The sequence below is a fragment of the Hakea prostrata genome, chromosome 2 (assembly GCF_041222555.1).
Source record: "Hakea prostrata isolate BN-2017 chromosome 2, UWA_Hpros_2, whole genome shotgun sequence".
NCBI lineage: Eukaryota > Viridiplantae > Streptophyta > Magnoliopsida > Proteales > Proteaceae > Hakea > Hakea prostrata.
In genome coordinates, this window is record NC_142601.1 from 72,992,048 (window position 1) to 73,129,717 (window position 137,670).

General features: G+C 37.5%; 17 protein-coding genes, 2 non-coding genes and 2 pseudogenes across 25 annotated transcripts in view; 13 read left to right on the plus strand and 8 right to left on the minus strand.

Annotated features, from left to right (window-relative positions):
* Positions 1-4,898: 4,898 nt before the first annotated feature.
* On the plus strand, positions 4,899-14,172 carry LOC149026328 (copper-transporting ATPase RAN1-like). Of its 2 annotated transcripts, none has more exons than XM_089146619.1 (9): positions 4,899-5,396; positions 7,121-7,735; positions 7,858-8,287; positions 8,438-8,763; positions 10,057-10,115; positions 10,204-10,546; positions 10,682-10,882; positions 10,999-11,256; positions 11,516-14,170. In XM_089146619.1, exons 1-9 carry the CDS (start codon positions 5,076-5,078, stop codon positions 11,990-11,992), a joined length of 3,030 nt encoding a protein of 1,009 aa, XP_089002745.1. In that variant the 5' UTR covers positions 4,899-5,075; the 3' UTR covers positions 11,993-14,170. The 2 variants fall into 2 exon arrangements, with proteins under 2 accessions (XP_089002745.1, XP_089002746.1); XM_089146620.1 differs by lacking the exon at positions 4,899-5,396 and adding an exon at positions 5,403-6,094 and having other exon boundaries at positions 11,516-14,172.
* A 1,144-nt stretch (positions 14,173-15,316) lies between these two features.
* On the plus strand, positions 15,317-20,893 carry LOC149026329 (ras-related protein RABB1b). Its single transcript, XM_089146625.1, has 6 exons — positions 15,317-15,582; positions 15,695-15,834; positions 19,366-19,448; positions 19,547-19,751; positions 19,886-19,954; positions 20,573-20,893. The coding sequence occupies exons 1-6, from the start codon at positions 15,537-15,539 to the stop codon at positions 20,663-20,665; spliced, it is 636 nt and encodes a 211-aa protein (XP_089002751.1). The 5' UTR covers positions 15,317-15,536; the 3' UTR covers positions 20,666-20,893.
* A 438-nt stretch (positions 20,894-21,331) lies between these two features.
* On the plus strand, positions 21,332-25,280 carry LOC149026330 (metal tolerance protein 10-like). 3 transcript variants are annotated; one of them, XM_089146623.1, is made up of 7 exons: positions 21,332-21,516; positions 23,092-23,304; positions 23,391-23,509; positions 23,592-23,837; positions 23,986-24,066; positions 24,162-24,392; positions 24,482-25,279. In XM_089146623.1, the coding sequence occupies exons 2-7, from the start codon at positions 23,121-23,123 to the stop codon at positions 24,824-24,826; spliced, it is 1,206 nt and encodes a 401-aa protein (XP_089002749.1). In that variant the 5' UTR covers positions 21,332-21,516; positions 23,092-23,120; the 3' UTR covers positions 24,827-25,279. The 3 variants fall into 3 exon arrangements, with proteins under 3 accessions (XP_089002749.1, XP_089002750.1, XP_089002747.1); XM_089146621.1 differs by lacking the exon at positions 21,332-21,516 and having other exon boundaries at positions 22,857-23,304; XM_089146624.1 differs by lacking the exons at positions 21,332-21,516; positions 23,986-24,066 and having other exon boundaries at positions 22,848-23,304; positions 24,482-25,280.
* A 978-nt stretch (positions 25,281-26,258) lies between these two features.
* On the minus strand, positions 26,259-32,243 carry LOC149026331 (ubiquitin-NEDD8-like protein RUB2). The gene is made up of 3 exons (XM_089146626.1): positions 32,074-32,243; positions 27,535-27,794; positions 26,259-26,612 (listed from the first exon to the last, which is right to left on the minus strand). The coding sequence occupies exons 1-3, from the start codon at positions 32,164-32,166 to the stop codon at positions 26,501-26,503; spliced, it is 465 nt and encodes a 154-aa protein (XP_089002752.1). The 5' UTR covers positions 32,167-32,243; the 3' UTR covers positions 26,259-26,500.
* An 8,183-nt stretch (positions 32,244-40,426) lies between these two features.
* On the plus strand, positions 40,427-41,347 carry LOC149026332 (uncharacterized). Its single transcript, XM_089143294.1, has one exon. The coding sequence runs from the start codon at positions 40,492-40,494 to the stop codon at positions 41,095-41,097; it is 606 nt and encodes a 201-aa protein (XP_088999420.1). The 5' UTR covers positions 40,427-40,491; the 3' UTR covers positions 41,098-41,347.
* A 4,796-nt stretch (positions 41,348-46,143) lies between these two features.
* LOC149026333 (RNA-binding (RRM/RBD/RNP motifs) family protein) lies at positions 46,144-54,574 on the plus strand. Of its 2 annotated transcripts, XM_089146627.1 has the most exons (4): positions 46,144-46,398; positions 52,236-52,304; positions 53,256-53,362; positions 53,437-54,574. In XM_089146627.1, exons 1-4 carry the CDS (start codon positions 46,245-46,247, stop codon positions 53,566-53,568), a joined length of 462 nt encoding a protein of 153 aa, XP_089002753.1. In that variant the 5' UTR covers positions 46,144-46,244; the 3' UTR covers positions 53,569-54,574. The 2 variants fall into 2 exon arrangements, with proteins under 2 accessions (XP_089002753.1, XP_089002754.1); XM_089146628.1 differs by lacking the exon at positions 52,236-52,304.
* Positions 54,575-55,102: 528 nt separating this feature from the next.
* LOC149026334 (choline-phosphate cytidylyltransferase 1-like) lies at positions 55,103-62,626 on the plus strand. Its single transcript, XM_089146631.1, has 9 exons — positions 55,103-55,194; positions 58,399-58,692; positions 60,226-60,339; positions 60,577-60,672; positions 61,049-61,091; positions 61,173-61,328; positions 61,476-61,556; positions 61,979-62,089; positions 62,184-62,626. Exons 2-9 carry the CDS (start codon positions 58,565-58,567, stop codon positions 62,370-62,372), a joined length of 918 nt encoding a protein of 305 aa, XP_089002757.1. The 5' UTR covers positions 55,103-55,194; positions 58,399-58,564; the 3' UTR covers positions 62,373-62,626.
* On the plus strand, positions 55,108-58,392 carry LOC149026335 (PHD finger-like domain-containing protein 5A). The gene is made up of 2 exons (XM_089146632.1): positions 55,108-55,194; positions 57,359-58,392. The coding sequence occupies exon 2, from the start codon at positions 57,399-57,401 to the stop codon at positions 57,729-57,731; it is 333 nt and encodes a 110-aa protein (XP_089002758.1). The 5' UTR covers positions 55,108-55,194; positions 57,359-57,398; the 3' UTR covers positions 57,732-58,392.
* A 395-nt stretch (positions 62,627-63,021) lies between the features above and the next one.
* LOC149026336 (protein HESO1-like) lies at positions 63,022-74,629 on the minus strand. Of its 2 annotated transcripts, XM_089146629.1 has the most exons (10): positions 74,391-74,629; positions 73,645-73,673; positions 73,010-73,198; positions 70,378-70,554; positions 68,410-68,594; positions 68,082-68,177; positions 66,828-66,873; positions 64,716-64,822; positions 64,435-64,536; positions 63,022-64,342 (listed from the first exon to the last, which is right to left on the minus strand). In XM_089146629.1, exons 2-10 carry the CDS (start codon positions 73,661-73,663, stop codon positions 63,698-63,700), a joined length of 1,566 nt encoding a protein of 521 aa, XP_089002755.1. In that variant the 5' UTR covers positions 73,664-73,673; positions 74,391-74,629; the 3' UTR covers positions 63,022-63,697. The 2 variants fall into 2 exon arrangements, with proteins under 2 accessions (XP_089002755.1, XP_089002756.1); XM_089146630.1 differs by lacking the exons at positions 73,645-73,673; positions 74,391-74,629 and having other exon boundaries at positions 73,047-73,132.
* Positions 74,630-77,075: 2,446 nt separating this feature from the next.
* On the minus strand, positions 77,076-78,020 carry LOC149026337 (RING-H2 finger protein ATL80 pseudogene; annotated as a pseudogene).
* Positions 78,021-79,090: 1,070 nt separating this feature from the next.
* LOC149026338 (metal tolerance protein 10-like) lies at positions 79,091-81,687 on the minus strand. Its single transcript, XM_089146633.1, has 6 exons — positions 81,399-81,687; positions 81,189-81,301; positions 80,784-81,029; positions 80,618-80,698; positions 80,280-80,510; positions 79,091-79,952 (listed from the first exon to the last, which is right to left on the minus strand). Exons 1-6 carry the CDS (start codon positions 81,580-81,582, stop codon positions 79,608-79,610), a joined length of 1,200 nt encoding a protein of 399 aa, XP_089002759.1. The 5' UTR covers positions 81,583-81,687; the 3' UTR covers positions 79,091-79,607.
* A 1,721-nt stretch (positions 81,688-83,408) lies between these two features.
* TRNAY-GUA (transfer RNA tyrosine (anticodon GUA)) lies at positions 83,409-83,495 on the minus strand. Its single transcript is given in 2 exon segments — positions 83,409-83,444; positions 83,459-83,495. It is a non-coding gene; the product is annotated as a tRNA-Tyr (tRNA).
* A 528-nt stretch (positions 83,496-84,023) lies between these two features.
* Positions 84,024-84,095, minus strand: TRNAW-CCA (transfer RNA tryptophan (anticodon CCA)). The gene has a single exon. It is a non-coding gene; the product is annotated as a tRNA-Trp (tRNA).
* Positions 84,096-84,637: 542 nt separating this feature from the next.
* On the minus strand, positions 84,638-94,939 carry LOC149026341 (Prolyl oligopeptidase family protein). Its single transcript, XM_089146635.1, has 11 exons — positions 94,455-94,939; positions 94,173-94,351; positions 93,863-94,085; positions 93,597-93,738; positions 93,297-93,494; positions 93,006-93,137; positions 92,239-92,367; positions 89,621-90,039; positions 89,228-89,444; positions 87,716-87,906; positions 84,638-85,353 (listed from the first exon to the last, which is right to left on the minus strand). The coding sequence occupies exons 1-11, from the start codon at positions 94,844-94,846 to the stop codon at positions 85,176-85,178; spliced, it is 2,400 nt and encodes a 799-aa protein (XP_089002761.1). The 5' UTR covers positions 94,847-94,939; the 3' UTR covers positions 84,638-85,175.
* A 595-nt stretch (positions 94,940-95,534) lies between these two features.
* LOC149026342 (polygalacturonase QRT3-like) lies at positions 95,535-98,268 on the minus strand. The gene is made up of 3 exons (XM_089143295.1): positions 97,866-98,268; positions 97,071-97,307; positions 95,535-96,890 (listed from the first exon to the last, which is right to left on the minus strand). Exons 1-3 carry the CDS (start codon positions 98,082-98,084, stop codon positions 95,832-95,834), a joined length of 1,515 nt encoding a protein of 504 aa, XP_088999421.1. The 5' UTR covers positions 98,085-98,268; the 3' UTR covers positions 95,535-95,831.
* A 3,309-nt stretch (positions 98,269-101,577) lies between these two features.
* Positions 101,578-107,871, plus strand: AAH (allantoate amidohydrolase). The gene is made up of 12 exons (XM_089146636.1): positions 101,578-101,752; positions 102,243-102,337; positions 103,082-103,185; positions 103,261-103,345; positions 103,473-103,589; positions 104,158-104,267; positions 104,354-104,459; positions 104,561-104,647; positions 106,342-106,584; positions 106,762-106,887; positions 107,016-107,177; positions 107,254-107,871. Exons 1-12 carry the CDS (start codon positions 101,611-101,613, stop codon positions 107,377-107,379), a joined length of 1,503 nt encoding a protein of 500 aa, XP_089002762.1. The 5' UTR covers positions 101,578-101,610; the 3' UTR covers positions 107,380-107,871.
* A 1,901-nt stretch (positions 107,872-109,772) lies between these two features.
* LOC149026344 (zinc transporter 4-like) lies at positions 109,773-112,258 on the plus strand. The gene is made up of 3 exons (XM_089146637.1): positions 109,773-110,462; positions 110,850-110,999; positions 111,722-112,258. The coding sequence occupies exons 1-3, from the start codon at positions 109,854-109,856 to the stop codon at positions 112,025-112,027; spliced, it is 1,065 nt and encodes a 354-aa protein (XP_089002763.1). The 5' UTR covers positions 109,773-109,853; the 3' UTR covers positions 112,028-112,258.
* A 2,561-nt stretch (positions 112,259-114,819) lies between these two features.
* On the plus strand, positions 114,820-117,418 carry LOC149026345 (zinc transporter 3-like). The gene is made up of 3 exons (XM_089143296.1): positions 114,820-115,431; positions 115,527-115,676; positions 115,827-117,418. Exons 1-3 carry the CDS (start codon positions 114,820-114,822, stop codon positions 116,130-116,132), a joined length of 1,068 nt encoding a protein of 355 aa, XP_088999422.1. The 3' UTR covers positions 116,133-117,418.
* A 3,642-nt stretch (positions 117,419-121,060) lies between these two features.
* On the plus strand, positions 121,061-122,817 carry LOC149026346 (zinc transporter 1-like). The gene is made up of 3 exons (XM_089146638.1): positions 121,061-121,752; positions 121,842-121,991; positions 122,203-122,817. Exons 1-3 carry the CDS (start codon positions 121,141-121,143, stop codon positions 122,506-122,508), a joined length of 1,068 nt encoding a protein of 355 aa, XP_089002764.1. The 5' UTR covers positions 121,061-121,140; the 3' UTR covers positions 122,509-122,817.
* Positions 122,818-132,344: 9,527 nt separating this feature from the next.
* On the plus strand, positions 132,345-133,592 carry LOC149026347 (zinc transporter 4-like; annotated as a pseudogene). The gene is made up of 3 exons (XR_016171466.1): positions 132,345-132,834; positions 132,924-133,073; positions 133,287-133,592. The product of XR_016171466.1 is annotated as a zinc transporter 4-like (transcript).
* A 2,958-nt stretch (positions 133,593-136,550) lies between these two features.
* Positions 136,551-137,670, plus strand: part of SUF4 (zinc finger (C2H2 type) family protein) — an 8,446-nt gene continuing 7,326 nt past the window's right edge. The window contains exon 1 of the mRNA XM_089146639.1: positions 136,551-137,005. Within this exon, the coding sequence (XP_089002765.1) occupies positions 136,815-137,005 (191 nt within the window). The 5' untranslated portion in view covers positions 136,551-136,814. The remainder of the gene's footprint in view (positions 137,006-137,670) is intronic.

The following is a 137,670-nucleotide window of genomic DNA, read 5'->3' on the forward strand; positions in this document are numbered from 1 at the left end:
TTTTATATTTATTAGTTATATTTTACTTCGTCTAAGATTGATATGCAATTTAATGGTCCATTCATGGAAAAGATTTAGCTAGCAATTCTTAATTAACTAATTAAGTAGAATAACCTTACAACCACATGTTGACAAGTGGCAAAACCCTAAATTTCCTTTTTCTAAGTTGAAAAATTAGGGAGAAAGAACTGAGGAAGTACCAAAAGGCAATTTGTTAGGTATCATTTGGTATATACAATTATTACCTAAAAAAATTTTTGGTATATACAATTACTACACATTAGAAGCCTGGCTTCTAACATGTATAGTATGATTTCCGATTGATCATGTCATCTGATTACGAGTCAGGACCTCCAGATGATAGAGACCAGGTGAGTCAGGTTACTTCACGTGGGATGCCACCATGTGTAATATATATGACCCACCATTAACCCAACTTTCTTCTTCAACTGAGATTTTGGGACATAAACGTCAGGTCAAACTTTGCATTATTGGAGAATTCCAGTGCAAAAGCAGATAGAGAGAGAGAACTAAAGATACCAAAATGGGCTCCATATATCATCCATGGAAGCTCCGTACTTGCAGGTTTTGCAGTAGCATGTAATGGGGCATTCAAGGTTCTCTCAAGGCAGCAGGTATTTGAGAGATCAGAGTTAATGTTAAGGACTTAAGGTAATAGCCATCAACCTTGCCCTTCAAGAGGGTAAGTTTATGAGGGTTGTTGATGGGTTAGTGATTTTTAGGTTTGTTTTTTTGGTTGTGTATGTGTTATTATTGTCTTCTCCTGTAAAAGGTGTCGCCCAGTTCTGCCATCTTTGTAACTTGTAAAAGCGATCGATCAATCGTGTTTTCCTTTCTGAATTCTGATTGCTTCTTTTTCTCATGCATCATTCATATCTGTAGGCTTAGTTAAAGCTAAGTATCTTTGTTACGTACAACTAAGTCTATATCTTTATCTGATCATGAGTCCATGAAAGATAGCAATTAAAACCAGAGAATCTTATTAGTTGGCTTGTTCCAGATTTTCTGCCCAGCTGCAGAAGTCATTTTATTACTGATCGATCATTTCAGCTTCTAGCTTAACTTTCTCCAGAACTCCTTATTTGACCTCCTTTGGGTCTATCCTATTCTAGTAGTAGTGTGTTGCATTGGACAATTTGGACTCAGAGAGAAAGTGAGAAGGCATCTTTCTTCACTTCACTTCACTTCACTTGGCAATCTGTATAGATAAAGCTTTGACGTTGCCAATGATTGATTTGGTCTACACAACCAGGAAGAAAATCCAGACTATATAAATCAATCAGATGACACCAGCACAATCTGAGTAAATGCATGGGTCCTTAGTTCACTCCTTACAGAGCGAGGAGATGAGAGTTTGGCATGGCAAGCTGGGTTTGGTCTCGTCTATTCTCACACCATCCGTCCTAATCCTTCTCTTCCCATGTCAGGCTTTGCAAGTGGTAGCATGTATATGAACAATGATAGCAGAAGAAAACTGAAACCCTCTTTTCAGCACTCAGTTTCAGACCATTGGATCTCCATGAAATCCCTTGCAAATTAAGAGATGTTGGCTTTGTGCCATGGATTTTGCATTGTGTCTGTACAGTCCATCCTTTCTCCTTGTTTCTGGATTTATAAACTACAAGGACATGTTGAAAAGGACAAAAGATTGGGGTGGAGATCTCTTGGACCCACTTGGGTTTCCTCATATATCCAAGTAAATAGACTGGTTTGTCACTCTCTGTGTCCTTTTCTTGTGTGAGAGAGGGACTTAACATCAGGTATTCCAGTCGTTATCATTTTCCATTAGCTTGACCAATTGATACTTTGTCTTTATCCCATTCTTTGACTCCTGATTCTCAGGTCTACTCTGCAACCCTACTGAAATCTGTGTTTTGGGAATCTAAATTATCATGCATTATCTTCATTTTAATGGTTACTCATAAAGATCCAAATTCAAGTGGTGTTAATTTTTTATTTTTTTATGCGCCCTTAGAAATTTCAGAATTTATATAATAAACTAACCTACCATAGAATGTTCGTTTGGCATGCATATCTTGGGTTTTGCTTGGGTCCTGCGCATTTATGTATATCTTAAGTTTTGTTTGGTCCTGCATAGTAAATGCGCAGGATTGTCAAGCCACACACTATGAGTAGTCTGATCGAAATTTCCGTCGAGATTCAATTTTTACTGAGATTTCAGATTTAACAATTTGAAATCTCGGCATTAATGGTTAATGCGCATGACCCAAGCAATTTCGGTATATCTTTGTTCTTTGTTAGAATGTGGAATTGGCACTTTTCAAGATGAGTTACCATTTGCTATGGATCATTTCTTCTTTTGTTTGTGCTTTTCAGATAACGTTACATTCACAAATTATGTGGGATTTACAAATAATAAAATATTAAAATATTAAATAAATAAAATATATTACCCTAACCCTGTGGGTCCCCTTGTAATTTGTGGTCAACAGGTGTGCTCTCTCGACGTGGGAGACTCTTACTAGCAGCCCATCTCACAGTCACAGTCATTTGGGCCTCTGAATTCACAAATGGAGATGGACTTAATGGGAAGGCCCATATCCGGACTTCTAATTTAGTGGGTGAAAGTCTTCTATTCCCTGGTTGATTCTATCATTATTGAACACTAGTATTTCCTTTTTCCTTTTTCCTTTTTATTTTTTTAATACAATTGATATTTGTACAAAAAAAAAAAATGAGAGCAAAATACATTTAGACTTCATGTGTTAATAAACAATTATATTTATGCCCCCTATAATTTATTTTATTATGTTTATACTCTTTATAGTTTATTTATTATATAAAAGCTATATTTTTATTATTATAATAATAGAATTAAGTGATGAGTCAACCTCTATTATGTTTTCAAAATTTTCAATATTATCCTTCTTTATTTCAAACACTTGAAGAAAAGGAAACTAATGGTTATTATTTGACTAAATTTTAAAATTTGATGTCGAAGTAGTTTTGTAAAAAAAATTCCTAAAAAGATATTTCATTTACCCTATTAATTGACTAACTTACATTTTTTTAAATTTTTAAACCTATATTGAGACTTCGGATAATATGTCTTTTTACATTCAAAATTAACGATGTTAAGCACATGAGGTCTTTTGCAATAAAATAAATTTCAGAGAGTGTGAATGTAAATATAGAGAGTGTAAATTTAATTATGAAAGATGGAAGTCAATAAAATAATGCAGAGTCAACAAAACCTGAAAAGAAAAAGCTTTGAAATATTTATTCTATTTGAAGACTTTTCTTGGTAAATTTTTATTTTAATTAAAGTGAGGTAAGTGGGTTCTTGGTTTGGTGTTCTTTTCTTCAGGAAATTTTTAATATTAGACTTTAAGAAGCATTTTTGGGGTAGATTAGCGACCTTGAACTAATTCTGACCTTCCACCAAACATCACCAATAATGCTGTGTGACACTGACAACACCCTCAAAAGAAAGCTTTGAATTCTAGTTTGTGAGGTTGTTCACTTGTTCCTTCAAATTGTTGTCCTATTTTAGTTTTGGAATAAATTTTACCTAAAGTCTTGTTTAGAACATGTATGATATATGTTTTTTAAGATGAAGATTTATGGCGTACTTAATAACGAGTCAAAGAACACTTTTTGGCGTTCTTTTGTTCTCAGAACGCCAAAAAGTGCTTGACAAAATGGATCGTTTTTTCGTTTTCAAGAAACAAACCGATCAAATTTTCGTGCTTGAGAATTTTTTTTGCGAAACAAGTTTTACTTGTTTAATCGTTTCAAAAATAAAAAAACATGTTTCAAAATTACGTCAAATACAGGCACTCGCTCAACCCAAATTTCATTTACATGCAACTTCTAATTAATTATTTCCTGTTTTTATAACAAATATTTAAATATATAGTGTCCATTGTCTCAAGTGATGTTATCCCAAATTTACCCAACGGTCAAAAAGTGTGCTTAGACCACCGTTATTTGATTAAAGTCCTTAGAGCGGAGCTCTGAGCACTTCATTCAATGACTCCACGATTGCCATCTGAACAATCAGAATAAGGTAAGGCTTGAAGATAAGTTTTGTACTCTATTAATTTCTCAATCCTTCTAGTCAGGTGGGCGCATTCTCTTGAGACTGATCGGATCTTAGTAGACACCCGAGAGACCTCCACAAGGCAAGCTTAAAGAGTAAGATGACAACAAGCAAAGAGTTGCGATACCCGCACTAGCACAACCCGTAGAGGCTGTTAGAAAAAAATTCTTACAAAAAACATCATTTTCAAAAAAGATCGTCACCAACTGTGCACAGAGTCAGGATCTTCACTCGATCGGGAGAGCACAGACTGCTTCTCGATGACTTCCCAACCACACAAACACATGGGGCCCACAGGTGAAAATTTGAAGTTTTTTTTTTCTCTTTTCTTTTTCTTCAAAAAGTGTTTTTCACCTGTGGGCCCCAAGTATTTGTGTGGTCGGGAAGACGTCGGGGAGCATTCTATGCTCCCCTGACCGGGTGAGGATCCAGATTCCTGTGCACATGTGATGAAAGAAGAAACTGTTTTTTTTTTTTTTTTTCTTCTTTTCTTTGATCCATCAAAATCAAATGTCGCTAACAGCCGAAAAGGTAACTTAAGAAGTAAGAGATGGGTTACGAGAAAAGGAAGCAAGAGATCCATTTATTGGGCTTTAGACCAAAAGAAACTTATTGGGCCATGGCCCATGGACCGGGGACGTCTTTATCGAAATTAAAGTGGACGGTTGAGATCATTCGTCTGAGCAAGAAGGAGACAGTCACCTAACCGTTTAAATTGTTTATTCCAGTGACAGCGTGGGTCCTCCGGACATTAGCAGTACAAACTACCTAATGGAGCAGTACAAGGGACATGGTGGTCACTCAAATCACATTTCGAAGGGTATTTCGGTCAGATAATGGACTCTAAAGTCTACTAATAACTTCCGCTTCTCCTTCTCCGTCAACGACTGCAGCGAACGCTGCCGGAGCTGCTACTACTACTTGGAATCTTGTAAACGGGAATCTCTCTCTTCTCTATTGAACTTTGGGTCTCTTCTTCTCGGATCCAGTAATGGCTCCGAGTATCAGAGACCTTCAGCTCACGCCGGTTTCCTGTGTCGGCAACTCACCGGGGTCTATCGTTCCTGTGGATGATAGCGGCGAACTTGAAGATGTTGGGCTTTTGGATTCTTTTGAGAGAGAGGAGAGGGAGAAGAAAGGTAGTCTGGAAGAGGGTATGAGGAGAATTCAGGTTAGTATATCGGGAATGACCTGTGCTGCTTGTTCCAATTCTGTGGAGACAGCCCTGGTTGGAATCCGTGGGGTTCTGAGGGCCTCTGTTGCTTTACTTCAGAACAAGGCGGACGTGGTGTTTGATCCCAGATTGGTTAAGGTTTGCCTTCCCAACACATGATTCTTATTTTCTTTAAATTAGTTGGCGGTCGTTTTGGATTTTGGGAATTTGGTTTGCATCAAGGAAGATTGGGCTGTTCTGTTCCCATGTGATTATCGTCTGTTTGAACAATGAGTGTATAGCTGTAGTCTCTTGGCTAAACTGACCATCAGGGGTAGTTTTTATTTTTTGTGAATTCTCCTTCTCTGTCTTGCAGTTCTTTACTCCATTGCGTCAAAAGTGTTTCTTGAAGCAGAACTTTTCATAAATTTCAATTAATGTTGCAAAAGTAACAAAAAATAGAACAGTTTTGGCCAATTTTTTTGTTTCTTGAAGCAAGAAACACCAGAAACTTTTTTTTTCAGTGGGTTATCAAACGGGTCCTAGGGTCTAACATAATGTCCATATCGTCAAAAGGTGTAGCACTATCCATGCTGGTGTTTAAGCCAGCACCTCAGACTTGAATTGCTTTCAAGAATGGGTCCAGAGAAAGCATTAGAAATCCTACCTTCTTCCTCTCTAGAGATGCCTTCAACACTGGCGGGTGTGGATTCTGATAAGGGCAGAATTTAATCTTCTGGAAAAAAAAAGGCAACAACTAACTGCTTGTGGGGAGCTCAATATTTTTGCAACTTCATGTTACGCAAGTTCAGGAGAAAACAGGAAGGAGAAAAGATGACAATCAAATATCCATAGAGGTAGAACAGTTTCTTTAATGAACTTTATTTAAATTAGTCTTCAAGCATGAACTTCTCTCGTTTTTTTCTGCAATGGATTTATTGGGTAGTCAGGTGGATTCCTGAAATATTTTTCCCTGTCTATTTTCTTATTTTTTAAAATCAAAAGTCAGTTTAGCAGTATTTCAGTTTATTATCTGTCATGATTTCTGATTCAATTTCCAATTACTATGGTGGTTAATTTTCTGTTCAGATTTCAAAATCAGATTGTGTTTGCTTAGCATCTTCATTGATTTCTAGAATCCTGAAACTTTTTCATCAGTTTGAACTTTATGGTTCTGATTTCTGGTTGATAATTAAAACTTCTTTTCCCTCTTTATATTGTACCATTCCTTTTCCATTCTGGAATTGCAAAATCTACCATTTGATTCTGTGGATTTTGGTTTCCAAAACTAGAATCTCATTGCTAACAGGAATCTCTATAAGGTTAAATCTAAACATCAGATCTTACTAAAAGTTGTTGAATTGTTTCCCCATCCCTATTAGATCACTTGACTTGCTTTCCTAACATGCAGACCTGTACTCTTGATCAATTACTAATGCTGGATTAATTTTTAATCTTTCAATTTTAGAAAAATATAAAGGATTCCTAACCCCAACCACTTCTGTGTCTTAAAATCCCATTGAAATGTGGTCAAGCTTAATTCTCAAGATTCTTGGTTCCGTCCTCTGCTTTATGCACACATATGGTTTCTTCCTTGCTATTCTTGAGTATTTAACTGAAGGTATCCAAATTCTGTTAGAGCTTTTGGTCTGGAGTTGGGACAATGCACCACACAGTTTTGCACTTATAGATGTATGCTACTCTTCTATTTTCTTTTTGTCTTTAAGTTTACTTGTTTAAATTAGATTCAATCATGTTTGTGTGATGGACAACTCTCTCTCTGCTTGACTGTTGTTTTTGATAACTATTACAAATAAATGGGTCAGGAAATTTCTTGAAATTCAATGTGCATTTCTCATGTACAATTTATGTGTTGGGTGCAGGATGAAGACATCAAGATTGCAATTGAAGATGCAGGTTTTGATGCTGAAATTCTACCAGATCACAATACATTTGGAACAAAAATACAGAAAATTTTGAAGGGGCAGTTCAGGATTGGAGGTATGACATGTGCAGCTTGCGTAAATTCTGTTGAAGATATTTTGAGATCGCTACCTGGCGTCAATGGAGCGACTGTTGCCTTGGCCACTTCACTAGGGGAAGTTGAGTTTGATCCTTCTGTCATTAGTAAGGATGATATAGTTAATACAATAGAAGATGCTGGTTTTGAAGCTGCACTAGTACAGAGTGGTGAACAGGATAAGGTGTTGTTAGTGGTTGCTGGATTGTCCAGTGAAGCGGATGTGCAACTTTTACATGGCATACTTGGGGACATGAAAGGGGTGAAACAATTTAATTTTAACCAGAATCAGGCTGGACTAGAAGTTCTATTTGATCCTGAAGTCGTAAGTTCCAGGTCTATAGTTGATATGGTTGAAGATGGAAGCAACGGAAAATTTAAGGTCAAAGTCCAAAGTCCTTATTCAAGGATGACTTCAAGCCATACAGAAGAATCTTCAAATATGTTCAAACTCTTCATTTCTAGTCTGTTTCTCAGTGTGAGTATGATTCTTTGAAATTTGAATGTACCACCCATTATGCTTGCTAATTTGATTCTGTTCTTATCTTTTTCACTTTGCCTTACTCAATTTACTGTTGATACTTGATGACATGGCTACAGATTCCTGTCTTCCTCATACGCGTAGTTTGTCCCAACATACCTTTCTTGTATTCTCTAATGCTTTGGCGATGTGGGCCCTTCTTAATGAGTGACTGGTTACTATTTGCGTTGGTAAGTATTGTTCAATTTGTTATTGGCAAGCGCTTCTACATAGCAGCTGCCAGAGCACTGAGGAACGGATCGACAAACATGGATGTTTTGGTTGCACTGGGAACTTCAGCCTCGTATTTCTACTCTGTCTTTGCCCTTCTTTATGGTGCTTTCACTGGGCTTTGGTCTCCAACATATTTTGAGACAAGCGCAATGCTAATAACGTTTGTGCTGTTGGGGAAGTATTTGGAAATTCTTGCCAAAGGAAAGACATCAGATGCTATCAAGAAGTTGGTAGAACTCGCACCAGCGACGGCTATTTTACTTGTCAAAGATGCAGGTGTGCTTCCTCCTTTTTAGGAGCAGAGGTTTTTTTCTTTAAATAATCTTAATTTCTCAGTCTTGCTTCACTTTATAGTAGCGCACAGCCGCCCTTAACCTTTTCCATCGCCATAAAAATTTGGTGGTTTGCTTTATTAATGTTTTGCAGAGGGGAAGTGTATTCAAGAAAGGGAGATGGATGCTTTGCTAATTCATGTTGGTGACACGTTAAAAGTTCTTCCTGGTTCCAAGGTTCCTGCAGATGGTGTGGTTGTGTGGGGCTCAAGTTATGTTGATGAGAGTATGGTAACTGGAGAATCTAATCCTGTATTGAAGGAGGTGAATTCTTTGGTTATCGGTGGCACAATGAATTTTCATGGTGCTCTACATGTACAAGCCACTAAAGTGGGGTCTAGCACAGTTTTGAGCCAGATAATTTCTTTGGTTGAGACAGCACAGATGTCGAAAGCTCCCATTCAGAAGTTTGCTGATTTTGTAAGTACTGAAGTACATAAGAGTCCAGTTTGAGCTTATAAATATGTTGGTTAGTTTCTACTGCATCTATTATTGGTTTATCCTTTTTTTTTTTGGGGGGGGGGGGGGTGGGGGTTGCTCCTTAAATGATTAAATAACATACAATGCTACTAGTACTTTTAGCAGGATTAATTTTACATGGCTGTGTCACACTGTTCCATCTACCCCACCAGTTACCAATCTGTGTCTTTTGTACAAACTTTGACACACATTTCTTCCTCTAAATGGGTCTATCTGTGTTCTAGAATTTAGTGGATAGGGAATGTAAACAGTTGTCTTTTGATAAAAAATGTCTTAATATAGAAGCATCGAAACCAAAATCTTATGTGTGTAAAGAAATTGCTTTCCAGTTAGGGAGCATGTCTTGTTTTGACATAATCATGAGTGTCCCTTTATGATTCTCCTTCCAAAATGGTGCTTCAAATAGTGGAGTCACTACTTCCCCCCACGCCCCCCACCCCCCAAAACACAGAAAGAAAGAAAAAAGAAAAAAAAGAAAAGAAAAAAAAAGACACTTTCTGCTGGACATCTTGTCTTGGTTCCTTATAAACTTTTTAAGTTTTTCTAGCACACTAACTTCCACCATGGTTTACCCCCTTTCTAATCATTAGGATGAGTCAGTTTTCAGCTGGCTCTGAATTTCATAAGCATTGAAGACTGCAAGCGATCAAGTATGAGTAATTCTTAGGCTAAGGAAAATAGATTAAGTGATAAACACAATAATGGGGTCTTCATTATTTGTCTGACAAAAAAAGAGGGGAAAGAGAACTGGAGAGCTTAATAATGGTAAAAATGAAAATACTCAGCAACTTTCGGGAATTGAAAATGCCAATTTGTAATTGTGCAATCTGATAAAATCAAGAAAGATTATAAAATCGATTTTATGCAAACCAAAATTGAAGGAATGGGCATTTGTTGCAAAATCCAATTCCACAATATGCTCATTGATCCCTAGTACAGAACAACTGACCCCTGATGGTGGTTCTACAGTGAGAATAGGATGAATACAATCTCGCATTGTCAATTCCCCATCCCCTCCCTGTTTTTAAAAAACAAAAACATAAGCAGAAAAAAGAAAAAGAAAAACATTGCACATGGTTTGGCCTTCCCCATGCCAGAAAAGTAAATCAGTTACATAATTGTAAAACCTTGGTTATCATGTTTGTGTTCTGCTATTTAATTCATGGTTCAGCTATACACTTTTGTGGTTTCTTAGTTGTCTGTTTTGTTCTAAATTCAGTTGTCTTGTTTCAGGTCGCAGGCATTTTCGTTCCTATGGTGGTTACCATGGCATTGCTGACACTCTTGGGATGGTACGTTTACTGTGGCATGTTGTGAGGTACTCGCTACATACCATTCTCTTCTGACTTTGAAAAGGTGTTCCATATCATACTCCTGCAGGTATATTTGTGGGATATTTGGAGTGTACCCAGAAGAGTGGCTACCTGAAAACAGCAGCTATTTTGTTTTTTCCCTCATGTTTGCGATATCAGTTGTGGTGATCGCATGTCCTTGTGCACTTGGCTTGGCAACACCAACAGCTATCATGGTTGCAACAGGCGTTGGTGCTAATAATGGTGTCCTTATGAAAGGAGGAGATGCTCTGGAAAGGGCTCAGAAGGTTAAGTATGTGGTATTTGACAAAACAGGTACCCTTACACAGGGAAGACCCACAGTCACAGTAGCAAGAACTTATACGGAAATGGATCGTGGAGAGTTCCTTACTTTGGTTGCTTCTGCTGAGGTTAGTCCACATCTCATAAGTGGTTTCAATATTGTTAATTGTTGTCTCATTGGGTATGGTATGGACATGACATAAACTATCGACTTAGACTTACTACTGGCAATTTTTCCTTTTGTTATTCTTCTGACAATGTAGGCTAGCAGCGAACATCCATTGGCAAGGGCATTAGTGAATTATGCTTACCATTTCCATTTCTTCGATGAGTCATCTGCTGCTAAGGATTTCCATAATGAACATAAAGAATCTAATTTCTCTGGATGGCTTCTTGATGTCTCGGATTTTTGTGCTTTGCCAGGCAGAGGTGTGCAGTGCTTCATAAATGGGAAATTGGTTTTGGTGAGCTTTTGACCTTATAATCTATTCAAATACATTCACAGACTCTTATTGAAATTATGGAAATATTGTTGTGCCTCATGCATATTAATTTTTGTGGGTCACTGTATAATGAACAGGTTGGTAACCGGAAACTATTGCTTGAAAATGGGGTTGTCGTACCAGATGAAGCTGAAAGGTTTGTGACAGAACTAGAGGAAAGTGGAAAAACTGGGATACTTGTGGCTTATAATGACACTCTGATTGGCGTTTTGGGATTAGCAGATCCTCTTAAGAGAGAAGCCGCTGTTGTTGTGGAAGGCCTCAAGAATATGGGTATCCGACCAGTAATGGTAACGGGTGACAACTGGAGGACAGCACAGGCTATAGCTAAAGAGGTTTGCTTTGTCTCTGTTCTAAACTTAACATGGCCAAACCTCATGTATTAAATTGTGTGAGTTGATGAGTGCATGTCCTATTGGGAGTATCTTCTCTTTAAGCATAGATTCCACTACTCTCTCTCTCTCTCTCTCTTGCTCTCGCTCTCCACTCATTAAACTGTTACAAGGGAATGCAACTGTTCCGTGAATTTGTTTTTGCTACTCTGATTATTTTCCTGCCATAGATGAAGTCAACTTAAATATTCATGTCTCGCAGGTTGGCATTCATGATGTGAGAGCAGAGGTGATGCCATCTGGAAAAGTTGATGCTATACATTCATTTCAGAAAGATGGAAGCACTGTTGCAATGGTGGGTGATGGTATCAATGATTCACCTGCTCTTGCGGCCGCAGATGTTGGGATAGCGATTGGAGCAGGGACAGATATTGCTATAGAAGCTGCTGATTATGTGTTGATGAGGAACAACTTAGAAGATGTCATTGTAGCAATTGATCTCTCAAGAAAGACCTTCTCACGTATTCGATGGAATTATGTGTTTGCAATGGCATACAATGTTGTCGCCATCCCGGTTGCAGCTGGAGCGTTCTTCCCTTTACTAGAGTTCAGATTGCCACCATGGGTAGCTGGGGCCTGCATGGCCCTTTCGTCTGTAAGTGTTGTATGTTCTTCCTTGCTTTTGAGAAGATACAAAAGACCCAGACTTACTACTCTACTTGGGATAACTGTAGATTGAAATTAATAGTGTTCATTGATTTTTTTGGTGGTTTTGTAAGAGGGGGGGGGGGTTGGAAGAAAAAAAATAGAAAGATCGGGAATGGAATGAATATAGAATGGCATTCCATAACCCAGTTTTAGGCTTCATTTATTTACATTGCTAAGATACCATGGGGGTGAATTGGCCTTCCATTTGTATATCTCACATGTACTTGTATCTGTTTTCAGTTTCCACTGATTGAATGAAAGAATCATCAATATTGTTGCTAATTGTCTCTGTTGTTCCTCATTTACTTCTATTAAGGTTTGGTGCTAAAGCCATTTATGAGGTATACAGTCTTCAAATTTCCTTGGAGTGATGTGAGATCATGGTTTAGAAGGTCCAATGGCTTAATCTTTTAGCACTGATCATTAAGTTTCCAATGGCAGGTATATAATGGTGAGTTCAGTTTCAATTGGGATGGGTTGGACATTAGGATTATAGATGTCCTTCATCCAATCAGCAAAGTTGTTATTGAGATGTGGTCTGTGTCAAGTAACACTGATCCTGCTCAACAACCTCACATCTTCAGTGGAAATGAGTCCACTTGACTTCTTGTTGAAGAACCTAAAACAGAGAATGATTGAACTGGAATTGAAGTTTTCATTGCCTGTTAGTACGGAGGAGTCATTGGTTTACGCATAAAGCTGTAGACACGATATACCTTATTGATCTGCTTTATTGCCAGTTGGAGTTGGCATGTTCCAGTTTAAAATTGGGACCTCAGTAAACCCTAATAGTTAGACCAGAGCTATTAAAAAGTGAACTGGGATTATACTGACTGAGTTTTCTTAACGTATCCATAAACCATGAGTATCTCAGTTCCGTTTGATTTTGGCTGATGGTTAGTGCTTTATGGTAGAATATCCTATAAGGGCATAAGATAGAATCTGGGCAGAATTTCTGAGAACTTGTGTTCTTACACAATCAAGGAAACCAGAAAACTTGCACCCTAGGTTCATCTCAGTAAATATTTCTGTCAACTACGTGGGAAATTTCTAATTCAAGTTTGCAGTAGCTACCTGATTTGCATAGAGGTTGGAAAGATGTTGCCAGGAGAAGCTGTTTGATTTTATATCTTCTGGTACCTCTTAACACTGATCAATTTATTATCTGCAAAATATACCCACCTTCCCTCTCTCTAACCAACAGGAGCACAGCAGAGGAGCATATGGAAGACCTGAAGGTGTTGATGCACTTACTGAACTACATTATGGAGCTCAGGGCACCTGACTTGGCCAAAAAAATATGCCAAGCCCATCATGCATCCTCTTCGAATTCTCTGCCACCCAGTAGACATGGATCACTTGGGATGGATGATGCAGTACTGGATCTTTATGGGACCTTTCAGTTACACTCGATGGGAATGTATCTACAAATAGACGATGGGTTTCCATGGCTTCTTTTGTTCTCACGACCGCTACCAACCAGCACGTTCTAGGCCATGGCATTGTCTGTGTAAGCTATATTCTGAGCCTTTCAGAGACGAGGCAGTTCTTTCAGGAATTCAAGATGATAAGCTTCTGGAGGTTGATGGTGCTGCTTTGAGCCTGTGGGTCATCTCTGTTTGCAGGTAAGCACAAAATATGGTTAGTTATATTGCATTGAGGTGATACACATCAGAAACCAAAGCTGCTTTCAGGAATCAAATGAAGGTAAGACATTGGAGAAAATCAAACTCGCTCTATTACTAGTTGCAAGCAGTTTGGTTCTCTCCAATTCTCACATTCAACATCCATGATGAAATGGTTGCTTCGGTTTTCCATTACCACTTGTGCTATCTTCTCACAACGAATTGAAGGTGAGATATTGGAGGAAACTAAACTGGTTTAGGTTCAAGGTTCATAGAAACTCTTACAGTTTAGTGCCCTACCAATTCTCACTTTCAATTTCCATGCCCATCCTACTATGATGCTGGAACGGTTCTTTCTCTCTCTCTCTCTCTCATGAAGAACCATGTTCCTTGTTGAAGGTATGAAACACCAGTTCTATTTATAGAGACTTGCAGGCATTCGCACGCAGTTTTACAATATTTCCCTCAAGAGTCAGGTGAAATGTATGGAATGCAACTGAATTGTACCCACGTAAAAATGCAACTGAATTATGAAAAATAAAAGAAGAGAAAAAGATCAATGAAGTCCTTATAGCTGTCAGATTGGAATCTTTCCGGTTTCTCAACTTTAGCCGTGCTTCATGCACTTTACATGAAGTTCTTGCTATCAAGCGAATTCTTGTTTTTCTTCCTTCTTTCTTCCTTCTTTCTTCCTCTCTCTTTTTTTGGTTGGAAAAAATAATAAAAGCTTCTAATTGATATAATTTACCAAAAAAACAAAATGCAATTAACATATCAATTTATGGTACTCTTGGATGCATTCATATATTTGTCATATTGCTTTAAAAGTTTAAAATAAAAAAATTAAAAATTAAAAGAAGATAAATTAAGATGAAAATAAATTCATGAACTTACCTAACGAATACCATTGCTTGCGAAACTTTTGGTGCCTTGTTTTTATTATTAATGTAAAGGATAAGTCTCGAATTCAAATTTAAATTCAAATTCAAATATTTGAGTTTGAACTATAATTTATTGGTACTTTAACTATAACTCAAAACTTTTCTTGATCGGTTGGAGATAAGATCAATTAAGATAGAGCTAGTTACGGTGTATTTGAATTAAGAGACTTATCATTTACAATTAAAAAAATAATTTTAAGATAAATCGTAAGAAAATATATGAACGGCTGTGATATCCAACATGTATTTGAATAGATCTACTAAAAGGTAAGAATTTATATAGTCAAGTTTATTTAATTGGGATAAAATATATTATTATTATTATCGTAGTTGTGCTATTTGCAATGGTCAAGAAGATTCTTTTCTTAACCTCCATGTAAAAAATTGAACCCTAACCTAAGTCATGGAAAGTCTAAAGAAGTACATATGGAATCTCTTTACGTGCTCAATTATAAGAATGCGTCCATTTTTTTTTAATGAGAATGGGGAAGTGATTCCTTATCTTTTCTTATTATTTTATTATCCTTTGCCACACATACGTACTTCAAGTATAGTCCAAGCAAAGGCAGCTATAGAACCAGTTTTTAAATATTTAAACTAATTATTTAAAATTATTCATATTCATATTCATATTTTAAGAAAAGAATATCTCATCCAAATTCTACAAGATCATATTATTATCCAAAAATAAAAAGAAAAAAGAAAAAAAGAAAAAAATTAAAGGAAAAATCACGTGTAGATTTAAAATGACAAAGACACCCTTCTCAATTTCAGCACAGTCGTCATTTTTCTGCTGGAAGATAAGCAGAAAGCGTACACTTCCTCTGAGCTCTTAGTCCTCAAAAAGTTACCCTTTTTGTCCGCGTTGCTTCCGGTTTTTCCAATACAGAAGAGAGCTTTGAAAGTTCTTCTCTAATCGTCTACAAATTCTTAGTACCCAAGCTTCATCTCTTTCATTTCTCTTCTGCGCGTTTGAAATCGCTCCATTAGGTTTCACAGATTGTTAGGGATGTCTTACGATTACCTCTTCAAATACATAATCATCGGAGACACAGGTATTTTCTTTTCTACATACATATATATGTATATGTTTTTTAATCTCCGTTTGAGGTGTTGGAAGGAAACCCTATTCCTGATATTCACTACTTGCTAAATTCGGAGTTGCAGGTGTTGGAAAATCTTGTCTTCTGTTGCAATTCACGGACAAGAGATTTCAACCTGTTCATGATCTTACTATTGGTGTCGAGTTTGGAGCTCGGATGATCACAATCGATGGCAGGCCTATTAAGCTCCAGATTTGGGATACGGTCGGTATCTCTTCTGTATCTTTGTTTTGTTAGTTTCAGTCCTTGTCTCCTTTGATTGCTTTGTGACCGACATGAATTATAAGCAACGGATACTACAATAAGCGTAGCACGACGCATGTATGGTGTTTGATTTTTGATTTGTGGAAGACCAATCCTACCTGCGTACTTTGTTTTTAGTAATCAGATGAACACTTTTGGTAGGTTACTATTTTTTTATGAATATCCAAGGACGTTACTTTCTGGAGTTGTTAGTTTTGGATAATACTTTATTACTGGGACAGAGTAAACGATCTCTAATTTTTCAAGGTTTCCTTATTTGACATAGATTTATACCAAGAAAATGCCAAACTTTAGTCAGGAGATGTAGATGAAGTGTTTAAAGGGAAGATAATAGAATGATGTAGGTAGTCTCGTTATCTTCCGATGCTAGGAAAGGAAAGGATTAGCTGGTTTTTCATAGTTGGAGTTTAGGGGTTAATAGTAGTGCTTTTTTGCTTTAGAAGGGTGTGAGAAGGGAGTCATAGCATTTCGCTTTTCGGTTTGTTGTGTGCAGGGTATATTGACCGTCAGGTTCCCCTTTTATGAATATTGGTTGTAAAGTTGGCTCTTTTGGGGTTGTATTCCTTTTATAATCTTATTAGATGCTCCCCTTCTTCGATTGTACATTTCAAATTTCCTTGTCCCATAGTCCAGAGTTTTCTCTAAGTAAAACCCTAATTTTTAGTCCTGTTTGTCCTAATCAGCTAATACTTTTCCTTATGCTTCTTACGTTTTAGTATCATAGTCTTTTAATTCCATGATTTTCCATACTTGTTTATGTTTTTGGCTCACTAGTCATCCACCTTGTGTGAAACACTTAATCCAATTAGTAGGAATTCCCTTGAATGTCATGATTTATCTTCCAGTCGAAGACTGATGAGAAAATTTTCAGTTGCTTTCTCATAATTCTCTTAATATTTTTCCTTACAAGTTTTAGGTTACACTTAGTATTGATAACATTAGATGTGCTGGTTTAGCTAAAGAAGGATTTAACAATGCCTAGCTTCCGAACAATGCAATGGTCCCTTTTTTTTTTGGGGGAGCTATGCACCATTAGGTGTGTGATGGATTATCATTTCCAACACATGGTAAACCAAATAGGAAGAAAATAATTTCTCTGAGTGAGACTGATCACCGGAGCATATCCTTGAAGAAGATCATCTTTCAGGCTTTCAGCTACTGTTCTTGGTTCTGACTGTTGAATATTGCACTCTTCCTTACTCAGGATCTTAGGCCGTCACATGATTGTAAACCTTGATTGTGTGTTCCATTGCTATTGGTATGTCAAGTTGCCCCTGGAGGACAAAGCTGACAAGTTTCCATTTGTGACAAGGAGTCAAGGAATCTAGACAGAAAAATTGGCTGCTTGCTCTCGCCATGTATAATGTCAATTAATCTCTCATTCTAGCCTTATATGCCATGTCTCATTTGATTTAGGTTGCAATGCAGGAGCATTTCCTATGCCACATAATTAATGTTTCTTGAAAGAAAGTCTATGGTTATCTCAGAGAAAGCTGTCTATCTAAGGGGTTGCATGTACAACTCTCTTTTTGAGTAAATTATCGTTTGGGTCATGTCCATCATCTTCCTTTTAGTTGAATTTTCCCCATCTTTTTCTTTTTCTCTTTTTTTTTTTTTGGGGGAGCATCGATTTTAAGTACTATGATTTTTGTGCAAATTTGGGAGCTTATTGAGTTACACTTTACTAAAGGCAAATATGTTACGATCATAGGTTTATTAGGTAAGTTATGACTAAATGTAGTGATGAGGTGTTTGGCTGGGGTGTCACTTGGCCCCCTTATTTTGCAAGAATGATGTAATTATTCTGAATTTGCAGTTTTATTTCACCAATTTATTCAGTTGTTTAGATTTCAGTTCTAAATTCTAATAGTGTGCGATGGATTTCTTTGATTTCATTGTAATCTTCTATATTTCTCTCAATCTCTATCCACTAATCCTGAGAAAGGGGTGGAAATTTCAGATACATGATTAGGTTTTCTAGGATGTAATAAAGCACTAGAAAACCCATGAAAACCAGAAACTCAGTGAACCTACATCTTAAAAATATGGCAGAATCTTGAAGTGAATAGAACTTGCAAATGACAAATCCAATTAGGCTGGATATAGTATGTCACAGAGGTTCTAACTTCTAATGTGTATGGGTGGAAGTATCAGAAGGAACTAAAGGTTAGATTAGAAGAAATTAACATGGACAAAAAATATGAAAAGTAAGAAGCAAACATGGACAAAACTCATTCCCGCCTGCAGGCCCTGCACCCATAGTCCATAACCACTACCACAACCTCCACCCACGCCCAAAAAATAAAAATAGAAAAAAAGGAAAATCAGAGGAAGGGAGGGCAGGAAGAAAAAGAAAATAGAAGTTTTGTCAAGATTTTGGGGGATACCAGTAACCGTGTTGTGTAAAGTCTAAGATGTGTACATCGAAGGACTCCCAGGTATCAGAGGCCTTGACGATCAAAATTCTTTTTTAGTCAATTTGGCTGTCCCATTTATTAATTTTTACCATCAGTTGTGTATTGACTATTGACTAATCTGTATTTTGAGCAGTGGAATTGAGATGGGTTGCTTCATTGAGATGGTAGAGACATCTGTGGGTTTCAGTGAGATTTATTTTATTTTATTGTATATATATTTTGTTGGTTTTGTGGGGTTTTGGTTGGGGTTATCCAGTTCGGGGAGAGTGATGTTGGAAATGATCCTAGCATTTGAAATTTTTCGCTAAAAGTGGGCGTTCTCAAGACTCGAATGCAGACATTTGCCCTGGAAGCCCTGACCTTGTCCTCATATTTGACTAGGCGTTCAGGCTCTTTCTTCTGTTCAAGGCAACAATATGCCTTGTTGACACTAAAATTTTAATTTGCTTCTTTTTCTATGGATTGCTTATATTATGTCGTCTGCCCTTTTATCATATGTTGGTTTTTTCATATTAGGCCACATAATTATATCATAATGAATTGATATGGATTAGATGTTGCATATAACATGATAATTATATAAAAATGTTGGTATGTTGTGAGCCTTCCCAGACTTGCAGTGGTGTCAGCCTCATGTGCTGGGTTTTTTTAATATAATTTTAACATTCTGTATTACATATATTCATTAGTGCATTCCAGGCAAATTCATACTGGCCTAAGCACCCCCTCCCATGCTTAGTTGTCTAGTCATTTTAAAAACCTACATAGTTGTCTTGCTAATTGTCTAGTCATTTTAAAAACCTATATAGTTGTCTTGCTGATAGTGCTGAATTGAAAGTTGTTCTGCTGTGACAATTATCTTTTAAGAAAAAGATTTCAAATTTAGCATGCTAAAGTTTTTGGAGGTGGATATGCTGAACCTTTTAATTTTGCATTTCCTTGTGAAATATGTTTCTTCTGCAAATATTGGATATTGGATGGCATATCAAGTTTGGGATGGAAACTTGAACAGTATTATGAAAATCTAAATCAAGGATCTGGGACCTTTTCTCAGGCTGGTCAGGAATCTTTCAGATCCATTACAAGGTCCTATTACCGAGGAGCAGCTGGAGCTTTACTGGTTTATGATATAACCAGGTATGCATAAATGATATGTGCAGTGGAAGTGTCAGATTTGTGGGCTTTCTGTTAATGTCTCCAACTGAAGATGGGTATATTCAATCTTTTTCATCCAGGAGGGAAACATTTAATCATCTAGCAAGCTGGCTTGAGGATGCCCGGCAGCATGCCAATCCTAACATGACAATCATGCTCATTGGGAACAAGTGTGATCTTGCTCATCGGAGGGCTGTTAGCAAAGAGGAAGGAGAACAATTTGCAAAGGAAAATGGACTGATATTCATGGAGGCATCAGCAAGAACAGCCCAAAATGTTGAGGAGGTAATGCTCCTAAATCCTAGTTGATCCTTTCCATAATATTTATCTTTAGTCTTGCTTGACAAGTTATAACCTTAATTACCTTTTTTGGCCCCTATATTGTGATACTAACTGAGGGGAACAAAATGAAAATTCAGGCCTTCATAAACACTGCCGCAAAGATACTCCAGAAGATACAAGATGGCGTGTTTGATGTATCAAATGAGGTAAAATAATCTTCTTTAATGGAGCTCCCATTGGTCCCAAGATGTACTCCATTTTGTAAAGTTTCTAAACTGCTGATTCTAACTCCAGAACCATTCATCAAGTGCAAAATTGACACACATGCATTTGCACATGCAGAAGCATGTGCCTGCTTGCACACACAAAACACACACGACATTTGAATGAGTCCCTGCTTTCACAGTCACGTACATGTAGATTCTATGCCTGCATCTAGTAGAAAATAAAGGGGCTTACCCAGTGTGAGGTTTCCGTCATAATGTATGGCCTTGCTCTGCTTCATGAGAAACTGTTTCCTGGGTCAAACCTGCAACCACAAAGCTGCAGTGTTGCAACCTTTAACTGTTGCATATAAACTTGCCTTCTACTTAAGCAACCTGCTAGGAATGACTGACCCAATCATAGGGTAACCTGGCAAACAAAAATTTCCTATGCATCTGTCCGGCTGAATTAATGTCCAAATTCTCCCTCTGAATGAATGTTGAGAGTCCCAGGCAGGGATGCCAGATTATTCCTTCCTGGACCAAGGAATTTCCATTGCATATAAGATATTAAATAGAACTAGGCCTTGTATCTGATCTTGATCTTTCTTATGGTGATAGTCATCTGGCATCAAAGTTGGGTATGGCCGTCCACAGGGGCCAGCAGGAGGTCGAGATGGAACTGTTGCTCAGGGTGGAGGATGTTGCAACTAATATCAATTTGTTTCAATCATTGTGTATTTGATCTGTGGACCAATATCCTGTAAAGGAATTTAGTCGTTCTCTTTCAAAGTAATGTAATTTCCAGTAACATCAAATGTATAGCCTTTAGTTAAGAGACAAATGTTGATAGCAAGTAACACCTTTTATTCAAATTGTTTCTGAAATGATCCTCTGGGTTGAATAGTTACTACTGAATACAAAGCTTTGAGTTGTTTTTCATCCTGTGTCACAAGACTTCCTTTTGAGGGTCTTGTATACAAAAGTGAAGGTTCTGTGCCTTAGAACATGAAAAAACAGAAGTGGTGGTGTTTCTTCCTTCTTCCCCTTCATCTATGAGAATGTTCCAATTTTGGTACGAGCGCCGTGGAAAACACTGTTTGAACAATTACGTAAAACAAACTCAAAAGCAGTTTCTTTTTGTGAGTTGAAATAACGGGTAAATAGTCAATGGAGAATTGAAGACTTTTCAGTGGAAAAGGTTGTGGGTATAATTTTTGTTGGTGACATATGGATAATATTTTCAGTTCCAATTTTTCCATATATATATATATATATATATACAGTAATTTCGTGTAAATGCTTGACAAGTGTTCAATTTCCATATTGGAAACTGAATCCGATTTTTGAAACGTGGGAAGTTACTGAAACTGAATAAGAATAGGACAACTCCTTTTCTGCTTCTTCGGATCATTGTTTTCTTCTGATAAGTTAGTTTCTTTTTAAGATTTGAGTCCTCGAACGTTGAATCACACCCAAATACTATAAACAAAAGGCGTAGAAGAAGATACGGAAGTTCAAGTTTCATTACTGATTTCCAGAGCAATCAACGTTGATCTTTAAGGGTATGCAAGCATAAACCTTCATTGTATACTGCTTTATCTTTTATGGGTTATGTCCTTATGGGGTAGGACTGGAATCTGTCTGCATCAGTGCATACTCTGCTTGTTTGAAGTGGGTTGGCATGTGAATCATCTACTAGTTTGATAATATACTGTAGATATATTATCACTTCCTGTATATGCTGTAGTCCCTTGTGGTCTCCATGGATTCTTATTCCCTTGTGGTCTCCATGGATTCTCATTCGATTTTGATGTGAATCAGTTCTATCAGAACCAAGATTTGTACCGATGAGGTTAAACCAAACAATCTGGAAGTGGGTTCCATCGCCACCACGGATTTGGAACAAAGGATCTCTTCTGGAAAGAAAGGTTGGAACGAACACTTTCGCCTATACCATTCAATTAGGTTTCCAGTTCAAGCTCTTCTGACTCTGGATGTTTACGTAATCTTACCATTACACCCAACGCTAGTTGGGTTGGTAAGGATTGCAGCTTTGGTCGATGTGACCTCGTTCCCTGGATTCTAATCCTCTCTCTAGAGACCCATGAAGCATACATTGTCTTCCCTTGCTTGCGAATTGAATCTGATTCAGATTCCTTAATTCGTCTGTAACTTAGGAACTAGCAGTTGCCATGAATTGGAATTGTGTCCTTTCAAAATAAACTTCCTTGAAGCTGTATGCATGGGTGGGTTTTGATACTTGTTGGATCGACTTCCTCATCCATTCTGACAAACTGACCTTGTCAGGTTGAAAAAGAAAAATACTTGTGCAACAGTGATATTGCCTATTGCGATCTAGTGGTCATGCATGGCATGGATTTGAGTAACACCACACCTCATCAAGTGGTCGAGATGGGAAAAACAGAAAAGTATATGAGGTGACCTATACTCCTCCACTATAATGGATATGATGCGATAAAACATCAATGTTGTGGTCCCAATATCAATCCTAACTTATAGCATATTGCACTGAGTAATTAATTAGTAGGCTCAGATCAATTATAAGCCTAGGAGTTCCATTAATGTCACCATTAAGAGGTGTCTCTGTCCTTGGGTCCTGTCTTATTTAGTCACACTTCACTTATATACTACTAAATATTATTAATAACAACAAAACAAGATAAGAATAACAATAGTGTGTGATTTAGTGATTGTATTACGTAACCCATTTGCTGTTAGATACTATATATTCTTGTTTCTTCTCGATGAGTTGGTTCATTTGTTGTTGCAGATGTTGAGTGTAAAATTCATCTCATTTTGTAACTTTATATCTTATTTCTTAATAGAAAAAGAAAATTTTAACTCTTGATCTCATTTAGTGTTCATCTTTAATTGAACCAACCATTTGCGTTAACATCAAGTCTTAATTAAGTAACAAAACCAGTGTGCAGAATCCACTGTGGCTACGCGGTCCAAGAAATCTTTATCACTAGTTTGTTTCTTTCCTTTTTGTGGGTAATAAAAATATGGAATCAGAGAATGTCTCAAATTAAAATGGAACTGTTTGCTTCCATATAGAAAGACCCACTGTACACAGTACACATTGACATCATTTAATTCTGCTACTGCTTTTGCAGTTCCAAATCTATTGGGTTTTGGGAGAAAAATGGCCGGAGAAGTTGGAAATGATTCCTCCGAATATGGAACAGAGCTTCTATCTCCAACTAGGGAAGGAGAAACAGTGACTGAGCCGAGTCACCACCACTCATGGAAACTTAACATAGATGAATTTCGCTTATTGGAAATACCCAAAGACTCTAATTCTGGTTCCGGTGGCTTCTTGAAAATGAGTAAGCTCTGTCTGCTTCTCCTACTTCATATGGATTTCTTGACAAAACCCTCGTACATCAGATTTTTTTCTCTCTTGCATTTTCAGGAAAGAATGGAAGAAAAAAGATTGCAAAATATTACAAAGTGCAGGAGGACCTTTTGAAAGATTTCAGTGAGATGGAAACGATTAATGAATCGGGCTTGGTACCTGGAAGTCTCACTGAGGTAACTAACACAGTAACACATCTCGCGCTCTCTTTCACCTCTCTGTTTTAACTGACGAGATTAAGAATCTGGGTCTGTGCAGAGTGAGCTGAAGCAATTAGCAAAGAACGAGAAGATGGCTATCAATATATCTAACTTGGCGAACCTGGTGCTTTTCATTGCGAAAGTGTATGCTTCAGTCGCGAGTAGATCGTTGGCAGTGATTGCATCGACATTGGATTCTCTCTTAGATCTCTTATCTGGGTTCATTCTATGGTTCACTGACCATGCCATGAGAAAGCCCAATCAATTTCACTATCCCATCGGCAAAAATCGGATGCAACCAGTGGTGAGTTTTCAGTTTCTTCTGTTTATTCCGTTAATGTTGCTTTCAGAACTCAGAAAATCAATCTGAAAATAATGTTTCCTCGTTTTCAACAAACGCCCAGTTAATATTATTGATTGATGATGTTTGAGTTTCTCCATCCTACATACAGGGAATCATTGTTTTTGCCTCAGTAATGGCAACTCTAGGATTCCAAATACTGTTAGAATCTGGTCGAGAGCTTATCACTAGGGTATTAAACTCTGAGCTTGGATCTCTGGGCACCTGTTATTTACCAGTTAACTTGATTATTTCTGTATAAGTAACCACCATTAATGGCCGTTGCAGTCTCGTCCCAGCTTAGACCGTGACAAGGAGATATGGATGATAGGCATCATGGTTTCTGTTACAGTAGTAAAATTTGGGCTCATGATACTCTGCCGAAGATTCAAGAATGAAATTGTTAGAGCCTATGCTAAGGACCATCTCTTTGATGTGATTACCAACTCCATTGGTCTTGTAACAGCAATCCTTGCAATTAGATACTATTGGTGGATCGATCCAACTGGAGCTATACTGGTGATTAATTGGGTTCCAAGTTTTCTTTTTTTTTCGAAAAAATCTAGGCAAATCTCTGACTGAAACAATGTTGTTACATATGGTTGCAGATAGCATTGTACACAATGAGTACATGGGCAAGAACAGTAAAGGAGAATGTGTGGTCATTGATTGGTCGAACAGCACCTCCAAATTACTTGTCAAAGCTAACATATCTGATATGGAACCACCATGAAGAGATTAATCACATTGATACAGTGAGGGCCTATACATTTGGTGCATATTACTTTGTAGAGGTGGACATAGTTCTTCCAGAGGACATGCCCTTAAACAAAGCGCATAATATTGGTGAGACACTTCAAGAGAAACTAGAGCAACTCCCAGAGGTGGAAAGAGCTTTTGTGCATATAGATTTTGAGTGTTCTCATAAACCAGAACACCAGGCCAAGGTCTGAGATCATTGATGTCACTGATACTAGTAATGTTGTTTGTCATTACTGATTAAAATGTCCTACGTGTGTCAAAAATCTCCCTTTCTTCCCTTGCAAATTTGTTCTGGAAAACTTTGCCATCAATCAATTGCAAATTTCTTCATCAGTAAAAATTGAGAGGGTACCTACAGAGCATTCCATGTCACCCCAACCTGGGGAGAATTTTAAAGCATTAAACAGAACAAAGCATGGCTTGGCTTACTCAGATTTCTTGCAAAAGATAATAGTTGATGCATTGAAGGCAAACTCAAATGACCAGAGCAAGATATGTGGCTCCACTTCCTTGGATTTAGGTCTTGTAGGTTATAATATCCGAAAGTAACACCATTTTTTGCAGACATACATCAAGAAAACTATGAATAAATATCCCATTTATTGAAATTTCAAAGGAATTTCAAGTTTGACAACTACCCAAATAATTATTTATTCTCTAAAACCTAATACACGCAAAGTGGTGCATCACCTTCAATTGAGAGGAAAAAGGTAAAAACAGTTAAATGGGGGATTAATGCAATGTTGCTTTCTACCATCCCTTCAAAATCACTTTCACAATAATTCTACCATGCGTTTTCGCTTCCTATTTGATGGAAATGACGTTTGGTGCGGTTCCAGGTTACCAGAATAACCTTATGCATATCTTCTCCAAGTCATACCTTGCTGATAGGGGTTACTTACTAGTAGGGGCATAATCGAACCAGATTCAGATCGAATAGTGATAATACCATATTCACATTCTATTATATTCAGACAGATTCAGATAATAATATCCTATTAATTTTCAAACGGAATTCAGTCAAATTCAGATGATAATCAAAGAATTATTTTTTAAATAGATTCTTTTAAGGGGCATGAATACAGATTTAATATAAATTTTCAGACTACTTATTTTCATATTTACCTTTTTATTTTTAAGGGCTAAATTTGAAATTTAAGAATTTAATAACTTTAATAGCTACTTTTAGTAAAAAAAAAATAAAAAAAATAGTCACATCACACGTAAAAATTGATAAAAATAAGAAAAATAAATTTAAATAATTAACATAATCGGATAATTTCATTGGACAGATAATAATCAATAAAAAAAGAATATACCATACCCGCATCATATTAGTAATCGGACAAATTCAGATATCTCAAAACGGATGTGGATGTGAAGGAAGCAAATTTTAGTCATCCATTTACACCCCTACTTACTCTCCTACTTACATGTAGACACGTAGAGAGAGTGCCATGCATTGCAAAAAGAAAAGGAAAAATTCATGGACCTAAACATAGCATTGCTTAAAGACTAAAAACCACAAGCATACTTCCAGAAGAAGCCAATGACAAAGTAAGCCCAATGCACTCCTGGGGTTAAAAATTGCCCCCCGAGGAGAGGAGGGGGGGGTGTTTTAAAAGAAATGAGATGCCACCTGAAAACACAAACTCTTGATGAAAGTGATCTAGACAAAACTTGTCATAATTTGTTTTCCTTCAAAATCCCAAATGTTTTTACACCAAAATATAATCTAAGATCACTAAACTTGTCATAATTTGTTTTCCTTCAAAACCCCAAATGTTTTTACACCAAAATACAATCTACCTATCCAAAACAAGTTCACAGGGAAGGTAGAAAAATTTAGAGAATGGAGAAGATCATCAAAAACCACCACCCCTGAGAGCAAGCACAAGATGAAGGACAGAGCCACCTTCGATATTGTAGTCTTTGGCCGTTTTATCATCCGCAAGCTGCTTACCAGCATAAATGAGCCTGCGATTAAGGAAGTGAACAACAAATCCATGTAAGACTGTCAATGACCAACACATATAGAGAGACAGACGCAGATAATTATCCATTCCAATGGGATGTGTGCAATGGTCGCTGGAACAACCCCATGGCGACGAATCTGGAGCACCCAATTTGCAGCACAGGTAGGCTAGCCCCTTTAGGCAACCTTATCCAACTGCAGGCAGGCTAGTCATGATAGAGCTCTCAAAAGAACCCAATTTGTCATTTTCAAGTTTCATTTGCTGCAGAGGCTGCAGTGAATGGTCACGATGATGCCACATGGACCGAAAGCAATCTAACGGTGTTAACTAAACTGACAGGGATACATGTGTAAATATAACTTTCTTTTTTTACATTCAAATGTTTAATATTTTACAAATTTACAATACGAAACCTTGACTCTACCTGCCAGTTTGTTTAACACCGTTAGATCACTTTTTGTCCATGTGGCATCATCATGACCTTTTGTTGCAGGCAGCAAGCGCTGCAGCAAATAAAAATCCATTTTCTACCAGTTTGGTGTCAAAACTAATAATGAAACTTCTCCTCCTCTGTATTTAATTGTTACAGAGTGATTTAGATGGGCCATATCAGGATTCTACTAGTGGCATCTCTTAATTTCTGATCCATCGGACCAGAGGTTTTCAGGATATCAGCAATTGATTTACCATCTGTACTAAGCTCATTAGAGTTTAGTGGTCATCTGACCATCAGGTTTGTTTCTATTGATTATTCTCCTGACCTGGATTTAATTCTCTAAGAAAAGTCCGGTTTTGGTACTGTTTTTATCATTCAAATACAGTTCAAAATAACCATCCACATGCACGAATATGTAAAGATATATATATGTGTGTGTGTCTGCGTGTTTGAGAGAGAGAGAGAGAGAGAGAGAGAGAGAGAGTACCTTTGTTGCACTGGGGGAATCCCTTCTTTCTCCTCGACTCTCTCCTTGATCCGATCAATAGTATCAGTAGGTTCAATGTCAATCTCAATTTCCTTTCCAGTAAGGGTCTTCACCTTGATCATGGTTCCTCCCCGAAGCCTCAGAACCAAGTGAAGTGTAGATTCCTTCTGGATGTTGTAATCTGCAAGAGTACGACCATCTTCCAATTGTTTCCCAGCAAATATCAGTCTCTGCTGATCAGGAGGGATACCTTCCTTATCCTGAAAAAGTATTTACAACTTTTATTTAGTTTAAGACACTGAAAGGGAAAGGAGGGGGGGGGGGGCTTAAGGCATATTCTCAATGGCAACAGATGCTGGCTTAGATCATACCAACGAAGATCTGCTGCAACTAATAAAAAAGGGGTGGGGCAGGGGGGGTATTTGGTAAAATTGAGCATCATACAACACACAAGATCTTTCATTTACTTGTCATTTATGGCCACAACTAATTAAAAGAGGGGGGGGGGTGTCAGGCACAATTGACCATTATACAACACAAGATCTTTCATTGACTTGATATTTATGCGTATGGAAAAGATTATGATGGACTTTTAGCCATACGATTAACTTCTTACCAGATAAGGAAAGCTCCCCCAAAAAAAAAAATTTGAAAAAAAACCATCATGAAATTTCACAAGAAAATCTTGAGGAATTTACTAGATGATAATAGTTTACCACATTTGAATACACCAGATGATAATAGGTTACCTCATGAAGAGTCATGCAAATCTGGGGTTTGAAAACCTGCTTGGAACAGTTACAGGCCCACCCAAGTATTATATAACTCAATTCATGAGCACAAGGGGCAAACAGTAATTTGAAGTTTTACGCGAGATATAACAAAAAGACTGATAAATAAATAATAACCGGAGTGGCAGTACCATAATTAATCCAAAATTGTACAGGAGATACAATAGATTTGCAATCAATAAAAGCACAAAACACTAGAACAAGTAAAGGAAAGGTAACATATGAATAAAAGGGGCAGTTACAGGATGGAACAAAATATGGATAGTAGTCAGAAGAAAAAGGGTAAGGTAAAACAGGAAAGTGATTGTCTTCAACCTTCCATCAAGGGTCAACAGTATCTCATCATATGGCCAGAAAACCACTCTCCCAACATTCCTAGGTTCCAGAATCAGACTTACATGTCTACCACAATACCATCACCAAAAACCACCAGGAACAAGCAGCAGCAACAATAGAAACCCTAGTATTCCAATCGCAAACAGAAAGCTCAAACCGAAGACACAAAAATCAAACCACATAGGTTTCTGCCAAAGGAATTCTCACAACCTCAATGTTAATAACTCCATGGATAGGACAGAAACAATTAAATAAGATGATAGGAAACAAAAGGATAAATAAGAAGAATCAGCGATACCAAAAGTGAGTATAGGCACAAATTAAATCTGAGTATCATCTGATTATGATGGTATCCAAAGAAAAAAATTAGAGTCTCCTACCCTAAAACTGACACAAAGGCATCTTAATTAGGACAGCAATAAAGCTTTACTCTATTGTGAACTCAAATCTTCTTCTTTCCACAGCTGAAACAAAGAAAAGAAACAATTAAAATAATTCCTAATCTATCCAACACCTATTTTGCATTAGTGGGCTATAGAATCCATGACTACAACTTGAGGAAAATCCAAATATTAGCCTTTGAGGTGTATCCATGTCAGGAAAATCACCGGAAGAAAAACTTCATGATGGGGGTGTATAAGTTTCTATCAATTAACAATGACTTCTTGTTCTTCCAACTTCTCGAACTAGGTTCATAATGTGGTGAACAGAATCAAAACAACGCAATATGCACCATCACATATAAGCAAACAGAAAATCAACACATAATTCTCGAAGTGAATAATTATCTGACCGGTGTCTAAGAGCATTTCAACAACAAATCAGGCGAAAAGTTGTAACTTTGCCTTCCATTAATAAACACAGCAGCAAATTTTCTGGTGCAAGTGCACTCTTAAAACTTTAATAAAACAAGAAAAGAAGTCCACAGTCACGTTCGTGATTAAAATGAATCTAAGGTGGCTGAATAATGATAAGATGGATACTAGAAACAAAAGATTAAGGATCTGTTTGGAACAAAAATCATGACTTGTAGAAACAATGGAATGATGCAAAGGGAAAAAAAAAGAGAAAGAGCTTAAAAACTCAACTTTAACTTTATTTTCTTCTAAAGAGTTTTTTACATGTCACCCACTTTTAGGGGGTGAAACTCAAGGTTTCCCACTATTATGGCTAAAATTACATGTCACTCACTTCAATATTACAAGTTACCCACAATTAGGTTTTTCTTATCAAGATTTTGTTAAGTGAGAAATAAAATGACCCTAATGCCCTTTGGGCAGTACCCCCATTTAATACCCTCCCATACCCAACCCTACCCACACTCGCAAGAAAACTCTCTACCCATCGTTCCCTACCAGAAATCTCTCTCCCACCCCTCCTCATTCGTCATTCAAGGGTTTCTTGAAAAATCGATTGGACTCCTCTTACAGCCAAGGTCATGAACGATTACTTCAAATCTCATGTACTGAAATTCTAGTCAGAATTCGAGTAAGTAAGTTGGAAAACTTTGTTTAATTCCAATTGAGGCATGTTTCTCCTGATGAGGTAGTTACAACTAAACATTTATGAAAATTTTGGATCAATTCATTTTGTAACCTAATTTGTCAGGGAGCACCGCGTTAGCCGCAAGGGAGTTCAAAAGTGGAGAAGAATGGCGAGACGGAGAGAGAGATTTTTGGCAGGGGTGTGATGGTTTCCAACACAGATTCCGGCGAGGTGTAGGTAGATGGATGAAGGCAGAATCCCTTCACCCACCTAAGGGTTGGGTATGGGAGGGTATTATATGAGGGTAATTTAATTGCCCAAGGGCATTAGGATCATTTTACTTATCACTTAACAGAATCTTGATTGAAAACCTAATTGTGGGTAGCTTATAATATTGCAACTGGATGACATGTAACTTTTAGCCATAATAGTGGGGATTCCCGAGTCCCATAATAGTGGATGACATGTAAAAAACTCTTTTTTCAAAACAAAAATCCTTGATTCATTGACCATTACCAACATAAATATAAATAGGAAAAATACCTTACGTAATCTAAAAAAAAAATGGAAATATAACCAACTAGAAACTACCAAGTTACCATCCTCCAAGACTAAATAAACATAAAATTCAGACGCAATAAACAAACATCCTAGAAACCTACTAGACTCTCAAGACTCGCATCAAATTAGTTTGGGTAAGTCCTATGTTGTATACCTGCATCATTATGTTTGTAACTAGATTAGGTGCTTATATTTCTAATACATTGCTTGGGATGGCCAACATTTACTTCTTATCTCATCACAAAGATCCTATAGATGCCAACTACTAAAGTATGTATACGACTATATGAGTAAGTATGGCAACTGCCCACACTGTACTACATGCATACAGAATTCTCGACACAAGTTGTCTTTGTGTACTTGTCTCCGCTAGTCTACTAAATGAATGCAAATTATGTAATTTGTTTGTATGTATGTTAATAAGGTAGGCAATGGCAATGGTAAATTTTAGTAGGTGTATATGTACTCCAATGGTGTCAGAATCCAAAGCAGAACATGTCAAACACACAAAAAAAAACATTGAAGATCATAGCTTCTATAGAATATGAGTAACCATTCTGAAGAAAGAATTGCAATTAAAAATGGGTGAATATTTATTAAAGCTTCCGGAACAATCTCGTCTTTGTGTTTTTACCCAAACAAAAATTAAGAGAACCCCATGATCCACTGCCATAAAATATGCCGGAAACGGATTAATTTTGAATCATAAGTGAAGTGACAAAAGAATGTTCGGATATTAACCAACAGATAAAATAAAAGGAGCCAGAAACAATCCATGCAATCAAACAGAGAGGCCCGGAATTAAATACACAAGAATGTCATAAAATTTCTCAAGTCTTGGCCCAAGGGACGCATGAATCAAAGTTGACGAAATAATAGTGAAATATTCAAAAATAGAACTAAGAACTGACCAGCGCAGTTGATTAATCAAGAGTGCAATAGGACCAGAAAAGAAAATATAAAGCCTGTACGGATGCCTAAGAAAATTATATGTGAGTTGAACAAACCCAAAATATGTAATGAACAACACAATAACAGGAAACGGAAGCCCAGAACTTATCTCGAGCACCGTTCGAGCCGAGGGGAAAAAATTATTCTCCAAAAGCAGGAAAAGCATTACAGAGCTAAAACTACCTTTCAGCTCTATAGCTAAAAACACCACTGACAGAAGGAATTCAGAGAAGCCCTATAGCAACATCGTGTAAAGGCAAACCAAGAAAAAAAGATATTCTACAAATCACGCAAAACTAAATTCTTTTGACAATCTCCAACAAAATGATCAGGAGAACAAAAAATAAAACCCAACAAACAGTGAAAAAATTGAGAAGAAAATACGAAAACAAAGAGGAGAGAAAAAGAAATAGACCTGAATTTTGGCCTTGACATTATCGACCGTATCGCTACTCTCGACTTCGAGAGTGATAGTTTTCCCGGTTAGGGTTTTTACAAAAATCTGCATGTTGGTGATCGCTCAAGCTTCAGCGAAAGAGCGGGAGCTAAAGAAGAAGAAGAAGAAGAAGAAAAAGGGCAAGAACGCGATTTATGCGTTTGGGCTAATGGGCCGTCGGCATCACATATTTATAGCCACTAAAGTCCAACTCAGATTCTTCTACTCCTCTTTTCAGTCTTGGAGTGAGTGTTTAGAGAATATCAAAGTTCGTGGTGGGCCCCACCTCCGTTTTCGATTCGCGCTTGTTAAAGAACGAATGGGCCTTTGGGCCTTGAGCCCCTACCTCTTGAAAAAGGACTAGACCCCACAACTATTCCAATTTGTGTTGTTTTTTTTCTGGGTTAAACAACGAGTGGGCCTTGGGCCCCAGCTCTTGAGAACCCTTTACAAAAGAAGATGGATTTTGTTCGAAACCGAATGGTTGACATTAATCGGGCCGGTCTAAAGAAGGAAAGATACCTGTTCCGATTCCAATGCCACTTTATCGCCCCGAATCCGAACCAAATCCGATAATAAATTTCCATCTGACACATGCGGGTCACACGTGAGACATCATTCCATTTTAGGGTTTTCTTTTTGTATGAATTGGATTCCTCTCTCTCTCTCTTTTTTTTTTTTGGTAGAAGAATGAATTGGATTCCTATTTCATTAACTATATTGGTTTTTGCTAATGTTTAGTAATTGTTACGATTTGTAATATTTTTTTTCCTAATCTGTGAGAATAAAATAAATTTATAGCAATTTATGAGAGCCATTGTGGTTTTTGTGATGAATGTATGTTATATATTAGAAACTCCAATCTCTTCTGATTTTCTTGTCCTTCTTTCGATCTATGCTTTTCACCTTGTTACATCAATGATTAAAACTGGTTATCTCCACCTTTGCGAATCATCTCTCATGAAAACTTGTCCACTTTGATGGTGATTGTGATCTTCTTCTTCATTTTAGTAGTCTTATCCTCAACAAACATGTTCGAGATTATATGTCCAAGAAGTAAAGAAAACAGGTGAACCAATACAACATGGTTTGGAAGATAAATGACTAACACACATAGATCCTCTATGTGCAAGCAGGGCATGTGTCTACCAGGACAATGCCATGCCTATGGTATTTGGGTGGGTGTGTCTACACCACAGGCAAGCGCATAGATGCATGCCCTGCCTGAATGTAGAGGATTTGGATCCCTAGAAAATAGTATTGGAGAGAGCAGAAAAGTGAAATTGTGCATGTAACGTCAGTGAGTTGTGAGGAGGAAGAACAAGAAGAAAAGATTTGAGAGGAGGGGACAATGATATAGATTATCCATGGAAGCTATTAAAATAGTGAAACCACATCACATGGAAGATATAGTTTATTGGTCAATTGTTTCACATTTTTGCAACACATGAATCTTGTCTTGAATCTATCTATTTATTTACACTAAAATTGTTAGGTAGAGAAGTCATTTGCATATAGTGATCTTGAGTGAAAAAATAATATTTGCTAATTCTTGTGAGGAATTCATAAAGTATGTCAAAGAATGCCTCCTAATCATTAACACCTTCAACATCCAATTAATGATAGTGTCCTCATCTTCAAAGACAAGTCATTTGCATATTTCAAGAATACAAGGACATATCATTTTGAGCCTTTGAGTTTGTCTAACCATTTTGATTTTGGTATTCATCCCAAGTATTTAATTTCTATTAATCTTTCAAGTGAAAGCCATCATGTGGTAAAATATTAACTTTGGATGTGCATTTTTTCATTCATTTTTTTTTTTTTTTTTTTGTCAATTCATACTTCTCAGTGGAGAGGTCATGGGTTTGACCCTTGCGGATGACAAAGCTTCCTCTAAGAATGTAATCGAGGTGCAAAAAAACAGGCCGGGATGAAACTTAGACACCAAAAATAAAAAATAACATACATATAACTTAATTGTTTGTAACATCCAACACTACGAATATATACTCAAAAATAAAAAAAATGTGAGCACACCAACCAAGTTAAGTACACAAGATTATTATTATTATTATTTTATAAATATATATTTATTCATAAGAAACCTGTGGAATACATATGATGAAGCGAAACATAATAGAATACAAACATTTCTACATTTTCTTGTTTTTCTTTTGAAGCGGATGGATGGTGAATAAGGAAGGGTTAATTGTTTTCGGAGGTGGAATGATGGAACTAAGGTTGATCCATTTTAGTAGCTAGCTAGGTAGTAGGTACCGATAAAATCCAAATGATAAAAGAAGAGAAATATTGTTGTTGGGGATGATGATGCATCATGCATGCATGATTCTTTCATTCATTCTTTATTTGAGAAACCTTGCACAACGTGTGGCCCTGGTGCATTTTCTCTTGTAAGGATTAGCTCTTCCACTCTTCCTACAATTATAGTAAGATTTACCTTTATTCTTGCAAGGAACCCTATTTTTTAACAATGCATCATAGCTAATGTAATTTCCTTTAGCCACCATTAAGGCTCTTCGATCAGAAACTCGGATTGAATCAGCACCGCCAAAGAGCGAAGACGATTCGGCCATCAGTGCCACCATCAGAGCCAAGGCGGAAAAGAGAAGGATCAAACGCGAGAGGCGAGTGGCACCCATGCTTAAGATGTTGAGAATGGGAATGCCGCCACCACCACGTTTGATAGATGCTAATGGGCTTTGCTTTCTTCTTATATGTCGAATTTTTGCCTCTCGAGGGGGAAAAAACCCTCAAGTGAGAAGAGAGAGAGAGAGAGAGAGAGAGAGGGACTAGCGGTGGAGAAAACACATCATCGTGCAGCATTCATGGAGCATTCATGGGAAGAGAGAGAAAGACACTTGTGATGGAGGGTTCACATCTTCTACAATTTTCACTCTCTTTAATTTCAATCTGTTTAGGATTGCGATAGGTGGCAGGCAATTATTCAAAGATTAAAATTAATAACAAATTAAAAACTGAATTTAATAAATTCCTAAAACTAAGCCTCAAGAAAATAAAAGTGATGAAATTGGTAGATATTTAAGAATTTATTAGATTCGGTTCCTAGTTGTAAGAACTACTAGGAATTGCAGGGAGTGAAAATTGTAGAAAATGTGAACTCTTTGATGATGGTGCATGGTAGTAGTGGTGTACCCCGTATGCATCAAAGTCCAACACGTGTTTTTAGAGAAAGGAACGAGTCAAAATTTGTTCTAGTGGTAAAAACAACACCTCTTAATGAAGAGGTCATAGATACGACTCTCACTGAGGCATATGTGATCCCCTATATCCATTTTTTTAAAACATAGCAGTTTTGTTCAGCCCAAGGAGATCAGCTTCAAAGATGTGGGATTCAAGGATCTCTTTCCAATCAATTCTTCCATTCACAAACATAGCTGAGGACTTGAAGGTTTAGACACTCAGGGTTGAGCCTGTGGACAAATGTTGTCATTGACAGAAGTTGTCGGAGAAAGGGAGTTGCAGAGATGATGTGATGTGGTGATGAAGATGATTGATGAATAGAAAAGATTCGTAGGTGAAGATGGCAAGTGAGTAAGAGAGAAGGGGCATTTAGTTCATTCTAGAGTCATGCTGTAAAAATCATCTTTTCATGTACAAATTAACACAAAATTGGTTCAAATTCAATTGGGTAATGGTAATTTATCAAGTTGTGAATCGTGGTTATCGAACCCATAACCTCTCCACTAAGAAGTGTTGGTTACTAGCCAAGAAACACTACAATTCTCTTTAGGAACACGTCATGCCGTAACTCCAGCGTCATCAGAAATTTGTGCAGACGCAAGACAAAAAATCCATGGCGGTGATGTTATGATATTTACTTTCCTTTTCTCCTTTTGATTGTTCTACTCTCTCCATTTTGGGGGGGCTCCAACTAATATCAAAACTCCAAGCTGCCCTCATTGTCATCCCCTCCAATTGCTCTCCTATGATATATCCTTCCTCATAGTCCTAAAGTATCCTCTGCAACCTCATTGCGTTTATAAAAACCCATCTTAATTTATTCTCATCAAACATTTCCTTTCGAACTCAATCTCTCCACTTACTTCATAATCGATGTTTGCTATTTAGAAGAGATTCCTCCTATCAAATTAAAAGGAAACAATTTCTAGCTGCAATATCAGAGAAGAGAGATGACAAACGACAGAGACTGAAAATATAACATATGGGTCATCTTAGTGAGGCGTAAACTCTTGAAATATTTAATGAAATAGAAAAATGTAAGCACACCACGAATAAGGTATCGATATTCTTACTTTTTTTTTTTTAACTGGCTTTTAGTGTTGGATAGTGCCTATGCTTACGAGACATATGAAATTTCTTGAAAGGGCCAATTTGCAGATCAGGTGGAATGATGGAACTAAGGGTGGTCCATTTTATTAGATACTGATAAAATTCAAATGATAAAGAAAAGAAAGATTCATCTGGGAAATTCTGGTGGGGGATGACGATCGATGAAGATGAGATCCAGGTATCTTTGTTGGTTGGTTGGTTGGTTTTGTTATTAACGGAGATCTCTAGCACAGTGTGTGGCCATGGTGCAAGCTCTTCTGTAATTAAACATGTTTCCTCCAAGCTTTCTTGCAAGAATAGTAAGATAACAGAAACCCAGATTGAATCAGCACCGTCAAAGAGTGAAGACGATTCGGCCATCAGTGCCACCATATTTAAGAGCCAAGGTGGAGAAGAGAAGGATCAAAACCGAAATGCCACCACCATGCACGTTTGATTCTAATAGAGGCTTTGCATTGTTTTTCTTCCTCTTACATCGATTTTGTCTCTCAAAGTCTCTCCCAGCAAAACACGGCCAGGGAAGAGATAGAGGAGAGAGATCAGTTGTGGCGGAAAAAAACCACCTCAAGAGAAGAAAAAGAAAAAAGGACCAGTGGACGTCGACATTGCTGCATGGAATGAGAGAGACAGTAGAGACTAGTGGTGGTGGTGGACCGTGGATGGCGTTGAACTGAAGTTTTTAGTGAAAAGATGGCCACTCGTTAATTAGAACCAGAAATGCTAGCTTAAACCAGGACATTTTCTGTTTTAATTTGGTTTTTCTCTTATGTGTGAAGTTTTTAAACCTGGTAGTTCGTTGGGCACTTCTGGGCAAAGGTACTTAAGGAAGAAAACCTATACAAGGAGAAATTTTTAAATCCACAGTACGAGACAAAGATTTCAATCAATAATATAATCAAATGCAATATATACCAATTAACGTTGCAATATCCAACAACTAATATGTTGCTATCAAATGGAAATCAACGATAAAAATAAAAGGGAATAATTTATTAAATCCATTTCTCGTTGCTAAAGAAACCAACAATTATACTTGGGAAATTCTGCTTCCAATCTCATTCATTCTTTATTTGAGAAACCTTGCACAACGTGTGGCCCTGGTGCACTTTCTCTTGTAAGGATTAGCTCGTCCACTCTTCCTGCAATTATAGTAAGATTTACCTTTATTCTTGCAAGGAACCCTATTTTTTAACAATGCAGCATAGCTAATGTAATTTCCTTTAGCCACCATTAAGGCTCTTCGTGTACTCGAGTCTGACTCTGCCATCATTTCATCTACATTGACACTGCATTCTTCAACTAGGCTATTACATTCTTTCGGAGCATTAACCATGCCAACCCAGTAGGCATCACCACGCGATAAGGATGATGATTCAGCCAACAATGCTACTAATACCAATAAAATGAATACCAGAGAGAAGCGAATTGAAGTCATTCTGAATATAGCAACGCGATATGGATTTATTTCTGTAAGTGCAACCTTAATTATTTAAGGAAAAGAAGCAGGGAAGAGGTGAAGCTTTCTATAGGTGTAGGATTTTCTTCTATATATATTTTTTTAGGTGGTTTACGTTCGGTTTTAGATGCGACCGCTTCTTTCTCCTATTTTGTCTCTTCTTGGTTTGTCTGTTTCTTTATTGTTGTTTGTTTTTCTTGCTTTGTATGGACACATCCGTTTCTTTAACTCTTTCAGACATTTTATAATTGATATAATTTAAATAAATAAATAAAAAAAAAAAAAAAAAAAAAAAAAAAAAAAACTGTGATAGCTCAAAGGTGAAAACATTATACAAATTGATGAGAAGTGAGAACCATAAAATCTCAAAGAACAGGTGGAGCATGACCCACCATCATAGAATATCATGATGAAATTGGAATTTGGAAGTTATTTGAATTCGAGCAGTCAAAGTCAATGCATGCATTCCGCAAATTAAGCAAGCTCTTGGCTGCCCGTATGATTCGGTCAAAGAAATCTGGTGGTCCGTGGTCGTATCTTTGAAAGTTTGAATGGGTACGTAATTCTATTTTAACACTGGAAATAATTGAAATGTTTAAAAGTTCAAAAAAAATCGATAAATATTGTCAATGCATGGGTAACTTGAATTGACTTTTTAATCTTAAAATGTGATTCCTAACTAATCTAGTAATTTTTCTTAGGTGGGATGATAGAGAATTCTATACAAATTGAAAAAACGTGTATGACTAAAGAAAACTCTTGGTAAATATTTGTGCAATTTATTACTATATGGTTAAGATTGAGTAGTGTTCCTTTAGAATCTATTTGTGTAAAAGTCTTTGGTATTGGATTCGCCCTTTAAGCGATGCGTTTCAATAACTGGGTAGCATTCGATGCATCATACAGTACTCCAGGTGCTGCCATCCGTGATCAGAAGCAAACAAGATTTATTTCAATAATGAACGTTCCAATAGAAATTAAGACGTATGGAATCAAGAATTCTTCTTTTTTTAGTATTTGAAGACAGCACGTATTGTCTTCCATTATATGGTACTTTAGAAAATATTATCAGATCGATATGCAATAATAATAGTAGGGAACAATATAGTAATCCAAGTATAAATATATGCTTCTATATTGGCCTACACCAAAATATTCGCCCTAATCTAGTACACGTAGGCAAATTAGGGCGATCATATTCACGTGCTTTAAGTATCAGACTTTCCAACACCAAAAGTAATTAAAATGGGCTGGCGATGGAGTTAATTAGTACCTGATGGAATTGCAATCCCTAATTAAAAAGTTGTTGATGGAAAGACACGTGGCAAATTGGCTTGTCTCGTACAGGGAGATTTTATATATGAAAGATAGAATATTATACGTATTATTAGCAAAGAGGTCATGAAGTCACCGCATATATAACATTTTTACCCCGGATATATATAAAATCGTTTGTTACTGTTGCACGTCTAGACCTTCTTCACGTCAGCCGGATAGTTGGACGACCTCTTGAAGGCTTCTCTAACTGAATATGAGTAGGTAGGATGCTTGCACTCACAAAGGAAATTAGAGCGGCCCGACCTTGTGTTGGTCGAGGGACCGCCTTTGACGCCCAAGTTAGTCTAGGCAACAATAGAAGGCCTTAAGAGGAACTTCAAAGTGTAGAGACTAATAGTAAGTTGAATTTCATACATTTCTCATCTTAGGATAGATGTTATAGAGGCGGCGTCTCCATTAATTTCACCCATTTAGTTGAAGAGTGGGCGAGTTGTCTTAGGAAGCACGTTCACTTCTTTAGTGGGTTTAATAGGCCATTATTCCATTATCCACCTCCCCACGTTTCGGAATGGTTCAACTCCTCCCGAGGGGCTCTTCGAGTCTTCCCGAGACGCTTTATATATACGAAGAATAGGGATGTGGATATTATATATGTATGATTGAACCCACAATCTTTCCACAGAAACATGTGGTTCTCAACAACTCCGCTAGCCAATTTTTTGGCTCATTCCCCACGCCCTTTACACATGAGGCGGATTAAAGATTGACCTATGTCCACTTGCTCGTTAAAGGAGTCTGTTCCTTATCCAGTCCATGTGCCTCTTTCTTCATAGTAAATCGTTCTACCAAAAAAAAACAACTACGCTAGCCCTCCATTGGAATAATAATAATAATCATAATCATTTATGAAAAGAAAAAATTTGAATCCAATTGTGGAAACTTCATGAGTTACTCTCCTTGCGATATGACCAAAGACCAGTCGGCGGCTGACGTCACGTAGTGCGATACGATAAAGACTAGTGTAGTCAGCTGGCGTTGTTTCCAGGAAAAAGCGAAAGAGCCTTCGAGCCTTCGAGCCCTCTTCCCTTCTTCCAGAAGAACGAGAACCACACAGAAGTCAAAGATTCCCATTTGTCCACGTGCGTCTTACTCACCATCTCAAGATCGACGGCTCAGATTTAATGTCAGTCAACTTTTGACCATAGAGTCGTACTAAACTTTGCCCTTATATATACGTCTCTCTGGTGAGAAGCTGCTTCCCCTCTTCAAATTTTCTCACCAGAAAAATCGTCACAGAATACAGATGAGTGTGCTCAGTTTACTCATCAATGGCCGTATGTGACCAAATCATAATGGCTGGCCCTAGTGATTGGTTACAGTTCTACCGGCAAAACCTCACCGGAGAAGAACAATCGCCCTCTCCGCCGTCATCATCATCATCACCAATGTTTAGTGGAGTCTCTGATCCTCTTCTTGTCACTCCAGTTACCACTCCAGGGACTGGGAACTCTACTGGTAGTACCAGCAGCCTTCAATTGAACCCAGAAAGCCGGCGAGTGGCGAGACCAAATCGGAGACGATCTCGGGCTTCTCGTAGAGCTCCTACTACTCTTCTCAACACGGACACCACCAATTTTAGAGCCATGGTTCAGCAATTTACTGGAGTTCCTAGTGCACCCTTCACAACTGGACCTCAACCTGGTGCAACCAACTTCAATTTTGCAGCACCAGCTCCGGTAACAGCACCTGGGTACCATCTTCAACAACAGCAGCAACATCCCCAACAGCAATTCCAACAACAGCAGCAGCAGCAGCAGCAGCAGCAACAGCAACGTCAACAGCAATTCCAACAGCAACAGCTACAGTATATGCTCTCCATGAACAAAAGTGCAAGTGATGTCTTTCGTCCTAGGTTCGGCGATGGCAACCAATGATGATCAACCATGGTGCTTTCTGGGCTATTTCTTTACAGACCCAAAAGGAGAGCAAATTGTTACATACGGTGAAAGAGACTACTGAAGGACGAAGGAAAGAGGAAAGATAGGAATCGACAACAAGAGGCCTGGTTTTCTTGGCTTTGACTCATGTAAATATTATCTCCTCTCCCTTGGAAACTTCTTCTCTACAACGGCAATAGTTGATATGGTATCGTGCCCAGTAGTAATATATACATATGTTCTAATTTTTCTTCTTTTAGTAGGGTTATTTCTTTTTATTTGGGTATTTCAATGTTATCAAGATTGAGTTTACAGATCTCTTTGCATTTGAGTGTGTTTATTTCTTTTTAAGGAAAACCTGGTCTAACTTTTTTTCAGATCATTTTTTTCCGGTTTGATTAAACCAAGTATTGTTTACTGTTTACACAAATCCGTGGTCAACAAGTAAGTATGACTTTTTCCCCTTAAAGCTTCATATATACCTCAATTTTACCATTTTTCATTAGAATTTCATGAAGGTCAGTATATTTTTTGACCAATGACCACCATTGCATTTGGTTATATTCTAGAATCATGAATCCATTCATGGGAAGTGGGAACAGAACTCAGCTAGCTTGGGTAACAAGAGAAAGAAAGAAAGAAAAAAAGAGAGAATCTCTTTCTACATTTTTTTTTCTTCTTTCTGGTAATGATTCGATCAGGGCAACACTTCTAGATGAAGTTTTGGATCGGAAAGAGGGGATGAATGCTGAATATGAAGTGATGGAGGGACCCTGGGTAACATCAATAGATAGAATACTGACTTTTTGTCATCTTCTTTACCAATAAGTCATGGGGGTTGGCACACATATTGGCTTTAGTTGAAAATTGACAGATTTAGATCTGGTGCCATTACTAGGGATATGATGAGGTCAACTTTTAGTGTTTACATTTAGATTAGTTTCGTTTTAAGTTTGGTAAGGTCTGTTAATTTGTGTGTGGAGACGAGAATCTTTGATAGTTCTTCCTCTCACAAACCAACAAGTTTAAAAGGATGTGATAGCATAGCATCTGTTGGCCAAGGAATCTGCTGAGCTGCATTAAGGGGCGGCAGCAGCCAGACATTTATTGCTGCTAATTGCTGTTGGGGGCATTTTGAGTCCAGATCAGCGACCCAGTTGTGCTCCCCGACGGCTTACCACCAAAAAAATATAGGGGGGCCAGGGATGGTGATGGGAGTGTTTTTTTTTTTTTTTTTTTTTTTTAATATTTTTTAGATGTAGGGCCCACCATTTTTGTGGTGGAAAAACCATTGGAAAGCACAGAGATGATCTGGATTCGGGCATTTTTATGTCACCCGCCAACCTCCCCCTAGCCAAAAAAAAAAAAAAAAAAAAAAAAAAACCAAAAGAGGCCAAATAAAAGGACATCACTTTTTATCTGAGATTTACCCTGGTCAGTTTGTGTAACCCTGATTTTTTTTTATGGATATCATAAAGGCTTCTCCCAGAAGATCTCACACTATGAACTCTGAAGTATTGATTTTTTCCCCCCAAATCAATCCCTTAAGGTTAAAAGCATAAAATATCTATTAGGCCTTCTAAGTATGAATCAACTGACTGATCTTAATTCTATTAAAAAAAATTTTAAATTTTTTTTTTTCTTCAATCTTCTATTTTACAAAAAAAAGGTTTACTTAGATAAGATTATTTAAAAAAAATTTTCATTTAATGGGTTTTAATTTTAAAAATATTTGGGTTTTTTTTTCCTCCTTTGCTAAGAAGCATTTCATTAAAAACAAGCTAAAACTTGTGTGTAGGCAACATGAGGTCTTGCAATCATAGAATGGAGATAGGCAAAAAAGTTGGACACGCAACCAACAACCCTTCCTACAAGGAATGCACAACAAAATTGGTTTTCCTTGGAACAAAAGTAAATGAACAAGTTACGAATTGATTTTGAATAAATAGAATGTCGTTCAAAATGTTGAGTAGATGGGAAGGTACACGCTCTCGCTCCTCAATGAACGTTGCCTACTATTTATTCTACTACTGCTTGTCCCGCCCTAATGATAAATTTTTTGACTATAATAATCCAAACTAGCCATTTAAAATTTGTTCAAAACTCATGAAGATAAAACAATTTATCAAATAATTTTTTTAAAAATACAATAGATGAAAAAAAAATCCCCAAAAAAGGAAAAGAAAAAAGAAAACGAAAGACGGTAATAGATTTCTTTTGGAATAATTACGGATTATGCTTAGTAGCAATGCTGGTCCTAGCAGCTAGTCACCCAAATGAACTTTTGTGTTTAGATCAAATCTGAATGTTAAGGGAATACTTAAATTAAAGTGGTTCAGATTTGATCTTGACCCAAAAATTCATCTGGGTGGTCAGCTGCTGGGAGTAGCATTGCTCCTTAGCAATTTTCAAAAATTAAATGATTAATCACTTTCGTCTTATACTTTACAAAGTTAGTCGCTCAATGTTTCAATTAATAAAATTACTAAAGTCAACTTTGAATTTTCAAAAATAACCAAAAACACTGATTCTAGACATTTTTATATTTTCTTCTTCTTCGTGTTTGGTTCTTCCCTAAGTGCGGTTGGAAATCAAACTCCATCTAGTTTACCTTTTGGCTTTAGCATTCTTATGTAAGTTACTTATTATCTGTTTTCTTAAGTCTTCATTTCTTTCAGCTCAGCCTTGCATTTAAAATTCTCTTATTCTCTTCCACGAATCTTTATTGGTCAAGTTGTCTCTTCATGTCTTGTTTGTTTGATCTTAACTTTTACATATTATATATAATAAACAGATAAAAACAGAAGATAGAAGAACCTGTTTAATTGAGACATGAATGTTATTTACTGATTTTTCTTCCCTCGAGCTTCGTGTGTGAGTGAGTCTTTGTCAAGGACATAGTTAAAAACGTGATTCACAACCCTACAGGTGGTTCACCTATTTTGAACAATGCGTCAAAAGCTCTAAAGCTGATGGAACATGTAAAATCAAACCTTTCAACTTATTTTATAATAGACAAATTTAATTTTGTATTTGTACATCAAATTAAGCCCCATTAGACACATAGTAGTTGAAAACCATCATAAGTGGACAAACTGCCCAGATCCAAAAGCAAACCCTAAGTATGTTCAACAGCTGCTCACTTTGGCCTCTTGGAAGCTTTCAGTGATTGCCACAAGTATGTGGAGACCGATTGTAAGCACCTTGTGCAAATGTTAACTGATGAGGCCCCACCCCTTTATCTAGTACGCCCATTGTGCAAGATATTCAAATATGGCATCAAGGTTCTTGGGCTTTTCAGACCATCTATGTTTCTACGAGATCTAACACTGTAGCGGATCTCTTAGCCAAGAAGACAGCCAATGTGGAGAGTGCCATTGAATGACCATGTTCCAATGGGTTGTTATTAGAGCTATGCTTGACCATGCCTTTAGCACCCAATGAATAAAATCGTTTCTTACCCAATTTTAAAAAAAAAGAGATTGTAAGATTCCCACATTAAAAAAGGAAAAAAGAAGTATGAGATTCCCACTGATTAGTGACAAGTGGCGAAGTAATCCTTTGGAACTTATACGTAGTTACATGGTGGTGAGAGGCCAACTTGACGGATTTTTATTTGTTGTAGCATGCAATGAACCGTTATGATCTAACCACGTGTATAAAAATAGATCTAACGGTTGTGAGAGAAAAAATGAGGTTATTTATGTAAATATAAATTTCTTTTTTGTTTAAGTTCTAAGGTTTACTAATTTATTATTTTACAAAATGAAACCCCTACACCAATACACCCCACGAAGTGACCTCTCTCCACACAAAATCTCTCCATTTCGTCTCCTTCCTTCCTTTGACATACATCTTCTTTCATATCCGCAATCATCCAATCCTAGTTGCTGAGGAAATGCTCAAGATACATGGAATTGATATGAACTGGAATTGGATCGGAATGAATCCACATGAATCTCGGCAGTTTGGAGATGTGTCAGAGAGGCATTTTGGTCATTCAATAAGTAACACTAGTGCATGAGGAAGAGAATCGAGACTTTCGGAAAGATTTCATGGCGAGTTTTTTAGAATCTTAGCTCTTGAGGAAATTAAAAGGAAAGCTTGGAGGGGTCTTCTTGTGATTTGAAATCAAGAGTTTCGATAGATTCTAGAGTAATTCTCAAAACATTTCGAAGGCTTTGTCGTAGATTGCCAACTGATTTGAGAGAGGAAAATTGACAAGTCTAAGTAGAAAATGAAGGGAGAGAGAGAGAGAGAGGGTCACATCATCTAACGTAACCTTATTTAAAATTGTTCCATTTCAAACTTTAAATCTGTTGTTTTGCTCTATAATAACAAGTTTTTAGGGTTTTATATTGCTTCAAATCTCCCATTTTTAAGGAAAAATTGAGGTCCTTTTAATCTAAACAGTAGTGATTCCTTTTCATGTTGGCCATCTTGTAGAAGAATTTAAATCTAAAAATTGTTTCTTGGATATTTTAACTTTGTTTACTATCTTGTTCCTCCAATAGAAGGGGTTTGGTTCATTTGATTGAGTGGATAGATCCAAACAATCAGTCTCGAAAGTTAAAATGTAGTTATGGAATATGACAGCGAGATTCAAAAAATCCGAAAACTAGAGAAATCCAACTAGAGAAACCCCACCTTTTCGCCCCGAGTGATAAATTATATTTTAATATTTGCAACGGATTTGATCAAAATCTATTTAGGAGATGAAATAGAGAGATTTTGCATTGAAAAATTAGGATTCAGTGTTACCAGGAGGGAAAAGAGAGGTTTCTTCATGCGTGGAAAACTATGTAATTCAGTAATTGTGTTTGGGATTTCAGTTGTAAATTCATAAAATCGTAAACCTTTCAATTTAAAAAAAAAATTTTGTATTTACAACAAAAATAACTTCACATTTTCTCTCGTAACCGTTAGATAAATTTGTTTATTTATACACGTGGCTCGATCAGAACCGTTCGTTGCGTGCTGGTGAAGGTTCAACCTTTTTTTAGGGTAAACGTGTGAAGGTTCACCAAGTCGAGGAGGAGGGCATGTAGGTTATTTTGGTAACGGTCTCCAGGCAACTCGGACATCTTAGGTTCTGTGACTGGGAAATATTTTTCGAACTTATTTCGCTCGCAGGGAACTCGATAATGTTGGGAGCAATTTCCTTCACGTCCTTCCCAAAACCTCGGACCTTATCGGGATCTGATTTGGGTTATTCCATGAAGCCAACATACATGAAAGCTTTAAAGATCAAGGCGTCTTTCCTTGATTTCCCTCTCGCAAGCAGAATCCTCGTTAAGAGTAAGTCACTGGTTTTTTTCCTTTTCAGATCACCCTCTGTTTTCTTCAGTTTTCTTTCCGTCAAATTTGTTTTTCATGTTTTTAATGCATTTTCCATCTGGGTTTCTGTTTATCATTTTACTCGATTGAGGACGCGACCTTCTTTTGCCTTTTCTTTCTCTTTTCGACCGATTATGAAGTGGCTTTGGTTGATTCCAAGTTGTAACTGTACTTTTCGACTTTCTTTTGCTTTGTTTCTGGAATGGATTGATTTGGTTGTGTTAGATGATGAAATTAGAATGACTTGTGTTCCCCTCAAAGAGAGTACAACACATATATATATCATAGGTATAAAGTACAATATACGATATAGTATATGTGGAAAATACACAACAAATACATAGTATAATACTAGTCTCTAACACCCTCCCGAAGTGGGGTGCTTGCTTTGGATCGTGTTGGGGGCTTTGGTGTATCCGACTGTCTTGTAGGTGCCCTGGTCTCCTTGGCCTTTCTCTCAATAATCCCCTCTTGCTTGTCCGTGCGTTTGCGTGGTGCCCTTTATCCCCTCCGTGGGTCTCCTCGTGTTGTTCGTAGTTCTGTGCCCCGGCCGATCTCACTTTCGGTCTGTCTGTCTTTTTGCGTGTGCCCGGTTTTCCAATACCCTCCTTGACTTCGTCTCCCTCGTTCCGTTCGCTTTCCATCTTGCCTTTGGATACCGTTCGCTTGCCACCTGTCCTCGGTGGGAGCCCGCTTATTGCGTGGCTCTCTCGGCAGTCTTCATCTTGGCCCAGCCCTCGGTCAGTTGGGTGGCATTTCCCTCCGTCTTGATGTGGTGGGGGCATGGGGTTTGGGTTTTGATCGGATCCGCCCGTTGGGCCCACTTCTTTTGAGATCCCCCTGGAGAGGGTAGCTCTCCTCTGACCAAGTCCTTTGGCTTCCTTACTAGGGTGGTAAGGTCATCTTGGCCGCGCCGTTCTTCATCAACATAAATCGCATATGGCCCTGCATGCGGTTGGAATCGGTCTTGCCCGCCGGGTTAGTATGTAGCTTCCATGCCCTGGGCTTGGCCATACCTTTGAGCTTACACATGTGTGGCGTCACATGCCGGGGTTGTGCATTATGTCTTGGACAATGACCATGAGCATTATTGCATCAGTGGCGAATAGGCCGTGGGCACCGAGATCATGCGGTTGTAGTAGGTTTGACCCTGGACTAAAGTCTCGGTTATCTGGCCATACTCCTGTGTGTGCCTTGCGCTCGGCCTTATACGCTCTTGACCCATCGGGCGCTTTGCGTGCCATTTGCCCGATTTTCGATCCCGGTGGGTCGTCCGTGTGATTATAGCATTTTGTTATCCATTCTTGTGGCCGTGTGCTTGATGCTTGGGTAACTGTGGGTTCTTCGGTGATGCGCACTCATGAGGGTGCTGTCGTTGGCTTGTTGGGCCGTGGTGTCGGTCCATCTTGGGATCGTGCCATGGGTGGACCGGTGCTGGGTGCAACTTCATTGGGGTGTGGCCCACTACTAGTATTATTACCGGGGTTGCTGGAAGGGCCCTGCCACGTCTTTATGCCCATGTTATACATCACATCTTATTGCCCATGCCAGCAGCACATTTTGGCCCTGACCACAGCATTTTTGGCCTTGCCCCATTATTGGCCCATGTGCGGTGGCGTCACGCATGGAGGTGGTCCACTGCATCCGGCGATCTGTGAGGCATTGTGCGCTATTTCCATCGGTGCGTCCAATGTCCTTTTGGTACAGCCGACTCCTGTCTGTTTTGTGCTTATTCTCAGCACTATAGGTCTGTTTGTAGAACATTAGTGGGCGTGCGCTCCTTGCCATCCTGGCATGTACTGCCCCCTGTTGTGGGTCTAGTGTACCGTGCGCTGTGTAAAAGACCTGTCCTTATATGGAACAATAGCTCATCGATAATCACATGTCTAATATTACCTTTCAGTGGGATGGCACTTGTAACCATGATGTAGGGCTGTCCACTATGCGCTCTGTGCCATCTTATGGCATATAAGGTCATGGTACCGCACCCATACCTTAAATGTATAGTCTGGCGCCGTTTATGATTGGGGTCAAGCTGTCGCGAAGAGAGTCTTTCATTGTCGCGTATGCTTCACACGGCGAGCCGGACTCCGGGTCCATTTCTACAATTTGCCATGTCTCCGTTCAACCACTCCATTTTGCTCGGGTTCGGGCGTCTATGAGTATCCCCGGGTCGTTTGGAACTTGAATTCCCACCCCAATCGTTGAACATTTAATGTAGAATTATGATTCTCCACAGGTTTTTCCTAACCTTGATAGCATCGATTTATGGGCTAAAGTATATAACCATGTGTATCTGGAGAAAGCATCAACAAAAGAGATGTAGTAACGATGACCTTCCTTAGAGATTGCATCAGACGGACCCCACAAATCAGAATATATAAGCTGGAGAGGAGCAGTAGCAGTAGAAATGCAGGATACAAATGGCAATCTATGAGACTTGGCAAGTTGACATGCAGAACAAACACCAACAAATTTAGAGCTACTGCAAGGTAAATGAACGAGAAACCACTCTAGAAACCACAGCAGGTGCAGCATGTCCAAGTCTAAGATGCCAAACATTAGAAGATTGTCTAACAGCAGATAAAGCGATACCTGGAGGAGAAGAACACCCCACAGAATCAAGTCGATACACACCTCCTTCAAGAGGGCCTTGGAGAAGAATACGGCCCGAGCACAGATCCTTTACATAGAAGCAATCGGTAGAATTCAAAAATACCTTTATCATCACAAAATTTGCTTACGACATCAAATTAGAAGATCGGTTGGCACATGTAAGACATCGGGCATGTTGAAGACCGAATGATTAACAGAAAAATCAGAACGACCTATATGTTGAATTTTCAAACCTGAACCATCCCCTATCAGCACCGAATCAGTTCCAGAATACTCAGTAGGAGTAGTTATGTGTCGCAGGTTAGGGGTGAGATGATGAGATGCTCCGGGGTCGGGAAGCCATTGAACATTATGAGAAGGAGCGGGTGGCAATATGAGCCGGGAGAGTCATGAGGTTGAGACCTGTGATACGAATCGAGGAATATGTCCATAGCGATCACAAATATTACAATAAAGGTGCGACCCCCTCTGCCAAAACCTCGACCATAAAACCGTCCACCAAAACCTCGACCACGAGCAGTGTAAGATCTGTTTGAGAAATTCTGTCTAAAATTCCTGGGAGTGCGAAGATGCAGACCTTTGATGCTCGAAGTACGAGGTGTGTGCTAAATTAGCGTACGTGTTGGTAATATCTTGAAAAGCTGTGCAGATCTGATTTCTTCACAAAGAAGAAGACCCTGAAGATCAGCAAGCTTGATGGGAGTCTCACGTGTGTAACAGCAGTCACAAAAGCTTGAAACTCAGGTCCAAGGCCTCCCAAAATAAAAAGAACAAGTTCAGGTTCTGAAACAGGTTGAGAGGCAAGTGCCAAAGAATCTGTAAGTTGTTTGACCCGTAGAAGATAAGCTGAAATTGAGTCAGAGCCTTTGCGCAAGCTGTGAAGCTGCATCCTGGCTGCATAATGCGAGCTTGTGAAGAGGATGCGTAAGTTGAAGCAAAGAAGACCAAACACCATGAGAAGTGGAGATATTAACAACCTGGGAGTGTCGACTCTGTTAAAGAAGCCAAGATCCAAGATAACAACATTTGATCATGCTTATGCCATGTAAAATAGGCAGGATTAGAGGTCGGTGATGTAGTCTCAGAATCAAGAAAAGGTGAGGGACAAGGATTAGTGCCATCAACGAATCCCATCAAACCAGTAGTGCGAAGAACAGGAATGAATTGCGATCTCCAAACCAAGTAATTGGTGGAATGCAGTTTAACAGGGAGATAGTGATGCGCATGAGACACCGAAAAAGAAGAGGTAGCATCAGCCAAGAAAGGATCAACAGAGGTGGAGGAAGAAGAAGCCATCTCAGAAACCAGAAGACGAAAATCAATCAAGAAGAATCTCTTGAAGAATTGGAGAAATAATAGCTGCAGAGCAGAAACCGTTTGCAAAGTGAACTAAAGCAACGATGAAAGAAACACAACAGAACAAGAATCGCAAGAACAGATCTGCACCAGTTCAAAAAACAGATTTGAAAATACAGCAGATCTGAAAAACACAGCTCCAAAAAGAGAGTAGAAACTTCAACAGATCTGAAAAACAGCAGAAGAGCTGCAACACCAAAAACACCAGAGAAGAGCGCTCGAAAAACAGAGCAAGAGCTCTTCAAAAACCAGACGACACAGAAAAGAGATCAGTGATAAGAAGAATCACACAAACTGAAACGATTCAAAGGAAGAACAGCAGGAGATTTTCCAGATCTTCTCTGCAATCAGAATCAGCACAACGCAGAATACAAAGCCTGAGCAGAACCTCCACAAACAAAGAGCATGAACACTTGAGAGCCCCCCCACAAAGGCATGCCTTGGAGACTCGTTGGAGAAGAGACCAAGAATCGCCAGAGAGAGAAACCTAAAATCCAAGATCGTAACACTTGCTCTGGTCCTGTTGATGATGAAATTAGATGCTTGTGTTCCCCTCAAGGGTACAACACTATATATTCATGGTTGTCAATATCGTTGTATTGTGGAAATACACACAATCTGTATATACTGTCCTCTAACAGGGGGGGGGAGGTTTTCCTTTGGGGAAGGGGTGGTGGGTCCTCCTCCTCTTGTGTCTGTAACGCTACTAAATGCTTTTGTTATCCATTTAGCAATCATCTATCGTAAGCTGCAGTTAAATACTTAGTCTCACCACTATGAAATTAGGGTGTTTTTTTAACCTGCAAAATTTAGTACTTGCGGATGGAATTCCGTGATCAACATATTTTTTGACCTTAATAAATTCCTCTTGGTAATGTTATCCTTTTTTAGGTAAACCTTGGTAATGTTATCATTCAGTATATATATTAAGATTCTAACCTTAACGAGAGACCAGTTCTTCAATTTCTGTCGCTTTCCCCTTGCTCTATGTTTGATAGGTCAAGATTCATCGAGTTAGCATGATTCTGATATTGCTATTTTATGGTCACATTTCCTATGAGACCAAGTTCTCGGAAGTTCAATGATCTTTTCTATTTTTTTCTGGAAAGCTTTCTACTTGTTGCGTCCCGAATTCGGAGTGCTCCAAATGCACCTGCAACCACCGATTGGTTGGCTGGGGGGCTGGCTTAGTATGTGAATCATATGCATCAACCATCTTCCCAGACTCTTTTTGTTCCTCCATATATGTGATTTGAATGGTATGTACTTCTGTCAATAAGAAGATAACAAATCAACCTGAATCTTGGCGACAAGGCCTTTCTGGCATGACAACTCTATCACTTGGTGCTGCATGCATCATTGGATTTTAAGCAGGCTTTCGTTGTCCATGATCCAATACAATCAGTGAGACAGAAATTTGTTTCCTAATTAGATATTGGAAGCCTAGATCATAAGCTGTTTTAAATGGTTGAGCCTTGGCTGCATAAAATCTGTGATTTCTAATGGGAATGGGGACAATGAAGGTTGCTAGTCCCTCAGACGTTAAAAATCTCTTTTTGCAATGTTGAACTTCTATACTGTACTGGAGTCACAATTTGCTCAGAAAGGAGGATAATTATTGCCCTTCCAAATTAGACATCATAAAGGTTGGCCGTGGCTGCTCACAGCTAAAATCAGCAGTGACCGACAAGAAATTACCTTTGGTTAACATGAAAGCCAGGTCACTTTCATAGTTTTCGTGGTTACAGATGCTTCACTTTATCCTTCTATTATGATGCTTCACTTTCATAGTTGTAAATTTTTAATATGTTTGTATTTTGCTGCAGATTTGCCATACTCTATTAGTGAAACGGGTTTGAAACAGAAATTTTCGAATTTTGGTCGGGTAGTTGAATGTAAGTGTTGTTCTGCTCCTTATCACTAAAACCATATAATTTACTTGGTGCACGTTGAAGTTCAGATGAGACAAATAGTAACTCAACTCAATTAGAACTAAAATATCCTCCTCCCAACAGCTTGGGGTTTGTTACATGGAATTCTCTCCTACAGTTCCACTTTGTTTTGGGCTCTGTTCTTGTTGATCATAAGCATTGGTTAAGTACCAGAGTTTCTGCTACAGATATATGGAAAGCCATCTGATGATACTATCATCACTAAAGGCAAAAATTTCTTTCTTCTTCATTTTTTTTCTTTCTTTTTTTCTTTTTTCCAGGCTGTTTTCTCACTTTGTGTGTGTGTGTACTGTTAGATAGTGGGCCTGAAAATTGTTTCCAAAGCATACAGGGTATGTAATCCTTGCAGGAGTAGAGTTGGTTCCCCCCCCCCCCCCCCTTTTCTGTATCTTGGAAATTTCTGGCGGGTCATTAGTTACAGAGCTTGGGTGACCTGAATCTGTTGTGGAGAACCTTTCCTGTGTCGAAAATAAACCGTCAGACTTTTCATGGAGAGTATTAACTGAATGGTCTGGTGCATGTGGCAATTAGAAGTGAGTTCTAACTCCCTTTGACATTTTAGAAATTTTTAGGGGTGATATTTGTATTGTGCTACGTTGATAGGGGAAATCAAGTGCTTGGTTATATGCTCACATGGATAGGCACATGTTAAGTTGGTTAATCCAAGATTGGCCATGCTTCACCCCTACCAAGTAGGAGGAGGTGGTGTTGGGGACAACCCTTATCCCGAAAAGGGAGAAAAAAAGGGTGTTTCCAACTTAAAATTTGTATAATCTGAAACAAGACCTTATCCATTATTCCATTTTCTATCTTGTTGATCTGGTCATAGTGGGGAATTTCAGGATGTTGGTACTGTGCAAGATATCTAAACTTCTTAGTACAATTTTATGGCAGTTAACCTCGTCAAAGATGAGGCCACTCAAAGGTCAAAAGGATATGCATTTGTACAATATAGTTCTCAAAATGAGGCCATGCTTGCTCTAGAAAGCATGGATCACAAGGTCATAATCTGCCCTTTTCTACTCTTTACTCTTTTCCAGTATCAAAATTTGGACTAATCGTCTGTTTCTCTCAGTCTATTGATGGCAGGGTAATCTATGTGGAACTTGTGAAACCTGTGAAGGATGCATTTCGCTCGTACCCAATAACATCAGGTCCGCCGCCTGAGCAGAATTCATCAGAGAAAACTAGGAAAGGAAAAGCATGACCTGTAATTCAACTTAGTGGTGCCTATGCTATAACTGGAAGACTCCCACCCAACAGAGTGAAGAAGATGTGATTGGTTGACTGTTCAATGTAGAAAGTAACGGTGAAGAAGCTGGTTTACAAGATCTGGTGGTCGCAGGTAAGCAGTATTCTGGTAGTTTAGTGTGTAGGTCATCAGTTTAGGTCTGGTATATAGGTACATAAGAATAATTTTCAAGAGATTGTAATTAGAATGTAAATGTTGGTGTCGGAAATAAAATCAGGACATTGGGGTTTTGTACCTTATCTTTCCTGGTGTCCATATTTCATTTCAGTGTCCTAACTATTTGACTTGCAATAATCATTTTGAAACATCAATGTCACTATGATTGGGCCACTGATGAATTGGAGATCAAAGCAGCAGGGTTAAGACACCTTTTAAGAATCCATGCCCAAATACCAAAATTAAAAACCAAAAAACTGAATCAAGGAAAAGGTATTACTAAGATCAATGCTGATTGCCTACACTTTATCACATGCTAATGATTTCACTTATTTGTTTGGATCTCATGTATAATAAAAATATGACTCGGAACGAATCAGCTTATGGGTATTCATTTTTAATTCCACGGGATTAATCAAACCAAACAACCAAGACCAAGCAGAACCCAGAACAGGGTAACAACTATACCGTAGAGGTTGTAAATTAGCAGAAGAAAGAGAATCAGAAATAATTAAATTCGTCGTTCGAGGCAGGAAATACTTAACATCTTTTTTGAAACAGAGCCACAAGACCACTGACCTCACAATCAATATCAGAAAATGACTTTCAATCTGACAAAGCAGTTCAAGCTCAAGGTAAAGATCCATTGAGCAAAATAATGTTTCATATCATCGCTTAAATTGAAAGACCACTCAAATCAATGAAACCCGTGAGAATACTGACGAACCCTTGATGCTTGAGGTCATGAGTTGATTGGCATTTTGATACTCCTGCAACTACAAGCATTCAAGAATACCACAACACCCAAAACTCGAACACCAATTCAAAAGAAACATAAGAAAAATTCTCAGACGGATGGGTACCACTGCAATTCAATATACTAGGGTGTCAATTTGGGTAAGGATAACCAAAATTTGGTCCGATCATTCTAATTCTCAGAAACAGCACATACCCATATTGTAAAACAACCATTTATGTCATCAAAGATTTGTGATCGAGAAAGCAAAAGAGAGAGGAATGCAACCTGCTATGTGATATATCATAGATTTGACCCTTGGGAATGCAACCTGCTATGTGATATATCATAGATTTGACCCCTGGGAAGCCATCTTCGGGAGCTGATCCCGACTTTATTAATATCCGCATCTTCCGGCTTAATAAGGGTCATTTATAATAAAATAATAATAATAATAATAATAATTTACAGAATATGATCCAAAACTTATTTATTCGTTTCTTTGATGGGACCAAATTTTTTTTTTTTTTTTTTGGGTAAATGATGGGACCAAATTGAAACTTAACGTGTTATTCCTTCTCCGTTGCACCTCGCTCTGACCTATCGTTTGTTTCCGCTCCCGGATAAAAGCATTGTTTCCAGACCGTCAAACCCAGTTGATTGCAGCGGCAACCGAAGAATTTTCCTTGGTTAGTTCATTACTATTTTCCTGAGTTTGTACTTTACTATTGCGTGAACAGTGAACTTCTTCCCCTACGGAAAGATAATCGCTCTTCTGTTCTATAAACAGTTTAGTTCACTTCGGATTAAGCAATTTTTCTAAGATCATACGATTATCGTATTGGGCCTTATTCCCATTTGTGATGTTCCATGCTATTGTTCTTTTTCGGTGGTGAGATTTGAAGAAAGGGGCTACAGAGAAGCTTTCTGTTAATGTATGATACCGACTGGTTGAACCTATTAGTTCGCAACTCCACATGTCCATGCATTTCTTCGACTACATCCAGCCTGATTCCCAGGCAGCAAATGTATAGTGGTTTGAATAACATTCACTGTTGAATTCCTGAAAACCTGAGTCAGACCCAATTTTTTTAAATGGTATTCTGGCCTCAGTGGTTGGAGACCTTGGTAATGGCGTGAAAGCATGAGATTCATCACTAGAAGCTTCAGGAAAAGTGGGTTTTTTAACCTTGTATTCGTTGAACTTAACCTAAAAATCTGCAATTTAAATTCTAAATATTAGGCCTCTTTTATGAACTTGGCTGAAGACCTGTTGAATTTATATGTCTTAGCTTTGTAACGCTGAAAATCTATCGCCTTTAAATACTGAAATTAATACTTGGTAATGAAAGTTGTTCTTTTGGAAGATGTACACAGTGGTTGTTTACTGTGGATTATTTGTTCCATGTGAAAGTAGGACCGGTTTGGATTGTTATTTTGTTGGAGATTTCTACCAAAACCTTACCTTAATTGCCCTGATTCACTATTTTGACCCGTCCAAACTACTTGTTTGCATCAGATCCTGGTTGAGCTATTTGGACTCCTGCCAATTTATCATTATTGTTTTAAGAAATTCACTCTTTCCTATGCTTGTTTTTGGGGCAGGATTGTTAGTTCCTTTCTATTTTCTGTGTTGAAGTGAACACTAGGTGCAACTCTAAACTTTCTTGGCTTGATTATCCAGCCACATTGATATACTGAAAAGGAATAATCTTTTTGAGGTGGTCAAGTTACTGTGGTGAGTATCGATTCCTCTTTGAAGTATTAATGCTAATGTGCTCTCCCTTGGATGGTTATTTGAGATGCACCAGTCCTTTGCCTTTCAATGCAGCAGATATGATATATGATGACAGTTGATGAGCCCAGCACATATTCTTATGTTCAGACTTGCTAGTATGAATATTCAGTCACTAGAGCACTAAAAGGCATAGTACCTTGATAATAATGAACTTTTATGCTTATACAAATGGTGTTTTCTGTACCATGTAATGTGCAATATAAAACTTGAGAAAGAGTATTTACAGGGAATAATCTTTTTAGCTAAAGTTAGTGTTGGTTATCTTATAACCTAAATGTTGGGGACTGGAGCCTAAGAGAGAGTCTAGAACCACAGTGTGGAAGAATAGACAAGACTGGACATTGGAGAAAATCAGATATCAGAAACAAGACAAATCTGATCTGACCAAATCGTGGTTGAATCATAAGTGGTTTAGCAAGGATGAGATCAAAGGGAGAAAGAAGTGTGCTGTAACAGACACTGTGGATGTGTGTTGGTGGCACTGCAATGTGTCTTCCCCTGGCAAGGGCATCAAGGATTGAATGGGGGAGATTTAAGTGACTCAGTCTCCTTTCTTCCCAATCCGGTATTGGTCAGCTTTGAGGAGGGTCTTTGGCTTACAAGCAAGAAGGTTTCCTCCATCTAATAGATGCATCTTTTGGCATAGTTCTATTGGGCCTTGAAATAAAGCTTTAAATGTTACACAGCTGAGGGCCACGGAATGGCATTCAGTTGTTTCCATTCTCCAAAAATTTATCTGAATTGGTGGTGTTAAGTTTGATTATATTCTTTAGAATGTGGGAAAAATACTCGGAATTTGACAAATTTACATGACTTGTGCATATGATTGAAAAACAATGGTGACTTAGGATTACCCTCATTCCTGGATGCGAACTATCAAATGTTGCTAATTCCTCCGCCCGCCCTTTACCTCCACCACCACCATCTTACTCCCCAAACCTCTCTCTTTGTTTCCTTTTCTTGGTGACCTGTTGGGCTGTCACTCTGATGTTTCTGTATTTTTTTCAGTCGGTATCACTGTAACCGATGTGCAACATTTTATGGAGTATCTGCAGGTAAACAAGACAGGTGAAGCAATAAGAAGTCTAAAGAATCATGGCTAAGCATCACCCAGATCTGATTATGTGTAGGAAGCAGCCAGGAATTGCTATTGGACGGCTTTGTGAGAAATGTGATGGCAAGTGTGTGATTTGTGACTCATATGTGCGTCCCTGTACGCTCGTTCGTGTATGTGATGAATGCAACTATGGATCATTCCAAGGCAGATGTGTGATTTGTGGAGGGGTTGGTATATCGGATGCCTACTACTGCAAAGAGTGCACACAGCAGGAGAAAGACAGGGATGGGTGTCCTAAAATCGTCAATTTGGGCAGTGCCAAAACTGATCTCTTTTATGAGCGAAAGAAATATGGCTTTAAGAAAAGATAATGGGGTTTTTTTTTGGTGAATTCATTTCCTCTTCTTCCATTATCTTCTACATGACCATTGACCCATGTTTTGTTTTCAGACTTTATCTTGATTATTTTCAGTTGCAAATAGTATTAAGAAGTTTAAGTCCTGTCTGAAAGGCATTTTGTTCTTCAGCCTGTTTTTCAGAGCAGAGGATGGGACAATAGTCTAGTTCTTGACAATTTGTTCTGAGATTGAATATCAAAGACATGAGATGTTTTTACAATGGGTTTCCCATGGACTCAGAACAGAGAAACAGCTAAGAATTATTGGTATGATTGAGATATTTATTTATATACTCTTGGCTGTTGTTGTGCATGTTTTTGAGGATTGAGACTGCAAATGTTGAACATTTTTTTCCCCTGTAGGGAGTGGTTTCCACAGTGGTTCCGGTAGGGAGAAGGGTTATATGGGTTTTTCGTTTTTGGGTAAAAGAACTAAAGAAGGGGTATGTATATGGTTGATAACAGTAGGGCATGGAAGTATTTTAGTTGATACAATATGTATTAAACAACTTAAAAGGGTATTTTGGTCTTTTTGAATTCTGAATTAGATTACCGACGCAATGGGAGTCATGGGACCCAGCAAAACTTTATTTATTATATTATATTGTGTATTTCAATTTTCCTTTGGCATTTGAATGTAGCGTTCCGAAAATCCGATATGCTTATGAATGAGTAATGCTGACAACCGACGAGAGAAAGCGAAGCATCGAGAAACGCAGAGGAAGAGGAGAGAGAGAGAGAGGAGCGGTGGATTTACCTGGTCCGAGAGAGAGAGAGAGAGAGAGGGGAGAGCGGTGGATTATCTGAATGGAAAATCAAAACCAGACGAATGGCGATGTTGCAGAGGCCAACAGGCCGGTGCGTGTTTACGCGGATGGAATCTACGATCTCTTCCACTTCGGTCATGCGCGCTCCCTTGAGCAGGCCAAGAAATCGTAAGAATCTTACCTGTCTTGAATTCTCATATCCGAGATTTCTCTTTGTCTGTCCCTTTTATTGAATTCTATGATTTGATTCATTTAAAGGAACATCTTTTATTATAATTTACATGTTCTCATCGGTTCCGCTTTTTTATCCTTCCGTTTGAGGGATTTCCCACAGGGGTGTGGGGTTGGGGATGGATGTCGTCGGGTACATATTCGACCTAAAATTTCGTCGATACCACTTTGGGTTGGAAGATTTCTTTCGGGAGCTTCTGATCCTGAAATTGAAGGTCTTTCTCGTCAAACTTGATGTCCTCCATCAAATTCTTGGATATTTCATTATAATGGGGCAATGTCTTATTAGGCGACAAGGTTGTAGCTTTGTTGAAAAGAGAGGGAAGTTGTGTCAGAGTTGGCAGTTCTAGGGCACCAAACTACTATAATTAAGAGTTGGGATCTTGTCTCCATTTTGGTTGTTGTGCAACAAACGTTGTATCCCTTCATATAGGCTCCGAGTATAATTATGAGCTTCTTAAGCGGATCTTATGGTTTCCAGCTGATCTAGCTCTTCTTGTGGCTAAGCAGGGATTCTGTGATTAGATGGTATCATGAAACTTTTCGTCTCCTTCTGTTATTTATTTTTAATTATTTTCTGATTTCCCGGGTTTCCTGATCTGAAAGGAGACTTGTAGATATAATCTTTTAGTTTATTTGATCAAATTAGGATTTCTTTCAGTAGTATATGTATTTAGATATTGCTTAGATTATTTAATTTCCAATTCTTTTTTGTGTAGTCAACATCTCAAAGAGAAACTATCAATATAAATCCTATGTTATATACACGCCCAAACTTGATGAAATGAATTAACTACCTCCTTCCTTTATACCAGAAAATGAGGCTGGACTTGAAGTTTCCTGGCTCAGTAGTAAGAGGGTCATTCCGGTTCACACAGGACATATCATCGAGATGGCTAAATTTGTCAATGCATGAATTTCTCCCTTCTCCCAGTCCCACCTTTTGTGGGTGGATTCTGGCCCTCCTTTACATCTTTGTTCTTCCAACTTATGAAAATCTTCGTTTATCTCCCCATAAAAGGATAATTGTTGTCATTAAGGTCTAGATGAGTTGGATAAAAGCTAAAATTGTAAACAACAAGGAGCTTAGATCAAGTCATCTGCATTAAGCTTATTAATCATGCTTCTGACCTTCCTTATGGCAATTCCTATACATGTACTCCCACCAAACTCAGGAATTATAAAACGGACGATTCAAACCCACCATTGGCCTGGACTACTATTTACTCCAAACCTTTAATTACATGTTAGGACAATTTGATGTTTTGCATGAAAACTTCTATGGTAGCAGTAGTTATCTTAAGTTCACTTTGTAGTATTTCCATTGACCCTTTTATTTGATTGATTCATTACCCGCTCTGCAGTGGCATACTTCATTCATGTGCATTAAGCTGGAGCACTTTTTCTCATGCATTATGTTATACTGAAGTTTATCAACATTTACCCTTGTTTTGAACTGGTAAAATACAGGTTCCCGAACACCTACCTACTTGTTGGATGCTGCAATGATGAGACCACACATAAGTATAAAGGCAAAACTGTCATGACTGAAGCTGAGCGCTATGAATCTCTTCGCCATTGCAGGTTTGTATGTCTGTGTTTTTGTCTTCTTCCTGTTCTATAAAATTTCAGGAGTGAATAGTTCCTTTAGCAAGATGGTGTCGATTCTTCAGTTCTAATTAATATTCGAGAAGCTTTTTTTTTCAGATAAATGTATTTAGCAAGGTATGTAAATTTCTTTTAATTGGCCCCAACTTCCTTTTCTTGCAGCAATCTGAATTTTTTTTTTTGCATGTGCGTATTTTCGTCTTTATGATGCAGATGGGTTGATGAAGTTATTCCTGATGCCCCCTGGGTGATAAATCAAGAGTTCCTTGACAAGCATAAAATTGATTATGTGGCCCACGATTCTCTTCCGTAAGGTTAATCGTCCCATTTACACAACGTCATACATAATGATTCTGTGGTTTGTTTTTAAGAAACAAAGAGTGTCAAGTTGTTATCCCTGCTTTCCCCTTTTCCAATACATAAAAACCCATAAGAACTCTTTTTGTGCTCTCCTATTAAGTAAACTATAAATGAAGTGCCTTCACTTATGTTTTATACATACATCAGTTCTTCGTTCTTTTTCTTTTTCCTTTTCTTCTTCTTCTTCTTTTTTTTTTTTTTTTTTTTTTTTTTTTTTTTTTTTTGGTCTTTTCTCCAATTTTCAACTACCATTATATTGAACACCTCTGCTTTTCTGTTGACATACGTAGCTGATTACATCTTGCTTGGTGTGAAACTTATGCAGTTATGCTGATGCAAGTGGAGCTGGCAAGGATGTCTACGAATTTGTAAGCTTTCAGTGACCAACTTGGATCTGTGTCTTCTCTCATATATATCACATGCTGTTGCTGGAAATATTATGTTGCCAGGTTAAAGCTGTTGGCAGGTTTAAGGAAACCAAGCGGACTGAGGGGATCTCAACATCAGACATTATAATGAGGATCCTCAAAGATTACAACCAGTATGTGATGCGAAACTTGGCCCGTGGATATTCAAGGAAGGAACTGGGAGTTAGTTATGTGAAGGTATGACTTGTGTCTCTATTTTTATAATTTATGGCTTAAATCCATAGTATTTGACTTGGTGATGTATGCCGTTCTAGAAAATATTCCCAGCTATTTGTCCTTGTTGAGTGAGGGAACTGATATTTTCTCGTTATTGCTAATCATCAGGAGAAACGCCTGAGAGTGAACATGGGTTTAAGGAAACTACAGGAGACTGTGAAGCAACAACAAGAAAAGGTTGGTGAAAAGGTTAGTTTAATTGTCTATGGTTCTAATGTATGTAAACACGTCAAAATACTTTTTGACACGGTTGGGTGCTGAGATGCTGCGCAAGTAGGGTTGCAAAATAGGATGAAGTAATCCTACTAAGTACTTTATTTTGTAAAGATATTTCCATACAACGGATCGTTTCAATGAAAACATCTTTCATTAATGCTGGTATCATACATCCTTTGTTCTTACCTTGCTGGCGGCTGGTTTTATAGGGAAAATCAGATACCCAAACTATGCTGGTTCTAGAGCCTATTTGGATGAGTTCTAAAACCTTCATTGTATAGAAACAAGTCGGTCAAGTCTTTAATGTTCCATCTGTAAGGTGGCCTATTTATTGGTTTCATGATTGATAAAGCTGTGGACAATGTAATGAATGCCTGCTTTCCCTAATTTTGCAGATACAAACTGTGGCAAAAACTGCTGGGATGCGTCGTAATATGTGGGTGGAAAATGCAGATCGCATGGTTGCTGGTTTCCTCGAGATGTTTGAGGAAGGTTGCCACAAAATGGTTAGTTCCTTGTGTGTAGCATTTCGAGTTCCAGATTTTTTGCCAATTCCTTACTGTGATGTTTATTCGTCCTATTTTGTTCCTTTTAAATTAGGGAACTGCAATCAGAGACAGTATTCAAGAGCGATTGAAAGGACAACAGGCGAGGGGACTGATGTATCTGCCATCCGATGGTGAAGACGATGAGGATGAGTATGAGTATGAAGAGTTCTATGATGATTATGATATTGGGGATGAAGAAGAAGAATTCCATGATCAGGATGAGAAAGAAAACAAAAAGTAGAGAACTTCCCCCCCTCCCCCTCTTGAAGTACTATACAATAGGTTATAACAAACTGCTACATTCTGTCGGTATCTTTTGTAAATGAAACGTTATTATGGGGAGAATGGATCGGCATAGAGCTACGCGATTCAAAGGCTGTTTGCAGAGACCATGCATTTATATCTTGGAGTTACAGACTGATACATTCTGTCGGTATCTTTTGTAAATGAAACGTTATTATGGAAACGTTATTATGGGGAGAATGGATCAGCATAGAGCTACGCGATCAAAGTCTGTTTGCAGAGACCATGAATTACAAAATGTCTTTTAACGAATTGGAAATCAACTCAGCTGTAGTAATAGTTTTAGCGCTTAGATACAAGAATTCTTCGTGTAGAAAAGACCAGTCTGCAAAAAGTTTGGCAGCCATAGAAGAGACGAGGAAAGCTCGGTACCCTAGCTTCAACGTCCAGGTATATTTCATGAAAAGAATCAAGCAAACACTGGGATGGGATTGGTGGAATGGCTGTTTATGTTACTGAGTTTAACATACACTGGAATCTATTTGTTCACAAAATTTGGCTGCTCAGGAAAGCTTACTCTCTCGTTACAATCCTTGATCACCTTCGTCAAAAATACCCCGAATTATTTCTGCATTCAATTAACCCAAAATACCTCCTCTGGTGGATTATCTAGGTAGCACCGACAGTGCTAAGTAAAGCCTCTGTTGGAAAGTACTGGCTCAAAGAAAGCCAAATAAAAACTGAACACAGTACATTGATAGGGCCAGAAGATACTAAGATTATTCTGATTATTAGAACAAAGACACAGACCAATCAAGATAATCCATGTAACATAGCCCAATTTACGAATCACAGATGGTGCACCATACAACTTGGAATACATGAGAAAATGGAAATAGAAAAAAACAACATAATTATGAAAATGAAGCTTACTATAACCAATTTGCTTCATGATCATCTATAATAACACAAAAAAGTATGCACCAGTGTGCAGCTAGATAAACAAAACAGGTATAATTGGAAAATTTGCACATCTGACAGCAGTTAGACCACAATTTATCCAGTCAGTCATTTCAGTGATCAACATATCTTTGTAAAGGGTTAGCCTAGAGGTTTCTATCATTGACTGTACCTATCCTTAGATAACATGTTTATGTTCTTCCAAGCAAACAACGGTGCATTTCTGTCACTTCAGGCGATCTTTGTGAAGATGATACCCATAAGCAAAAGTTACACCTAACCGGTGGGGAAGAAATCAATGACCATTTGGCATCAGAATTAGAACTCAAGGAAGGTAGCCAAGCACATAAAGAGAATGGCAGCTTATCTTCGGTAGTTGTATTGCCAGGGACGTTCATGTGTTACATGTGGCAGTTCACCATGAAACATGGGATTCATATTTTGAAATCCCTCAGACCAGGGTCTTTGCTGGAATCCTCCATCATGTAGTGGCGGAACAGAAGAGATGTGCAAAGCGCCACCTGACCACACAGGACTGGAAGGGGCTTGCTCTGATCTGTAATGAGATTCTAGAGGTACAATTGGAGGATGTTGATCATGAATATCCCATGGAATCCAACCATGTGTTTCAAATTCTCCTGCTGAAACACCTTCAAACCGCATCCTTTTGGAGGGCGGTGGCAGCATTTCAGGATCAGAGAAGAGAAACTTTCTCTTAAAATACACAGCAGCATCCATTTCCTCTGGGATGGGGTTGAAGTGTGGTGGCACCATTACAGGATCAGCGAGGGGAAAGCTTCTCTCAAGGTTCACCACAGCATCATTTTTTTTAGTAGAATGAGGTTCAGACCTGAAAAAAAGTCCTTCCAACTTGGGAGCTTCAATCCTACCTTCCACAAAGGCTGTCAGGTAATGAAGAGATGCATGGATGCACTTGTAGATTTTCTGGAACCCTTCCACTGCAACTGACCTTGCAACATTCTGGGACCTATCAGTGAAATCCTCAATCTGGAAGAAATAACAAGCAAATAGGATAAATTGTCAGATATTCCAATTGACTTGGGTTGGTAGAAGTTTGTGCAGTAGTCCAGTAAAGTTACATTTATATAGCCAGCTTTAGAATCCCAGGTTTTAGATATCCAACATCCTTCATATGTACTTGCACAAAGACCTTCAGGCCATAATGTCTCAACCAATACCAGCTGCAGTAAAAAGCTACCATGAGAAGTTCAGAAGTGTTTTTAGCTCCTCCAGTGGAAGGAAAACTTAAGTATGTACCATCTGATGATGGTTCCATTTTGTAAGTAAATGTTGCTTTAGCATTTCTGTTTTAAGTTTTTTTTTGTCCTGGTATCATCTGATGAGAAGTAAGAAACATTACCTTAGTCAACAGAGTATGAAAGAGTTCAGCTAATGATTCTTTATTTCTTTTACCATATCCCAGAAAACCATGGACCAATTTCATCACACATGTAGGATCAGTGCCATCTGAAAATGCCAATACCAACTAGGTCTTAAGATCATAATAATTCATATAGTTGATTTTTTTCTGTCAACATCAAAGCCAGAAAAGGACAAAAAGTGGAAAAGTTAGAGATAAGGTTCCTCTGTTAGCAGCAATATTTACTCATTAATAATTTCCTTCGTATTCATCCAAAAAACAATTTCCTCCTTAAAATGTGTAACTTTTATGGACATGGTTTTCCTACATGGGTGTCAATAGAAGAATTTCCTCCATAGCCACCTAGATCTGCCACATGGCAGGTCAGATGGGGCTGAAATTTTATTGACAATTTGACCCCATGGTCCCCTGTTCACATGCCAAATATCAGTCCAAAAAGAGTTAAATAAAAAATCAGGAGGTATCAACTACTTCGCCGAGTACCAGTGAGCATGCTGGACATGCATGGGGATGTATGTCAAGACATAGGGCACAAAAGCAGTCGAGAAAGGAATCGTCCTGGCACAAACTAGGGAAATAAATTGCAGCAAATTGGCACCATGAGATTCCAGGGAAAACCAGCATCCAGTGTTAACCAATAACTCCTTCATAGCGGTAACAGTAGCCAGAGGTAACCAGTATTTCCTTGATACAGCCAGTCACCTTCAACAGAGGAGAAAGGAAATAGAAGAAAATTTGATATCTGTCTTGGATTTTGGCAGCAAGCAAGTCAATCCAAATTAACTCACAAGCAATAAATTAGCAGGGGCACCGATTCAGTTATTGATAGACCAATAACAATATCAGCAATAATCAATAGCAAAGAAGGGCTCCAGTCTCATTCGATAGGAATAGAAAAGATCATAAACTAAGCTGCTTAAGAGACATATCCCCACAGTAGCTTCACTTTAACAAGGGTATTTGATTGAATATTTGAACTTTTACACATGTCCAATCCAACAGTCGGATTTACTGATCACTCCATGTGACAAGCTAAGGATGCCCCCAACACGGTTCTTTTCCTCATGGTCATAATGTCGAAAACAAATATTTGATACTCAATTTATGAGGAAATTAAATATAAATATATGCTGTTTGGGGAAAAAGAAACCTTTAATCCTCATTTTGTATGGGACCATCAGTTGGTACTCTCTACTTAAACTATGTACTTTTCTTTTGTCTCATCCAAAAAAAGAAAAAAGAAAAAGAAAAAAAGAAACCTATAATCCTATAAAGATGCGTACTTTTATCAAATAGAAACACCAAGGCTGTTAGGGAGTTAACGAACGCTATATGTGGGGCTCCAAAAGCTAGAGGCCACAGGAAGTTATCAAGCTTGTGAATGAGGCTTTGGGAGTGGGCTTAATAGAAGAGTTCAAAGCCTTAAAAACATCACCTTCAAGCCAACCACTCAAGCTTTAGCAAGTGTATAGCTTAGCAAGCCAATATTTTGACAGGTAAAATGCCAAGGTTATTTTTGCGGGTCCTATTTCCTTACTTCTTTAGAAATCACTTTGTGCTCCCACATAAAGAACAAAAGGGATCATAGCATAAGAAAAACAAAGAAAACCAAGCAGAACAGGCAAACAAAACTTGAAGGATCAGGGGGATGGATTGTCATTTCCCGTTTTATGGCACCAAGGCTAGCTGTCCTAAGTGCTTTACATTTGGGTGATGCCTAGCTGAGGCCCAGAAGCCCAAGGAGAGGGCCATATCTAATATGCCAGACCATATTTCTCAGGAATTTGTGATCTTATAGGCATAAATATACAAAAGATGTATGCTTCTAAAAGCCCAAATGCAGAAGATAAGAAGGTTAAAGTTTGGGTATGGAATCATAGGCTACGGATTAGTAATGATAATGATTTATATCATGTGGAGATAAAGATCATCAGGTTTCGGCTTGGTAATGTTGGCACAAGGAATTTAGTCACCTTTGTTAACATTGCCTAGACATTTCAATCTAGAATTGTTACAGGAATTAGCATGCACATAGATAAATATGGAAACAATTTCTCCATTTATTCTATACATTTTTTTAAGGTTACTAACCTTTAAATAGGTCACAAAATGCCGGTAAAATAGGAGGGTTGCGAGTCTGCATGAACAAAAATGGAACATTAGGCAGAAGATGAGTTTATCTCCTACTACAAAATAATACTACTGAAGTAAAAGCTACAGGTAACCCAGAAATAAAGGTTTGTTAAATCAATTTGCATTCACAATCATAGAAATCAAAGACCTGGTCAATTATATACTCTATCATTATAAATCATAATTAACGATTACTAATACTCTATGGACAAATCCTCACATTCATGGATGTTGGGACTTACTAGCACCTGGCTACCGGTGGGACACTTTTTCCTACTTCTTTAGGTAACAGCGGAAATCCAAAACAGAATCCTAACCAAAGTCTAACCCACTCTTACGTAAGAATCATAGAACAAATAAAAGACCAAAATAAAATACTGAATTTAAGTCCAACTCTTGTGGGGCCAAACCCCATTGGATCAGTCCTTTCAAAGTTGAACCAAAACCAATGAAACCAGTCTGAAACTGCATTAGAGAGAGAAAGTCCATACTACTCGTCCAACATCCAAGATCATCAGCTTTGATAGGCCAACAACCCCAGCTCATCTCACATCAACCATCATATTTCTGATGCTCACTAGATAACCACATCCTTCCAATTGGAAACTGATCATGGTGATCCACTAATATAATTGGAGCATATATCAACTCCCCAGATGGCTTGGAAGCGACTCAAAATAGGACTGTGCCCAAAATAATCTTAATCCCATCTGAAAGAGAGCCTCACTTTTCATCTGGACCTGCTGTAGGAGAGTGGAACCCTTTGACCAGGATTGACTCTGCTGTCTAGGAGTGTTTCAAGCGACTCTATATATGATCCAACCAGTAAACAAGTGTTCAGGGCAATCATTTCATATATTTGGGAGGAACAGAATCTCCAAAGATGGATATTAATACATATAGTCAATATCATCTCACATATTTAGGTAAGTTCGCTTATAGCAAACTCAATTGCAAATGGATGGCTGCAGAAGGAGTGGGTAAAAAGTCTTTGCACATGAGTTTATCCTTTGATGTAGTTTCCTTCTGTTTTGTAGCCTTAGGCCTCTATTCTTGTTGCTGTTTTTGTACACTACATTGTTCCCTTTGTTATCACATTGCAGTCTGGCTTTTCCTCTTAAAAAAAATTCTCAACTCATCTATAAAGCAAAAGTAAATAAATAAAAAGAATAGAAAATTGACATTAAGGGAACTGATATTAAATAAACGAACCTGCAAATGAAATGCAACCAATGATATTATAGATATGGAGTTCATAGTGTGATCTTTAGAGCTGTTAATGTCATGTGCTTTAGCCCATGTTTTCATCTATAAAAAGAGTAAAATGATGTTAAGTCATGTCCATAATGCAAAGAATCTAATGGAATAAACATAACCACAAACAAGTTTAAAAGAAGAACATTTAATGATTACTCAGATGTCTCCCAGTACCTGCTGAGGAAAAAATTTCAATTGCTACTGAAACGAGGACATTTTTAGAAATTCCATATTATTATGAAGAAAGGAACTGGATAAGAAGTTCTATGAAGAAAACAATTACCAGACGACATAGTTTCTGAAATCTTTCATCAATTGCAGCAATAATGTGAATAATCTGTGACTTGGAAATGCCATCTTTGTTTTCAACTGAGATATCACACTCAATTCCAGTTCCACAATCCACAACTTTCAGAATAGGCACTCTAGCTCTGAAGATGCGCTGGACAGCAGTAACATGACCTTTTGCTGAAACATGGGAGCAAATAATTGATGATATCAAAGGCTATACTGCCAAAAGAAATGCACTCTATTGGAATAAGGTCCATTGAAAACAAATCCCTTGAGAACTGCAATGTTCAGAGTCAGGGAATTTAGGTTTCAAAGTTGAAGCTCTAAAATCTCAAACAAGTGAAACCATATCCTTAAAGAACCTGTACCAGCACTTTGCAGAACTTGTATAGGTGACACAGAAGAAAACTTTGAAGATGTCCAGGAAAAGTTGGAAGAGTGAACATATTAAAGCATTAATGTTACATCTATCCTAGAATGGTAGTACAGTGGTTTGGCTTCTGGCTGTTGTCCCTGATTCTAAATAATGCAACATTAACTGTTCTGAAGAACCCCATCATAATGATGATGTAAATATAATCTTGGAAAATTAACTTAAAATTACTGAATCTCCCTGAAGCAAAAGCTTAGGGAAGATGATTTTGTGTGGTAAGATAATGATTTGTTTATAATTCTGGGGTACATATATTCTAATTATCATCCTAATAAATTAATACAGCTCCAGTTTTTATGTTTCTTGCAATCTACCTTGGTTGATTAGAAATAACGATAATAATAATAATGATGATGATGATGATGATGATGATATACCTTGGTTCTTTTAGGAAGAATTAACATGATTGGATTCTCCTGCAAGGAGGGTTAGGAAAAGGTAATTGGAATCCAGATCAATAAAGGATGAAAACTATGAGATTTTGTCTCACCTGGTTGAATGAAAACCTGTGAACGGAGAAGGGGCTGTTCGATCAATATGTTTTGATTTTGTTATTTGTTGCTAGATATAGCATGAATGCATGCATTTTCGGATCTGCAATAGTTTGTGCAGTTAGAGATGCTGGAGTGTCAGCTTTGTTGTTGTCTTTGTAACTTTACTAGTGTCTTTACATTTTTTTTTCCTTGAAAACAGTATCTTTACATTGATATATTCAGTAAATTGTTATTTCCCAAAGGAAGGGGAGAAAATGAATAAACTTGAGAAAACAGAAGAATATTAACAGTGGATGAATGGATGAGGGAAGGCAAATTGAGATAACTTCGACATGTATAACTACGATCAGAGGGTGTATAAATAGGAAGCAGTGATGTGAGCCAAATTGGAGGTGAAAGGGCAGGTAAGGGTGGGAGATTACCAGGATTTATGGGGTTGAAACTGAGTGCTTGCGAGTCAACTGTTGAAAAGACATTAATAGATTTGCCTGCCCAAACAGATTAGTGTAACAAGGATATATTGAGTAGATTCTTAACTAGTTGGAGAACTTGTCAACTTTCCCTAATTTTAACTAGGCTGAGAAGAAATCCCCGGGGGGGGGGGGATCCAAAAGTAGGTGCAAATCCCAGAATAGGCATTGATTAGGTCAAAATTGCACTCGTTTCAGTATGCCTAAATTGTAGGGAAGGAAATGCAGTGTTTCCCTGAAACTTCACTCATTTTTAGTCATTTGAGTTGTTTTGACATCAATATCCCTCCCCCTCCCCCCTCCCCCCTTGTTGAAATGGTCAACTTAAATGCAGAAAAGTGCATTGTTTTGGTCAAATTTTGGCCAATATTGTCAGACCAAAATGACACTGAAATATGAGTTTTTGAACTATAACTGTGAAAATCTAAACCCAAATACTTTTAAGGTTAGGAAGACAATTTCTCGCTAATGGTTTTATTTCGGTATCAAGATGGCAGTACCAATATAAAAAGTATGCAATATTTACAATGAGAAATAGTGACACGCTAACATCAGGAAATTACATTGAAGAGAATACAAGAGTCTGGCAAACTTTTGAAGGGATTCAATCTTCTTCTGTCGGGAAAATTCAACCGTATCATTGCTGAAATTAATAGATAAATCCAGATCACTTTCGGCACTGAACATATCCATCAAGAAAGACCCAAAAGGTTGCACAACAAGGGCTTCACTATGTTTACCTGAAAAGAAAACACGAGTGGTATCACAGTAAGAGATCTACACACAACAGAAGCAGAAATACCCAGGAGAACAGGAACAGCCATTGAAGCAAGTTCAAATCACTTCATCTAGGATGTATAAACAAAACACAGTATGGTTTTGAATTGATAAATACAGACTCTTAATTGTATGTCAAAAAGATGATCAAAGAAGCATGAGAATAGCTAAATGAATGTAGATTGTAGACTAAGGTGAAACAACAGTTGACACACCAAGAATTAGAATGCATTTAAACTCTTGTACAATAAACCTCAATCCTTGCCTATGCCTAGATAGTACTAAGGTTGAATTAGAATGCATTTAAACTCTTGTAACATAAGCCTCAATCCTTGCCCATGTCTAGACAGTACAAACACCTTACTCAGGTTTCAGCCACCATAAATAAGAAAAGGAAAGGAGACAATGGGTCCTCCTCAAAGGTATGCAAAGAAAGTCTGAATTCCCTTTCTCAAATGCTGTCAGCAAGGAAAAATAAAATAATGAACTAAATCAAAACGGGACTCTAAACCCATTTTTATCTCCGTCAAAGTGACTTGTTACAAAGAAAACCCATTGGTCCACAGGCCAAACATGTAAACTATCCAACCCACAGTTTCATTCCACTAAAATAAGCCATTTCAGATGTATCTGCATCAAAGTCGCAAAGACATCAAGCTGGGAAACTAGAAATATAACAAGGTATGCTTTCTTTTTATCTTTCAAAATGATTAGAAGATTTTGTCTTCTTTCCCTGGCTTAATCCCTGTGTCCGGACAATGTCAGCTACAGGACAGCACCGGGCAGCATTGTGTTTTATAGATTCCTTGAAACAAAAAACCTCTCTATGAGTTTAGATTCAGATGTCAATCTTGTCTTTAAGTTTTTTTTTAATGTTAGACCACCGAAGATTTCCCTAACCCACTTCTTTCTTGATGTTGAACCATTGGAGGCAGTTAATTGCAATTAGCAAAAATTCTTTGCCTCAGCACCATCATGCTTTTTAGATTAACAGCACTCCAAATAGTAGTTACCCAGTTATTCCATTATGATATATTGATAGCCTGCAATAATTCTAACTTTGTAGAAGAGAACAAAAGGAAAACATTGAAACCAACACAAATAATGTCGACTCCCAAGAAAGAAAACAATGGCATCATAACAAGGTCTTCTTTTTCCCCATAACTTCTTTAGGTTTTGGAATGAAGTTGATCATTGCATGAATTCCAATTTATTAAACATGTAAGCAGGGGAGGGGAGGGGAGAGGGGAACCTGAATGAGAACTATTAAACCCCATCAACACTCTCTGTTATGGATGGTAATTACAATTTCTCAAAATTGCACTTCTTTTTTGACAACCGCAGAGTCAGTTTAGTTGTTTAATTGGAGCTGCACAGCTGACAAGAAAACTGCCAAAGCTGTTTAGCTGGCTTATATGAATCATTATGACTCAAATTACTTTAAGATCTATCAATTCCACCATTCAAATATAGTTTATATGTGTAAAAATGGAATGTGAAGACAAATTCATTGATTTCAATGATTTCTTTAATCTAAACCACCTACTTTCACTTAGAGTTGGGAGAGTGTATGGCATTGTGAGGATAGTGATGGAGATCCATAAAGAGACGCTTACCAACACTAGGTGTATATTTGGTTGAATCAGATTCTGAAATTTGACATGTCAGTGATCTAGACCATGTCCTCTCTAGAATATTTCCAATGCCCTGAGTGGACACATCATCCATCCGCATGGTAGATCATGTCTTGTGACATTAGGCTGCTTTTGTTTGCTGGAATAAAAGTGGGGTGGGAAAATTCTTGAAAAAAGTGTAGATTTCTTACTTTTCCCTTAAATCCCAAAATTGTAGATTGTTTGGTTGCTTGGGGTGGGGAAGTGAGAGACAAGCTTCCTTGAATCAAGGAAACTTGTCTGGTGATGTGGCAGCCCAACTTTCCCACCCCAAGCCATTTTAAAACCCCACAAATTTGGTGGGATTTTGTGGAAAAGTTTGAAAAAGTAAAAAGTGGGACCCACCACTATCACTTTTCCACAAAACCCTTTCCTTTCCTTTCCTTTTCCCTCACCCCACTATACATGGGGCCTACATATTTTTTTTTCCCACCCCACCTTTGCAAACAAACGCAGCCTTAGGGAAAATAACAGGCTCTTGTGACAATAAATTTCTCCTTTAAGAATAAATTTTAAATTAATATCTGAGACAAATCCAGTACAAATTAATACTTTCATCTATAATTGTATTATAATCATAGGATTCAAGTTCTTAATAGTATGATTCCACATGTCTACTTTGAGCTAGTATTTAATTGACAAATAAAAGATCCAGCTACCATACAAGAGCATAATACTTTACTCAAGACTATAATGCAGGAACAGTAAACTGGGTTTCGCAAGAAAAGTAACTGTGCTACTTTACCAAATGTATGCGATGCCATCACATTAAAAATACGAACCAATTCTTTCCTGTTATCATAGTCGCTTGGTCTGGGAGATTGGACATAATAAACATCATAAAGAAGATCATTAAGTGCAGACAAACATGCCGGAGTTAATTGGATACATTGTGACCCCTTTAGCTCGAGCTTGTTTACTCTCTTGAGCAGACCTAGAAGAAAGAGTGAAACTTTGGGGATCAAATTGGCAGTAAAGGTAAAGAGAAAGTTTTATCATTTAGTCGGACAACTAAGCGGCCACAGTTGAACATAAATAGAAAGTAAAAATTTAATAACCATACTCACAGTGTGATACCATATTAAAAAAGAGAAGGGGGGGGGGTAGGGAAGGGCAAATCTACAACAAAGTTCTCCCTTTCTATTTAATTTACCATAACTGGGAGATATCAACAGATACAACATGAGACTCCAGATAATGTCATTCAAAGAACATGCTTTTGAGGTAAAAACTTTCTTTCACTACCAATTTTCAAAACTCGAGAATATTTGTCTCATATTATGAGTGGCCCGACTACCAGAGGCCCAACCAAAAATCAATTGAACGACATTAGTAGTACCACCAATATGTAGTAACTTGAGAGAGACATCGCACAAGTACCTGCATTGTGTAACACCATCGTGTAGAACCTACAAATTCAACAAAGGTAAAGTGAGTGATTCTACATTGATATGTATAATGGCATTAATATATCATTGTATGCAAATGTCCTATATTCTCAGGTCAATCCCAAAACCACCAAACCAACAATTAACTAATAACTTAAACAAACTATTTCCCAGCTTTGTGAAGAGGCACTTTCCTGGTTCAAACCTAAAACCAGTAGGTCACAGTGACAAGCTTACTGTTGCATTGATGGCTGCCGTTCATTGGTGCTGCACTGATGCCTGCTCTTGACACCGATGAACTGACTAATAAACTAATAAGTTAAACAAACTATTTAAGATGTTCTATGGTGCATATTGATCCTCGATTGATTTCTTACAGTCAATAACACCCCATTGAAACCACAAATTCGATACACTCAAATGTCCAAATTCAGTCACAGAACAAGCAGTAAGCGTATCCTTGACATCTTTCTAGCCCTCATAACAAACAATTCAATGCTTACAATAAAAATGAATCCAGTGTAATAGGGAAACAGAATAAGTCGTCAGATTACGACTCGGGATTTTTATTTTCTGAAAAAGAAAAACTAATAAAGCTATTCGATTGGCGTAAATTTGATCATGCAACTAGAAGTTATTTACACGATTAACCTACAACCAAAAAAAGGACAACAACCGGAAGAATTCCAAACGGAAACAAATTAAATCATGAAGAAAGACTCAGGCGAGGTGATTTACCTTCCGAAAGAGAAGAATTTTTTTCGCCTCTTCTGCTGCTGAAGAGCGAATTAACAGCCAAAACCGATTGAGTTTTTCAAGAGAGGAGGGACCGAACTCAGTCAATACTTCAAAACCAGAGAGAAAACGAACTGTAACGTTCGAGTTCTCTCTGTCGATAGCTCATAAAAAATTGACCTCCAGCTCTCCCTCCACTAGGGTACATTGCACTGATTTGATTTTTGTTCTACCCGGAACCAGTAAAGGTCAAAAAATGATTTGATATTCCAAATTTTTTTCCCACCTGGGGGCGGGGGGTTCAATGAGGTGAAGAAGCTGATTAGCGGTTAGTAATCTTGTACCCGCACAGGAATCGTCAGATTAGAATCCACTACCTGAATACGTAGTCAGTTAAAACATACCATCTAATGGTCCAAAAACAAGAAGGATTTTTTGGGTCCACAGTTTCAAGGATTCAAATACATTAATATTAATTTATTATTATTATTATTATTATTATTATTATTATTAATTTTTTAACTAAAGCTTGCCGGGCCAGTTTAAGGACATTTTGACCGCTCTTCAAGGTTTTTTGTTTTGGCCAAAAAAAAAAAAAAACTCTTCAAGGTAGTAATTATTACTTATTACATATATAATTTTTTTTTGAAAAAAAGAAAACAACTGAAAATTTTATTCCATAAAAGGCATCTAGGACACATCGAGAGCCAAACTTGGATTTAAAATAAAGGGTGGGGGGCTAACCACCAAACCCTAAAAAATCTTAAGAACAAGCACCACAAGAGATAAAATTCGCCTCTTCATTCTCCAAGCGAAGATTAATATATCAGAAAGAACAAACCAGCAAATAAATATAGCATAGGGGCTGCCACCTTAATAATTTCAAGAGCTAGATGATCGAGTGAAATGGGAAGGTTATTGAAGCTTTGCACCACTTATAAGCAATTGGAGAAAATTCTTAAATACTACAATACAATGTCGTAGGCAGAAGAATACCATCTTGGAGAGCCTCAACTTCACAAATTGTTGCCGAAAGAGACCTCGCCCATTTGCACTTAGCAGCCAGAAAGGAACCATCGAGATTCCTAACCACTATCGCCCTTCCTCTAGGCCACTTGGCAGCATCCCACGATGCATTAGTGAACACCACTACTCCTCAACCCAAGTAGCCACTTTGCCACCATGATCAAAGTGAGGGAGATGGAAATAAAAAACCAAATCTTCACTGCTCGAGAGGAACTCCTAGCTTGCTGACATTTTGCCACTAGTCTTTTAGCATTCTTAAGAGTGCAAATCGAATCAGGAACTTGATAATCACGGATTGCATATAATTTAAATATAAGGTGAAGCTTCGCCCTTGGCCTCAAGGAGATTCGACAAGTTTGACAAGTTTCTGGCCATTAGCAGGATTTTTGGGAGTCTGAATCACTTTCCCATCAAAGAAAGATATGTGCTCTTTTATACTTCTTCACCAAAATATTGACAAAATAAATCAAAGATAGCCGTGTCCCCACCTCTATTATATGATGGAGAAAGGTCAAAGAAACACTTATCTCTCATTGACGGGAGATCTTCTTCAAGAAGATGAGCCAAATACAATCTTTGGGGCCATAGTCACCTCAAACATTGGGACTTTAGAAGCGTAATCTGGAAAATTAGGCAACTTTTACTCAAGGAAGACTCTTAGAATCCGAACTCTAGAATCTCTAATAGTGTGTTTGGTTCCATTTCAATGGATTTTCATCATGAATCCGATTTTTATTAACCGTTTGTTTATTTTTGTTAACACACTTTGCATCAGAATTAAAAATCATGTGGAGTTATGAATTTCACCTAAAAGTTAAAATTATTTCAGATTTCACAGTTTGAAGTTAAATTTTTTTTTTTTTGTTAAATCTATGAATTCCTCCAAATTTACTCTGAGTAAAGGAACCCTCGACTCATATAATCATGACATTTTTCATAATGAATCAATTCGTATGATGAAGATATTCAAATAGTGAACTTCAATGAACTATCTACATATGAATTTTAACTCCATGGATTTGAATTCAGAATCAACATAAGCAATTAAGCGTTGGGATGGCATTAGGTAATCAGATGCACTATTGAGAACCAATCAGTGGAGTATGGTAATCATGTCTAGTGTCTCATTAACAGAGACTTCTAATGCTTGGGATTCCTTTATAAATTGACGAGATGGGTGGAGAGGACTGTTGAACTCGCTTAAATGGTGTATGATGTCCCACCCATTAATCCACTAAGGATGAGGTTTAGAGATAAATCACGACTCAAGATAAATCATTATCGTGGCCAGGCTTCTCCGAATTCAACTTGTTCGATGTTGGAGGTCAATTTCATGAATCTACAGAGGAGGAGAATCAGCTAAGTGTGTGGTTCCCATGCTTCACTTCATCCCCTCCACATATTACAGTGAGTCCTAAATATTTTTTTTTGGGTAATCAGTGAGTCCTAATTGATTAGGGTTCTTATGTGTCCCAATACAAGACATTCTCTTCCATTTCTCAATCTTCATTAATGAGAATTATTACGTACATAATTACTTAGTGATGAACTGCATATGCTATACTCTTCCATAATCACTGAATATTACAGCTTTCGTACAAGAATGATGCTCTTGTAGAGCTCAATTCAAAATGAAGAGATCAAAAGAAAAAGATATGAAGCTAGTTGAAGAGAATTAATAAAGCGACGGTTACTAGAGAAGTAAGCCACAAAAACATCATTGGAGAAGGCTCAAAAATACAAAATCATCTGCATAAAGCAGGTTAATTCAATACAAGTTCATGTAGTTGTCACTATCTCAACCGGGTTGTCGGAATCGTTATGCTTAAGTTGATGCCTGCAAGTAGGGCAAGAAGAGTGAGAAAGAAGCCAAGTATCGATGCAAGCGACATGGAACCTGTGGTTGCACTTGGGTAGTACTCGAATCCGGTCACCGTCCGAGAAGTCTACAAGGCAAATGGCACAATTGCAATTGCAAGTACTGGAACTAGGCGAGCCACCGCCGCCGGAGGTTGAGGCGTAGGTTAAAGTGGGGAGGGCTACCATGTCCTTCTTCTTGAGTCCTGAGTTCAAGCGGCGTGAGGCAACCCACACCACAGGTTGGGTTATTACATGATGGGTGCCTCTAACTACACATTTAAGCATTGAATTCAAGCCAAGGGCACAGACTAGAGCACATAACATGGCTGCAAGGATGACGATTACGTTGAAATCCAGAGACGTTCCATTTTCTTCTACTGAGTAGATGCTAGCACTGGGACTTGGAGTTGGAGGTAAGAATCTATCCATGGAGACAGGGGGAGGAAGAAGGGAAAGAAGAGGATATGAGAGTGAGAGAAGAAGGGTGGCCACATCGCACCCTCAAAAGGAACACACACCAGCAAGGGCCAGAAAACCAGCCCTTAAGAGAGAGGGAGAGAGGGACTGTGTGGATTAAATGAGATTTTGGGTTGGGATATGCTTGCGTGATAACCCACTGCCACCCTTTTCTTTTTCTTTGTGCAATCAAAAGCCATTAGCATCTTGGAGGACCCCCTCTCCTTCACCTTTTCTCCTCTTCTCACCTTTTCCAAATCCCAATCTCTCTCACTACTACCACACAACTAGACCAACCTCTTAACCAGGCCGTTGAGAGGAAAAAGGGTTTTACTTTACTTTGGGATTTGTTTGTCTGCTGATAAGTGAAGGATACAAAACTGAAAGTTTTAAGGAAGACCCCAAGCTTCACTCGGAAAGAATTGCTATTAAGTAAATTAGACATTAATGGGTTTCTAGAAAGCTAACAAGGATTTGCTTTTAGCTACAACCAACACCACTAGCTAAGGATATGACAAGTGACCAAGGATAAGTGGACAAGTCATATGATCTTCTCAGACTTAGCTGAGGCATTTTTCTTCTTGCATATTGCGCGAAAAGAGTCACAAATATGGACGTGTCATTGGTTAAGGAAACCCAGATCAGACACTGTAGTAATTTATATGAGGAATTCTGAGCTCAAAAAAGAAATTTGATTTTCCTCATCAGCCATTTTAACCAACTTAACTGTCAGGTGGCGAAGAACATACATACGTTGTAGGGGATCTCTCTCCTCTCTCTTCAATAAGAGCAAGTTGATTTGATGTGATTTGGCTTGGTGCATGCATTAGTTGTTCCTTAGGTGGATTTCCTGGGTGAACAGCGCATGATTTGTGCTACTGAAGTAGGGATGGATCAAGTAGGGTGATAGGCTAGCTCTAAGTTGAAGTTCCCCCATAGACATTATTAGGGAAGCTGGGCCATGCAAAAATGTGGCTTAATTATAGATCTTAGGATATGATACACAAGAGATGATTTATGTAGCATATCTATCTGATTATAGTGCCACGTGTAAAATCACTTAAGCAGATTGGTTCTGATAAGATGGATTATTGTCCCAGCTGTTCCTTGTGCTTGTGCTGTGTCTAAAGGATGTGATAATTTTCTGCTATTTGTTATAAAGTTGCATAAAAAATTATGGAGAAAAGGCCACCACCGTAGAGATATGATCCCTTCCTTTATTTTGCTTTTCTGCGTTTGTGTTTTATGTGTGGCTCACTTTCCATTTAGCTCTACTGCACCTGCTTGGATTTATGTTGTAAAGATAAAGCTGAAATAGAAGCAGACATTATTCACTAGTTTTATATTAATTTTTCTTTTCTAGTGACAATAATTTGTGTGTACATACTAGCAGCATCTTGCTGGGAGTTCAACTTGGGAGCTGAGTACAATCGAAATCGAAATTGGGGTGAAATCTATACCATTTGTTTCGTATAAGTGGTTTAAAATAACTTTTGCGAAATGAGTGGTTGGGATCAAAATCTTGATCTCATTTCCATTTCTTGGGGGTCAAGTCAATAAAAGTAAAAACTCATTATTTTCAGAACATAAGAAACCATCTCAATCAATATGAGATAACAACAGAAGGAAAGCATGCAGTACAACCCCATAAATATGGCAATCGCAAACTTTGTTCAGTCAGAAGTCATTTATTTTGCCTAGCTCAAAGGATGTATCTCATTTGGTTTGAGATCTCCAATTCTCATAAGCTCAAATGATGAAGTTGTAACTTAAAGCTGCTTCTATATATTCAAATAATGGAACTAGCTGCCCACCCGTAGAACAAGGGCTCTCATGCACCATGTATGCATCTTCACTTCATCTTCATCAGTAGCTAAGCTAGAACTTGGTCTTATGTTCTGGTTTGTGAGTGAACTCGAAATCCATATGAACGAAAGCTCGCTCCACCTCAGCAAGTTGCTCGAGCTTCTCCTGAAGTGCCTCACCAATATTATGTGCTCGAATCAAAGGCATGTCCTCCGATAGAACTATGTCTACCTCTACAAAGTAGTCAGTTCCAAATGTGTAGGCTCTGACTGTGTCAATATGTTTGATCTCTTCATGGTGGTTCCATATCAGATATGTCAGCTTTGATATGAAGTCTGGTGGTGCCGTTCGCCCTATTAATGACCAAACATTCTCCATAACCGTCTTCGCCCATGTTCCCATTGTGTATAAAGCTATCTGCAATAGTAGTATATGGATTATAATTAAGTTACTACAACAACAATTGATATGGAGTGACAGGTAGAGGTCTATGTTTCCCTCACACCTCTTGGCCTATTCTCTTCTCACATATCTTGATCACATATTGGCCTATGACAGGTAGGGGTGGAATCAATCTCTAAAGTACAGACAAAATCAATCAAACTAGCAAATCTCCTCTAATATGTAGTGAAGAGGTGTGAAGATAGCATAGATCTTTGCCCTGATGGGTAGAAGATCCGAAGATATGAGGCTTACAAATTAAATACTGGGTTGAGATGTTAATATACTTCAATTTATACTTACTAAGATAGCTCCACTGGGATCAATCCACCAAAAGTATCGGACGGCAAGGACAGCTGATACTAGACCGGTTGAGTTGGTAATCACATCAAAGAAATGATCTTGAGCATAGGCTCGAACAATTTCATTCTTGAATCTTCGACAAAATAGCATCAACACAAATTTAACGATTGTAACCGAAACCATTATCCCTACCATCCACTTCTCCTTGTTATGGTCCAAAGAGGGTAGAGACTGCACAGGCACGAACCCCAAGTTGTTTTTTAATTAGAACAATGGATACATGCATGATATGTTAGCAAACTGAATCAAAATAAGATTGGAAAAAATTAATCGAAAACCTTCTCAGCGAGTTGCCGCACAGCCTCTAGCAATATCTGGAACCCTAGAGTTGCCATTATTGAAGCAAAGACAACGATGCCCTGGAGAGAGAACACAGAGGGTAACAGATCCAAAATGAATATATTTATATATAGGTATAAATATAGAATGAGATCCAAGGCTTACCACTGGCTGCATCCGTTTCTTGCCAATTGGATACATATACTGATTGGGATTTCTCATGGAATAGTCAGTAAACCATAGAATGAAGCCTGATAAGAGATCCAAAAGAGAGTCTAAAGTAGATGCAATCACTGCTAAGGATCTGCTCTCAATCGAAGCAAACACTTTTGCAATGAAAAGCACCAGGTTTGCTACGTTTGATGCATATATTGCTGTCTTTTCACTCTTTGCAAGCTCCTTCTCTTCACCCTGAGGATGTTTTAGTTATATGTAAAAAAGATACTCCTCATATTTGGCATAAATAGTTACTTCCTCATGTGGGTTTGGTATGTTTATGATAGAAATAGAAAGATCCACAAGAGAGAGAGATGGATATATAGAATAAATTGAGAAAAGAGAGCTGTAAACCTCTGTGAGACTTCCAGGCAAACAACCCAATTCTGTCATGGTCTCCATTTCATTGAAACCTTTCACAAGGTTTTCTTGCTTCTTGTAGTATTTTGCAATCTTTGCTCTTTTCCCTGCAGATCATGAAGAAGATGCAAATATGAACTTGGGTTTCCCTCCTCATCTTTACAAGTAAATATAATATGATTAAAGAGAGAGAAAAGAACATACTTAGAGAAAATAAATTTCCAAAACCAATTGCTGATGACTGTTGCTCCGGTAACCGAAAGTCATCGAAGTTGAGCTTCCAAGACAGTCCAATCGGTTCGATCACTGATTCTTCCTCCGGAGTCGGAGATAAAAGCTCTGTTCTATAGTCCAGGGAATCAGTACGAACTCCCCCCACCATTTTCATCTTGCTTCTTATCTTGAAGAACTTAGGGAGCAACCATGTCCTTATATAGAACAACTCATCTTAAATGTAGATGTTTTAAATGTTCATCTACGCCATTTTTAGCAATTCTACAAATATAAACTAAGGGAAGCAGGTAACAGCTTACGTTCAAGTACTAAAAAACACAAATATCTTTGGCTTTCCTCTTGTCCGATCAGATAGTAAGTTTTTGGCATGTTATTAAAATTTTAATAAAGAAGAAAATTGAAAACAAATGACACTTGCCATTTCTTATTCTCACGTATATATAAACAAATTTTTTTTTTTTTTCGGTTAAGTAACGGATTATTTGAGGTAAGGGGATTATTATATACTACTAACGAGAATAGTGACTTTTTCACTAAGAGATGTTAGTCATTACACTAATTTTTTGAGGGTAAATGAAGAACAATTATTTCAATTTTTTTTGTTTGTTTGTTTGTTTTTGGGAAATTGGGTAAAATATACCACAAGAAAAGTCGTGACTTCTTCACTAAAATGTCTGTCATTAGCGACTAAGCAACCTTCCAATGATGTGAAAGATACTTCCCTAGATGTAAGAGTAATCTATGCTCTACACTAATGAAGTATTCTTTAAAATATATGATATATAAATCAGAAATTAAATCAAATCAACTTATGCCAATTTTTATTTATTGTATGATCTTTTATTATTAATTGGTATTTTTATCTTGATAATGTATCTAAAGACGTCTTTTATGTTTCTTTGGTTGAAATTTTCATGTTGATAATCTAGTTTCTTGAAATAATTTTTTGTTACAATTTGATATCTTGTGATGAGCTCTTTGATAATAGGGTATGACTTGCACACTAATTAGGTTTAAAGTAATCTTTATTCAATTATTTTCTTAAGACTTACATCAATAATAAAACATGGGTGGTTTAGTTGAACTTTTTGCATCATGACAAAGAGAAAGTCGATACATATTTTGTGAAATAAGTTACATCATCAATCATCTTTCATATTTGTGTCCATAATTGAGATTTTATAAATATTTAATAACAATAATAATTTCTTTTCTCCACGAAAATGTGAAGAATTGATTAAACCCAATGTTAAATGTAAATTTCGTAAAAATATCATCTGTTGTGTGGATAGAGGGGAGGTCGGGGGAGGTATATGAGTCAAGCATGGGCCCGCTTAACCAACCTATCGCTTCTCTCGGATGTTGTCTCGGAGCGTAAGGATGGAGTCTCGCTCAGTAAAGAGAGTTGTAGATTCGTAAGATCATGATAGAGTCTCCGCGCGCTACAACTAGCGGAGTAGCCTACGGTTGTAGAGCAGCTAGCGCGCTACTCTGGCTCGCTTCTGAAAGCGGAGCTCGCTGCTTTTCGTCGTAGCTTGCTGCTCGCTCGCTGTCTACTAAACGAGCATTCACTGCCCGCCCGGCCCCTATCTTTAATCTTAAGTAAAGTGAAGTCAAATCAATGAAGTGAACAGCCCAACCTCAGCAATTCACATATATACCAAATGATTTGCTTAAAAAAAAAAAAGTAAATACAAGACTATTGAGAATTTTTAAATTTTAAAATTAAGCTTTTAATCTCAGCCAATCATTTGGTACAAAAATGCATTGTTGTGCACAACAAATAATTTTTTTCCTGTAAACCCCACCTCTTAAGTGTGTCTATAAACAACAAAAGTATGAGTGGTCATGTTATGATTCTTCAATTTTAATAAAGGGCTTACCAAAAAACAATCTCAATAAAATGATAGACCGATGGAAAAAAAGAAAAAAAGAAAAAAAGAACGGGAGGGAAAAAATCTTAGTGAAAAAGAAAAACTTTCCGACCTACCGGATTCGAACCAGTGACCTAAGGATTTTCTGCCATACAACTACAGTCCTCCGCTCTACCAACTGAGCTAAGGTCGGATAGGTTGAAAGGATTGATTTGACAAAATATCTGTTGTAAATCCTGCAATACCAATCTTCTCCATATGAAAACCCAAAACAAGGTTCGTGTTCTACATACACCCTAGCATCAACGGGTACTCATTGATTTGATCAATGGTTAGCTAGCCCCAGCTTCTGGAGGAACTCAACTCTTTCCTTCATCACTTCGCTCGTAGACGATAACTCGATATGCTCAAATTCATTCGGAATTATTCTGGTGATATTGTGATAACGCGAGATACCAACTTCTCCTTTCGCTTTGAATTATTCCTTAAAGTGACTGGGCCTCGCGTATTCTGGGAGTTTGGTCGAGAACAAGCGTGTTGAAACCGTAGGCTTTGAAGTTTTGGACGCTATGGATACGCTGAAACCATGGATTGAGAGAGTTCAAGGAGGAATTTTTGGATTGTAAAATGATGTGGAAATGGGATGCTTTCCTTCTGAAACCCACGCTCATCTCGAAGATAATAAAAAAAAAAAAAATTAAAGAAAAAGGATTTCGGGTATTGAACCCGACGTGAATCGAACACGCAACCTTCTGATCTGGAGTCAGACGCGCTACCATTGCGCCACGGATCCTTGGATACAAATATTGTATTACTTTTTTATTTATTTAATTCATTAAGCTGTAAAAGTTTGAATGGTCCAATTGAAAGTAAGAAATTGAATAAAATACAATTATACTAGAGGGATTTTGTGTAATTAATGTCCTGCACTGTACAACCAACAGCCCAGATTCCCTGCTCATCCAAATTTGAATCTAGACCGTCAATAACCCACATGAAAATTGTTCAAACTTAAATGATTTTTTGAACAATTAAACGGTCCAGATTTAGCAGGAATATGGGCATCGGTTGCGCCAGCAGTGCATCATCTATTACGCTTCTACCAAGCAAAATCTAAAATTTCTAGCTGACCACCGTACGGGACTTTCCTATTGTACTTTTCAGCCATCCGTTGAGGTGTACTAGGCAAAATGAGCATTGGTCCTATGTGGGATCACAGAACCATCGCGTATTGGTTTATCTGCCCCCATCTGTTTACTTTATTAGAGCCACAGTGAATGCTGCACCACCGTTATTCACTACCATCAAAACAAGAGAAGAAACATTGAAGGATGGACAAGCATGAGATTTCCATGAGTTACTGGACTGTAACCAATTGATTTCAGACACTGACAGAAAGATAGCAATATTGTGATAGGCAAACACTGCTGAGTTAATATACACAGGTCACAACTGATAAGCATACAATATCAGAGAACAGTGGGAGAATTTCTTTTGGGGGGCGGAGAGTGGAATAAACAACTATAACACGTCTACAAAATATGAGAAAGTCATCTTCCAGCCATTTTAAGTTCCCCTCACTGTCCTATTAGTTTTCCGAATGAACCACTAAATAGGCTAGAAGCTCCTTCGTGAACCAAAAGCAGATCCACTATCTGGCCACACCCGATCAATATCAAATATAGACCATTTCCAGCATTCACTCCCCACCGAACCACTGAATATATGGGACTCCGCTGGGCCCGAGGGTTGAAGGGCTCCCCTTCAAAGCATTCAACAGATGCATCTCCTCAATTTACTTCTAGCCATATATCAACAGGCTCGATTGACGTGTCCGGAATTTCAGGGGGTTGGAACTCTGGGCATTCATTGATTAGGATTCTACCATCTTGATAAGAAAAGCAGTCTCAAGTGCCGACTCCTTGCACTGCAAATACCTGTTTTCCTCCACTATATCTATAGTTAAATTCAGCAGAATTGGGCGTTTAGGGTCATAAATAGAAAATTGGCGGACCTGTGCAACCCATTTTGCAGCTTCCCAGACGCCAAACCTGAAATATAAATCAAAACTCCAAGTTAAAACTGCTACTACAAAGCAAATATTGGCACATCACAAAACTTTCGGCCGGAGCTTATGATTCAAGAGGCGGCAAAAAAGTAACAAGAACAAGAAAAAAGAGAGAATTAAGTTGGGCACATTCTTTATCAGTCTATGGAGAAAAGCATTAAAAAAGTGGGATTTCCCCTCCCCCTTCTCCTTTTAATTCTCTCTCTCTCTCTCTCTCTCTCTCTCTCTCTCTCTCTCTCTCTCTCTCTCTCTCTCTCTCCCCCCCTCTCTCTCTCTCTCTCTCTCTCTCTCTCTCTCTCTCTCTCTCTCTCTCTCTCTCTCTCTCTCTCTCTCTCTCTCTCTCTCTCTCTCTCTCTCTCTCTCTCTCTCTCTCTCTCTCTCTCTCTCTCTCTCTCTCTCTCTCTCTCTCTCTCTCTCTCTCTCTCTCTCTCTCTCTCTCTCTCTCTCTCTCTCTCTCTCTCTCTCTCTCTCTCTCTCTCTCTCTCTCTCTCTCTCTCTCTCTCTCTCTCTCTCTCTCTCTCTCTCCCCCCCCCCCCCCCTCTCTCTCTCTCTCTCTCTCTCTCTCTCTCTCTCTCTCTCTCTCTCTCTAAATTTTTTGAAGTATCACCATAGATGGTTTGTCATCTGACAAAGCATCATCCAAAGCTTCAATAATACTTCAAAAATTCAATGTTTCAGTATCGGCCATATGACAATACATGGGGTGTCATCTAATAGAGGACACCTTCGTACATCTCATCAATAAAATTTCAGCCCCATATTATTGGCTTAAGAATACAAAGGCATCATTCCCTTTTTTAACAACTTTTTAAATCCTTCGAAGCTTCAGGTGTTATACTTGAAGCTGCAGCCACTTTCCACATAATTTTGGTCTGAAGGTCTGTCTACCAGTAAGAAGGGAGTTGGAGTCCTCAATGACATGAATACATCTGTGTACATACCCAGTTATTTTTATGGGGGTACAATGTACACCCTAGTTAATTGTTGAACTTCATCTAATTTTAAGGAAAATGTATACAACTCAAATACAATGGGAGTAGCTAGATACATGGTGACATATACTCGTGATGGACCATAAAATGGCACTTGTATCCATATTTCCTCCTTTCGAGTTGCGCAAATAAGGCTTCCCATCCCTACTTGAAGGACAGATGATGTAAAAAAAATTTAGATCCTCCTAGGTATAATGAAAGCAAAAAATTAATACATAATACCTCCCAAAGAAATACTGTAATAAGCAAAAGACAGACATGGATACTCAAAATATTCAGTCCATTGGATACCCAATAATGGATCATAGATGAAATTGAAGACCAGCTCCCCCTTTCATCAGCAGTCAATCCAACAGTTGGAACTAACGTAGCCCTCCATCTGGTGTGCTTCCACATTTTTGTTTTCCATTTATGAATCTTGCTACATTCCCTTTTTCCTACTTCCCAAAATAGTGACACACCAAATGTGCCTTGGCCAATCAAATAAATAAGAAGAGGAAATGCTCAAAGCATCTGCATATACCACTCCGCTCTTCTTCCCATTGTCTACTTAAATTTTTTGTTCAGCAAACAAAAAGCAATAAGATATCCATGAGATCTGTCGTCAAATTTTAAACCCCTCAACTTTTCACAGAAAAATGGTCTGACTAAGTTATATTAAAACAAGCACGTATAATTACCAAGGGGCAGCTCAACTACAACTCAAATTTGGTATGCTGGTGGGCCCAACTGTCTCTTCATCTTCACAATTTGAGCCCAAAAGAGTTTTACATGCAGCTAGACAGACAGTCAAAGAACAATCAAAAGGTGGTTGCCTAGGCGGGTCCTCATCACCTGAGCACTTAGCACCCCTCCACCAAATTGGATCACCTTAGCGACTTGACAACTATGACTATTGACTCCAAAAGAAGAAAGAAACCAGTATTAGTAGAGACTTCCCCCCCCCCCCCCCCAACCCAAAAAAAAAAAAGAACCCACTTTTCCTTTTGACTTCATTAGAGTAATTCCAGTAAGGATTTAAGTCAGGAGAACAAGTCAAGTTTTACACTCCCCAGGATCTCAACATGTTTGTTATTACCCTTCCCACCAGCCTTATTATCCAATAAAAGTTGATTATTTCCAAGTTCCAACTATACAACAATCAGTAGCAAGGTCTTGACCATGGTAACAAAACATAGAAATAATAAGCAGCTAACCACATTGTTGAATGCTGAAAGATGCATCATGACTCAAGGACTTACAATAACCAACTGTATTCCATTTTATGGTTTTCTTAGATATGGTTCATTCAAACTCAATGAAAGAAAGTATAGACACATTGAACTATTTAGCCATCAGTTTTCTGACCGGTACCTTGTGTTAAAAGATGAAGTGACCAAGACAGCTGGGTACAGAACATCCTTCTGAATATTATCGTAGGGAGAGTATTTTCGTATAGCTCGAAAATCTTCCATATCACCAGGATAGCCAAACTCTTCATACTCAACAGGTGTAAGTGGTAAAATGGGATAGAGGAGAGTGTTCGTGGGATCTAAAAAAGGAACCTGCAAGGAGGGGGGAAAAAGATAAATCCAAAAACATATATTTTTTTACACAGAATGGAAAAGATCACATGTATTTCTAAGTATTACATAAAATTGATATCAATATGCCAAACTACATTTACTTTTAGATTGACAATAGAACTTCTTAGCATTCTTTTTTCAGATATGATCAGGACTAACCAAAAGCTGACTACACCCAGAGTTCCCAAGTATTGCCGCACCCAAGCATGCACATCCATACCATGGTTCAAGATTTAGGTTTCAACCAAAACTCTACATGTTAGCAGGCCATTTCAGTGGACAAATGGCGATTTTTAGCCTGCAACTTCAAGAAAACCCTAATTATCTATTTCTATACACAGTGAGATCTTTAGATTGTAAGAAAACAAACTCAAAATAGTAGCTTTGTTTCAAAACTAGGTTGGTTGTGTAAGCTATCCTGCTGTGTATACTTTCTCAACCATGGCCTAGTCTGCATATAACTTAGTATTATCCAACATATTCAATGGATGAAAAGTAACGAATTGATCGATTTGCGGTAACTGCAATGATAGTTGATCGAAGATCAGTAATTCGTCACTCAGTTATGGTCGGTATTTCCCGGTATTCATGGTTTGGTATATGGTACGGTAGTCATCTATGGTGTGGTAGGAATAAGAATAAATAGGTATAAGGATTAAGGAATAGGTTCACTAAGGCTAGACTAAGCACACAAGTAGTATCCCAACGCTTTCATTCTTGTGGAGTGAATATGCATCAGGAAGCACAACTAGAATATGCATTAGGAAGAAGAAAAACCATTTAATATAAAAAAATGTCAAAGTACTGCAAGTGCACAAGACTTATTAATATAACTGCCCCTTCAACTCTATGTCAGCGTGCCGCAGAATCCTATGAAGGCTCAAAATCTATGCAGCAAGTAGTCATCGTTGATGCATAGTAGCAGACCTGAACACTTCGTTCCACCAAGAAATTTATATGACTCCATATAAAAACCAAATCTGAGATTCTCAGATTCTTAACAGTTTCCCCTAAAATAAGAGAAACAACTCAAAACTGAATCAGATGTAAGTTGAAACCAAAATTTTGATTGACACAGAGCATCTATATGTACAGTTTTGTACAAAAACCATGTGAATCCATATACGTGATACCATTCTCCAGACCATCATTATGACAGAGGCAGCTTCCTTCTTACACAGGCATTGTGGGAAACTCTTCCCCCATAAAACAAATGGAACAGCAAAAGAGGAGCTCAAAAGGCATACAAAATGAGAGAACAGTAACTAATTAAGAAGCAGATTTATCATTCAGTGCAAACCTTTAAAATTGCTGCACGAAATAAATCAGGGCAAGAATTAATAGCTGAAGCAACAAGAAGCCCTCCAGCACTGTATCCCCAACCAGCAAGCTTGTTTTCTTGCACAATTTCCTCCTTAATTAGGAATTTAGCACAGGAAATATAATCTTCAATGGAATTATACTTGTTAGTACGTCTACCATCATGGTGCCATTTTTTGTCCCCACCTCCTCCCCCCCTGACAAAATGGTTGCAAACAACAACTAGGTTTAAGTATGATTCAATATTCTGAGGATAAGAATGACCAGAAATTCATAGTGAAGTGAAGTGAAAGGGTATATAGATTTTCAGCCGAGTTACTTGGGAAATCTCCATACAAAGCTGGAACTACAGAAAAATTGGTGCCAAACGAACCTTACATCAGCATATGCAATCACCCAACCACGATCAAGAAGGCTTTTCAACTCGCTGCGCCATCGTTTGTCCAATAACTCACCATAAGCTCCATGTCCATGAAGTAACCCAGGATTCCCACCATCTTGCTTGTTTTTGCGTGAGTATACTACAGTCAGAGGGACTAGTGTTCCATCATGTGAAGAGACATCATGATATTCACAAGCATAGAACTCAGACAGTTCATTCCACAAACAATCATCTTCATTGTTAACCTCATTTGTGTGACCAAAACTTTTTAAGCTGGGAGATTTTCCTAAGTTGCTACTAGAAGAAGCTGTACCATACAAAGTTCGTGTCCTTTCATGGAAAACATTTTGTTGTTGTACAATTAGCCACTGTCCTTCTGACAAGTCATAGTCCACCACAGCATCAGGCATCTGTCAACAATATTTTTTAAGGTTAGTGAGGGTGAACAAATGGCCATCCATTCGAGTCCAGAAACTGCCTATCTGTGGAAGTAGGAATAAGACTGCATACATTATGACTTCCCCCAAATGCATGCCCTTTTTAGGTACCAATGGAGAAAAAAGCAGATGATTCATCATATCTACAACTATAACCAAGCGTTTGGTTGCTGGATTCTACAATGAAAACAAAGTAATTTTTCTTTTGGTAAACAAAACAGAGGAAGTTGTGGATAGCTCCCTCTCTTCTTCATGTATTTTTAGTAGCCAAGCAACCCTGTTTTCTTTAGGATGTAGTTGAGTATTGCAAATGTAGCTATAACCAGCTTCACCTGTGTCTACAATGGGTAGGGAAGCACTGAAAGCAAAATTAGTCTCTTTCAAGACCCTGAAGACGTTCAGTGTTACTCTGTAACATTCAATGCCTATGATTAGATAGCTCTTTCGCATCTTGCGGACCAAACCCACTTGGAAATTCATTCAGTGGGTACTGAACACAAAATGTTTATCTGAAAAGAGATGCTAGATCAAAGATGAGTTACTCAAGGAAGGACCTGGAAGCACTGAAGTTCGTTAAAGTTGGAGCAGAGCAAACTATGTGGAATGAAGTTTACCATGGGTTGGGGTCTTTCCTTGCTCAGGAGCTTGAGGGTATGGCAGACTCTAAACATCAGAAACAAGGAAGTAGAAATTATGAGCATCACCAAGGCATAATGAAGAGCAAAGAAAATCTTGCAATTCTCAGTATGTAATCTTTACTTCTACTTCACATTTGTTTGTTTTATTAGTCTCAGTGATAGAAAACTAGTTGAGGCCAATTTGTATTGAATTTATCCTTTTGGTTATTTCATAGGATGCTTACAGTTTTTATGTTGCGCTATCTATTAACCTCGGCCTCTTGGACATAAGATCTTAGTGTTGTCCTTGTGCTGAAAAAGTAAAATTGCTTCTCTAATCTACAATCTTGTCATACTGTAATCATTTCATGGATTAACTGTGCTTTTTTTATTTTTTTGGGGGGTAAAGCACTTGGATCTTTTAGCTCAATTGGTAGAGCACTTGGAACATGAGCTTGTTTCAAAAGATGGTGGTTCAAATCCACCAGATTCTTTTGATTCAATGATGAATTTGGATTATACGTGACAAAGTTAAATTTATATTTTAGTGCATCTTATTAAAAAAAATCATATTTTAATGCATGGTTATGCACCTGGTGAAAATTAGACTATTAGACTGTTAAATCCAGAATCAGTGTTATCACACAGTTATTTTAGATGATTGAAGTCCAAATCCACGTTAACCAAACAACTTTTTCAGATAGATTCAAGTTCCAGACTCATTGTAACCAAACAGTTTTTCAAGTAGATTTAGTTCTCAGACTCAGAATAACCAAACAGTTTTTCTATTGCGAATCTGCTTCTAGAGAACCAGATTTTTAATCAAACCTAGATTCTATGGAACCCAACAACCAAACACTTGCTAAAGCATTAGTTGTACTCAGTCCCATAACCTTCACTTTTATCCAAAATCTGAAAATAGACTACTTGAGCAAATTGCACAAACTCCCCAGATGTTTTCTACCGTGTTACTCAAGTATGCCAATTGCACAAACTGGTGAGAGTCAATAGGTGGTCACATATTTCAAGGACCAACCCATTGCTGAAAATTAAAAAAAAATTACAGCTAGTTTCTTTTCTGTCTAAGATTCCCCCACCTAAACTACCTGCTCTGAGAAGAGACCAACCCATTGCCTTATGTTTGCCACAGAATGAACAGCTCTATTCATGACCAATGGTTCTGTATTTTAAAAAGAACACAACACCTAGTAAGTAGTCAAGCTATGAGATCATGAGTAGATTAGGAATCTATTCAGGGATCAACCATTTATTGTCTTGAAATTAAGAGGCAAGTTCATAGGGAAGGCAGTTTTGCACTATTTATTTTATGGGTTCCCAGGAGGCCAAAACTCTTTAAATAGCATGGATTAACAGATACATTAAATTTTTCCTGGAACCAAAATAACATTTGTTTTTTACCAAACATAAACTAAGTCTGTATAAGAACTTACTTAAACAGGATTTAAATCATTGAATAGATATTTTATCATTTTATGCGATGAAGAAACTCCACGACACGTACAACTCAGAAAACTAGCACGAACAATTCACATACCACTGGAGAGGATATTGTAAATCGCATGGTTGAGGAGTAGTAGTCATAGTTTGGTCCAGGCGAAATCTGGGAAACATGTTTTGGAAGAGGTAGGAATTGTGGAATGAGCTCCTTCAGATGAACTGCCCCCTGCCAAACATAGGGAGAGAGAATCAGGATATATCTCACATATGAATAAGGAATTCTGGTTTCATTTAAAGAACTTGAAGGGTAACATGGATCTTGACATTGCGAATAAGAATTTGAAGGCATATATACAAGTCAAAGATTGCTTGCTCAGTACCACATAGCTAGCAGTTATTCAAAATGAAACAACAAGCAACCATAAGTGGGTTTCCATTACAAATAAAAACCTTCTTGTGAACTAAATATTGTAAAAACTATTGAATGTGATGACATCAGGGCAGACAAAGGGTAGGCCTAGGTGCAAAGGCAAAGATTGCTCCCACTTTGACCAAGTGGTCAGGAGTTCAACTCTGGTAACAGTCTCTCTGCAAAAGGAATAAGGCTATGTACATCATGCCCCTCCCCAGACCCCCCCCCCCCCCCCCCAATACTGCCCAAATACTGGTAGAAGCCTTGTGCACTGCATATGCCTCTTTTTATGACCTAAGATCAAGCCTTGACGCGAAAGTAAGGTTACTCCACTGCAAGCTAGCAGTCATACGTTCAAGTCAAGGAACACTCTCTTTGTTATACACCATTTCTATAGAATGTGATAACAAACAGAAGTTCAAAACAATATCATACAAGATACAAAAACTCACCTTTCCACTTGGCAATGGTAGATTAACTGAACAAATTCGGAACGTCTTGCCCTCCCTTAAGATGAGCACCAAGTGTTTGTCACTGAAATCAACATCCTCGACGACAAAATCTGGTTCATCAACAAATACACTCTGTATAAATAAGAAAAAGTGATTATTAAGAGAAATCAAATACCACAAAAGGACACTGTATTTAATTAACACCTTCCGTAGGACTCACTGAGCAGAACTTGAACAAGAATATTCACGCCAAAAAAAAAAAAAAAAGTTTGAAGAATCAAATGGGCTAACCTCCCAAGATCTGGAACTAGATGCTTCAACGGGAGAACACAGCAGATAATGGTAATCAACAGGTTGTCCACCCTTTGAGGCATCTGTAAACAGATAAAGGAATCCTCGATGATGTTCAATGATGCAGTGGGCTTGTGCTTCACACTCCCACACCAATGCCATGCCAGACAAAGGATCAGCAGAATTTATCAAGAATACCTGTACAAATTAGGCAAAACTGAATTAATGATAGTCTAAAATTAGCGAGCAGCATGGCACGATTGCAAAAAGGGATCTAAAAGGGCCTAGGAGTGATTATACCTTAGAAGAACTGTTTGAGAATGTATTTACAGTCACGAACTGGAAATCCTTAGTGTGTCTAATATTCACATACACATTCTCATCTGATTCTTCTAAAAGCAGAACATCATCTTCATTGCTTCCAAGAGTGCTGCAGAAGATCCTAATAGAGAGTAGCAAAGAAGATTCATCAAAAAAAGCATGCCCAAAGAACCAAAAACAAAAAAAAAAAAAAAAAAAAAAAGGCTACATTTATAACAATAGATCAGAGATGTGAATCTACCAACCGATAAGGCCTCTTATTGTGGTCAGTTACAGTGTAGAGCAATATTTGCCCACCCTTTGCCCAAGCCAAGTTCGAAACCCGATCAGCTTGAGGCTTACTACACAACGAACCAGAAGTTAAATCCTTTACAGATAACCGAAAGAAATCGTTGTCCTTGTCATACATTGTATATGCCAGAAAACGATGATTTGGGGACAATTCTGAGAGTTCTTCATAAGCATAACCTGCAAACCAACCAGATAATGACAGATAAATCAAACGGAACTTGTAATTCAACAATTAGAGCAAGCAAAATATAATAACAGCAATACCTCCAAACCTCTCGGCTTCTTGATTGTAATCGAGTAGCTTCTGCTCAATTCGCTTCCCAGACGTGTAATCAAAACCCGCAAAAGGAGAATTATAAGAAATGAACTCTTCGTGTAAGCTCGCCGATCTCCGACACAGAACCGGATACTGTTTCCCTTCTTCGACACGCCTGTAATACAACCTGCGACGACCAAAGCCCATCTTGACACGGTAAAATTAGGATCAGGATCAGTTAAACAACAAAGAAAAAACAAAATTTTCAAAAGGGTTTAGGGTTTACAGACCAGGGACCCCAGCGGACGGGTGGAGTAGAGAGATCAGTGGCCATTCGGCTGGCCATTTCGGATTGTAGCTTCCTCTGGAGACGATCTGTGTCGGCCATTACAGCTTCAGTGTACTTCTCTTCTTGCTCCATACAGACGTCCATGTGACGCATGGCGACCTTGTCGCCTAGGTTGGACATCCAACTATAAGAGTCTTCCCATGTCTCGTCATGGATGGTAAACGAGACGGGCTTCTGAGGTGGCTTCGGTGGCTTCGGTGGCGTAGGCGGAGATGGAGCTGTTGATGGTTTGGGGGGTTTGACCTTGAAGTGAACCAGGCGGACATGAAAAGCGGCGGTTGACAAAAACCCCAACCGGTGCTTCTGCAGAAAGATGGATTGCAGAGAAACCATTCCGAGTTCTCTAAGAGACGAACAACAGAAGAAAGGCTCGTAATTTGTCTGCTTCTTCGACTTCTGCAATCCTTCAGTTGCAGAGACTCTCACCCCGACAGACTGAGATTGAAGATGAATCAGGGTTTAAGGCTGGGCTTATTATTTATAAATGGGCCTAAGAGGCTGGTTTTAGATCCATGCCCATATTTATCACATGGGCCAAAAGAAATGTCGAACACTTTGTTTGGTTTAAGCCCATGGGAAGTGAAATTTTGGAACTTGAAAAATACTTTTTTTTATCCAAAAAAAAAAAAAAAAAATTCTAACCACTACTCCCTATATTTTCTATTGGTAAAAACTATTACTCTATATGATGTGATTGTATGAAACAATTCAATCATGACTGGGCGCCCACAAACCCTAATTTTAGTTTGCTTAATCAATTTCAATCTTATTGCTTTTTTGAACATTTCAATTGAAATGAATAACTGTAATTTAAAATACCTAAATCATATTTCTGGTTCTACATTTTCTTTATTTTTTTTTTCTGGAAAAAATTCCAGGTTCAACTTCGATAGTAGAATTTAGTGAGGACAAATTGAACGCCCCAACAGTCCTCTGAAAAAAAGAAAAGGGTTTTCTAGTCCAAACATGCTAAACTAATCAACTGTGAAAACTTAGCATGCATTTCTTACAAGAGTGGAATCAAGACCAAAGAAGTAAGGCAACTGAGCAAAATGAACCATTTTCACTCCGGGAGCATGTTCTCATCTCAATTTTAAATTCTGGGCTATGTACATCTTTGGATACATATATGAGACTATCCAGTATGATTAATTTTACATGTTGGTCAATACCCTGTTAGTCTAATGCTCTAGAAACCCAATGAAACAGTTCAATGCTTCCTCAAATTTTAGGAATAGATCAGCAGTCACAATTTTGTAAGCTATAAGAACCCCACCAACTTCTGAACTTGTCTCCTCAAAGTTCATAACAAAGCAAGTCATCCAGCCCATGCTGGACTTTGATCTACCATAACATAGATGCTAGCAGTTACTGGCTTATCCACCTCAACCACAACATGGTTCCCAGAAGTATTCCGCAAGGCATGGCTAGGGAATGAACTGTCATTTGTGCTTATTGTGTATAACACATGATTTATAAGGTTAGGAAATAGTAGGATCTGGCTGAAGTCAATGTCCCATAAGCTTCCATTCCCCTGTTTCAATCCTCTAGCAACAGTTGCCTTCGGTGTCATCCCATTTGCATTGTTCCGGTCGACCACGACTTGATCAATGTTTGTGAAAGGCCCGTTTGATTGATCCAACTGAACAATTTCGACACCATTACCATTTCCTGAGAACATGTTATCAACAATGTTTACCCCTCTCACCACACCCTTGATAGACTTAAATAAAATGAAAGCATCTCCGAGGAAGAATGAGTTTGTGACACTTAATTGAACTGGATCCTCTGTTACAATGCCAGTATAATCCATGTAGGAATTTATGATACGTGTTTGTGTCGAACCAGGCAGCTGTAGATAAATCCCAGTTCCACCAAAACCAGTAGCCTTGTTATAGCAATGCACCCCAGATAGTGTATTAGCCTGACCAGATACCAGTATTCCAGTGGCAGCAGAAAAGATGACAACATCTGTGACAGCATTGTCATTGGACATAAGGTTGATTGCAACGCCTGAGAAGTTTCTCTCACCTGGGTCATTTCCAGCAGTTATATGTTGGCCAAGGAAAGAGTTTCTAATGTAGGTCTCATGGCCACCTTTAACCAGGATTCCATTAGATGTGAAATGAGTAATGTAACAATTATCTATTGTAGTTCTTAGTGAGTTGATAACTGAAATCCCTCCTCCTCTATAGTTGGAGCCTAACAAAAGGTCTTTGAGGGTGATAAATTCATAACTATAGGTTGATGTGGAAAGCTGTTCTTCCAATGAATTGGGTTTTTCTTGTTTCTCTGCACTAGCTGAAGATGTAGACAACTCAATCAAGTACCGGTCAGTTGGGAAATCGTCGGATGCTTGCAGTGATCCCCCATGAATCTGTGCGGGTACATCAAGACATAGTAATGAGAAGTGATAATCTGAGTTGAAAGAAAATTTAGGTTTTTTGAGAACAAGAATTAAATTTAGGCTATACACAAGGTATTACAGAATCTTCTCTTTATAGTTCTCTATTAACTGAATGAAAAGTAAACAAATTAATGATAAATTGCGACCTACCAAGAGGTTTCCCCCACCACTGGATGGCAGTTGCAAGGGGTGACTTATCATGTAAGAGCCTCCTTCAAGGTAAACCTCTGCACCACCAAGATCAGTGATCCCCTGCATAAGAACTCTGTTACTTGGGGCTTGAAAAGCATCAGAAATTGCCCTGAGTAATGCTTTTGTGCTATCTGTTTTTCCACTAGGATCTGCACCATACTCTGTTACACGATAAATTTGTGATCCTGATGACATCTACAAAATCATGAAATTGTTTGATTAGTTACAGCCAAAAAAAAAAAAAGAATCCAAATTTTTTCAGAGAAGTATAATCAGAACTAATAGGGAATAGAAGAACCAGACAGAGTAAGAACTAGACAAGAAAAAAGTTACATGGTTTGTTGTTGGTAAACAGACAAAAGTGAATAAAACCATTCATCATGGCTGTTGTCACGAGTGAATAAGATCATCCACTGTATCATGATGAATGCAGAGCAAGAAGAATGAATTCATGACTCATGACCTCTCATCAGCCGTTACTTTGTGAAGAACTTCATCATCACTTAAGACTCATATATTCAAGTGACAACAGCAACAAAATGTTTCACAAAATTTCAAGATTATATGCTTTTCTTCTTTTATTATTGATATGCACTAGCAAGCATGAATCAGCCATGATCATTACTTTGACCACTGTGATTCTCAACAGTGAAACACAGATTTGCAGAAAAAGACATTGCATTTAAAACAGATATAAAAACATAATAATAATTTTAAAAAATAATAATAATAATAATAATAATAAAACTTTACCGTGGGGGTATAGCTTGGTGAAGGAGAACTGGAGATATGAGAAACAGAACGCAGATCAGGACGGAGGAATGAAGTCTTAAACCCCTCCATTCGTTTCATCATGCCATGGTAAGGACTCTCGGGAAAACTACCCATCTTTGGCTTCTCCCCAGAAACATGAAGAACAACACAACTAAACAACCCAACAAGGACGGAAGCCAACAGTGATTTTCTTGTCATTGTTGCTTCCGCTGCTTCTTCTTTACCTCTCGATTAACTCAGAGAGAAATTCTGAGGAGCAATTGTAGATTTTTGTGGAAGAGAAGCAGGGTTAATAACTGAGAACATTGAAGTACCTGGGCCTAGTGGCCTACCAGACTTGCTATGTAAGAGAGTAGCTCAGAGAGGCGTGCTTTGCCAAATGAGATCATGAACTTATAGAACATACCTTTTCTGCAATTTTGAACTGTATTTATATTTCTTCCTACTGTTTATGAGTTCTTCTGCTGCCGTGAATAAGACAGTTGGCTGGTACCCACTTTCTCACCTTTTAAGGACCCCAACTAATTTGACATGTACAAGTTTAATTTTTCAAACATGGTAGTATGTCTTCAATGACAGCAATCACAGATGGGTTTTGGTGGATCACCAGATTTGGGGCATGAAGCTTCTTACCACACCATATACTTAACTACTTTCACTAGTGTTTTCCATGTATTAATTAAAGTCAGAGACAAAAGAAGATGTTCAACTAAAATCAGCCAATATGATAGTAAAATAAGGAACTGCCAACTACCTTGAGGCTCACAGTGTTGCCAAACTCTCACGTAATCCGTTTTTGGGAAATTTTGTTCTTAAAAAAAAAATCATGTGAATATTTATTATCATGAAGATGGTAAAACATTTCATTTGTTGGGAACAATTAAAACTAAACCTAGATGACTAATGTCACCACTGGTAGATCAATGGAAGTTATGATGACAATTAAAACAACAACTACCTTCATTGGAAAACTCTGTAATTTCATCCCTGTGGGGAAGAAGAAATCAAATTTAAATCTCATTAATCAGAGATTAGTTGCAGTTTGCAGACTCTGTTTAAAGGGACTTAAATGACTGACCATTAAACACTATTAATTAGAGGGGGCATTTTCTAGAACCCTCTTGATTGTAGCTTATGCTTATCCATGTTTGGTTAACAAAGCCAAAACCGCACTTAGTCCAAGTTTGAAAATTTATGATCAAATCTGTTTGATTAGGAACCAGCCAAGCCTAATGCTAAGTCGTCTTACCAATCTGGAATAAGAAATCAATGCATCTAATTTTTCAAGGGATGTTTGTTCATGATACCTAACTTGTTATGATGTGTTTGTTAACTGAGGAATTTTGTCAATAGTAATTTACTGATAATGTAGAATTGTAGTCTGTAGAGTGATGCAGTGATGGAATGAAACAAAATAATAAGGAATGCTGATGATGAATGATGAGAAGGCCTGTAAAGAGATTCATAGCTTTTGGTTGTTGGGTTTATGGTTTGATCAACTCAACTGCTCCGTCATGCTGAAGAAATTACTCAAATTCAACCCAAAGATGCTTCCTTTGCGTGTGTTTGACACTAATATGATCAGCTCTCGACACCAAGGCAACTATTTCTTCTCCTCACCTGATCTAATCTAACCTAATCACCAAACTTTCAGGTGTAAATTTCTTTTAATCTCACGTTTAAGAAAGCATTTGTGGCCTGAAATAAGGCCCGACCCATGTGGACTAGCCAGTTAATGGACCTGGTTATAAACAAACTGCTTGCTCCACCAATCAGGCCCGACCCATGATAGCCTCAGACAAATGCTTTGGCGTGTTGGTCAGGTTTGGGCGAGCCCACTAATTTGGGGTTCCATAAGGTCCATTTACCCGTTTGACACGGGTTCATGGTCTCAAATGGGGCCTGGAACTTCCACGATACTTGTAAACAACTCTTATGTTTTAAAACTTTTGTGGATGAAAAGATTTCGATCCAAGGGCCTCTTCGTATCTTATGTATGCAAAGTGATATAAGTTATCTAACATATGTTATTTTTACGTCAAAAGTATAGTGCAAGTTTGGCCCTAACGGCCATGACCCATCCTGAGCAGGAATAGGACTTGGGCTCAAGATTTTGGCATTGAGGGTGGATTAGGGCTAAAATATTCTGACCTTGATTAGGGCCAAGGAGGGTGGGCCTAAAATTACTCTTTATCCCGCCAAACCTGTTCCTATCCATCTCTAATTTTTTGCATTGATTTTGGCCTTGATAATGGCCATAATCTTAACCCTAATTTTGTCCATAATGCTTGATTTTAATGAATTAAGAATAGGAAAAAAGATAGGGTTAATTAGAACAAAGGCCAAGTATATGATCAATCAAAGGTAGGACCAATTAGAGCTAGACACAGGGCCAATCAGGGCAGAATGGACTTGACTTGCCTTGTAAGGCTTAAGGTCAAAGACAATATCATTCATAGAAATGAAATGAGTTTACATTAAAATATAGGATTAGGTTTAGAATTGCATTATAACCCTAAGTCAAAAGGGAGCCGATAGCATTATTCGTTCCTATATAAATAGTAATTATTCCAAATAGAATGTGTGTTACAAGAAAAATACAACTCCCGGATGCATGCCGAGGTGGGCCATACCCTGTGGTCCAGGGTCTATACGACTATACCATGGGACACAAACCCTAATCAGATTTAGCCATGGTGATTGGCGATCAGCGGCTCAGCCAAATAAACCAAAGTTGCCACGTGGACACGTGGTCCTCAAAAAGGCATGGTCAATGGCTTCTCTTGCCCCTAAGAGGAAAACAATAACTAAACGTTACGTAAATTTGTCGGACTTGTCAAAAGAAAACATTTTAAAATGCAATCCTGTCAATTATTGGTGTGGTGAAGATACTCTAAAAAGCCAACCTTGGAGAATCAGATCTTCACCAGGAAAAACTAAGTGTGGAGAATCCAAGAAGACGATGGGATTATAAAAATTGGTTTTCTTTAAGTACAATTTTTTTTTACAAAAAAAAAGAGATGGAAATATTATATTATATATGCCCGCCGCAAGGTTAAACTCACAAATGCAATTGCAACGTTGATTTTCATCATCATTGGCCGGTTGATTGGTTGAGTAGAATCAGCAAATGCCAACCTTATTCCTGACCGTGACCTTGCCAGATCCTGATTCTGTGTTTATGAGCCTGCTACATATTAACAATACCTGAAGTGGGCCTGGGCGGCGCCACGTCGGTTCCTTCCCCACTTAGTTCATACACTCGTACACAACTCTAAAACTTGTTTTGGATTTCGCAATTGCGCCCTTCTATTTTCATGTTTATGCAGGTATGACCTTCGATATTTTTTTCGATTGCGGAAAACCCTCCGATAAGCTTTTGCTGCGTCCGTGAAGCCGTTATGGATAAAGAAGAAGTGAACAATCAAATTAAAACATATTAAACAATTGCGCCCGTGACTGGATCTGCATAGAGAGGTTAATCCATCGGTGCATGAATCCACGATGGATCACTGACGCCCAGATGTCACAGTGCCGCCACCTTCCTACTGGGGGAAGCGCACTGCGAGCCACTAATAATTCTCAGAGAAAAAGAGAGAGAGAGAAAAAAAAAAAAGGAGAATATAAATAAAGAGTCACTAATTTCCAGTTGTCTTTGTCTCGAAGCTTTAAGCTCTTTGCAGCGTCTTCTCTCTGGTCTATCGAGTTTCAGGCTCTCGAAGACATGGCCTCTCGTCTCAATAAGGCTGATGTCTCCGTGAGAAGGAACTCGGAAGCCACAATAACCTTTGGAGGTTCTTTGATTCTTTCTTGGTTTCTCGTTTTCGCTCTTCGTTCCGCCACCAGTCTAGCTTATTCGTCCGCAGGTAAAATGAGTTAATCTAGGGTTTCCTCGACGTTTTACTGCTGTTCCGGTAGACTTGGGAGCCTGATGGAGTTGCTATTGTTATCTATTGTGGTTCCTCGAAGTAGATATGGGATTTTCGGTTTTCTTTTATCGTTTGCATGTCCATCTATATTTTCACTTCTATTAAATCTTCATAGATTTTATAGTTGTTTCTAGGCCATCAAGCCAAAGTTGATCGTTAAAATGGAGTTGGAGTCTAACTACTAACCGTGTAATTGATGTGGTTACTGTTTTCTGCATTTCTGCCTTACCGTATTGCTCATGACATTTATGGATTATTGCTCTGGAGAGTATATTTATTTTGTAATTCGGTTTCTTATGACTTGGTAATGTTATGGTCTATCCGATTCACAGGTTCTACTGAAGTATGTTCAAATCTATACCTTCCATTATTCTTGATTTGTTCGTTATCTAGTCATTAAATACTTGGTTGAACTTATGATTAACAGGTATGGGAATGAGTGATTCTGACAGCGGCCGAAGTGATTTATACCCAGAAATTCTTAGGGACGAGGCGGTGGCCAGGATTAATGAGCTTGGAAAGGTACTGCAACAAGTTTCACTCACTAATATCACGGTTTCTTGTGGTTATCAATTGTTGGTGATGTCTATATTTTGAAAATAGAGAGACTGGGTAGAGCAAAATTGAATTTTTGTGGAAGTCACGATCATATCATACTTATTTCCTTACAGTAGTAAAAAGATTACATGATTATTATTATTCATGTTTTGGCGGGACCGGGACTACAAAGTTAACAGTTGAACCCAGGCCTCAAAATTGATTCCCTGTACGCTCTGCCAGTATAATGCACACTTGCACAGGCACAAGAAAGAATCTAAATAATTGATATTTCAAATTTCACCATGTTCAGGTCATCCATTTCCACCGCAGCTTGACCTTGATGCCAAATTTCAATCCTATCTATTCATAAATCTGATCCAATGGCTTAGATTGCCTAGCATACATTGACCCTTTTCAGGCCATCTGTCTCCATCTCAGCTTAACTCCAGGCCTAATTTAAGTCCCCTTCATTAGACCTACTAAGTTGGTTGGGTTTGGGAAGGGAGCTTGCTATAGTGTTGATTGGAGAAAATAAACATGACAACCTAGTAGGTGTGAAGTAGAGGGTTTGAGAATGTCTGCCTCAACGTTCCCCGTTGCAGAACTTCTCCAAAGAATTGCATAATTTTACCCTCTTAAGGTCCCTGTATTGCAATTGATCTGACTTGCTTTTGTGCTTTAGACTGAGACCATTGTCTTATCAAAATATGATATTAATTTCAACAGGTGAGTGATGCTGATGGTTATCTTGAGAGGACGTTCTTAAGTCCTGCGTCTGTAAGAGCTGGGAAACTAATTCAGAGCTGGATGGAGGATGCTGGTTTGAGAACGTTAGCTTCCTACCTTACTAATCCCTTTTCTTGCAGAGCATAATGTAACTTGACTGATTAGATGATGAACTTCAGATGGGTGGATCAGATGGGGAATATTCACGGTAGAACTGATGGAAGGAATGCAAGTACAGAGGCTCTACTAGTTGGTTCTCATTTGGTGATGCCTCCCACGAATTTCTATTTCCTAAATTACATAATTTCGAGCTTAAAAGGGAAAAAAGTGCTGTTGTTGATTTGGGGTATGGTACCTGAGATAACTGATTGTTAATTGGTGATTCAAACAGGATACAGTTATCGATGCTGGAAATTACGATGGTTCATTAGGAATAATTTCTGCAGTTTCTGCACTGAAGGTTTTGAAGGTCACTGGAAACATGGAAAAACTGAAGAGACCAGTAGAGGTCAGCTTTAGATTTTGCTACTGCTAACTATAAAAATAGAAGGGTTGTTCAGCTACTTTTGATTTTGTTAAGCCTAGTATATAATAACTTCCTTGAGTTACGTTATTATATTTCTTATGCTCTCATATTTATGCATCATTGTTTCATTGAATGCATATGACATATGGAAATGAACATGAGTACTGATTGCAAGTGTCTGCACAACATACCTTTGAAGAAATTAGCTGATATCCCTAATGAATCTTCTCATTCATTCTGAGAATTAAAGATGATGCCAATTTTATGTATGCAGAGCATATGAAAACACTGAGACACATTCGAAACTTAATTTTTATTTAAATAGGTGAAATGAAGATCGTGCCAACATGTTGATTACTGATGAAATTCATTAACTCAAACAGACAGTGGATGAACTAATCGTAACTTCATTGATTGGCACATGATGCAGTGAGACCTTTTCCTTTTGTTGGGCATGTCAATTACATGTTTCACATTGCTGGATCCTATTTTGTGCCCATCTATAATAATTTCAGTTTATCTGATTGGTCCCTCCTTATGTAACTTGCAGGTTATTGCATTTAGTGATGAGGAGGGTGTTAGATTTCAATCAACCTTTTTAGGAAGTGCTGCTATAGCTGGTGTTTTGCCACCTTCAGTGATGCAGATATCTGACAAGAGGTTCCTCCAATAACTTATAAATTTGTATATTCTGCGACGAATTTATGTTTCTTGCTCCATAAATTTGATGAATGAACCATATTCAGTGGTATAACAGTCCAAGATGTTCTCAAGAAGAACTCTATTGAATTTACAGAAGAAAGCTTGTCTCAGCTCAAGTATGACCCGCAATCAGTATGGGGTTACATCGAGGTACTTTTGGCTGATTGTGTGATGTTTTGACCATAATTATAGTCATATATTTTCCACCTAAATTTAGGGCTCTTATCCTGATTCTCTCTTTCTTGCCACAGGTACATATTGAGCAAGGCCCTGTGCTAGAGTCACTAGGGTTGCCCCTTGCAGTGGTAAAAGGTATAGCTGGACAGACGCGTCTAAAGGTATCTGGCAGAATTTTTCTAATTTTCCCAATGAGGTATTTACCTAAAGAGAGGTAGATCAAAATTTGAAAATGACATTTAAATCAGTTGGAAAGAAACATCTAATGAGAACCTGGGTTTAGGAGTCCTTGTATGAGCCCTTACTGTCATATGCATATAATTTTTCAACCCTCCTAATATGATAACTATACAAGCACTGAAAGTTCCTTTGGTATCCACAAAAATTACCAGTCATTTTTCTACCTATATTGATGGTTACTAGTGATACCATTCAGCTGATGGGTATTGCCATATAGCATCTAATGAGTTGTTTAAAACACCTATGCTTTCAATTTCTCACTGTGTCCAATTAGTTTCCATGTTGCATTCCATTGTGATCTTTGACCAAAAGATGTATCTAAAGCCATTAGAAAGGAATGTTCTTGAATTGATTCTCTTGCCTTGCAACCAAACAACCCCCCCCCCCCCCCCCCCTCCCTCTTTCTTTTTCTTTATGTTGAATTACTATTTGTATATGTAAGCCTTAAAATTGAGGGAACATAAGCTTTGTTCCTGGGAATTGCTCGATCAACACAGGAGTTCTTACTGAGAGCTGTAAATTAGTCATTTGGTGATAGTATCTTAGTTTTCTGACAGCTCTATTGCCTTGGCCACATGTTTCCATGTATATCCTTTATTTTGGCTCCCAAATATGATAGTGATGCATTAGGCCTTGGGAGTGCTTGAGATAATTCTATGGAACAACATGCAAGTGCTCATTCCTTCTGCAAGACAACAAATTGAGGAGAATGTTTGTGAAAATTAATGCGCTCAGCTTGCAAGTAAGGGGGAAAAAAACTCATGGTGAATGCGAAATCTCTATTTAGAGTGATCCATCTTTCTAAAACTTTAGAAGAGTTTGGTTTTGTCGTTCACAGAAAAATTGTCAAGAGATTTAGAAATTTAAAAAAAAAAAAAAAAAAAAAGAGTACAAGGAGGGTCCATCTCTGGCTTTCTCTGGGGGTTTAAAGGTTTTTGTTGGGAGTGGGGTTGCATGTCTTGGAGCATGGCAAGTACTACATTGTAATCTACTACCAACCGGTGTATGAAGGACTTCAGGAAACCTTAATGGATGTTCACATACGTGAATGCTTGTGAAACCAGATGGATTCCATCAGAGTTGGGTCCCACTTGGATGGATTCTATCTGGATGAATCTCATGCATTCACTTATATGAGTATCCATTGGTCCCTATATAGGGTGCTGGATCTCTGCAGTGTTTTATATGGATCCAATTATGGAGCACTTCTAAGAAGCTTCTCACTTGTCATTTGTATCGTGTTAAGAGGACTACATCCATTGTCAACCGTGGCTCCCATTTACTTCATTAAATTCCAAAGGTAATAATTATTACTTGGGGTTCTAGCATTTTTCTTTTCAGGTTCTGAATCAATCATCAGACCCAAAGGCTCTTAGAATTTTAAAGAAATTTGAAAGTATTGGGGTTATGCTTTTGTGTTCAAATTTCATTTACATGCACACACAACCATTTACTAATTCATGCAAGTAAATTTCAACCCCAGAGCATTTTCTGTTCTGGATTACAGAGCTCTGAGAACTGATTGCACAATCAACTTTTGAACAAATTGGTTGTCATATGAAATGTCTATAAGGGGGGAGAGAAGGAGGGCAGTAAACAGGTTCTCATTTTACAGGTAACAGTGAGTGGTGTACAAGGGCATGCTGGAACAGTCCCGATGTCTATGCGCCGGGATCCAATGGCTGCTGCTGCTGAACTTATGGGATTGTTAGAGAACCTCTGTAAAGATCCTGGGAGCTACTTATCTTATGATGGCCATTGTAGTGGCATCTCACCTGATGTTCTTGCTGGATCACTTGTCTGTACGGTTGGAGAGATATCCAGCTGGCCAAGTGCAAGTAATGTTATTCCAGGTCAGGTAATGGCATATTCTTTGTGGTTCTCTTTTTCCCATATTTAGTTAATTTCATTTCCTTGGCTAGAGCAAGTGGAAACTTCTTGCTTGTTATGCATCTCGATTATATTCCTCTCCATCTTTTAATCCTTGTCTCTTCATCATGATAACATAATAAAATTATAAAATTTCTTGTTATAGGTAATCTTCACCATAGATTTACGTGCAATGGAAGACATGGCACGTGAAGCCATTATCGTCGAATTAGCCAATCGTATGTACCGCATTTGTGATAGACGTTCTGTAGCCTGCAGCATTGAACGTAAGGTCTGGTATTCCATACCCTTGAGAATGTTTAGTGGTGTACTGGTTGATTAATGTACTATAGTTCCATCCCCTTCAAAATGTTTGGTGTCATGTTGGTTGATCAACGCCACCTGGGTTTGCCATTTCAGCATGATGCAGGAGCAGTCATATGTGATTCTGGGTTGAACTCAAAATTGAAGTCTGCTGCTAACTCTGCTGTGAAAAAGATGGTAGGTGAGGTTCAAGATGGAGTACCCCTGTTGATGAGTGGAGCAGGGCATGATGCAATGGCCATGTCACATTTAACCAAGGTTTGTTTCCTTGTCTCTTCAGCCATGTAAGTACAAACAATTTTGTCATGGTTAGTTATGCTAGTATTTTGGGCAGGTTGGCATGCTATTTGTTCGTTGTCGTGGAGGCATTAGTCACTCTCCCGCAGAACATGTTTTGGATGATGATATTTGGGCTGCAGGTTTGGCAGTACTGGAGTTTCTTGACCAACATGTAACTTAAACGCCCTCTTTGTGATATACCCAGTTGTCTATTTTATTTTTGTGTACAGCTATCATCTGATGTACATGTAAAACAGATTGATCAACATGAAGTACTGGTAAATCAAATAATCGTTGTTGATAACTGCTGCACAGCTAATCTCTGCTTCATGACTCAGAACCTGACATTTAGTTATTCTGATCATATTAGCTGGAAGTAATCCAGCTAATCTGCCAATCAATTGATTCTCCTAGCCGATGCTATCTTGCCAATCTGGGCAAAATCCATCCGAGATTATAAACCTTACATCCGATTTCAAATTCAATACCCCAATTACCTTTTATTATACTTCTATATTCCTTTTCTTAATTTAACATTTCTCTCATGAATTTGAAACTCTATACTCTCTAAATTATACGAAATTTAAATTTTGAAATCTTAATTGCCTTAAACAGATGTGATTTTTTTTTCTTCATATTTTTCCTTGATTACCCTATTCTGCCAGATTTAACAGACTGTCAATACTTTTAATAGTCTTCTTAGTTGTGAAAACTGGGAAAGATGAATCGTTTATTTCATTGGTCGTTACGACAGATTGGTGAGATATTTTTGAGTCCTGAGGATACCTTCTTCTTTAGACATGGTTGGAGACATGGTTGGAGAGAGAAGAGAGAATGATTGAACGTAAGAGGGAACAACAATTCAACAAAGCTACCGTTAAGCCCTGAACCGCATTAAGCGAATCAAACCTAACCTCCACCTTCATGAAGCCACGCCACACCTCACCAAAGGTTCCTCTAACCCTGCAAGGATGCCATGCAGCTCACTTAGGTCCTATTGCCAGCTCAAAAAACGACTCTACGAATAAAAAAAGTGATTGAGTTTACATTAGGAAAGGTCAAATTTTAAGAATTTAATGAGTCTGAAAAGTACGGCAAATCAACCAAAATGAGCAATCCCACATGGATTCAAAGACAAAGACTCATCAATGAGAAACCAGCCTGAGAGTCAGATAAGCACTTAGAACCATAGAAAGAAAGGGGAAGACTCCACAAGTCTTCATAAAGGTCTGGACATGAAAAGAGTGTATTTCAATGTCTGTCCCATGATCATTGCATGTCATTGGTACTTATTCAAGTAATATTCTAAAAGTATAGACGATCATAGCCGCCCAAGTCAATAAACAAACAAACAAACAAAGCCGCATGGTGGACGCACTTGTGTTATATGCTTCCAATGACACAATAATTTTTTTGTCATTGTTTGGTTGTGGTTTCTATACTCTCTACGGAGGAAGGGACTATTGTGTACCACACAATCCTTCTATATTCCATTCTTTCTTTCTTATTTGTTTTTCATAGCTTACACATTTGAAATTGAATTCTTAATCAATTATATCGAAATTCTCAATCAACTGCAAATTGACCCAGCCCTTCTCTAATCTCCTTAATAAATTCCTACCAAAAGAACAAAAATAATTTTCTTATTTGTTTTTCATAGCTTACACATTTGAAATTGAATTCTTAGGGCCTGTTTGGTTACTTGAGTCTGTAGATTTCAAAAATCTAGAGATTTCAAATCTATAGACTTCAAATCTCTAGAGTCATGGTTTATAATATTAACTGTTTGGTTAGTTTGAATTTTTGGAATGAAATTTGTAGATTTATCATAAATTTTTTTTATTGAATTATGGTTCAAATGTTTAACGTTTTGATACTAGGGGTGAAATCTCTGGATTTCACCTCTTACCCATTAATCTACAGATTCACGTTTTTAGTGTAAAAAAGTGAATCTCTAGATTTCATTAATCTAGAAATTCACACAACCAAACAGGTAGAAATCTCCCATTTGTGAATCTAGAGATTTCAAATCTCTGGAGTCACGTAACCAAACAGGCCCTTAATCAATTATATCGAAATTCTCAATCAATCAACTGCAAATTCACCCAGCCCTTCCCTAATCTCCATAATAAATTCCTACCAAAAGAACAAAAATAATAAGAAAAACTTCCGCATATAACAAATGAATGGAATGTAAAAATGGAAACAGAAAAAGCCGGATGAGAAAACTAGGACAGTTTGTTATTTACACGCTACAAAATGAAAATCCATGTCGACATTTTAACCCTAAATTCTCCCCAACAGATGAAAGTAAACAGTAAACCCCACTATTAACGCATTAAGATGGCAACATACGTCTCTATTACTTCCCCGTTCGCCTCCATCTTCGTTCAATTGGGTGAAGTTTTCCTTCTTCTCTCAGCTACTCCTCACACACCATGACCTCATAATCTCTGTAAAAACCCCGAAATTTCCAACTGACTCTGATCAGTATTTGACTGTCATAATTCTTCTCTCTCCTCTCTCTTCCTCTCCTCTCCTCTATATATATAACGACCTGCAACCTTCACGGCTCACACAGATTATACACTCATCAGGTCTTGCTCTTGCTCTTGCTCTTGCTCTTGCTCTTGCTCTTGCTCTTGTTTTTCAATCATGAAAAAGGGAAGGGTTATTGGGTTAATCCTTTTCTTTTATTTACTGTTGTCTCCTATTTTGGTTCATGCTAAATGTACATGCGACCAGGGAGATGAGGAAAAAGGAGATAAGAATTTGGCTCTTAAATATAAGCTTGCTGCTTTTTTTTCGATTCTTGTTGCCGGTGCCATTGGGGTTTGTTTGCCAATTGTGGGTAAGATGGTTCCTGCTCTACGACCCGAAAACAATTTCTTCTTCATCATTAAAGCTTTTGCAGCGGGAGTGATTTTGTCGACTGGATTTATTCATGTGTTACCTGATGCATTCGATGATTTGACCAATCCGTGTCTCAAAGGTGAAGCTTGGGATTTTCCATTTACTGGTTTCATTGCAATGTTAGCCACGATTGGAACATTGTTGGTAGACAGTTTGGCCACGGGATACTACACGAGATTGCATTTCAATGACTCGTCGGAAGTAGTAGTAGTAAACGGAGGAGGAGTGGAAGGAGGAGCTGAACATGAAGGTCATATTCACGTTCATACTCATGCTAGTCATGGTCACGCTCATGGCCACGCTCATGAAGACTCCAAATCCACCCTTATACGGCATCGAGTAATTTCACAGGTATTTTATTGCTATAAATTGTCTGCTTCCCTCTTTGTTTAAGGGTTGGGTAGAGATTCTATGCCTCAAAATATTGTGTGAATTTTGATTTTTTATTATTTCTTCATTCCTTTCGAAATGACCTCTGTTTCTCTGTTTCTCATGTGTTTCTCATGTGTTTCTTTCCCTTATTTCTTAATTCAATTGTATCCGTCCCTCTTATTCTCTCTGGGAGATGACTTGCGTTTTGCTTGGCTGTGGGAGTGGGTTTAACTGTTTACCTCCTCCCCTCTTAGTAATTCCTGTCTTCTCTGCTGTTTCTGCAATTTTATTATGAGGGTTTTGAGTTTTTCTTTTTTTGTTATTTATTCATAGAATCAAGGGTTTAATTAATTATGAATCTTGTAGGTGTTGGAGCTGGGAATTGTTGTACATTCAGTCATCATTGGGATTTCGTTGGGTGCTTCTGAGAACCCCAGTACCATAAGGCCCCTGATCGGTGCCTTGACTTTCCACCAGTTCTTTGAGGGGATGGGGCTTGGTGGATGCATCTCCCAGGTAAATATGGCTTATCAATGCAAATTCTTTGCTTTTGATTAATTTTTGTTTTTTTTTTAGGGGTTCCATCCTTTCATTTTGCATGTCTGCAATTTTATTTGAATGATTAATAGCACCTTAGGCTCTTTCTGTATCAATTCTCTGAGTTTTCAATTGGGTCCATTACAGGCCATCACTGAAGAACAAAATTGCAAAGATAGTACGATTCATCTTTTAATGTTTTCATGTGCTGTAGGACCTAATGCATACCTTTCTAAAACAGATATCCCAGAGTCATGAGGTTTTGTCCTGTGGTCCACCATGGCGGCTCTTTCTAAAGTGAAAAAAAAAATCAAATCAGACTATAGCTTGAGTACCCCACTCGTCTTTGTTAAGAAACAGATAACTGATCATCTAGTTTTTAGAAAATTGCCTTGTAAAGTAGATCAATAAAACAGTACTTCTTTAAATTTTCACTGGGAGTGATAACATCTGGTGATGGACCAAAGTTTCATTTTTTGATTTGGTGATGAACAGTTCAGTGGATAATTAAACTCAAAAACTTTCTTCATTTGGTGTTTCAGAGGATGGCTGTACTCATTTTGTAACCAGATGTAATTGCCTGATATGCACTCCTCTACTTGGATTTTGGACGCATTTTTAGCACAGAGCAACTATCACTTTTCAAAATGTGTCTTTATTGCCTTCTGATATGCTAAAATACTGCTTCCTGGTTTTGATAGGCGAAATTCAAGTCAAGAGCAGTTGCACTTATGGCAATCTTTTTCTCCCTCACCACACCCTTTGGGATTGCATTGGGCATTGGTATAACAAACGTTTACAGCGAGAACAGCACGACAGCGCTAATTATTCAAGGAATTTTCAACTCTGCTTCAGCTGGAATATTGATTTACATGGCACTTGTTGATCTATTAGCAGCTGACTTCATGAGTCGCAGGATGCAAAGCAATGGAAAGCTTCAGTTTGGAGCCAATATCTCACTTCTTTTAGGAGCAGGTTGTATGTCCGTCCTAGCTAAATGGGCTTAAGTTGGAAGAGATGTAGAAATCTTTATAGTTTCCTTTGAAAGATAAGACCCTTTTCCCCAACTTTTTAGTGTTCAGAGTGAACAGACATATGTAGGAAATGGGAGGTCTCCTTTTGATCAATAATCCTATGTCATGTAAATTCTCATCTCTTATTCTTGTTGAGTGGTAAATGGAAGATAGAAATTTATATTTTCAGTATGAAAATGAAGGAAGGGTTTATCTTCTGACTCACCCTAGAGCAATATGACCGGAGGTTATTTACAATGACAATAGCTAGAGGTATTCGATCACTTTGATAACAGGGAGAGAAAATAAGAATCTAATTCTATGAACTGAGCTTATAAAATTCACCTGGGCAAGATGGAGCAGCAAATGCTGGAGAGAACAACATCAATGGCATAAACCAAAAGCCTCCCAACATCATTTTGAGCTTAAAGATGTGATGTTTAGTTGTTCATTCATGGAATCCTCCAGCCTTTTTTCGAAGTGCTTCAACATCAGGTGTATTCTCTTTAGTAACATCAGCCATTGAATATCTACTAATTGGTTTTGCAGAAGCATTACAAAGCCTATTCAAGACTAATCAGCCATTTATGGTCTACTACATGTAGCAGATTGTTAGGTCTTATTTGACTATCATATTCAAGGTTTGAAATGTACGTTTTTTTCTCCAAAACCAGACGGATTGACATCCTTGGAATGCATTTTAAAATTTAAATTCAACTAACAGTTACATAGACATAGAGATTAGATATAAGATTTCCCACTACTAGTTTAGGCTAAACTAAGAGAACCCATAAAACCCAAGTAAAATTCTCTTTTTAGAAACAAAGTTGGGAGGCGATCCAGATTTATATAGTTACTTAAAAAGAATAAGAACCAATTATGTCCCAATCACTAACCACCACACAAAATGGCTAGAGGAAGCGTGATAGCATAACTAAAACCAACAAAATGTAACACCTAATTTGTGTGACTTAACAGCTTTAAATCCACACCGATTCAATTGAAGAAAGGTAAGCCATTTCTTTGTCATTTTAAAAGGTGAGATCAAATTAAGGATCTGCTGGGACTATTTTAGGCAACTTAGTCACAGAGAAATTTTTTGTTGCAGATCGATCAATTCAATCTGTATAAGTTAGGAACCAGTGCCGGTCACTGGCAATGATCATACAGCCAATCTTATATTGATTCTGAAATGTTGATAACAGTTTATCTGATAACTCTCTACACCAATTAAGCACACCTCATTTCGTGAATGGGTCTCCTCTGTTGATAACAATGAGCAACAAGTAATAGATATGGATTACTTTTGAAATACGCTATTTTCAACATTATATATTGGGTAAATATCACTTACCTCCCCCTCTTAGCTGGACAAATAGCACTTATACCCCCCTCTTAGATAATATCACTTATCTCCCCTCTTACCTAATAAATATATCAAACACCTCCTCTCTCTATTAAATTTAACTTTTATCGTTAAATATTTTCTAAAACTCCAAACTACCTTTTGGCTAAAAGTATTTTTTATTTTAAACCCTAAATTGTTATAATCACTCTAACAGTTAAAATGTTAAATTACCCCTAATTAAAATAGTTATTAAAACTAAAAATAAAACCCAAATTATCTTTAATTATTAAAAGTCCAACATGCCATATTTTTTTCTTCTTTTTTTATTTTATTTATTTTTTTATCAAACAATTAAAAAAGCACGTACTACTATCAAGTAAAATAAAATATGCAATTAAAAAAAAAATGGTATGTTTATAAAATTAAACACGTATTACTATTTTGGGTTTTTTTTAATTGTTTGATAATTAAAAAAGAAAAAGAAAAAAAGGATATGTTGGGCTTTTAATAACTAAAGATAATTTGGATTTTAGTTTTAGTTTTTAATAAATATTTTAATTGAAGGTAATTTAGTATTTTAACTGTTAGAGTGATTACAACAATTTAGGGTTTAAAATAAAAAATATTTTTAGCCAAGAGTAGTTTGGAGTTTTAGAAAAATATTTAACGATAAAAGTTAAATTTAATCGAGAAAGTTAACAGAGAAGAGGTGTTTGATATATTTGTTAGGTAGGTGATATTATCCAACTAAGAAGGGGTGTAAATGCTATTTGTCCATTTAAGAGGGGAGGTAAGTGATATTTATTCTTATATATTTAATGTCAATGCAGGTTGATTGATTGGTAAAGATATCCGTACTTCAAAGTGAAGAGGTATTGTGTTTGACCCTTGTGGATGGCATTTCATTTCTAAAATAAAAAAAGCACTAGTACCCAAAAAAAAAATTATATATTTAACTAAATTCCTTAATTTATATGAAAGTAATAAATTTCTTCTTGATGTATATATTGTCCTTACCTCCTAACATGAAATTAGTAGAATTGCTATCAAAAGAAAAAAGGAAAAAAGGAAAAAACTTCCGTAACAAATGACATTTGAAAATGGAAGCCGAAAAGGCCGGACGGGAGACCATGAAGGGGGAGGTTACAGTAAACACACCATGACCTCATAGTCCAAAACTGCCGTGTAACTGTGAATCAAACGAACCCTTATTCTGCAATTTTAGCCCAAAACTGCTATGTAACTGTGAATCAAAGGAACCTTTGTTCTGTAATTTGAGCTTCCGTTATTCTACTGTTGTAAGTAACTCAGTTCTCTCCCTCTCCTATATATAACAAGTCATCGCAACCTTCACAATTCATGGGTATTACATACTCATCAGCTCTTTGTAATTCTCTCTTGTTATTTTGATCCTCTTACTTTATAGTCCATGAATCATATGAAGAAGGAAAGGGTTATTGCATTCATCATTCTCTTCTATATATTCTTGCCTCTTATTTTGGTTTCGGGTGAAGGTACATGCAACAAAAATGAAGAAAGACATCGTAACAACCGTTTAGCTTCGAAGTATAAGATGGTGGGTCTAATTTCCATTCTTGGAGCCAGTGTCATTGGGGTTTGTTTGCCGATTATTGGGAAGAAGATTCCTGCTCTGGGACTGGAAAGTGATTTCTTCTTCATCTTTAAAGCTTTTGCAGCTGGTGTGATTTTGGCAACTGGATTTGTTCATGTGTTACCCGATGCATTCGAAACTTTGACAAATCCGTGTCTCAAAGGGAAAGTTTGGGATTTTCCATTTTCTGGTTTCATTGCAATGCTTGCAGCAATGGGTACATTGTGTGTAGATAGTTTGGCTTCTTGGTACTACTTAAGGTCACACTATTCAGAACTTGTTAAAGCAGGCGAGGAAGTAGCTGGTGAACATGGAGGTCAAACTGAAATTCATACTCATGCTGCTACTCAAGCTGCTACTCATGCTGCTACTCATGGTCATGCTCATGGGTCTGACATGCCCATTTCCACCCTTATTCGGCATCGAATAATTTCACAGGTATTCATTCTGTAAGTTTATAATGGAAGAGAAGAGATATGGTCATTCTTCTTCTTTTTTCTTTTTTGTAATTTTATAAATTATGCATGTAGTAGGTGTTGGAGCTTGGAATTGTTGTGCACTCAGTTATCATCGGAATTTCGTTAGGTGCTTCTGAAAACCCACATACCATAAGACCCATGATTGGTGCCTTGATTTTCCATCAGTTCTTTGAGGGGATGGGACTTGGTGGATGCATCTGTCAGGTAATGGCTTCTATCACTACAAATTCTTCCGTGTTTTTTCTTCTTCTGTTCCACTCTATTGATCGAAATGCATTTTTTTAAGGTACAAAGCAATATATAATAAGTTTTGAGATTCTTAATTATCTGTTTTTTGCTGCTGTGTTTTGATAGGCGAAATTCAAGTCTAGATCAGTAAAAATTATGGCAATCTTTTTCTCCCTCACCACACCCTTTGGGATTGCATTGGGCATAGGTATGACAAACGTTTATCGCGTGAACGGCTCAACAGCACTAATTGTTGAAGGGGTTTTCAACGCTGCTTCAGCTGGGATATTGATCTACATGGCACTTGTTGATCTACTAGCAAATGACTTCATGAGTCCAAGGATGCAAACCAGTGGAAAGCTTCAGTTTGGAGCCAATCTCTCGCTTCTTCTTGGAGCAGGTTGTATGTCTTTGGTAGGTATATGGGCTTAACTTAAATTAGTAGACATCGAAATAGAGAAAGAGAAATCTTTAAAGCTAATTTCTTTGAAAGTAATAAATTTCTTCTTCATGTGTATATTGTATGTATTGTAATAGTGATCTTTAATTACCTTCCAATATGAAATTACTAGAATTGCTAAAAAAATGGCTTAAGTTAGTTGGTAGAGAAGGGGAAATCTTTATAGTTTTCATAGCAAACTGATATATGGAAAATGGCGCGTCTCCTTTCGATCAAGAATCCAATGTCATGAAAATTCTTATCTCTTATTTTCTTCAAGTGGCAAATGTAGGATGTATAGGAATTAGAAGTTACGCAACTTATATTGCTCTCTGAAACTGTTTCTTTGGTAAAAGTACTATCGTTTTTGATTATTTGTAATCGTCTTTCTTCAGTTTCTCTGCCTTTTCTCCAAAACAGACAAAGATGAATATGAATTGGTCTATGTTTACTTGATCTCTATATGTTAGGTTGGTAAAATAATTATAAATTTTACAAATGGTAGCAGACGTGAAAAAGGAAAAGTAAGATTTCTACTGGGTGCTGATTAGAACAAGCATAGGAGTTTTGGCTCTAGTAATTAAATGTTTTTCTGATGGGGTTGATTAAAACACATTTTAAGTGGAAGGTGAAATAGTGACCATCACTAATAAAAACTCCCATGCTTTCAATTGGAATGATGATTCCTTGTGGCATGATAACATATTTAATATAAGCTTAGGTAGCAAATCCCACTGCATATATATGTCTATCTCCTCAGGGACAAAAAAACTGTAACCAAAATAACATTGGAAGTGCTTCTTATGACACTCTGAATTGACTTGTTACCACTTTCTTTTCACTCATATCTTTATTAGACTTGAATGACTTGAAGGAAGCTAGGTTGGATTAAATCATCTTTCCACTAGTTAAATGCTAAGATATGACACTTAGAAATCACAAGCATGCCAAGACTGATTAGGCACAATGTTATTGAGCATTGTCAATTAGCTTTAAACCATTATTAATCCAAGAGACAGGTGTAGTGAGTTAGAGAAAGAGTATTAATTGAAAGCATTGATCTGATAAATACAAGAAATTAAGCCTGTCCAATTTTCCCCTCCTTTTTCTTATTTGGGTGAAATCTGATCTTCTCATTCCAATGTGTTCTCTTTCTTTTTTTTGGGTCAAGATTCTATTGTGTTCTCATGGTCAAAATTGATAGACTGGATGAAATTGAAGTTATAGATAACAGTGGCTAGTTCTGGTCATCAACCTCTGAATTTCAAATGTTCTGGTCATCAACTTGTTCTAGATTTCAAATGGCTAATATATATATATTCCCATTTGAACTTTTGAAGTGAAAAAAATCTTGCACTTGCCTAATCTTCAAAAATCTAAAAGTCAAGACTTTGAACAATTTGGAGCTCTAATGGATGAAACTGTTTCCGTTTGGCTTTTCTACCAAAAAGGAAAAGGCTTCGATTGGATAACTCTTCAAGTCTTAACTCACTCAGGTGATTGAACCCAGGAATGATTCACTTTTGATTTGCTCCTTTAATTACTTGACTGACCCTTTCAGGACCTACAAATGTGCTACCTGCCCAGGCTTCCACCAAGAAAGTTTTCAGTTTTCACTATCCAGGGTTGAGAAAGAGCCGTACTAATCCTATCCCATCCAAGAATTTATAAGCCAAAAAAAACCGTAATATCAGACATCCTCTAAAGTTTAATCTGACCTTCCCAAACAAGCCCAGTTTCCAACCTATCTTTTTATGATTATGTTGCAGATAAAATGAATGATGACAACATCGTTTTCGTGTTTCAATCGTTGCATGTTTTAAGGGACATTAATTTGTTTGCAGGAATAATGTTAAGGTGAAAAAAAAAATGTAGAAAAAAGTTTGAAAAAGTACAATTTTTTCTGCAGTTTGTTTGGTTTGTGGAGTGAAAATATTGCCTGATAAGTTTTCTTAATTTAAAAAACTTTGTCAAGTGAGAAAGTATATTAACATCTTAACTTTTTCAGCTCATATCAATTTAAAATTCTTACAGAATAGATGAGATTTTAAGAATTTCTAATCATTAACCTCAATAATGGAAAAAAGAAAAAAGAAACAAAAACCACTGGACTTCAAAAGCATATATCCCATTCAAAGTGAAAAAATCTAAATTCTGATACTTACGGGACATCTTCTTTTTGTTCTTCTAAAGTCTGTTAGCTTTTCCACCACAAATAGAAGCTCCAAGTGAATGGAATTGCAGAGATAGGGAATCCAAGAACCAAAGGTTCTTTAGTGCAATGACACAAGTAAGGTTTAAACTATATTTGTATTGACTATCAAACCTATCACATGATTTTAAGTGACGTATCGTCTTGTATAAGTTCATCGAGTATTTTATTATACTTATCAATATATTTTAGTACAATTCATTAGAAAGATGTATTGTATCGATTATATCCAATATAGATATGTTTCAATTAACATTATATTGTACTGTAGACAACCCCCTCACCCCGAGAAAAAAAAAATTTAACTTCTTAAAATAAGACCATTTTGACCCTTTTCTTATTATTTTTTGGGCCTTTTAATTCTCTTCTATAGTAAAATATCAGAACTTATTCTGCTTTATGTTGAAATATTTTTTAAAAGATAAAGCCAAATGGATGGAAATGACATTATAACCCCCTATTGTTAAATTGTAGCTCTACCCGTCCATGTAAAGCCTACAAAATGTACACCATGTCACCATCCTTGGTGGTGGGAATCTTATATATCTTAATGCATGGAGTTTATTAGCATATGCCCATGTCAGGGAATCTTATATATCTTATGCATAGAGTCTATTAGCACATGCCCATAACCATTCGTTTCCATCAGATGGGAAGATAAAATATCTCAGGGTGGGTACATGGCATGAGGTCATAAAAACCAATCAGAAATAAGTTGTGAAGCTAATGCTGGGTTGATAGAGTGGTAGAGATCTATGCTTCTCAGTGGAGAGGTTGTGGGTTCAACCTTTGCAGACAACGTTTCCTCCTGAGGATGTAATCAAGGTGCGTTCAAACTGGCCCGATTGAACTTTCAGCTTCCAAAAAAAAGAGAAATAAGCTACGAAAGATTTCTATATCATCACCTCAACAAGTCTAACTTCTTGGGCCATTTAAGAAGGATCCCTTTTGTCCTTTGAGTCCACTCAAAGGGTGTTTATGTATCATAACTTAAATTTTATTTTTCTTTTTTAATTGGTCCCTTCAACTTTATTAATTTCCTTTTTTCCTTCTTATTGTCTTTTCCTAACTAAAAGTTGTTTTGGTCTCCCTCCTTCGCCGCATATTGTTTCCTATCGACTAACTAATTATTGTTATTGTAGTCCTTTTTTATTAAAAAAGATATTTGAATGCTTCTTCTAAAATTAAATACATAAACTATCTATAAACAAATCGATACACGTAAAAGGTTTTTCTTCTATACTTTGCTATTGATTGTTTATGGTTACTATCAACATAAACAATAATTTTATTCATAATCTTTATCGAATCTTTGATTTCTATTCATTAAAAGACTAGTTAGATAGCCCAACCACCTTAGCTTCACACGGCGCTTCGTTTAATTATGCTAATAAAAGGACGATGCCATGATTCGAAAAGTCCATTGTAATATTTAAGGTTTTTCAAAACAAAACTATATGGTCCAACTTTGTTAAACTTTCTTAGTTTGAATTTTTCAATGTATAAGAGTCGAGAACTATCATACAAAAAAAAAAAAAAAAAAAGTCCAAGACTACAAAATTATTGACCTACAACAGCACATTTCAAAGATAGTGACCTCACCTAAAAGGATAGAGTAAGGCCTTTGAATTGCCATACTTTTATGTTTACACCTTTATTCTTGAAAAATCTGAACAGAAGACTTTAATGTCCATCAATTTGGGCCTCACAAGGCAATGTTATTCTAAAAGAGTTGATGGAATAATAATAATGAAAAAATTTTCAGCACTACCCACGAGGAGAAGGAAGAGTAAATATCTAAAAGAAAATCCATGAAACCCACAAAATGAGTTTTCCATCATAGGGCAATTATACTAAAAGAGTTGGCACCTAAATAATGCATTTGTATTGAACAACGTACCCAAATCAACCGAAGATGAGATCTTCTATCCATGTCAGGATAGATGTCTGTGCTCGCCTCATTTCTTTATACTACACATCCGGAGAGAGGTCTGCCTTTAAAATTTGACAAGAAAAAATCAAAGGTAAGCTTCTCCCTCCCCTAGGGAAGAACTCCTTAATAAAAAAACATGTAAGTAGAATACAAACATCTATCAATGAAGGTAGAAAGATTCGGACTCAACCAACCTTTAACCTTTAGTTCATTCAATATCTAACGAGGCCGGCCTTCCATATTGGAATCATTATGAACTGTATATATCATGATCATCGAGATGTGATTGACAAAGATTTCCATATATATATAGATCGATTCTCCAAAATATCAATGTAGGACCAGCAGGAAGAGTAACCTCTACAAATGGAAGTGTCCATGGAATCTACATGTCATATTAATTTTATTCACTGTTCTTTGTTTTCTTCTTTCTTCTTTTTTCGATAAACCGATTTTATTGACTGGTCAAGTTTGAGAAAAACGGTAATAATCCGACAAAAAATATATATACATTTGGTAAGAATCCTATCCTAGAATTTAAGGACAAGAAAACACGCAATGTCGACATCATTTAATTTGACTCTTCTAAACAAAGCCCAGTTCCCAGCCTACCTTGGAAGAGAGAGCTCGATTCCTCTTCAATCTGGTTTAAATTTAATTAAAATGAGCACATAATGTCGACACTCGTAATCCAAGATTAAAATTACCAAATCTGTTCTAGTCATCTGCACATTTTTTCTTGTGTTCCATCCAAGTCAACGGTTAATCAATCTTAATGCCTAACACTTTGTGGTTCTCAGTTCTATAAAGCCTCTTTCATTCAGTTCTTTCTCTCTGTTCTTAGTTTTAGTTATATATGGAGAAGGTTTTAGGAATCTTGTCTCTTCTCTCGTTTCTCCTCCTTCCCATCTTAGTCTCAGGTGATTGTACATGTAGCACTGAAGAATCGGGAATCAACAAAGATGAAGCTCTCAAGTACAAGATAGGAGCCATCGCTTCCATTCTGTTTGGTGGTGCAGTTGGGGTATGCATTCCAATTCTGGGGAAGAGATTTAAGGCCTTAAGGCCAGAAAATGATATTTTCTTCATAATCAAAGCTTTTGCAGCAGGAGTGATCCTCTCGACTGGGTTCATACATATATTGCCAGATGGGTTTGATAAGTTGACATCTCCATGTCTCAATCAGGACCCATGGGGGAATTTTCCATTCACAGGCTTCATTGCAATGTGTTCTGCAATTGGGACTTTAATGGTGGATACTTTCGCTACTGCATACTTCAATAAAGCCCACTTCAGCCAAGCAAAACCAGTGAACTCAGACATGGAGCATGGAGTAGATGAAGATCACTCTGGTCATATTCATGTTCATACTCATGCCACCCATGGGCATTCACACGGGTCGTCGGTGGTCACAGCTGATGAAAATTCAGCAGCTAAGGAACTTGTGCGGCATCGGGTCATTTCGCAGGTTTGGCTATATTTTGCTGGAGTGTTAATTTTCTTCATTCCTTCATCTGGGTTTAGTGATTTCTTCGAATTTACATATATAAATCTCAGGTTTTGGAGCTGGGGATTGTGGTTCACTCTGTGATAATAGGAATTTCAACTGGTGCTTCTGAAACACCGAGTGTAATAAGGCCTCTGGTTGCAGCCCTTACTTTCCATCAGTTCTTTGAGGGTATTGGACTTGGTGGATGCATCACACAGGTAATCAATCTTCCATCTCTTTTCCTTCATTGGGTGTTTAGGGTCTCCAAATCTTAATGTCAACTTTTGACTTCAAGAAAGAAGGAACTGTACCTACCATCATTAATTCTTCTAATTCAAACTGGGCCCTTCTCAGATTTCAAATTCTGAGACCATTAAATCCTGCAATTCTCATAATTGATGGGCTCTGCCATTCTGTTCTGTTGAACAGGCAAAATTCAAAGCCAGAGCTGCTACAACTATGGCTATTTTCTTCTCCCTTACAACACCGATTGGGATTGCAATAGGTATTGGAATAACGAACGTTTACAAGGAAGATAGCCCCACTGCTCTCATCATTGAAGGGGTTCTTAATTCTGCTGCTGCTGGTATTTTGATTTACATGGCTTTGGTCGATTTACTTGCAGCTGATTTCATGAATTCCAGGATGCAAGGCAACATGAGACTTCAGATAGGAGCTCAAATCTCCCTTCTCATAGGGGCTGGTTGTATGGCTGTTTTGGCTAAATGGGCTTGAACTGTTAATACATGGGGTTTGTGTTAATTGCCCCTTTTTCAAATCTATTTTATTAGTATTAGAGTAACAGGAAAAGATACTGGTTTTTATATAATTTTGTCAATATTTTATCAAGTGATGTCAATTTTTCTGATCAACCAGAACGTGATTCAATTATTAATTTTGGGTCATTTTGGTATGGTTTCTTGTCGTACTTGGGTTGATCTTTGATTTTGAGAATTTTTTTTTCAAACTGAGGTTTATCCTTTTCAGTTTTTTATGTAATTTTGTCAATTTTTCTGATCAGTCAGAACGTGATTCAATTATTAATTTTGGGTCATCATTAGGAATAATTTTATATATAATATAAATATAAAGCAGAATTTTATTTCTAGTTTTAAAGCGAATCGAACTCTTAACTTTATATGCATGATCTTATCAACGGAACCAGCAATTGAACTCTTTTCTTACATCGCATGACATATTGAGAACAGCAATTACCATCGAGAAAAGAGCAGCTTCGATCTATGAAAGATTCACCATTTTTTCCAAACTTTGTAATATATAATCTCATTAATACATATCTAAACCGGATTAACTGTCAACAATCCATGGATTCAAGGCATAAAATTGAACTTACAGAAAGAAATATAGAGAATTCATAATTTGTGTTCATGCTTACGTTGCTGATAAAATGAGTGATGAGAACAGGGTTTTCCTGTTTCAATACTAAACATGTTTTAATCACCACTTTTATGTTTGAGAGAGTCCAACTAATCTTAGTGTTGGTCTATAAATACTAACTGGAAGCAACAGTTTGGGTATTTCAATCTAGATACTCAGGGCTTAATGCTTTAAGCAACCTTCTACTTAAACCCTAATCCTAACAGAAATTGGGTCTCAATTTGTAAGTGACGTTAGATCATGGATGATGGGTTGGACAGAGGTTGTTGGTGAAGAAAACAAGTTTGCTGATTTTGAGGTGGTGTGAATTCAATGCAGCTGACGTTAGGGGATGGATTGGAAAAAGTTGTTGGGAAAGAAAACAAATCTCCCTTCTCATCAGGGCACCTTGTATGGCTGTTCTGGCTAAATGAGCTACTTTGATCTCTGAAAGATTTGCCATTTTACAAACATTTTAATATATAATCTCCTTCGTCTATCTCTAAACAAATTAACTGCCAGCAATCCATGGATTCAAGGCATGAGATGGAATTTTCAGAAAGAAATGTGGAGAATTCATAATCTATGGTCATGCTTATGTTGCGGATAGAATGACTAATGACAGCAGGGTTTTCTTGTTTCAATGTTAAACAAGTTTTAATGACCAATTTTTATGTTTCACCCAACCCCAACTAATTGATATACGGCACTCCATCATCATTGTCTATATAATGCAATGCAACACAGCTTCTCCCAACACCTACAAACTTGAACCTCCTTTTCCTGAGCTCTACTTAAGTGCTATGCATTAACTGTGTTGTGCATGGTCGAGATTTTTGCTTGTTTTGCTCTCTTAAACCACAAAATTTCCTTGTCATGTCACCGATTGCAAGGGTCTTTCTTAAAGCATGTGAAGAAATGGGGAAGAGACATAAAAACTCAACACTATACATATTCAAAAGCAGGAAATTTATCAGGGTCCTTTTCTGACTTGTCACACATCTATTTAATGTGATTTATAAATGGTTTTCAACCATTTGATGTGATGTTGGGACACATGGCACACATCTACAATCAGAAATGGACCTGATATGAGTCCGAGATACTACTGGGAGAAACGAACAAATAGATAACCCTAATTTAATGTCTACCTACTTTGACATAACTACACATTCTTTGGTGTTTAGAGTCTCCAATTTAATGTCTAGTTTGACTTCGAGGATGCGAATCTGTTCTTTTGTTTCCTTGTGAGGGAGGATTGTCATGAATTACCAAGAAAGAAAGAAATAATTGAGTGAGGATTGTGGTCCTCGTTTTATGATTCCAAAGGTTGTGTCTTTTTCTACTTGTTTTTTTAATGTAAATAAATAAAATTTCTTAGCAAAAAATAAGAAGAAAAAAATATCACTCACGCATGACTCAAGGATACGGGCAGCAGAGGAATTTAATACGGGCAGCAGATGATGATGATGATGATGATGCCAAGAGGTTATCCTTCTTGTGAACATTCGTTATCTCAGCCGGTGTCGTGAGGGACAAGAAAAGAACCATAATTGCAGCAGCTCTAGCTTTGAATTTTGCCCGTTCAACATTATGTTCAACACTTAACTAGCAAGTAATCCCTAGTAATGTAATGGTAAGATGTATGAAATTTGCAGCGTTAATTGGATGGTCTCAGAATTTGAATACTGAGTTGTGCCCAGTTTGAATTACAAGTACATCTTTCTTGGCTACGATACCCTTGCCTTCTTCTCTGGGCTGAAATCTTTGAATTCATATAACCAAACAGACCCTTAAGAAATTACAAGTACATCTTTCTTCGTTACGATACCCTTATTTTCTTCACTGGGCTGTGAGCATTTCAATAACTTTATAAAAAAAATTGGATTGAACGTCGAGATGGTACACCCACTCATTTTAGGTTTTAGTATATCCTCAAAATGTCTTTTTGATATTCTCTTACATCTAGTGGTGAGCTGAATTAAAAAGAAACATGGTCCATTATCCAAACCCATCTAGTATGGGTGTAGATAAAACTCTGTTGGCCCAAACCAACCTAAATTTGCTCTAAGTCCAGACTGATTTCAACTTTATTTTTGAGTTACAAATTAACATTCCAGCAAAATATAGCCAAACCTGCTAAATGACCCGATGCCACACAAGTTCCTTAGGGATTGTATGGTAACCATTCTGTGCTAAAATTCCCACTTCAGGACAAAATCCACTTTTTATGCTTCTGTGCTGAAATGGGCAAATTTGGTACAGAATCTATAGTAAAATCTTGTATGGTTGGACACAGAGATTGGCACATTTATCTGCCATCTTGGCACAAAATCTTGTATGGTATGTACAAAGTTATTAGAGTACAAAATGGGCACGCTTTTTTTGTTTTTTTAATAAAACCAAAAGAAAACTAAGCTAAATACAAATACCATATAAAACATTAAAACCAAAAGAAAGATCACCAAAGGCTCCATCTATTTATGGAAAAATGATTTTCATTATTTGTCAAAAACATAATTAACAACATGAATCCTGATGGAATCGAACCATCATACCCTAGAAACTTTCTAGGTGCTCTTCCATTTGAGCTAAGGATTCCCACCTACAAAAACACATGTTGGATCGATCCAAAAGAGTCCCTATTATGAAAATAGCCATAAAATAAATATTTTTCTTCTATGACAAACAAAAGGTTAAGCAAAGAACCTATTTCTAGTCATAAAAGAAATATTATTCTTCCAACAGTAGAGAATAGCCATGACTTCCAACAACAAACCCAGTTAAGTTGCACTTCAATTTTCACAGATAATAAATGATAAGACCACATCTTTCATGCAACGCTTAAGATTTAGAAAGCAACTCATCTCCATAAGACATAAAACAAACGATCATTAACAACTAAAACATATCAATATCTTAACCCAGGCTAAAAAACCAGAATATAACTTGCAAATACTATCTGAAATCAGAACCAGAATTTCAGTAGCTCACACCAACATCTACCTAATCTATTAACACTTAAACTAAGACTAACTTTATAGAATGAAACAACATGGTTGAAGTTCAATGGAGCAACTAGTGCATTCAAGCTACCTTAATCCCAACCACCCCTTCATGAGAGCCATTCAAGTGACAAGAACTACATAGAAAACATGAACATACACAACACACTTCATGAACAAGCATAATAGATGAAATTTCAATGCATGTGATTCATATATTTTTCATACTAGGTCTTCAATGGCTCTGGTAACTGCAGTTAAGTGTTATTTACACATCCCATCAGAACAGTCCAGAGAAACTCTATTTGGAGATGTTTCCAGTGGTTCATAGCATTTTGTTCTTTAGGCAAAACAATACACACTTAAAGTACAAGGTTAATTCATTCAATTTAACCACTCTTGAGCAGATAATAAAGCAGCAATAACAGAACTTCTCCTGTAGGCCATTGTGCTAGTTTTATTAACATAGCTAGTAGCGCTGACTGCAATACTAATGTTAACAACAATATGACTTTGAAGACTCTGGTAACTGCAGTTAAGTGTTATTTACACATCCCATTAGAACAGTCCAGAGAAACTCTATTTGGAGATGTTTCCAGTGGTTCATAGCATTTTGTTCTTTAGGCAAAACAATATACACTTAAAGTACAAGGTTAATTCATTCAATTTAACCACTCTTGAGCAGATAATAAAGCAGCAATAACAGAACTTCTCCTGTAGACCATTGTGCTGGTTTTTGAACTGTCGAGATCAGATATTTTAAAGTTCTGAGCACTGGAATTAGTGGGCAAAGCATGCACATCCAAACATGCTTATGTAGTTCTAACAATTGTGTTTAAAATTCAAGACTTCATAATCGAGCAGGAAATCAGTACTAGGACCTGGCCAGACTTCATAATAGGTGACTATATTGAATATCCAAATCTTCTGATCTAAGTTCAGATGGGATATTGAGAAGAGTCTGAATGCTAGATCTGATATGTTACTGCTTGACATTTAAGTTCTCAACCACTTATTTATTCCAGAATTTTAATGGGTAGGGCATCAATTCAATCATAATCACCTCATGAAGAGATCACTCGTATCCTCCATAAAACCACTAGTCTCATCCTATTCATCCCCATCTCCCCCCTCTTAAGTTGATTTTCACCCTTTTTCCTAAATCTGAAGAACAATTAATTTTCCCCTGGTTTTCCTTCTTCCCATATTCCCTGCACTGATGGATAAAACCAAAAACAATAGAAGATATAACCAATCTGAAATTACGAAGTAATACCAATATTATCTATCCAACTAAACTATAAATCAAACTAGATGAGGCTGATGTTGATGCATAAAGAGTTTACACTCACCATATACACTCACCATATGTGAGGGAAGGGGAGGGAGGGAGAAAGTGACATGAAGTTCGTGCTAAAAAAAAAACACAGATAATGCAGAAGCTTAAGAGGAACTGCTGTACTATTAGAAACCCTGAAAAGGCAAAGGGAAAGGTTCACTGCTGCAGCTTCCAAGTTCCAACAGAATGGAGTAATCTCATCAAGTCTATTTGATGCTTTCAACAGGAAACTGAAAAAACTTCTGCAACTTTTTCAAAACATTATGTATACATGTACAAAGCAATAAGCCTTCTTTCTTATTCCATCTGGTAGCAAGCAAAATCAGGGCAAGTGAAAATGTGAAATTATATCAGCACCAGAACATTTGCTAATATGATTGCAATTAATTAACTCCAATCACTAAAACTATTTGGTTTGTAATTTTTACTTTCAACTTTTTCCTTGCAACCCACTTGAATGTGAAAATGAGAATGAGGATTACATCTGAAAACTATTACTACTAGTTTTCAGATGTAATCTTCACACTTTTAAAAAAGAAATCTGACAAAAATTCTAGAAAGAATTGGTAAAACCATGTTTAATCTGAAGGGTGGGTTGGGCTCCTTCGATTCCCTTTACTACAGCTAGCACTTGTATTCTCTTCGTCTTTCTCTTTTAAGTTTTCCTGTTCTTGGGTACCAAACATAGCTTTTGAGAAGTGGAGATCCCTTCCTCACAATCCAAGTGTATTTTGAGGCATAGGCAAAGGATGGCCCAAAAAAAACCACTTTCTTCAGTGAGCACGTTCTTGGCAGTCGTCATGTTTCACTATAACATTGCATTTCTGCCTCTTGAAGTGTGTAGCAGATTCAAATATATCATGCCCTGTCCTACCATTACTCAACTTACACAAGAAACGATCAAAAGTGCAAAGTAACAAGCAACATCAATTTAATTAAGTTAATCAAAGAACATGGAAAAATTCTAGCTTTCTACTGTCCAAATCACACTATTAAAGAGCCGTAGCAGCATTAGGTACAAAAGCTTAACTCAGAAACAGGAGGCTACACTAGCTCAATAGTTGGGCTGGCACAGCAGAGTCATACACACCTTAGAGCGAGATGAGAGAGACGAGGTGAGAGACCTTGAGAGCAGAATCCACAACCAAAAGCTCTTCGGTAACCTTGCTCGAACTACAGTGCAGAATCCACAACCAGAGGTCAGGGTAAGCCCTAATTTCACCCCAATCCGAACATAAATTATTGGAGAAAAAAGGACTAGACAAAAACATACCACAGGGCAGTCACAGATGCAAGGGCTCCTCTTCTCACGAAATCGGTCTATGCTCTTCTTCAACCTCCAATACAAAGCAGGCAGACAAACTCGAGAGAGTCCAGCAACCCAGATACTTAAGCGAGAGACGAGACAGAGCCAAAGAGAGATGATAGAGGGGCAGAGAGACGAGAGAGAGCAGAGAGAGAGACGACAGAGTCGAGAGATGCACAGAGACACGAGGGAGACGAGAGGTCTTATGTAGGGCTGCCAAAGTGCCGTTGAGAGATGACCGTTGTGAGAGACGATGACCGTTGAGAGAGACGATGACCGTTGAGAGAGGTCGCTAGAGAGTGTAGAGAGACGAGAGTGATGAGGAGCTTTGAGGAGCTTTTAGGGTTATCCTGAAATTACATCGATAACCCCAATCAGCGTGCTTCACTTGTGCCCAACCCCAACTAATTGATATACGGCAGTCTATCCTTGTGAGGCAGGATTGTCATGATTTACCAAGAAAGAAAAAAAAAAAAAAAAAATTAATAATTGAGTGAGGATTTTATGTTGTGGTCCTCTTATGATTCCAAACGTTGTGTGTTTTTCTTTTTGCTTTTTTAATGTAAATAAATAAAAATTTTCTTAGCAAAAAATAGAATAAAAAAATAACACTCGCGCATGACTCAAGGATACGGGCCATAGAGAAATTAAAGACCTCATCAATAATGATGACGATGATGATGATGATGATGAGAGCTAGTCAAGACCAAGAGGCTATCCTCCTTGTGAACATTTGTTATCTTAGCCGGTGTTGTAAGGGACAAGAAAATAACCATAATTGCAGGAGCTCTGGCTTTAAATTTTGCCCGTTCAACATTCCAGAATGGCATGTTTAACACTTAACTAGCAAGTAATCCCTAGTAACGTAATGGTTAGATGTATGAAATTTGCAAGGTTAATTAGATGGTCTCAGAATCTGAAATCTGAGTTGCGCCCAATTTGAATTAGGGCATGTTTGGTTACATGAGTCTATGGATTTTAAATATCTAAAGATTCTAAATCTATGGAGTCATAATTCATAAAATTAACTATTTGGTTAATTTGAATTTGTGGAAACTTCATAATGAAAACTTGTTTGGACAACGTGACTTTTGTGAATGCACAAATGTTTAGTGCTTTTATAGTAGACTTTACCTCATACCTATAAATCTACAGATTCACGTTTTTAGTGTAAAAAGATAAATGTCTTGATTTCATGAATCTAAGAATTATCACAACCAAACAGGTATAAATCTCACATTCATGAATTATCAAGTTATTGAAATGCTCCCAGCCTAGAGAAGAAAGTAAGTGTATCGTAGCCAAGAAAGATGTACTCATAATTTATTGGATTGAACGTCGAGATGGTTCACCCACTCATTTTAGGTTTTAGTATGTCCTCAAAATGTCTTTTTGATATTCTCTTACATCTAGTGGTGAGCTGAATTAAAAAGAAACATGGTCCATTATTCAAACCCATCTAGGAGAAGAATCAAATAAATAATAACTAACTATGAAAAAACCCTTATAGGAGAAGAAGCTTCATGTTTGAGAATAAGAAGTTACACATTTGAGAAGAAGAGTCTCATTCTTTCCAGCAATGAGAAACCCGATAAATTTGATTATCCAAAGTCGATCTCTTTTACCCTTTTTCTAAAAAGTGGATTCAATCTTGAGTTTATGTTTTGAGACGACTCAGCCTTGAATCCATTTTAGAATAAAATATAGATCTAAGTGAACCATAAAAAAAATTTAACCAAACAATTTTTTAAAACTTAAATAGGATTTTATGGAAACTGATTTTATAGAATCCGACAATCAAACGCTTACTAAATTATAACAACACATTCAAAACCGGTGCTTGCCATCATTGGAATGATCCAAAATATAAACATTCTACATGTTGAACTCATGGCGGCGATCAAGTTGGGTCTATGGAAAGCAAAAGAGATGAAGTTTATGCATATACAGGTGAAATCACACTTTGACGTAGCCATTCAAACCATTAAGGGCACATTCGTGACATTGTGGTTTGCCCTCGACATCGTAGCTGAAATTACTAGGTTGGCGGAAGGCTTATGTTACTCTTTCGATTATCATCTGTGAGAACTGAATTCTTGTGCAGACTTTCTAGCAGATTTCTTAGAATTCACCCTAGAAATCTAATTTCACCCCAATCTCTTCCTTCGGCTATTTGTACCCTCGTTAGAAACAATACCATTGAAAATAAATATTACGGATTGTAATGTACCTTTTATTTTAAGTCAATAAATTTATTTTCATTCTAAAAAAAGGTTATTTGTTTTTATTGAATAAAGTAACAAATACATCTATACACTAATAAAGTACTAGTAAAAAATAAAAGGAAATTTTTTTCACATGCTTAGATTTTAAAAGAGATTTATTCGATAAGATATTTTAATTTTTTTTAACATAATTACCAAATTCTAAATTTAGTAATAATTTTTTCCATTCAATTAATGTTCTACCATAAACTACCAAATTATCCTCAAGTCATTTATATAAAAATTTGTGAAAAGTACTAACCAATTCATTCAATCTCTTAACAATTTTAAGTTTGATAAAAATTATATAAAAGCTCTCCTGAGGATGTAGTCGTGGGTGCGCACAAGCTAGCCCGGATGAACCTTGGATAAAAAAATAATAATAAAAAAAAATTATGTTTACCTAATTGAATATTGATACTTTGACTTAGATGGAACGTTTTACTACCACTGTATCATTCCAATAATCTCGATTTTTTTTAATCGTATTTTTTATTTAGCTATCACATTTATTTATTTATTAGATAGAACATTTTTCTTACGTTCTAAAGTTCTACTAATATAATTTTTGGGCGGTTGAATAGCACATAAGTTCTAACAGGACCAAATTTTTTTCTTTCTTTTTTTTTTTTTTGATATGACAGGACCAAAATTAGAGAGGCGCTCATTTAGAGAAAGAGAATGACGGATAAACCCTAATCTTGTAGAAACTTGCTTTGTCGTGCGAGGAAAACTGAGCGTCCGTTTTCTCGGAGGAAGAAGAGTAGAAAGAAAGGGAAAAAATACATAAAAAAAAACAAACCGACCTTGCGTCGAACAAGTAGGCTGAATGGCAAAACGAATCTAATAAGAGTCGTAGCCAAATAAAAAGTATTTAATTGGGATTCAATTACTCATATTTGAATAAAACTTATTCATTGAGAAGAGGATTGCAGTCTAAACAATGTTTGAATCCCAATCAAACCCGTACGGAAAAAACTTATAAAAGGATAAGAGAATACAAAAAAAAGATACACTGAATTGAGTTATCATTACTCAATATTTTATCGTCATTGTTTTCTTGTCATCTTTAATCGGAAGAATTTTCTAACTAGATCGTGAAACTCGACCACCTTGGTCCAGCTCATTCTTGCAGGTTCATTGGGTTGAGGAGACGTAACACCGATTCATCACTGTTGATTCCCGATTCATCAGTGCTACATGTACACTCACCCTTTGTGGTTCTCAGTTCTATAAAATCTCTTTCGGTTCTTTTTCTCTGTTCTTAGTTTTAGTTACATATGGAGAAGGTTTTGGGAATCTTGTCTCTTCTCTCATTTCTCCTCCTTCCCATCTTAGTCTCAGGTGATTGTACATGTGGCAGTGATGAATCGGGAATCAACAAAGATGAATCTCTCAAGTACAAGATAGGAGCCATCGCTTCCATTCTGTTTGGTGGTGCAGTTGGGGTATGCATTCCAATTCTGGGGAAGAGATTTAAGTTCTTAAGGCCAGAGAATGATATTTTCTTCATAATCAAAGCTTTTGCAGCAGGAGTGATCGAGTTCATTGCAATGTGTTCTGCAATTGGGACTTTAATGGTGGATACTTCACTTCAGCCAAGCGAAACCAGTGAATTCAGACATGGAGCATGGAGTAGATGAAGATCACTCTGGTCATATTCATATTCATACTCATGCCACCCATGGTCATTCACACGGGTCGTCGGTGGTCACAGCTGATGAAAATTCAGCAGCTAAGGAACTTGTGCGGCATCGGGTCATTTCGCAGGTTTGGCTATATTTTGCTGGAATGTTAATTTTCTTCATTCCTTCATCTGGGTTTAGTGATTTCATCGAATTTACATATTTAAATCTCAGGTTTTGGAGCTAGGGATTGTGGTTCACTCTGTGATAATAGGGATTTCAACTGGTGCTTCTGAAACACCGAGTGTAATAAGGCCTCTGGTTGCAGCCCTTACTTTCCATCAGTTCTTTGAGGGTATTGGACTTGGTGGATGCATCACACAGGTAATCTATCTTCCATCTCTTTTCCTTCATTGGGTTTTTAGGGTCTCCAAATTTTAATGTCAACTTTTGACTTCAAGAGAAAAGGAACAGTACCTATCATCATTTAAGTCCTCTAATTCAATCTGGGCCCGACTCAGATTTTAAATTCTGAGACCATTAAATCCTGCAACTCTCATAATTTGATGGGCTATGTCATTCTGTTATGTTGAACAGGCACAATTCAAAGCCAGAGCTGCTACAACTATGGCTATTTTCTTCTCCCTTACAACACCAATTGGGATTGCAATAGGTATTGGAATAACGAACGTTTACAAGGAAGATAGCCCCAATGCTCTCATCATTGAAGGGGTCCTTAATTCCGCTGCTGCTGGTATTTTGATTTACATGGCTTTGGTCGATTTACTTGCAGCTGATTTCATGAATTCCAGGATGCAACGCAATATGAGACTTCAGATAGGAGCTCAAATCTCCCTTCTCATAGGGGCTGGTTGTATGGCTGTTTTGGCTAAATGGACATGAATTGTTTGTTAATACAGGGGGTTTGTGTGGATTGCCCCTTTGTCAAATCTATTTTATTAGTTTTGGGTCATCTTGGTATGATTTCTTGTCGTACTTGGGTTGATCTTTGATTTTGAGAACTTATTTTTCAAACTGAAGTTTATCCTTTTCAGTTTTGTATGCAATTTTGTCAATTTTTCTGATCAGTCAGAACGTGATTCAATTATTAATTTTTTTCATCTTTTGGAGTAATTTTATATATAATTTAAATATAAAGCAGAATTTTATTTCTAGCTTTAAAGCGAATCAAACTCTTAACTTTATATGCATGATATTTGTCGACGGAACCAGCAATTGAGCTCTTTTCTTACATCGCATGACATATTGAAACCAGCGATTTCCGTCGAGAAAAGAGCAGCTTCGATCTATGAAAGATTTACCATTTTTCCAAACTTTGTAATATATATACAATCTCATTAATCCATATCTAAACCGGATTAACTGCCAGCAATCCATGGATTCAAGGCATAAAATTGAACTTACAGAAAGAAATATGGAGAATTCATAATCTGTGTTCATGCTTATGTTGCTGATAAAATGAGTGATGACAACAGGGTTTTCCTGTTTCAATGCTAAACATGTTTTAATCACAAATTTGTATGTTTGAGAGAGTCCAACTAATCATAGTGTTGGTCTATAAATACTAGCTGAAAGCAACAGTCTGGGTATTCCAATCTAGATACTTAAGGTTTAATGCTTTAAGCAACCTTCTGCTTAAACCCTAATCCTAACAGAAATTGGGTCTCAATTTGTAAGTGACGTTAGATCATGAATGATGGGTTGGACAGAGGTTGTTGGTGAAGAAAACAAGTTTGCTGATTTTGAGGTGGTGTGAATTCAATGCAAGTAAAGTTAGAGGATGGATTGGAAAAAGTTGTTGGGAAAGAAAACAAATCTCCCTTCTCATTCGGGCACCTTGTATGGCTGTTCTGGCTAAATGAGCTACTTTGATCTCTAAAAGATTTGTCATTTTACAAACTTTTTAAAATATAATCTCCTTCGCCTATCTCTAAACATGATTAACAGACAGCAATCCATGGATTTAAGGCATGAGATGGAATTTTCAGAAAGAAACGTGGAGAATTCATAATCTATGGTCATGCTTATGTTGCGGACAGAATGACTAATGAGAAGAGGGTGTTCTTGTTTCAATGTTAATCAAGTTTTAATGAACAATTTTTATGTCTCACCCAACCCCAACTAATTGATATACGTCACTCTATCATCATTGTCTATACAATGCAATGCAACACAGCTTCTCCCAACACTGACAAAATTGAACCTCCTTTTCCTGAGCTCTACTTATGTGTTACGCATTAACCGTGTTGCGCATGGTCGAGATTTTTGCTTGTTTTGCTCTCTAAAACCACAAAATTTCCTTGTCATGTCACCGATTGCGAGTGTCTTTCTTAAAACAGGTGAAGAAATTGGGAAGAGACATAAAAACTCAAATCTATACAAATTCAAAAGCAGCAAATTTATCAGGTCCATTCCTTGTCATAAATGGACCATCCATTTGATGTGATTTAGTTGAAAGTTTTTGTTATCCCAGTAATTCAAAATAGTAACCTCGGGAGGATGTTACTTGGCAAGATTAATGCCTTATGACTATGAAGTCAAAGGTTCAAATTTCTTTGAGACTAGGGGTGAGATCTCATTTTATATTTAAATTATATGTAAAAATATTATCCTGACCTTGAAGAATCAAATAAATAATAACTAACTATGAAAAACCCTTATAGGAGAAGAAGCTTCATGTTTGAGAATAAGAAGTTACACATTTGAGAAGATGAGTCTCATTCTTTCCAGCAATGAGAAACCCGATAAATTTGATTATCCAAAGTCGACCTCTTTTACCCATTGTCTAGAATGTGGATTCAATCTTGAGTTTTTGTTTTGAGACGACTCAGCTTTGAATCCATTTTAGAGTAAAATATAGATTTGAGTGAACCATAAAATATTTTTAATGAAACAATTTTTTAAAACCTAAATAGGATTTTATGGAAACTCATTTTATAGAATTTGGCAATCAAACGCTTGCTGAAGTTTAACAAACACATTCAAAACGGGTGCTTGCCATAAATGGAATGATCCAGAATATCAACATTTTACATATTGAGCTCATGGCGACCAAGTTGGGTCTATGGAAAGCAAAAGAGATGAGGTTTATGCATATACATGTGAAATCACACTTTGACGTAGCCATTCAAACCATCAGGGGCACATTCGCGACATTGTGGTTTGCCCTGGACATCATAGCTGAAATTACCAGGTTGGCGAGGCATTTTCTCCTTGAGTGTGAACTGTCGTCTGTCGTCATCCAATCAGCGGTTGAATTCACTTATCTGTTCATCAAAACTAAGCGAATATCATTTATATCTTTTAGAAGTTTTATTTATTTTATTTATTTATTTTTTGTAATCTGCAAACTTATCTTAAGGCTTCTTGGAAGAGTGCACTAAATGCACCACCTTCGATGAATCCGTTTCCATAATTATTGGATTTTTCTGCAACAATAGAGAGAACTGTAGACCCCATAAAAGGGCTTGTAGTTCAACCTCTAGCGCTAAGCATGGCTGTAAATGTTGTGCAAAATCAGCTATATACTTTCTAGCTGGGTGACGAATGACCCCACCAGCTTTGGCAAAACTCCTTCCTGTCTTTGATACACAAGGGAGCTAAGCTTCATTTACCTGTTTTATAAAATTTTGCAACGTTTCAAACCCTTGGTTGGGTTGATGACAATCTCCTTCATGAGCTTCTTTTCTTTTTTTTTTTTTTTTTTTTTTTTTTTTTTTAACCAAAAAATAAAATAATCTCGATTTTTTTTTATCGTATTTTTTATTTAGTTATCCACAATTATTTATTTATTAGATAGAATCATAGAACATTTTTCCTACTTAAACAGTTCTACTAATTTTTGTTTTGTTTTTTTGGGGGTTAGAATAGCACATAAGTTCTAACAGCACTAAAATTAGAGAGGCGCTGATTTAGAGAAAGAGAATGACGGATAAACCCTAATTGTGCAGAAGCTTGCTTTGTCGTGCGAGGAAAACCTGAGCGTCCGTTTTCTCGGAGGAAGAGGAGTAGAAAGAAAGGAAGAAAAAGGAAACACAGACAGAGACAGAGACAGCCCTAATTCGAAGAAGGCTCTATTGAGAAAAAAAGAAAAGAAAAAGGGGGATGGGCAAGAAGAAGAAGAGGCCTTCGAAGGTCTGGTGTTATTATTGCGATCGAGAGTTCGACGATGAGAAAATCCTTGTTCAGCATCAGAAAGCTAGACACTTTAAATGCCATGTCTGCCATAAGAAGCTTTCCACCGCGGGAGGCATGGCCATACATGTTCTTCAGGTCCACAAGGAGTCCGTAACTAAGTACGCTTCGGTGCCCTATTCTACATAATTTTTTCAATTTTTACCTTTTCGATGCTGAATTTCGTGCTTGTTGGGTTTTCTAGATTGATTAGCTTTCCTGCATTGTGGTGTTCATCTTGACATCTTTTTAAGGGTTTTTCGAATCCCGCTAGAATTGGTTACCTACCAAGGACTGGTAAAGTGATCTTTGGAACTGAAATTGTAATGACTAATTACCCGTCTAGAATTGTTACCTCCCAAGGAATGGTACAGTGATCGTTGGAACTAAAATTGTAATCTCTTTAAGCTTGGTGTCTAATTGCCGTTTACTTCTAAATGGGATGACTACATAGCATTAGACTGCAGCCATACACTTCAAAACTCCATGAAATTGACAATGTGTTCACTGTGATACCATTTACAGTGCTTTTGTATTGCCATATAATGGTCCATCTCAAGCCATCTTGTTTCTTTCTTTTATTTTTTTTTTTTATTTTTAATTTTTTTCAAGCATACTTAAAAACAATTTTGAGTAAATTATTGTTCATGTTCCTCCGGATATGCATATCAATTATGTAAAATATTGTTTTTTGTTTTTTTAAAGAAAGACGAAACATCATTTATTGGAGTCTCAGTAGCTCATGTATTTAGCGTCTTCGTTGGAATCATGAATTTTGTGAAGATAT

What these genes read in the sequence shown, in the direction of transcription:
- LOC149026336 (XM_089146629.1), bottom strand. An exon ending in GATGGCATCGCATACATTTG is followed by an intron (nt 70,555 to 73,009) that starts GTAAAGTAGCAC and finishes TTTTCTTTTCAG; the next exon opens with GTAAACATAGTGAAGCCCTT. An exon ending in ACTCTTGTATTCTCTTCAAT is followed by an intron (nt 68,595 to 70,377) that starts GTAATTTCCTGA and finishes CCCATGTTTCAG; the next exon opens with CAAAAGGTCATGTTACTGCT.
- LOC149026338 (XM_089146633.1), bottom strand. Translation starts at nt 81,582, where the DNA reads ATGAAAATGGTGGGGGGAGTTCGTACTGATTCCCTGGACTATAGAACA. An exon ending in TGCCTGGAAGTCTCACAGAG is followed by an intron (nt 81,030 to 81,188) that starts GTTTACAGCTCT and finishes AAACATCCTCAG; the next exon opens with GGTGAAGAGAAGGAGCTTGC. An exon ending in TGCGGCAACTCGCTGAGAAG is followed by an intron (nt 80,511 to 80,617) that starts GTTTTCGATTAA and finishes GTGCCTGTGCAG; the next exon opens with TCTCTACCCTCTTTGGACCA.
- LOC149026329 (XM_089146625.1), top strand. Translation starts at nt 15,537, where the DNA reads ATGTCTTACGATTACCTCTTCAAATACATAATCATCGGAGACACAG. An exon ending in CATAATCATCGGAGACACAG is followed by an intron (nt 15,583 to 15,694) that starts GTATTTTCTTTT and finishes TCGGAGTTGCAG; the next exon opens with GTGTTGGAAAATCTTGTCTT. An exon ending in CAGCCCAAAATGTTGAGGAG is followed by an intron (nt 19,752 to 19,885) that starts GTAATGCTCCTA and finishes ATGAAAATTCAG; the next exon opens with GCCTTCATAAACACTGCCGC.
- LOC149026345 (XM_089143296.1), top strand. Translation starts at nt 114,820, where the DNA reads ATGAAGAAGGAAAGGGTTATTGCATTCATCATTCTCTTCTATATATTC. An exon ending in GGCATCGAATAATTTCACAG is followed by an intron (nt 115,432 to 115,526) that starts GTATTCATTCTG and finishes TGCATGTAGTAG; the next exon opens with GTGTTGGAGCTTGGAATTGT. An exon ending in TTGGTGGATGCATCTGTCAG is followed by an intron (nt 115,677 to 115,826) that starts GTAATGGCTTCT and finishes GTGTTTTGATAG; the next exon opens with GCGAAATTCAAGTCTAGATC.
- LOC149026346 (XM_089146638.1), top strand. Translation starts at nt 121,141, where the DNA reads ATGGAGAAGGTTTTAGGAATCTTGTCTCTTCTCTCGTTTCTCCTCCTT. An exon ending in GGCATCGGGTCATTTCGCAG is followed by an intron (nt 121,753 to 121,841) that starts GTTTGGCTATAT and finishes TATAAATCTCAG; the next exon opens with GTTTTGGAGCTGGGGATTGT. An exon ending in TTGGTGGATGCATCACACAG is followed by an intron (nt 121,992 to 122,202) that starts GTAATCAATCTT and finishes TCTGTTGAACAG; the next exon opens with GCAAAATTCAAAGCCAGAGC.
- LOC149026332 (XM_089143294.1), top strand. Translation starts at nt 40,492, where the DNA reads ATGGCCGTATGTGACCAAATCATAATGGCTGGCCCTAGTGATTGGTTA.
- LOC149026344 (XM_089146637.1), top strand. Translation starts at nt 109,854, where the DNA reads ATGAAAAAGGGAAGGGTTATTGGGTTAATCCTTTTCTTTTATTTACTG. An exon ending in GGCATCGAGTAATTTCACAG is followed by an intron (nt 110,463 to 110,849) that starts GTATTTTATTGC and finishes TGAATCTTGTAG; the next exon opens with GTGTTGGAGCTGGGAATTGT. An exon ending in TTGGTGGATGCATCTCCCAG is followed by an intron (nt 111,000 to 111,721) that starts GTAAATATGGCT and finishes TGGTTTTGATAG; the next exon opens with GCGAAATTCAAGTCAAGAGC.
- LOC149026330 (XM_089146623.1), top strand. Translation starts at nt 23,121, where the DNA reads ATGGCCGGAGAAGTTGGAAATGATTCCTCCGAATATGGAACAGAGCTT. An exon ending in AAAATCGGATGCAACCAGTG is followed by an intron (nt 23,838 to 23,985) that starts GTGAGTTTTCAG and finishes TCCTACATACAG; the next exon opens with GGAATCATTGTTTTTGCCTC. An exon ending in GTCGAGAGCTTATCACTAGG is followed by an intron (nt 24,067 to 24,161) that starts GTATTAAACTCT and finishes TGGCCGTTGCAG; the next exon opens with TCTCGTCCCAGCTTAGACCG.
- LOC149026333 (XM_089146627.1), top strand. Translation starts at nt 46,245, where the DNA reads ATGTTGGGAGCAATTTCCTTCACGTCCTTCCCAAAACCTCGGACCTTA. An exon ending in AAGCAGAATCCTCGTTAAGA is followed by an intron (nt 46,399 to 52,235) that starts GTAAGTCACTGG and finishes ATTTTGCTGCAG; the next exon opens with ATTTGCCATACTCTATTAGT. An exon ending in TAGAAAGCATGGATCACAAG is followed by an intron (nt 53,363 to 53,436) that starts GTCATAATCTGC and finishes TGTTTCTCTCAG; the next exon opens with TCTATTGATGGCAGGGTAAT.
- LOC149026342 (XM_089143295.1), bottom strand. Translation starts at nt 98,084, where the DNA reads ATGACAAGAAAATCACTGTTGGCTTCCGTCCTTGTTGGGTTGTTTAGT. An exon ending in CACCAAGCTATACCCCCACG is followed by an intron (nt 97,308 to 97,865) that starts GTAAAGTTTTAT and finishes ATGATTTTGTAG; the next exon opens with ATGTCATCAGGATCACAAAT. An exon ending in GTGGTGGGGGAAACCTCTTG is followed by an intron (nt 96,891 to 97,070) that starts GTAGGTCGCAAT and finishes GTACCCGCACAG; the next exon opens with ATTCATGGGGGATCACTGCA.
- LOC149026328 (XM_089146619.1), top strand. Translation starts at nt 5,076, where the DNA reads ATGGCTCCGAGTATCAGAGACCTTCAGCTCACGCCGGTTTCCTGTGTC. An exon ending in TTTCTAGTCTGTTTCTCAGT is followed by an intron (nt 7,736 to 7,857) that starts GTGAGTATGATT and finishes ACATGGCTACAG; the next exon opens with ATTCCTGTCTTCCTCATACG. An exon ending in CTTTGGTTGCTTCTGCTGAG is followed by an intron (nt 10,547 to 10,681) that starts GTTAGTCCACAT and finishes CTGACAATGTAG; the next exon opens with GCTAGCAGCGAACATCCATT.
- LOC149026341 (XM_089146635.1), bottom strand. Translation starts at nt 94,846, where the DNA reads ATGGTTTCTCTGCAATCCATCTTTCTGCAGAAGCACCGGTTGGGGTTT. An exon ending in CTAGTTCCAGATCTTGGGAG is followed by an intron (nt 93,138 to 93,296) that starts GTTAGCCCATTT and finishes TTATTTATACAG; the next exon opens with AGTGTATTTGTTGATGAACC. An exon ending in ATTGCATATGCTGATGTAAG is followed by an intron (nt 89,445 to 89,620) that starts GTTCGTTTGGCA and finishes CCATTTTGTCAG; the next exon opens with GGGGGGAGGAGGTGGGGACA.
- LOC149026335 (XM_089146632.1), top strand. Translation starts at nt 57,399, where the DNA reads ATGGCTAAGCATCACCCAGATCTGATTATGTGTAGGAAGCAGCCAGGA.
- LOC149026334 (XM_089146631.1), top strand. Translation starts at nt 58,565, where the DNA reads ATGGAAAATCAAAACCAGACGAATGGCGATGTTGCAGAGGCCAACAGG. An exon ending in GTGGCCCACGATTCTCTTCC is followed by an intron (nt 60,673 to 61,048) that starts GTAAGGTTAATC and finishes AAACTTATGCAG; the next exon opens with TTATGCTGATGCAAGTGGAG. An exon ending in GCAAGGATGTCTACGAATTT is followed by an intron (nt 61,092 to 61,172) that starts GTAAGCTTTCAG and finishes TTATGTTGCCAG; the next exon opens with GTTAAAGCTGTTGGCAGGTT.
- LOC149026331 (XM_089146626.1), bottom strand. Translation starts at nt 32,166, where the DNA reads ATGCAGATTTTTGTAAAAACCCTAACCGGGAAAACTATCACTCTCGAA. An exon ending in ATGTCAAGGCCAAAATTCAG is followed by an intron (nt 27,795 to 32,073) that starts GTCTATTTCTTT and finishes ATACTTTTTCAG; the next exon opens with GATAAGGAAGGTATCCCTCC. An exon ending in ATTCCCCCAGTGCAACAAAG is followed by an intron (nt 26,613 to 27,534) that starts GTACTCTCTCTC and finishes CCTTAATCGCAG; the next exon opens with GCTCATTTATGCTGGTAAGC.
- AAH (XM_089146636.1), top strand. Translation starts at nt 101,611, where the DNA reads ATGGCCTCTCGTCTCAATAAGGCTGATGTCTCCGTGAGAAGGAACTCG. An exon ending in TACTAGTTGGTTCTCATTTG is followed by an intron (nt 103,346 to 103,472) that starts GTGATGCCTCCC and finishes TGATTCAAACAG; the next exon opens with GATACAGTTATCGATGCTGG. An exon ending in CCTGCAGCATTGAACGTAAG is followed by an intron (nt 106,888 to 107,015) that starts GTCTGGTATTCC and finishes TTGCCATTTCAG; the next exon opens with CATGATGCAGGAGCAGTCAT.